We start from the raw sequence: 144,179 nt of genomic DNA on the forward strand, positions 1-144,179 counted from the left end.
GAACACTTAACTGTTTATGGAATGAATATAAATTATGAAGTGTATGTGTTGGTGTGTTCTCCAAACAATGCAGGCATTTTAAGCGAATTATTAACAAAATTGCTTTTGTTCTTTTATGTGACACACAGTTTTCACTTATACTGCTCCGTGTGTGATGGCACCACTTACAAAAATTAGTAATATTTCACAAGTGAGCATTACTGAAAAACATACTGACAAATTTCTACACACACACACACACACACACACACACACACACACACACACACACACACAGATGCCATGTGTTCATCTGCAGTCTTCCATGTTAGAACAGTAAAATATAATCAGCAGTAAGATTTTCAAACTTTCTCTGAAGAACATATGTCATCATAAATATTAGCATTCTTAGTGACCATAGCACAACTGCAATGCCTGATCAAATTAATGAGTAAATGTACATTGACCACTCAAATGTGTACACTACAGATACTTTTATTACCTCTTAGCAGACCCTTATAAACACTTATTGGTCAATAACTGCTTTAAAAGTGAATGGGTTAAATATTTAAATATGCAGAAAATTTCTGTTGGCGATAGACACACACTTCATAGTGCCATAAAAATGAAATATTTGTATTTTTGTGCAGTGGTGAATTACCAGTCAACAATTTCTTCACTTTTTTGAGACAGAATTATACACTCTGTAAGAATATGGACATGTTCTATTATATCACTTTCTGGCCAGATCACTTACAATACAGCGCATGTAATGTTTCAATCAGTATCATTCTCAGTGTGAAATGAAATTTTGCTTTATGCATGTTATTGCATCCAATAACGTGCTCAACAATCCTGGAGAACATATAATATTTTATTCTGGTGATTAATTAAGTAGCCACTGACTTCTGAAGAAAGAACTAAACATTGATCCAATTCTATTTATGAAATTAAAAAATTACCAAATCAAATTTAATTATATGTAAAATATGTCATAGCATTTGGTTTTAATAAAAAATGAATATTCTTTCTTCACTGTAATGTTGCTCATCTAATGTAAAAATATACTAATTTTACATTATACAGATCTTACTAAAAAGGCATATAAAATTTTTTATTATGTTGAAAATGGAGGTAACAAATATTAATGGTCAAATATCATACAGAACTTGAAAGCCTGACTGCACACTATTTTCCATACAGCTCATGGTAACTGAATACGGTCCATGACAACAAATCACAAATTTAAAAGTTATTACAAGTGTAAGATATAGCTTAATAACCATGTATGGAACAGTAATCTTTGCCAATGGAAATATATTTTCAAATATTGTACAGAAACAATTAGTTGTCAACAGCTTACTATCTCAACAATTAGAGAAAATTTTTCATAACAACAGCTAAATGTGCATACATGAAAGAGCATATAGGAGAAAGGCACATCACATTTCAAATATACCAATTATTGAAGAATTATAAATAACTGAAAGTTATATACTGTACATCATTTTATATAAGCTTCAAAGAGACTTATTTAATGAAGAGGCACTAGGACACACATAGGTCCTTTTTGTGTGGGACTTTCCACATGTCAGTCATTGTATTTACTGAAACCCCCTGTGCCAGTGTCATGTTCATCTTACTGTCATTACTAAAAATATAAATTTTCACCAGAAAATTCTGCAAATACGAGGAAGAAAATAGTCTAATGGCCTATCCAGTCAGCAATATACACTGTAAAACTTTTCTTGATCGCTTACATAGCAAACTCGTAACAGGTGAGATATTGAAAATCCACCTGCTTGCAGTTTTATGATTTTTTTTTTCATTGTCATACTACAGGCTTCAGCTCCTGAAAGTGAAGTGAAAGGATGCTCATTCTACAGCTCCTAACTATTTCACCCTGAATGCTAAAAATGCATTTATAACTACCTGCATAACTACAGTATTTATTTCACCAAACCACAAATATCAACCAGCACTGGCCTGTACAGTTGTACAGAAAGTGTCTGCTTTTTCCTGACACATAAGATCACCATTCTGTCAAATCATGAGGCAAAAATAACATGAAAATGTAACAGAGATGTATTATTTGTGGTTAATCAGTAATTATCATGAGTCAATCAACTTTTGTTGTGTTATACTGACTGCTTTTTAGAAAAATTTAATACACTCAACACAAAATAGTTTCTCACCATTATAGTATCAATTACTGAACTTCTTATACTCTGAGCATTAATCATAATTGTAGCATTTAAGTACTTACAAAAGTGATATGTCAATATACAGAAAAAGAAGTATGGAAAAAGAGTGAGGAACTCAGAAAATCAAAATAACAGTGAACACATCACAGTTATTTTGCTGCATCTTGGATGTCATATTAATTATGCCAATGAAAACTTCAAGCAGTACAGGTTATATAGGCTTAATTACAGGTCCGAATGAAGTGTATATGCACAAAATACACGCTACTGGAGTTCACTGTACGACAAAAATCTGCCTTCCACCATTTCCCATTTATGATAAAACCTGGGACGGATTTGAACAATGACAGCTTTATTTCCTTATTTCTTGCTGTGTCCATCTCACCTGCTGTTCTCCCAAAACACATAATGTTACAATAAGAATCATCAGAAATGCTCATTCATGATAATATTCCTCTCCAATTGGATACATGTTTATACAACTTTTATTTTATATTTTCAGTACACAATTGTAAGACAAAATGTATAAACCTAAAAGAAGCACACACAGATTTATAGAGTAACACAAAATAAAACTAAGCACTTTTTAGACAGTACATCCTATTTAATCTTCAAAAGATTTTTTTTAAATTTTCCAATGACTACCTCTGGAAGGGCACAGCTCTTACAGACACATTGTTTGTTGAAAACTGAGGGTTGGGCTGTCACATTCTGATTTTTTATGTTGACATACTGAGGAATCCTCCCTGTGCAAAAATACACTTTGCAGCATAATAAATGAGAATAAAAACCACAATTTTTATTTCACTGAGAGTGATTGGCCTAGAATTTTGTTTCTATTTCATACAAAACTGGTCTGATAACCAGAGCATTTAAAATATATTTTAGCAAAACAACCAGAGAATTCAGAATTCCACGACTATTTCCTGTCAGAAATGCAACTGGCCTTCTTTGAATGTGCATATCCTTCACTCACATTCTAGTTTAACAGAATTTTCCTCAGTATTACATGTCCTGGAACATCATCCGAAAAAGACAAAATACGCAGTGTTCCTTGTAGACAAGTTTTGCAAACTTTGCAAGTAACAACCAGGATTATTCATTGTCACTGATAACTTGTAAAGTGCCTTACAATCACCTCAGTTTAACAATCTTCAGCAGAAACACAAAAGTTAGCACCTGAGTAATGCGATGAGCCCAGTACAACCTGGAAAAGAAATATTTGTCATTAAACTGTGACAGTTTCATGATATTAATTTTAAAGTGTTCTATTTATGATCAGATCCAGACTTAGAATCATTATAGCAATGAAGTGATAATGCTTGGAAGTGAAACTACCAGAGAACATAAATGAATTGCTCAATATCAAGCTGAGAGCTGCTTTGTGTTATTGGTTCAAATGGCTCTGAGCACTATAGGACTCAACATCTGAGTCCCCTACAACTTAGAACCACTTAAACCTAACTAACCTAAGGACATCACACACATCCATGCCCGAGACAGGATTCGAACCTGTGACCGTAGTGGTCGCGTGGCTCCAGACTGAAGCGCCTAGAACTGCTCAGCCACACCGGCCGGCGTGTATGATTGGTGTAATAGTTTAATGTCAGATACAATATCAGAACACTCAAGGATATAAAATGAGTTGGCTTTTTCATTTTTAATGTGTTATGAGTTTACACACTCAAAATTTTCATGACAACAGCACACAAAGTAGTTCCTTTAGTGAACATTGCTCACAAAATTAAAAGTATCTACAAAGTTGGAATGTTATAACACACCCTAAATTTCTGCTTATCACAGTGATCATGTTGATATCCATCTGAAGTGACAAATAAAAATTTGTGCCAAGACCAGTCCTGGAATCTGTATTTCCTGAATTTTGCGAACAGTTGTCTTACTAGTAGGCTACCCAAGCATTCGACCTGGCCCAACCCCAAGTCTCACAGGCACTCAGTGTTAAGTATGCTTACACACTGGCTCACACATCACAGTAACAACACCATTTCAAAGGAATCAAGGTAGAGTGCCTGGCTGACTTAACCCAACTGACGTATACTGTGATGTATACAATGTGACTTGAGCCTTTTGAGTCAAATTTAAACAGGTGATAATGGGTCCACATCCAATTATATTAAGATAGGGAACCAGTGGTCAGAAATACATATTTATTGTGTTATTATTATTTAATTGGATATATAAAAAATCTAGTCACCAAGTGGCGGAAGAACGCACACATAAAAGACTGTTGTGACTGGCAATTTCCGGAGCCAGTGGCTCCTTCTTCAGGCAGAAGAGTTCAAGGGTGAAGGAAAAGGACTGTAGAGGTCTAGGAAAAGGAGTGGATTTTGGGAAAGTCACCCAGAATCATGGGTCAGAGGAGACTTACCATACGGGATAAGAACGAAAGACTGATTGTGGGAATGCATGGGACGAGATTCTACATCGGCATGACTACCACCAAATTATCAATTAGGACAAATGGGCACGGGCAGAGGGTATATACTGGCAACTTGCAATATCCTGTTGTAGAACATGCTCTACAACATGACATTCATGACCCTGGCACCTGTTTCACACACACACACACACCTTTGGGATTCTTCCCCCAGGTACCAGTTTCTCAGAACTCCACAGGTGGGAACTAGCACTACAACATGTTCTTGGTTCTCGCCACCCACCTGGCCTTAATTTATGTTAATTTCTTTCTTGAGTCTCAGCTTTTCTTCACTGTAACTGCTCTTTGCTCCACTCTGTCCTAGTTTTCAACATCTTTCATTGTCTTTCCCGTCTATTTTTCACCGCCCCCTCCCACTTCTGTTACATACAGTGCACTTGGCTTACTCACTCTTATTAACCCGTGCACGATCTTTTAGTAGTACTCTCTGCTTGCTTATTACCCTGTCTTCCGCCTTCAAGCAGTTCTCGGTGACTTTCTCATAATCTACTCCTTTTCCTAGACCTCTCCAGTCTTTTTCCTTCACCCTTCCGCCATCCTCTTCAACCCTTCTGCCTGAAGAAGGGGCCACTGGCTCCGAAAGCTTGCCAATCACAACAGTCTTTTATGTGTGAGTTGATCTCTTTTGCTTGTTGTACCAGGGGACAGGCAGCTCGGACCCTAGCAAACACGTCTTCATCAATTTCTATGGGGATTCATACAGCAACGTCTCGACATAACCCCAGAGAAAAAACACCCAAATGTGTAAGATCCAGTGATCGTGCTGGCCATCCCCTTCCAATCCAACAATTTGAGGATATGTGTTGTTCAGATGCTTGCAGACATTAACATCAAAGTACGCTGGTGTACCATCATGTTGAAAACACATCTTTTCGCAGACAACAAGAGGTACAGTCTCCAAGAACTGTGACGGCACATCCTGCAGGGCCACCAGGTGACATGCACCACTCAAGCAGGGAGGCAACAAATCAGATTCTACTAGGTGATCTTGGACAGTGCCTGGCCATACATTGACAGAGAATCGTTGCCGGTGGCCATCAATGTGTGTGACACGGGGACTGTCCTAATGCCAGACATGGAGGTCTTATCCACAAACAATACAAACTGCATCAAGTTTGGCACTACAGCACTGCAGTGGATAATCCACTGACAGAAGTGAACGCAGGGCTCAAAATCTGTTGGTCCAAGTACTTGCACACATTCTTTATGAAAGGGGTGTAGTACCTTTTCCACCAGTACACTCCACACATTGCATCCTTCGAAGCATGTGTTTCGCAGGTAAGTTGATGGGTACTTGTTGCTGAGTGGTCAGACACACGGTCCAAAACAAGTCTCCTCAACGCCTAGGCCAGCTGTCAGTGGATGAATGACAATGTCTCTCATAAGCTGGTATTCACAGAACTTCTTCCAATTAGGATGAGGTGTTGGGAAAGCGTTCTCTATACATTCATGTTGCTATACAGACACACTCCATCCCATCACACCATTCATTAAATGCACATCTGCCTGCTGTCGTGACGAGTTGCGTTCTGTCTTTGACTATGCACCTTGCACTGTACACAGTAACACATCTCACCGTGGACACATGACAAGCTGTATCATACAATGGACAACTGACACCAGAGATAGTGATGTGTATGCGGCACAGGTTAACGTGCCGATGCGACACATGGGGTCATCGTAAGACACATGCTGTGTACAGTATGTCTGTTCGATGGTCAGGGATGTACATTGTTTATCACCTGCTGCCTGTTCCAGTGTACAACAGACACCCTACATCTTTGCAAGAGTGCAGCAGAACTGCATGCTCCATTGCAATACACGCATTGGGACTGACAGTGGTCACTTTAAACAATTACTATTAACTACATTGTTCTTGTATGGCTTGCACTGTATATGTCCATAATATAATAAACATGCATTTCTGACCATTGGTTCCTTATCTCAAAACAACTGATTGTGGACCCACTGTCAACTGTTTCAATTTGCCCCAAAAGAATTGAGACACCCTGCACAAGATCCATTCAAAAAACAACTGAACTTTTTGAAATAACATTTTTATTCAGCTACAGATTTTCAGTACACATCTCCTTCAAAGTACTCCCCATCTCATTTCACACACTTGTCCTAATGGTGTTTTCATTTTATTGTGATTCTTTTGAATGTCCATGAAAAATCCACTTTGAGTCCTCGCCCAGGTACAAAATTTCAACTGTCACTTCAGATGTATGTTAATATGGCTATTGCTATTAGTACGTGGACTCTTGTAAACCTTTGTGTTTTTGTACTGGTTCATTTCAGACTTTTAGGATCATGAGTGATTTGTTCAATACATCTCGTTTCTCCCCAATATCTCTTCATTCTCTCACTCCTCTTGGTTTTCTCTTCTTATTATGTTAATACCACAGAGAACTCTGTCAGTGAAACAAGTGATAAGTATAAATGGAAAACAGTTTCCTATAATAAGAAGGACAAACGTAAAAGTGCAACGAACAAAGAAGATGACAAAAATGATTTTCTGTTAATAGGTGATTCTATATTAAAAAATGTTATTGTGCCGGACTGCAAGGTCGATGTTCGACCTGGAATCCGATCGCATCAACTCAACAAACATTTTAAGAATGTATTGTCCACGAAAAGAAACACGGGCAAAACTGGTAACAAAACTTTAAGTACCAACGATTACAGAGGTGTCTTAATCCACGTGGGCACAAACTCCATCCGTAGAAACAGTGAGGAAGAAATTGTGAATGAAACACGGAATCTGATCAGATCGGCGAAAACGGTATACCCAACATCCAGGCTGGTAATTAGTGGAATTATTCATCGAAGATCGGTAAGTGATACTTACATCAACAGGATAAATACCGGCATTAGGGAACAGTGCAACAGACTCAGTGCAGTATTCATTGACCCAAACAAATTCTTAAACTACAAGTGTCTGGGAAAAGACGGCCTGCACTTGAATAGATTAGGCTCTGTGAACCTTAGTAAAATGTTCATAGACTTGTGTAAAGTCCTAAGATGCAAGGGAAACTAATTCATTGTGATAGGGGTGACAAAGAAAAAATTCAAACTGAAAATAAAAAGTTTAGGTACCAAACAAAGGATGCACGTAAAATAACTAAAAGCAAAAATGATCTATTGATGCACTGGAATATAAATGGCTTAGGGGCAGAACTACCAAATCGTAAATTCTCAAAAATCGACGAACTAAAAATTCTGCTTTCAGAATCCGTAAATATTAAAATAATCTGCCTAAATGAACACTGGTTAACAGAAGATAGTATAAAAGTACTAAATAGTATTAATAATTTTAAGGTAGCTGCTAGCTTTTGTAGAATAAGCAAATCTCGTGGAGGCTCCTGCATTCTTGTCAATTCTTCCATAAGTTATACAGTAAGAGATAGTTTTAATTATTTAAATGAAGAGAGCGTGTTTGAAAGTTGCTCTGTAGAACTGAGTGATCTGAATACACTGGTTATAGCAATCTACAGAATTCCTGGATGTGCGGTAACAAAAGTGTTTTTAACCAAATTCGAATGCCTCCTGGAAAAACTCCAGAAAGAAAGTAAAAAAAAAAGTTGTTATAGCAGCAGACTTCAACTTAAATGTCTTAGTTGAAAACAATGATTCCACAAAATTTCGTGACTTAATTCAGAAATCTGGTTTCAAGCTAAAATTTTCTGAAGGCACTAGGGAAAACAGCAGATCAGTGACCTGCATTGATAATATTATTACTAACTACAAATTTGACAGTGGAAATAAGCACAAATACTGCTTAGACTTGGGCATTTCAGATCACTCAGCTCTGTTTATTGAGCTCCCAAAAGCAAATAACCTAAAGCTTCCAGAAGTGTGTATAAAAAGGGATCTCAGTAAAAGTAAAATGGATTTATTCCGCAGTAAATTAAGTATAATAAGCTGGCCTGTAGACTACAATAGTTCAAGCTCGATAAACTATGACAAATTCTTAAATTGTTTCTTAGAGGTATTTAATGAATCATTTCCTCGTAGATATAAGCAAAAGAAAGTTAATCGTAAACTCAAATGGATTACAACAGGAATAAAGATCTCTAGTGCCAGAAAGAGAGAGCTCCACAATGAGTTAAAATCAAACAGAAATCCAGATTTTGTTATTTATGTCAAACAATATAAAGCTGTATTTAGGAAAGTTGTGGCGGCAGCTAAAAAAATGGCAAATAATAAATTCATACGAGAACACAAAAATAAGACAAAAGCAGTGTGGTCAGTTGTTCAGTCTGAACTAGGAGCCAAAGTAAAAATTCATGAGATTTTGAAAATTAGACATGAAAATGAAATTATAGCAAACCCTGTTCAGATGTCAAGTTGTTTCAATGAATTCTTCCTAAACGTAGTAAGATCGGATGTGGATATGACATTCTATCAGGGCATCACAAATTTGGAAAACAGCCAGAACACATCTTTTAAACAATTTGAAAAAATAACCCAAAGGGATGTGGAAAAGGAAATATTGTCTCTAAAAAACAAAACCTCACATGGGTGGGATGAAATAACAACATCTGTAATCAAGTATGTGTACGATATTATTTCCCAACAACTGTCAACTATTATAAATCAATCTTATGAACAGGGATGCTTTCCAGAGGTATTGAAATATGGTGAGATCAAACCTCTATTCAAGAAAGGATCGACAGAAGATATGGGGAATTACCGCCCTATCTCTCTCTTGCCGGTCTTCTCTAAAGTGTTTGAAAAGATTGCAGCAAAACAAATTAATAACTTTCTTACTGTAAATGATATAATTTTTAAAAACCAGTTTGGATTCCAACAGGGTAAAAGCACTGCGAATGCTATAAATGAGTTTATCCAAAAAATATGCTCCACGTTAGATAAAGGTAGAAAGGTCACAGGTATATTCTGTGATCTGACTAAAGCTTTTGATTCAGTGAACCATGCATTACTCCTCCACAAATTACAGATGTATGGAATCAGAGACACTGCTTTAAAATGGTTTAGCTCTTACCTGTCAGGTAGGAAACAAAGAGTAATTTTAACTTCAAATGGAACCAATTATTCATCAGACTGGAAAACAGTTCCCCAAGGAGTCCCACAAGGTTCGATATTGGGTCCCTATCTGTTTCTTTTTTACGTAAATGACCTACCACTTGCTATTGATGTTCATTCAGTCTTATTTGCTGATGATACATCAGTTCTAATTGAAAATGAGGCATCTGAAAATATTCCAGAAAAAGCCAAAAATACTTTAGAAAAACTTGAATCTTCGTTCTGTCAAAATGGACTAAAACTAAATGTAACTAAAACCAAAATGATGCAATTTGAAGCTAAATCAGTAGAAAGGAGTGAAATAAAGATAACTTGCAATGATCAGGATATAACAGAAGCAAACCACGTGAAGTTCTTAGGCCTAAATCTTGACAAAAATTTAAATTGGAAGGTACACATAGATTACTTAGCAAATAAACTGAACAACTTAGCATTTGCAATGTGTATTTTGTCAGGTGCCACAAACATGGATACCAGAATGATAGTTTATCACTGCTACTTTGAGTCAGTTATTCGTTATGGCATAATCTTCTGGGGAAATTCAGCAAATGTCACTAGGCTCCTAGTATTACAAAAGAAAGTAATTAGAAACATGTGTGTTGCAAAAAAACGGGAATCCTGTCGACCACTGTTAAAAAATTTAAAAGTACTATCTATCCCCTCACTTTACATATATGAGATGGTGGTGTTCCTATATAGAAATCAACATACACTAGACAATTTCCGTTTTGACCACAACTACAGCACTCGCCACAGAGATAACTTCAAACTTCCAACACATCGTTTAAAACTTTATGCCCAAACACCAGAGTATATGGGGTTAAAAATTTTCAATAAAATAAAAGGCAGTAATATATTTAAAATGGAGATTGGTTCACTGAAAAGATTGCTCTTTACTCTACTGGTGGAAAAGTGTTATTATTCTGTCGATGAATTCATTGAGGACAGCTTCACAATCTGAACACAGGGATTGTAATACATTTATTATTTTATGTACATGTGTAGCTGAAACTTAGAAATGTAAAATATAATGTAAACTTTTGTATTTCTCTTAAAAAAGTGAAAAAAGTTTCTTTTGTAAACCTTGACATGTCTCCTGTACATCAAATCACATGATTTGAAAATTGTATGTAATGAGATGAATAAACCACACAACACATAGCATCCTTGTGTATATCAATGACCTTTCATCAGTAACATTACCAGATGCCAAGTTTGTTTTGTTTGCCGATGATACAAACATTGCAATAAATAGCAAATCAAGTGTAGTCTTAGAAAGATCAGCCAATAAAATATTTGTGGACATTAATCACTGGTTCCTAGCCAATTCTTTGTCACTAAACTTTGAAAAAACACACTACATGCAGTTCAGAACTTGTAAGGGGTGTCCCAAGAGTATATGTCTAACATATGATGACAAGAAGATAGAAGAAGTGGACAGTGTTAAATTCTTGGGATTACAGCTTGATAATAAATTCAACTGGGAGGAGCACACCACAGAACTGCTGAAGCGTCTTAACAAATCTCTGTTTGCAATGCGAATTTTGTCAGACATAGGGGATATAAAAATGAAAAAGCTGGCATACTATGCTTACTTTCATTCCATAATGTCATATGGGATTATTTTTGGGGGTAATTCATCAAGCCAAGCTAAAGTTTTCCGGGCACAAAAACGTGCAGTAAGAATTATATGTGGTGTGAACTCAAGAACATCCTGCAGAAGCCTGTTTAGGGAACTAGGGATACTAACTACAGCTTCCCAATATATTTATTCCTTAATGAAATTTGTCATTAAAAATATATCACTTTTTCAAACCAACAGCTCAATTCATGGAATCAATACTAGAAATAAGAATAATCTTCACAAGGATTTAAAGTCACTTAGTCTTGTACAAAAAGGTGTGCATTATTCAGGAACACACATTTTCAATAACTTGCCAGCAGCCATAAAAAGCTTAACAACCAATGAAATTCAGTTTAAGAGAAGCCTAAAGGATTTATTGGTGGCCAACTCCTTCTACTCCATTGATGAATTTCTTAGTAAAACCAACTGATTTGTATATAAGTACAACATAACTTCTGCACAATTTCAGTGCAGTAATGTGTTCACTGAAAATTTGTGTGTCTGTGTGTGTGTGTGGTTGTGTGTAAGTATAATCTAACTTCTGCACCATTTCAGTGCAGTAATGTGTTCATTGTAAATAAGTATTTCAGTAGTTGTATTACATGTTTATTACCTTATAAATAAATAAAAAACTTTTTTATTTTAAATTCAGTGCATTAGTATTTGTAAAATGACTCTTAGTGTTCATTAAAATATGACGATCATTCCACTTGGGACCTGTGGAATGGTACATTAGCTTATTTGTTTTAGTTGTAAATATTTGTCATGTATTGTTGTTTTTCTGACATGTTCCACATCCTGGAGGACCTCCTCACTACGGATCAATTGGAATGAAAGTAAATCTAATCTAATCTAATCTAATAACATTCTAATAGTGGTGTCAGTCCACCACAGATCCTCACAAGAAATCTGGATTTGTCATGCTCTGGACAAGAGTAAACAGTAAGAGCTTCTTGTCTAGGGTAACAAATGATGGAAAAAAAAAAAAAAAAAAAAAAAAAAAAAAAAAAAAAAAAAAAAAAAAAAAAAAAAAACACAATGCTGTGATGGTGGAAGGAAGTGAAAATCTCAATTGCAAAGATGGTGGAGAAATGCCCTTCATTGTAAACATGAACATAATTCAGAGACATGTGACCCTGGACAATCTGTGCTTTGGTACTATGTAGGTGATGGCAGAATCAAATCTGTACCATCTGCACTCCATTGGTGCACCTGAAAAAGTGCCACTTCTCTACTATGGCAGTCACCTGCATGAATCCAGCAGGCTTCAGCACCTCAGTTTTAACCTCATTGCTGCCACTGTGGTAACTCAAGATATGCAAAATCGTCCAATTATCCACCACTCTCCATTTGGTGTATTCCCACAGTGGAAAAACCTCTGTTTTGCCCATAGGAGGCAGAGCCAGTTAATAGTGAGAATTTCTATTGTGGTACGAGCTGAGGGTGGCGAGCCCAAAATTAAGGGAACTGATTGTGAAACGCACAAAATCCACAAAGTCTGGGTCCTGGCACAGATTTTCAGAGGTTGAGACATATCTGGGTGGAATTATTCCACATGCTATAGTACCATCTGTTCAATAATTTTGTTTACTTTCGTTTTTTCCACTATGCACTTAATGCATATACCATGATTACACACAATTTCTGAATTCTTATCATGCAATATGTCACTAAACTTTATTATTCACAGGATAGTTATCAGATTACTGATACTATTATATCAATATATATTTAGTTTACTTTGAAGTGTTTTAAGGAAATATTTACAATCTTAGTGCCTTGTACAACTTTCTGAAATTTTATATTTCAAACATAACAACATGGAAAGAAACGATTGCTTCTCACCACACAGAGGAGGCACTGAGTTGCAGACAGGCACAATGAAAAACAATTCCAGAAATATTGCAGCTTTTGGACAAAGTTCTTCTTCTGAAGCAGAAAAAATACACATATTCACGCACAAGCACAATTCACTCACACTTGGCAAGTGTCTCCAGGTGGCAGGGTTGAACTATGTGCGAGTTGTGCTTGTGTAAGTTTCCTACTGCTGAAGTGAGACTTCTGAAATCTGAAATAATCCTAATCATTCTTTTTCATTATGCCTTCCTACAACTCAACACTTACTCAATCTTGTGTGTAGCAAATCCATCCTTTCAATATTGTTATTCTATCCTGAACCATCCATTGTTTTATATTTTGTTATTCATATTACCTACAAATTAATGTATTCCAGAATGTTCAAATCTTAAAATGCAATCCTGTGAAAATTCTACTGTTATAGTTTTCTAGCTATGATTTTTCTGATTCCAAAAATGTAGGCTAAGACTTTCCTAAAATAACACATTAGTTTATGAAATACCCAAATTATAAAATATCACTTTCGAGAAAATTGTTGGTGGGCTTTAGAATTGCACATTAAAATTTCCACAAGACACAACAGTACCTGTCATTTTCCCACTTTTGAATTATACAGCTTATAGTTAATAAAAATAAATTCATTGCCTAATCTGTTTTCATATTTTTTAAGATTTCTGGTGTGCTTTAAGCTAATAGCTAAAATGAAATAGTTCTGTATTTTCCCATTTTGACATTCCTGTACTATGCGCATCTTTACAGACATTCTGCAAAAAGCTATAGTCATTCAGAGTTTGTAAATGATCCTGTAGTCAGTCATTGCCCATCATTCTATATGCAAACATATGTTAGTCAGTCAGTCCCTGCCACCTGTGAGTTTTGTGAAACCACCCACAGTATTTGTAGCTTACTGATCTTTGTCGTGAATTCTATAGCACATTACAAGCAGCTGATCAAGGGTCTAGTAACATTAAATATGAATGAACTGAAAAGTACAATCAAATGTGGTGTGTTATTGAAAATATTCCATGAGACTTAGGAGGCACCAAATAGTTCATTAACTCTGCAAGGTCACTTCAGTTGGTTAGATTTGTAAGTTCAATATTTATTTGATACTTTGACATAATGTGAAATATCTGTCAGGGCAGTAAACTAATAACATTCTCATGTAATAAATCTTCACATGTGGCTACATAGCTTAGAGTTACACCTAAATGATTGTTTGAGAAACAGCAGCAGATCATCTATTATAATTGTCCTCTGCATTTGCACTTCTATAAAATACTCTTTTTCTCTTTTAAATCATTATGTTAGCATTGTGTAATGAATGTCGACCATATTCTTAATATTGGTAGAACTTACCAAGTGTAGCTTAACACAGAATTCTGAGCTAGTCATTTTCGTTTCCCCTCTATCCAGCATCAGGCTTCTCCAGTTTCCCCGGTATCTCCAAAATTGTCCTTCTATAACTCTTTTGTTACAGTCCATATTTCTTCTTCTTAAACTGGTCTTAATTGAGCCAATCGATCTTACTGTGTGTCTCCTTCTTGCCCTCATATTTGGCCTCCATCGTTCACTTTTATATTCCTCCACTTTCCATTCTCTTTATATGTGCAAACCATTTTAACCTATTCTTCTCAATTCTGTCAATCAGCTTTTATACTCCAATTTTGTTCCAAACATTGTCATTTCTCAGTCTGTCCCTCTTCATTTTCCCTAACATTCTTCTTAAGAATTTAATTTCACTGGCTTAAATTCTGCTCTCTTCCCTTTTTGTTATTGGCCAGGTCTCTGATGCATATATGTTAACATGAGTGTGAACTATGTCTTTTACAGCACATCCTTACTCTTCATTGGCACCTTCCTTCCCCAGATTAAGCCCTGCTCTGCTTCACGCACTGGTACACTGTATTGCTCTGTTGTACCATTTTGCTAAGTTCTGCCTCCATTCTTGCAGTCTCCATTATTACATTTCCTTGATATTTAAAGTTATCCACAATTTCAATATCCTGTTCTTAAATAATAATTTATCCCTTACCTTCTCTGTCTTTCCTGGTTGCCACCATACTCTTGCTTTTCTCCACACTGTGTTTAATTCCATATTTCTTGATTTTTCATTTAAAATGTCTAGTTGTTCTTGCACCTCCTTACTGTTACTTGCCCACAACACAATGACACTAGCAGATAGATCACTTTTATAAATAATAATGGTAACACAATACTTTCTTGTCTCAACCCTGTAATATTCCTCAACAAATCAGTTCTTTCAACTTGGTCTGGATACAGCTGAGCTGTTGTGATACATTGCTTAAAGAATTTCAGTGTGTTAACTTTCCAATTTCCTCCTCTTTTTATCTGGGGACACTATTGTATGTCTTCATTAAGTCAGGAAATGTCACTACCAGATCTTTTCCATGCTCTCAATGCTCTTTCAACTGTGCCATACTAAATACTGAGTCCACTGTTGATCTCCCATGTCAAAAGCCATAATACTCATCTTTTAACTGATCTTCGATGCTTCAATAGTTACCACATACTTTTCTGTCTCTCTCCTTGAACAATGGAATTATTATTCCCTTTCCTCATTCTCCAGGAACACATTTTTGAGTACATTTGCATCTTAGCAATCTGTATAATCTCTGTAGCCCAGTAGGTCCAGCTGCCTGCCTTTACATCTCCACACTTATTTCACCTGTCCCAGGCGCCTTTCCCGTTTTCATTTTCTAAGTGCTAGTTCCACTTCTAACACAGTAACCTCTTTCTCTTCTTCCAAGACCATGTCCCCTCACTGTACTTCTATTCCCTTTCCGTTACTGTTTATCACATTTAGTAGTTTGTCGAATTACTCTTTCCATCTTTTACTTGTCTCCTCTGATCATGTTATTAGTTTTTCAATTTCCCCTTTCCCAGTTTTGTGAATGTGCTTTCCTTCCTCTCAATTCTCATACTTCATACTGCATCCTTTTACCCCCCCCCCCCCCCCCATTAAAATCCTTTTCCAATTCTCATTTGAATTCCTCTAAATTTTTCCACCTTTTCTTCTGCTAACACCTTCCTTTTACTTTCCTGGAATTTCTTTTTAATTTCTTCCTTTTCCACATATGACATTCTTTCTTTTCTTCTATTGTTTCCTGCACCTGCTCATTCCACAATGGTGTCTTCTTGTCCACTGCCCTTCCAGACATTCTGTCACAAGTGTTCTCTGCAGAACTTACAAATGCCTCTTTGAACTTACTGCATTACAAACTAGTGCATAGCAATAACATTAAGCCATGTAAACATTTCATTGATATTTACAAAAATTTCATAAATTTTCAAACCAATCAAAAAAGAACATTTATCCTAAAATGAGCGTACTCTGTTTTGAGTTGGACAGAAAAGCTAATTTTTATGTGACAAAAAAACAGCTCTATACTTGACCTAAAATAAAAGCAGATACCAAGGGGAGAAAATATGCTGAAGGTAACAGGGGCAAAGACAGGTTTCCGCCAAAAAGAGAGTATGAAATTGCTGTAGTGAACAAATAATAATAAGCACATATATGAAATACATGGAAAAACTACACACACCTCTATACACTATGCGTAATTTGGTCAGTAGGTAAGTGTTAGATCAGAAGTCTACAATGTCATTATCTTTTTCCTCCATATAATGTGATTTTCTCAGAGGCATTCCAGTGCATGTCTGATAAACGCTCAACTGCTTCATGATTTGGATTCCACATTTAACTACATACCCCCTACCAATCGACTGGCAAATGAGATATCAAGATCGACAAGTGCATTGACAAAGCATGCATAGGAGAATACCTTGGTCTTCAGACCAGCTTTCTGGTCGGTAATGTTTTTATAACCATAAAGTGCACATATTCTCACAGTTCTCATAATGTTGTAAAAACAGATCATATTGAGTATGCCGTTTTCATTGTTTCTTATTTATTTCCAAGGTACTTTCTGAACAAGTATTTCATTTTGTTCTTTCTTCGCATCAATTTTTCTCACGTTATGCTGCTACAAATGTAAGAATACTGATATAAATAAATAAAGAATGGAAAGGAAAAAAGAATCAGTGTATGACTGATCATCAGTTAATGAATCATAGTGCTAATACTTATAGAAAGGCAGCTGCACATACTTCTGAAGTTTTCGCCGTGCTCCAGGTATAGTGTCTGCAGAATCTTTCAGGATAAATTTCCTTATTCCTAGCATATACTGTTTGACATATTGGTCCCAATCTAGCTCAGAAATGTCCACATCAAATAATGCTTTGTCCTGGGCGTCTTCCATTAATGCCATCAAATTATCACTATGAAATTTCCACTCGTGCAGGGCAAAAAATTCACCAGTCTTAGCAGCCATTTGAAATCGCTTCGAAATCTTCATCATGCTGGAAAATACGAGAATAAAATCATTATATCTAAATTAATTTTATAAAATTGTCCAAAAAAAGAACTAACTAAAGAGCTAATAAAATTACATTCTATGTAGACAGAATGAAGCGGTGGGTGAAAATTTGTACCAAGGCCGGGAATCGAACTCAGGTCTCCTGCTTGCTAGGTAGGTGCGTTAGCCACTGAGCACCTCGGCACAGTGGTTGACACACTTCATGGATTACCCTGGCATCCCAGTCTGCTTTAAATTCCACTGCTTGAGACCAGTAAAGTCTCTTCATTTGTATAAGTACTTGTACCTGGGTTTGAGGCTGGATACCCCAAATACATTTGATGCTGAGGTGCTATTCCAGAACATGGAGAGCCTCAGCAATTCTGCTCTTGTGTAAGGGAGAATATAAAGTAGAGTGGGACAGCGGTGAAAATCTGGATCGAAGAGGGAGGCATACCACAGTAATCCGTGCAGTGCAGTTGAACCAACCGTTGCGCCAAGATGGCTCAGTGGCCAATGCACCTACCTAGTATGATGGAGACCTCAGTTCAATTCTTGGCCTTGATACAAATTTTCACTTGCTGTTTCAGTTTGTATACATAAAATTATATCTCCATGAGACCAGCAGAGCCTCTGAAACTGTATCATTTCATTTGCTCACTACATTAAATATTTCTAGTCTTTTCTCACTAGTTACTTTGAAATAATTTGTAATCCTCAGCCTATTACATAAGGCACTCATAAAAAGTGTATTGATTAACGATTGATTCATTAACAGGCAAAAACAAGAAAGAAATTCAAGACATTTATTTGCAACATTTTCAGCTACAGTTGTGAAGGGCAGACCATGGAAAAGCAAGAAAAGGAAAAAATTAAAAGCAACAGAGATGTGGATGTGAATAATCACAAAAACATCCTGGACTGTATGACAATTCAATGAACATATTTTAGAAAGATTTAAAGAGAAAAGGACATCCTTTAACTTGATATATAGAAGACAAATTAAATTAATTAAGACACCTAATACAACATGACATTTTCATAAAGAAAAATCTTACAAGGAAAATTGATGGGGAAAAGCAAACATCTGCATTATAGAGTGTTATCTGTTGAATGAACTGCAGCAACAACAGCCAAATATTTGACGATGAAATCAGTCAAAGATGTGTGAGAAAACTGATCACATAACATAGTGAAACACTGAATAAAGTACATACAGTTCTTTAATAGATGAACCACAATTAATTCCATATAAAATACTGCAAGAAGCAGTAGGGCATACTGTGGTGGCATACATGATAAAATTTTGCTAAACGTGGTTAATTTGTTCAAGGAGCTCTATTATTTTTGGTGCACTTCTTAGTACATTAAATATGGATAGAAACTTTAGTTACCTCTTAAAACTTTGTGTCAGACCAGGGTGTAAATCAAATTTACTTTTGCAAATACTTTTCGTACAAATGGCTCATTTTACAATAGGTCATAAACTGACTCAAAGTTTCAGTCTGCTACCTTTATAATCTCCTGTAGCACCAAATAGAGGTTTATTCACAAATTTATTTTATTTTATTCATAAATTTATACTTTTTTATTCATAAATTTATACTATGGTGGTTCATGGTGTGGGTTCCTGTGGTCATGTCCTAGTTCATGAACCACGGGCAACGTATGAGTGGCCAAGTAAGTGGTCCCGACAGTCGGGATACCAGTTACTTTGGAATAAGGTTGGGCATCTCGGGCGTATTCTGAGTCGTGGTCACCTTTGTGCTCATATGGCAAAGACTACCAAATCCACCGGTTAGTCCCTCAGCCGTTAGGGGTAAAACCCAATGGGACTCGGGACAAGTAAGGCTAGCAACCTGCTTCCCTGGTACTTTAAATATGATGCTGGCAACAATCAGAGCAAAATGCCTCGGACCTTTGGAGGTGACGTAGTCCCACCTCTAACTGACAAACCAGGGACTCCTAAGATACGACTTGGCAAACAAATGGTAATGAGATGGGGAGCTATTATTATCAATGAGGGCTACTCTGGGAAGAAGGTAGAGCTGGCAGAGGCTGCAAGTAAGATGGGGCTGGACGTTTTAGCTGTTAGTGACATTCGGGTAAGGGGTGGGAAAGAAGAGGAAGTGGGAGAATATAAGGTCTACCTGTCAGGAGTCAAAGCAGGAATAGCACAATGGGGTGTAGGGCTTTACATCAGGAAAGAAATGGAACCCAGCATAGTTGCAATAAGGTATGTAAACAGAACGACTGATGTGGATAGATTTGACAGTGACTAGCAAGAAAATTAGGATTGTGTCAGCATATTCGCATTGTGAAGGGACAGATCAAGATTAGATGGATAGTTTTTATGAGGCACTCAGTGATGTAGTTGTTAGAGTAAAGGACAAGGACAGTGTTCTGCTCATGGGTGATTTTAACGCCAGGATTGGAAATCGAACAGAAGGGTATGAAAAGGTTATGGGTAAATTTGGAGAGGATATAGAGGCCAACAGGAACGGGAAACAACTCTTGGATTTCTGTGCCAGTATGGGCTTAGTAATCACAAACTCCTTTTTTAAACATAAGAACATTCACCAGTATACCTGGAAAGGCAGGGGAACCAGATCTGTCATTGACTATATAATAACAGATCAGGAATTCAGGAAGGCTGTGAGGGACACATGTGTATTCAGGGGATTCTTTGATGACACTGATCATTATTTAATCTGCAGTGAAATTGGGATTGTGAGGCCGAAAGTGCAGGAGGTCAGGTCCATATGTAGGAGGATAAGAGTGGGGAGACTTCAGGATAAGGAAATCAGGCACAAGTACATAACCGCAATCTCTGAAAGGTACCAGTTAGTTGAATGTAGTCAATTACAGTCACTGGAAAAGGAATGGACAAGGTACAGGGACACAGTACTAGAAGTGGCTAAAGAATGTCTTGGAACAGTAGTGTGTAAAAGTAGGATGAAGCAAACAGCTTGGTGGAACGATACAGTCAAGGCAGCCTGTAAAAGGAAAAAGAAGGCGTATCAAAAATTGCTACATACCAGAACCCAGGTAGACAGAGAAAGTTATGTTGAAGAAAGAAACAAAGCCAAACAGATAATTGCAGCATCCAAGAAGAAATCATGGGAAGACTTTGGAAACAGGTTGGAGACTATGGGTCAAGCTGCTGGAAAACCATTCTGGAGTGTAATCAGCAGTCTTTGAAAGGGAGGTAAGAAGGAAATGACAAGTATTTTGGACAGGTCAGGAAAACTGCTGGTGAATCCTGTGGATGCCTTGGGCAGATGGAGGGAATATTTTGAAGAGTTGCTCAATGTAGGTGAAAATGCGATCAGTAATGTTTCAGATTTCGCGGTAGAATTGGATAGGAATGATGATGGAAATAGGATCACATTTGAGGAAGTGGAAAAAATGGTCAATAGATTGCAGTGCAATAAAGCGGCTGGGGCGGATGAAATTAAGTCGGAACTCATCAAATACAGTGGAATGTCAAGTCTTAAATGGCTACACAGGATAATTGAAATGGCCTGGGAGTCGGGACAGGTTCCATCAGACTGGACGAAAGCAGTAATCACACCTATCTTTAAACATGGAAACAGAAAAGATTGTAATAACTACAGAGGTATCTCTTTAATCAGCATTATGGGTAAAATCTTCTTAGGTATTGTTGAAAGGAAAGTGCGAGTATTAGTTGAGGACCAATTGGATGAAAATCAGTGTGGGTTTAGGCCTCTTAGAGGTTGTCAGGACCAGATCTTTAGCTTACGGCAAATAATGGAGAAGTGATATGAGTTGAACAGGGAATTGTATCTATACTTTATAGATCTAGAAAAGGCATATGACCGGATTCCTAGGAGGAAGTTATTGTCTGTTCTACAAGATTATGGAATAGGAGGCAAACTTTTGCAAGCAATTAAAGGTCTTTACATGGATAGTCAGGCAGCAGTTAGAGTTGACGGTAAATTGAGTTCATGGTTCAGAGTAGTTTCAGGGGTAAGACAAGGCTGCAACCTGCCTCCACTGTTGTTCATATTATTTATGGATCATATGTTGAAAACAATAGACTGGCTGGGTGAGATTAAGATATGTGAACACAAAATAAGCAGTCTTGCATATGCGGATGACTTAGTTGTGATGGCAGATTCGATTGAAAGTTTGCAAAGTAATATTTCAGAGCTAGATCTAAGAACTATGGTATGAAGATTAGCATCTCCAAAACGAAAGTAATGTCAGTGGGAAAGAAATATAAACGGATTGAGTGCCAAATAGGAGGAACAAAGTTAGAACAGGTGGACGGTTTCAAGTACTTAGGAAGCATATTCTCACAGGATGGCAACATAGTGAAAGAACTGGAAGCAAGGTGTAGCAAAGCTAATGCAGTGAGCACTCAGCTACGATCTACTCTCTTCTGCAAGAAGGAAGTCAGTACAAAGACTAAGTTATCTGTGCACCGTTCAATCTTTCGACCAACTTTGTTGTATGGGAGCGAAAGCTGGGTGGATTCAGGTTACCTTATCAACAAGGTTGAGGTTACGGATATGAAAGTAGCTAGGATGATTGCAGGTAGATGGGAACAATGGCAGGAGGGTGTGCACAATGAGGAAATCAAAGAAAAACTGGGAATGAACTCTATAGATGTAGCAGTCAGGGCGAACAGGCTTAGATGGTGGGGTCATGTTACACGCATGGGAGAAGCAAGGTTACCCAAGAGACTCATGGATTCATCAGTAGAGGGTAGGAGGAGTCGGGGCAGACCGAGGAGAAGGTACCTGGATTCGGTTAAGAATGATTTTGAAGTAATAGGTTTAATATCAGAAGAGGCACCAATGTTAGCACTGAATAGGGGATCATGGAGGAACTGTATAAGGAGGGCTATGCTCCAGACTGAACGCTGAAAGGCATAATCAGTCTTAAATAATGATGATGATGATGATGATTTATACTATGTTTGTTAATCATCCCAGAGATGCACCAGGTTGGAGATATATGTTTGGTAAAACATCTTGTCCTGCTGTGTGAATATGCCCACAACTGCCTTCTGCACAGGCCTTTTTTTTTTAAGAGACCAAAGGTGTAATAATCACATGGGGAGAGGTAGGGACTATATGATGGGTGCTCAAGTATCTCCCATTTCAGTTGGTGTTAAGTTCTGTGTCACGACATTTGTGCTATGGGGACATGTGTTATCACAAAGTACCAGCGCCCCTTGTTGAAGTTTTCCTGGTTTTTGACAGATATACTGCCCATGCACACCCTTCATTCTCTGATCGATGTCTACCGTTGTTTGTCCTTCAGCAGCCAGGAAGAGAATAACAGCACACTGGTCTCGTTTGGATGCATTTAGTAATAACATCGCCACAGTTCCTGTTTCCGCATTTACTGCATACACATTGGAAAAACATGACTACCACACTAATCCCTCACCTACATGTCAATGCTATGTTGTATGCTACATTGTATATACACTGTAGCAATGGCCTCAAATGGAAACTTTTTGATCACCCCATATATATAAAAAGCAACAGAATGAAATCAGGTACAAATATGAAAAATAAAGCAGTTTTTATGGCATATTCTTACATTGGTTTGGCTCCTTGTAGTCGCAGAACCATGTCGACAACAAAGGCAGGCACAATATGGAAAAGTGCCTCACATATCTTGTGCATCAGCCTGTTTGTTCTGAAGGTAAATCCAGGGTACCACATAACGTGTCTTGTAGGTGATGTGCAGGCGTGTTTCTGTGTCAGCCTTCCAAACTCAGCCCACTGGACAGGGTTCCTCATTCCTGATGTGCAGTTGTAGACTCTGACTGTGTTGGGTCTGTTAACATGGTGAACTGTCAGAACAATAGCTTTCTTAAGGTTTAGCATTTTGACGTTGCAAAACTATATGAGCAGCAGCTGCATCTTACATAGCTTTTCGTATACCAATTTATATTAATGCAACAATGGTAACTTGTTTCGACTCAGTTTCAACTCTTACACTATTTTTAAAAGCATATGTCTCCTAATATAAAAATCTGATTCCACCTTTGCTGGAGTTCTGTTAAATCCAAATGTAATTCAGCAATTCATTGGTACTACAGAATAGAAGAAAACAACATTTTTAAATGAAATAATATAAGGAAAGCTTGTAAATAAATGTGAAATTTGTTGCCAAACAGCAGGTAATTATAAAGGAAAAAACATTTCTCTTTTTCTCTTTCACTTATTCTTGATTAAATATTAGTGTAGTTTTGTTTGTTTTCATTTATTTATTTTCAAATTGCATGGATCCACAGCACAAGAGTATCGCTAGGATGTAGAACGTGTTACACTCAGTATTACTCTGCCAATTTATTTTTCTCAGTATTAATCCATGAAGCACCAATGATTTTTTAAAAAAGAAATTACTATTCATAATAGAAAGCAATTTTCGTTCTCAGAGAGCAGATTCATCTGCCTGCTTGATACATATCCATCATGGAATAACAAATGTTAACAGCTGTGTTGAGGACTACAGTTTTGTCAGCAGTTTCACTATTAAATTCAGTACAGGAAATAACTGTTTCCCCTGTGAGTAGGACATTTTTCCTCCTGGTTGCTTTACTGTATTTTGTTCGAATCTTGTTTTCCTTGCATCTGCTACATCAGTATTTCACCAAACCTCCCCACAAATGATCCCCTGTGCTTATTTCTATTTCTCATGATTTGTCTGAACCTTATTTCAGTATCATTCATTATTTGTCTTTCTTTCCAAACCTCATACTGCGGATCTTTGTTTATGTTGCCAAGGTGATCCTCCAACGATATCCATGTATAAATGCATGTATACGCTACTATTCTCTCTTTTTTTAGATACTGAAAACTAAACAGATAATGACTTCTTCACTCTGCTCTACTAAACAGTGATCAATAAAGTTATAGTAACACCTTTTACCTACTTCCTCAAACATTTTGCTGTGTCATTCATACCTTCTGGAACTGTTAAGTAACTTATTTATGACCTGAAATTTTACTGTTTGTTTTGCAAAAGTTTTATTCACAATTTGTGAATCTTACTATGGTACTCATAAGTTAACATTTCTCGGAGTACCTGTATGTCGCTGTGTGCCAAGCAACAGCGATCAGTGTGTTGACAACGTAGTCGACAGGTATCAGGTCCATAATAAGTGTCTGGTCACATATGATGCTGCGAATGGTGCCGCGTCCGATCTCCATCATGATTCCTGTGATGCCACAGACATTGTCAACCCATCCAGGGAAAGGTTCACGCCAAGCTGCTGTAACTGTTAGGACAATGTAGATCGTTATTATTTATACTCCTGATTGGCATTTTTTGTACTTATAGTGAACATTTTTTACTGCAAAATTTGACTGTAGGAATTATGAACAAATACTTCATTCCATTGTAACACTGTGTTTGTGACACATGCGTTAATTGTGCATAAAATACATACATTTTGTTATAAACTACCTATTTAGCTACAAATTTAGGCTGTAGAATTGCCACTGTTTAAATACCAGTTCAATTTAGTTACAAACATCTCAAAAAATGCTGTTTGGCATTGTTACCAAATCTGATTTTTGTTCACTTCATAGGAAAAAGAACACTTTAATACATCAAAAGATTTTGCATGTTTGCTTACCAACAACTATATTAACCAAATGAAATGTGCAAATTGGATTATACAATATTGTAGGAACTTGTGTCAAATGGTGAGTGGTAGTAAACGTCATTAAAATAAACTGTTAGGTGCTTATAAATAACTTCCCTTACATTATAGCACATTTCATATACATATCATTATGTAACATTCTCATAACTTCATTTCGGGGTGAGTTCCCTCCTTGAAACTCCTTTGGGTCCTCCGAAATTCAGTTCATTTGGGACCACAGTCCTCTTTAGAACTATTGCAGATGAGATTGTATAACCCTCTAAATGTATTACATTTAAATAGTTATTTCCTACCAATAGCTATTTCCTACTCTCCTGGCAGTACAATGAGAATCATCCATGGGTTTTTTTCCCTTTTTACTATCCTGAATTCATGATTAATTAGAAATAATGTTTAAATAAACTAGTATAATAAGAAGTATGTTCAGTTCTCCAAATGTTAGACATTAATATAGATGTATGACATACACTCCTCTACATGTGGAGAGGTTGATGCTTTCCACTCTTTAAAATATGTTTGTTTCATAAACAATCACCCAATTTTATCCAAAAACTTCTTACTTATTAATATGGTATTTCAGTGTCTCGTATCACTCTACTCACAAGCAAAAGGAGTTCCCTTCTATTTAATGCTGTGAGGACAAAACAACTGAAAGTTGAAAGTACTTTTCTATAAAAGTTATCATAACACTACTGCAAAACTCTGCAGTTATTGTTATCCATCAATTGTTATGACCTCCACTGAAACACACATTAAGCCTGAGTTTCAGACAGCAATTTCTTTTCACTCATTCACTCATTGATTCACACTTTGTGTTCCTTAGATGTAGCTTTGAGAAGTGTATGAAAAATAGTTATGATTAGTGCTAATCTATGCACATTGGTAATAATGAGAATTATTTCTGATTATTTTTCACAGAGAGAAACAGAAGTGAGGCAAATAGACACACTAAATAATTGAGTTAGCTCACAAATTTTTATTCTAGCAGGTCACATAATCATAATTTCCCCGAGGACAGACAACTGTGTCTGAAAGTTGTACGATCAGAAAACCATGACTTTTGCATATCATTTACATTGGTTGAAATTTTGAAACAGATCTTAGTATTCTGAGCACAATATGTGATATATAGTCAATACTGTTTATAGCAACACCACTTTTAATGATGTAGTAGCTATAACAGCGAAAGCTAACAGTTTCATCTAAATTGTTTCCATCTAAATCGATTAGTACAACATCACATAAACAATATCATACCATATAAAACAACATATTTATTGCATTTTTGAAGAAATATAGCAGCTTTAACATCCAATGTTTATTTTGGTTTCATACATATTTGGGAATTACCAACAACTATGAAACACTTATTTTCAAACTCTTGTTTTCTGTACATTGTTGGTTTCATATCAGTATGCGTATTAAACAGTTAATGCCAGATGTTGCAAAAAAAGAGTAAAGCATTTAATATTGAAGAAAAGTCACAGATAATATCATGTTTAGAAAATGGGGGGAACAAATGTCAGCATCATGAATGAATTGAGTCTCACATACAACAATGTCTACAATTTTGAAGAACAGAGAGAAAATACGGTGCCTTTTTGAACGCAGTTATTTAAAAATCAAGTGGGTGAGGTCATCGGAGTACAACTATACTGAGGAAGTTTTACTTACACCGTTTAAGTGGCAAAGGTCAAATAATATGCCAATCAATGGACCTATTCTGCACTCAAAAAACAATGAATCTGTGCACCTATGGGCAATTCCGATCATCAATTGTTCTTCATCTAGGATACATTTCTGAGCTCACTATGATTTTATCTATCTAAGAAGTAGCCGGTTACAAGCCAGATTATATATTCATTGCAGGGAACTTAGTTGTTTTACAATATGAACCCCAGATAAGACACTGAAATTTAAAGTTGTACAATGTTTTGGTGTGAAAGTACCTAAGAGGAGAATCACAGTTATGGTTGCTGCAAATATCACAGTATCTTGTAAAGAAGAGCTTCTGGTGATTGGAAATCCAAGAAAACTTTAGAGGTTTTAAAAATAGTCACTCCTCACCTACAGTTTTTGAAACAATGCAAAATCTTGGATGACATCAGACATTTCTGAAAAGTGGCTATGTAGCTCAGACTGGCAGCTGAAACCAAAGAAACGAAAAATTGTTCTTCTTCTTGATAACTGCCCCACATACCCAGTAGCTGACAATGTGCAATGTATAAAGCTTGTGTTTTTATCCCCAAATGTCACTTATGTTCAATAACACAAGGACTACAGAGTTATAAACTCTAAAACTGGTGTACAGAAAACGGCAAGTGATGACAAAGTTACAAAAACAACAATCTCACCGTGTACATCCCAGCAAGTGAAGAAGAAATTGTAGCTGTCATCCACAGCAAACATGTGACTGACATACAATAAAATGAGCAAGAACAACAGTTTGTTGTGCCATCACTTAATGAAGATCTCAGTGCAATGAAAACTTTACAAAAATTTCTTATTTTCAGAAAACTGTTCAATACAAATGATAATAATGAAGGATTAAAATGAATGTGTCATCAAATGCATATGTACATGTCAAACACAAAAAGGAAACAGAGGAAACTGATTACTTTAAATAACAGAATATCTTGTAGTATGTGTTACTGTATTGCATTTTGAAGTTAATGCAACTGGGTAAAAAACTAAACAACACGTCTTCCCTGTGGTTATAGGAAACTAGAAAATTAAGTTCGAAAAGGTTTCTCTTTTCTTTTTCCAAACTACAGAACTGCAATACCAGTGTATTCATTAGCAATGCTTTGTGGTTATATGTGCTGGATATTTTCAATGTGTTAGGTATGGCACATCACATCTGTATAGAATACTGTCTTCTCATTTTGGTACTGTTGATTAATTTTTGTAATACAGTAACTGGAATGAAGTTGTGTCGCAGATGCAATCATTTGCCACCTGCAAACTTGCTTACCAGTGATTTTTTGCATCCCAAACCACATCAAAGCAGTGTGGCAGAGAATCCAACAAAACACATTCATTCTTTCTTTCTTTGATTCAATTCTAAGACACTTAGAAGTTCTTAATGCAGTTCATTTTGATGGAGGAAAATGATTTATTTCATGCCATATTTTTCACCGATACTGAGCACCGCATTTGAAAATTATTCGAAAGTCTCAAAAATGTAGCAAGAAATCAAATTATAATCACTGGAACATGAAGAGGGACACCAAGACCAGCGTCCCCAACCAAAGGATGAATCACTTCTATCACTGTCAGCAGTCCTCAGTCCATGAAAAATATCGGGGAGCTTGGGTGTTTAACCCGAGACACTGAAAGATAATTTGGTGTTCAAGAAATTTACGCCCTCCTTCTCCCAGACTTCTCAGCTTAATATTCATAATGAAACACCTTGCCACTGCCAGAATTTGTACCAGCCATGTCAGGATGGAATGCCACTACATCTGGGATTATGAAATAATTGGCTGATCTGCTAGTCAGTGTCATATAGTTAAGCTTTTATATTTTGGTTTTACATTTAATGTCAGAGAAAATATATATTGTCTCTACAGCTAAAATCATACAAATACATACAATACTTCACATAAAAAAAATAAAAAAAAAAAAAACGAGCAAGCAATATGATTATCATCTTCAATTCCTGGAGTAGGCTGCACAACCTGCTCCAAAAACCATAATTTCCTTGGACATCTGACACTTTGCTGTCCAGTGGGCTTGTAATTCACGGTGATTCTACGCAGATGACCTTGCTGCATTCTTTCTGACAGTTACATCAGTTGATGTTGTATTTTTTAATTTTGTTTTCCAAATTAAATATGTGTATCTCTCATCTTATCCCTGTGTTTCATATTTTATCCATCAGTATGCAGCTACGACTGCCATGAGAAACTTCATCTCAGCTGATGTAATTTTTCTTCCATCTTTCTTTGGCAGTACCCATGCCACACATGCATATAATACTACTGGTACCACCATGGTTTTATAAAGCTTCAGATTCGTTTCTGTTCTGGTTTTATATTTCAGAGTTCTATGAATTGTTCAACATATACCTTAAAATTTGTAAAGTTTTCTTGCAATGTCACAATCTCCTATTGAGGATACTTCCTGTCCAAGATAGTCAAGCGTGCATACTTGCACCAGTATTTTGCCATTTATGGCAGTTTTGGACTTTATGATGTCTTTTTCCCAGAAATGCCTTTACTTTTGATTTAGTTCCAGATATCATCAGTCCATATTCTTCTGCTATAGTTCTTGAGATGTACAGCCCCCATTTGTAAATTATCTTTTGTCTGTTGCACAACAACAACATCACCCGCATATAAAAATAATACTCAAACTGTACTGTGGGGTGACCTCATCCACAAATGTATAAGAAATTGTTGAAGAGAGACAGCAACCTTGTCTTACTCCTTCATTTGTTTTTTTTTGTTTTTTTTTTTTTTACTGGTGTTTTTAGTTGCTTCCCCATGCCAATAAACGCAGTAATGTTTGAATATACAAAATGGGATTATTGCTATAAAACATTTTATTTCAAAAAAATGCATATTTTGTTACCATCACTTTCAATATACTCCCCTCCTCCATCCCTACAATGCTCAGTTCATGGAAACAGTGCTGGAAGTCTTCCTCTGTGGGCTCCTTGATGACGTGTGCTGCTTTCGCTGCTTCAGTGGACTGAAATTTTGTTCCTTGTGATACAGGTTTGACCTAGGGAAGTAGATAAATCACATGGTTCTAGGTCAGCTGAATAAAGTGCATGGTCTAGCACTGCAACGCTGTATTTTGCTAGAAACCTCTTAACAATGAGATATGAGCTGGTGCATTGTCTTGATGCAGAACTCATGGCTTGTGCTTCCACACTTTGCGTCATTTTTTCTTACTTACTCATGGATTTAAGCAAGAACCTCACAGTAGTAATAATAATAATAATAATGTTGTAATGTTGATTAATAGTTTTGACCTCCAGGAACCCTGTAAAGATACACAATTCCATGAATATATAAAAAAAAATCATCACCAGTTTCAATCTTACTGTGCTCATTCAAGCTTTTTTCGCTTTCAGTGGAGTTGGATCCCCCCAATGCATGGACTGACATTTAGTGTCTCGATCAAAAGTGAAAAATCAAGATTCGTCACCATGTTATCAGTCTTTCCAAGAAATCAGTATCATTTTCAATGGTATTAAAAGTGTGAACATAAACATTTTCACAAGCTTCTTTTTCTTCAATTGTGAGAATTTTCATCCCCAGTTTTGCACACACTTTTCTCATGTTAAATTGGTTATGCAAAATTTGTCTCATGGAGTATTTATCAATTCCCATGCTTTCAGCAACTGAATACTGAACTGATCATCAGATCGAATCAGATTACCTACTTTTTCGATATTCCCACCTGTTTTTGATGTTGAAGAGTTTCCAGGGTGTGAGCCATCTCCAGCATCTTTTTGGCCATCTTGAAAATGCTTGAACCACTCAAAAACTTGAATACATGATAAACAGTCTATGCAATACATTTCTTTTAGTAAAAGGTAGACTTAAGTAGCAGTTTTTTTCCAAGCTTCATATGAAACTTCATGATAATTTTTTGCTTTGTTATTATGCTAATCATTTTTTTCCAGCAAAACGTAATAACAGCTCTGAAACAAATGAAAGCCACGGCCACACTGATTTGTCTTTAGACATCATGGATGCCACATTTAACTAAGGTGGCTTCAGATTTCACAGCTACAGATTTCACAGCTATTGCTGTGCAGCTATTTGGTGCATGCGTACTTACCATGTGACATCATCAGTCCAGTTATTTTATGTCCATACATTGTAAACTTCTGATCGCTTTTACTACATTATCAGATAAACCTTTTCTAATTACAATTTCCCATGGCATGAGTCTATTCAGGCTGTAAACACCTTTTCAAAATTGTTGAAGGTGATGCAAGTTTCCAAACTGAATTTTCATCTTTTCTCAATCATATGTTTCACTATGAAAATGACATTTGCTGTAGAGCAGCACCATCTAAATCTCATCTGTTCTTCGCTAGTGATATTGTCTGGTACGCACTTAAGCCTATTGTTCATTATTCTGGGCTATATTTTACAGGCACTGTTCAGCAAACAACTGCCTCAATACTTTTCACGCTTGCTCTCATCACCTTCCTCACAAATAGGGATTATTTCACTTTTAGCCTATTCCCTGGTATTCTTCCTTGTCTCCAGCACATATTGAGCAAACACATGAGACTGAGATGTAGAGGCTTCCACCATATTCACAGCATTCTGTGTTAATCCCATATATTCCTCATGCTTTTCTGTTTCTTAGGTCTTTGACCTTGCCCATAAGGGCTTTGAGCATGCCCAAAACCTCCTGAAGACAGATGTTGTCTAACCTCTGAGGTTCTTCTATATATATCTCTTTTTCTGATCTTCATGCCAACAATTTCCATAGTAGGGGTGCCAAGGTAATTCATCAACCACAGACAGTTAATTAGTTAGTTACATGTTCCATAAATCATCTGAACAATTCTTTCATAGAAATGATGTGGAACGAGTCAGTTTACAGGATATGTACACATAATTAGTGTTAACATTAGTGAACACATTTTTTAGTCCTATTCATGTAACTATACTTAGATACAATTTTTTAACCCCGTAGTTTTGGCTCTAAACCTTATACTACATAAAATGAGGTTCACAACTGTACATTATATGCTATATTTGGAAAATACAGGGTGTATATAAAGTCCGGGAACACTTTCAATTATTTACTGCACAAGAACCAAACATTGTACAGATATCATACATATGTCATTTTGAAGAGAAACCCTGAAATGTTTATTTTTATTTTTTTTATTTATTTTTTTTTTTTTCCACGTATACCGCCACAGTCTGGTTTGGTAATTTGCGGATAGTCAGTGCTAGTCGCAATCACGGTGAGTTCAAGTGTGGAGCGAGCTTTTTGTGTGTCGGAGTTTGACAAAAACAAGTGTGCTTCAGCTATTCAACTGATGTTCAGAACCAAGGCCACCAACAAGGAAGGCCATTTACCATTGGGACAGTATATTCATTACGACGGGTTGCTTGTGCCCGGCAAAGAGAAGCGGATGTCCCAGTGTGAGTGAAGTGAATGTGGAGCGCGTACCGAGAGTCCAAAGAAATCAGTGCATCGTGCATCCCATGAACTCGAAATGCCTCAAATGCAATCAGACTCTCCATTCATCTTTCAGCAGGATGGGGTTGCACTCCATTTTCATCACGAAGTTAGTGGGTACCTGAACACGGAGCTGTCACATCGTTGGATTGGCCGTGCTACAGAAGGGGACAGCTGTTTCATGAAATGGCGTCTCTGATCACCAGATCTCGCTCTGTGTGACTTTAGTCTGTGGGGACACATTAAAGGTGTGCTGTATGCACTGTCTCTACCAGTGATGTAGCAAAGCTCTGGCTCTGGGAGAGAATACGGGAAGCGACTGCCACAGTCGACGATGATGTGCTGGGATGGGTATGGCAAGAATTCGATTACCGTATTCACGTCTGCCGTGTCACTCATGGTTCAGGTATTGAATGTTTGGAAAAAAAAAAGACATCTGTACAATGTTTAGTACTTGCGCAATAAATAATTGAAAGTATTCCCGGACTTTATGTACACCTTGTACACTATTTCAGTAATTAGAAATTATGTATTTTATATTTCAGAAAGGAAATTTAAGACAATTAAATAATTTTGGTACATTTTTTGTTGTGCTAATAGTTTGTGTGCAGAAAAAGTGGGTTATCACATTATTTACACATTAAAATCACATTATTTACACATTAAAATCAGAGATTGTTAGACATCTCTATTTGATGGTGATGTTACCTTGTGGTCTGTTACATTGATGTCTAGTGGGAATCAGTCTGTATGCCCTAAACCAGCAGACATTGGCAGTACTCTACCTACGACAGTTTGTACCAGCCATCTGACTTGAGCAATGTCACTGCACCTAGTAATACATGTGTTTTGGGCACTTTACTGCATAGGCACATCCATGGGTTGACTTTTTTTTTTTAATGAGGGAGTATCACAAAAATGGGGTGACATTTAACTTTTTTTGTTGTCTAAATAATGATTTTTCCTCGGTATGTGAATGAAGCTAATAAGAGTCAACTGTGATGGGTAGTTTTAGTGTCCTGACTAATGTTTACTGTACGTGGCAGCCATCCCAGGGGGTGTGAGGGATGCACTGCACGTGTGTGCCAGCTGCAGAAGGGTGTTGAAGGCTGGAAGCACCATTCGTAACTAAGCTAATTATTAATTCATGATCAGAGCTCCTACATTGCTAATTTTACCTTACATATAAGCATGGGCCACAGATTCATTTCACACGAGAAAGATTTGTGAGTACTTGTAACTCAAATGTTGAATAGGGAGTCCCTTTATAAGTTGAATTGAAATTAGTGATGCCATCAAGAATTTTCTATTACTAATGCTCAGAAAGTAGAATTTGTGTAAATAATTTTGTTATTTCTAAAACTGAATGGCTAATTACATGTTTAGGTTGTATGTGTGATAACAAATGATGATACTATACAATGTGTGTCTGCATAAATCCTACAACATTGAAACCCCAACAAATTTTTTAACACTAGTGCTAGATTAGCAACTCAACCTAACTGCAATATCAACTGGGGGGCCAAGTTAGTGCTCGCCCGTCGGTGACAGACGGGCTCGGGTTGTCTCTGTTCATTATATTGATTGGATAATGATTACAAAATCAAATTTGACAGTGTCTTTTAGAGCTTAACTAGCATCCTGGCCTTCCCAACACACAGACATATTAATTCAGTATCACTTTAAAGAAACCGAGAACAGACACTGTATAGTGGCTAGTAGAAAGTGTAGCAAAATTACGTCAGATTATGCCCAGGGAAATGAGAAACTAAAAGAAGTAGCTGAGTTTTGCTGTATGGACAGCAAGAAAAGCAACAATGAGTGAAGTTGGGAGGAAGTAAAATGTAGATGAGCAATAACAAGAAAAGAGAAATCCCAAACATCTATTATAAATTTAAGTGTTTGGAAGTCTTTTCTGAAGCTGTTTCTCAAGAGTGTAGGCTTTTATGGAAGTGAAACATGACAATCAGCAGTAGATACAGAAAATAGAAGAATTGTGTCGGTACAGAAGAATATGAAAGATTGGACGGGTGTATTGACTAACGAATGAGGAGGCACTGAATCAAACTGGGGAGAGAAGTGTTTGGCTAAAAGAAGGGATCAATTGACAGGACACATCCCGAGGCATCAAGAAGTAGTCAGTTTGGTTATGGAACGAAGTACAGGATATAAAACTTGTAGAGAGATAGTAAGCACTGGCTACAGGAAACAAGCTCATTTGGATGTTGGTAGTTGCAGTCATGCAGAATCTACAGGCGTGTATAGATTAAACTAGCACACAGAATTTGTAATGAAACTGGATATCATATCACACTTGTTCTAATGATGAACACAATTCACCTGTTTAATGAAGACTGTGATGCATTAACAAGTCACATGTGTGTGTGTGTGTGTGTGTGTGTGTGTGTGTGTGTGTGTGTGTGTGTGCGCGTGTGCAGTTTCTGAGTATTGTAAGACCAACCCACTTACATGTGGTACTCTGCTACTGTTATTTATTCAGACATAGATCATTCATTTAATGCCAAAATTATACTGAAATAACAACTCAGGTTGAGTAATTTAATAATAACCATCATTGAACAATGCTTTCATATAAAATTAATAACTTTTTATACAGCCTACATTTTATATTTAGAGAGAGAACCTTCTGTTTGGATCAGTTGCCATTTGAGCCTGCAGTAATAATCTTCTTTAGCGACAGCATTTGTTTGATATTTCTTACTTAAGATTTTGGATCATTCTTACAATAGTACTTGACAGTAAATTTATCATCTATTTCAAAACAGAGTAAATTGACAACTTAGAAAAATAATGTTATGCCTATTTTTATATACATAAGAGGATTTTGCAAGTAACTACTGTTTGTAAAACAAAATAATTAAGATTGTTATCATTACAAAAATTTGCCAGAAGAATTTTGGTACAAGAACCACCTAAATAAAAAGATGAATATGTGTTTTATATGCAATTTATATTTAAATTACCTGAATGAAAATATATAAATGGTTACTTAAACTAATACTTTATAAGATCACTGGTTGTCAAGATATTCCTGTGAAAAAGTAATAGCATTTAGAATGTGAAAGTATTCGTGCATACTGATTTGAAAGATCAAAAAATGGCTCTGAGCACTATGGGATTTAACAGCTGCGGTCATCAGTCCCCTAGAGCTTAGAACTACTTAAACCTAACTAACCTAAGGACATCACACACATCCATGCCCGAGGCAGGATTCGAACCTGCGACCGCAGCAGTCACACGGTTCCGGACTGCGCGCCTAGAACCGCGAGACCACCGCAGCCGGCTTTGAAAGATCACATGATACTAGTATGTAGTTGTTCAGGGTTAACTGGGATTGAAAGGACAACAAATAGGATGTGTATACAAAACATGCAATGTATTGTATATAAAGATAGGCTAACCGAAGTTGCCAATATTGTTACTAAAATATCGACAAAGTTGTAAATGTTACTAACACTGCTAATAAAACAGCAACAGAAAAATTCTTTATTTATTGAATGGATGTTTAACTGGTGAATTTATGGTGAAGGTAAGTATAATGTAAAAGTATTTCACTATTCATGTCAGCTGTTCTACGCTACATGAAACTTGCAGTTATCAGGTGATCTATCAGTTTAAAAACCAGTAAACTGCCATCCTGACTCTTTAAAGAATTGATTTACCTCGTATAAAACAGATTCAAATATCTGATTACTTTATAAATGAATTAATATGTTGCAAGTTTGATGTTCTGCATGTACATAGAAAAAGTTTATGTAAGATTTGAAATTAGGTTAAGAGTATGTTGTAAGTCTCTAAGAACTATCATTATAAAAGACTGGACAAATACAATTTGGGTAATTTGCACTCTGATTCAAGTAAAAGATAGTTTTTCATGCATGTAAATACTTATAATGTCATATCTCCTGAATCGTGTACTGTACAATGATATAATTTTCCAAATACGTTCAGTGGTATATGTGGGTATTATGTGTTGTGAATACTGTTAGTAGTAAAGAAGCAAGAAATTAAGTTTTTCACACATGTAAATACTTATAATGTCATATCTCCTGAATCGTGTACAATGCCGTATCCGATGCTCAAGTTTTATGGCACGAACAGTGAAAATGTTCATTTTGTGATGTCGTCGAGAAAATGTTCTGTAAATATTTGAAATTACGTGTAAAGGATGTTGGGAGTCGCAAAGTGCCCTGATTCTCAAATATTGGGTGAATATAGTTCCAGTAATTTATGTGCCACAAGCTCCTCTGTCTCAAAACAAAGCCCTCTGTACTGCCTATATAATCAGCGCTTCGTCGAGTTCTCTTCGCAGTTCGCCGCTTTACCTCCGAGGATGTTTCCCGCAGTAGGAGACGAAACGTCAGGAGAGTGTTTTATACTTCGACCATGGCCTATCAGCCCGGAAGTTTTAAGTGAAGACATACACTGTTTCTAATTTGTTTTACTGTGTTAAACATTTAACAAAGATTACACTTATTAATGAGAAGATTATGACAGCATTTAAATTTTTAAATTCGGTCAATAACTGTATGAAATATCTAAAATAGGGTCGACAGAAGCGTCCGATCCCACGCGTCGGCTTTGACCCGTGACGTAAGGGTGTTGTCGTGTGTGACGTCATGACGGCGTGGAGTTTGGTTTGAGTGTGGCTGCCTCCAGTTCTGTTTTATCTTATTTTGTTTACTTTTCTGATCTGTTCGTTATATCTCGTGAGATTTTTTTTTTTAATTTAAAAATGCTTATTACTTATTTTAATTATCTGTTTCCTCCAATTTCTGTTTCTGATCTGTTCGTTCTATCCCGTGAGACTTTTTTTTTTTTAAAGACAAAAAACACTAATGAGCTACTGAAGCATCTTTATCTTCTATGGGTTGCAGGGGTTACGACCCCTGGGGAGGTGGGTGGGTATTCATGCATGGCTGTCTTCACTTACACGTTGTAGCTACGCAAGGCGTCTAAATTTGTTTATATTTAGTTTGCCCCCCCCCCCCAAAACACCCCATTTCCCGCCCTTGTCCCGTTAGTGTCATTAGGCTTCTTGTGGAAAGTGTGTGTGTTTGTTTTTGTTTCCGCCATATTTGTGACGTCATGGGTCAAAGCAGACGGGCGGGATCGGACGCTTCCGTATTTCCCTAAAATAAATTTCTGTTGCCTCTATAAGCTGTTAGATAAGCAACTTGCAATTGTGTCGGTGCCTGGGGTGAGAGTCTATTTGGAAGCTGCAGAAAAATAAAATTAATCTTAACATTTATTATCTTTCTTAATATTTGCTACTAAGCTTATACTGCCATAGTAAGCAAGAGGCATCAGACTGATATTCGGCCCGAAGACCGCATCAACCTGAACATATCAGGGTCCCCGACTCTCGGGTGTACACACCGATGGACGGCCGGACGATGGCTGCAGGTATCTCGCCCGCGTGCTCTGCGACGACCCACTCGGCCATGGCCTTGGTCAGCGTGTAGGTGTTGGGGTGGCGGCCCTGCAGGTGCTGCGACACGACGTCGAGTGCGTCGTCGCTGAGCGCGTCGCAGCACTGGATGACGCGCGCGGGGTCCGCCGGCGGCCGGTACACCACCTCGCGCACCTCCCGCCGGTCCGCATTCGAGTATGCCGTCGACACGTGCACAAACGCCTGAAGCACACGTGACACGCTTACACTCGAGGCACACAATTCACACTGTCATACAGTTCCATTTTATCCTCTGTTCTTTCCTAGTGACACAATACCCGACAAAAAATAAGGATACTCTACTCAGGAGTAGTATCTTAAGAAAATTAGTGTACTCATTATTAGAGTATTGAAATAAAAGTATCTGTACTTGTCTTTGCTAAAAAGATTAAGAGTAGACCCTATCTCCGCTTGAGGAAAAGAGTGAAGCACCTAAAGAAATGGTCAGAGGGCACTTTAATTTCTTACACATTATAACGATATGTTCACTTAACGTGTATACATAAACATACAGTTATAAATGTCCCCGTTCGTAGTCGCTAATTATAACAATATGTTTACTTTTGTGCTGTAACATATCGCTATAATCAGCGGTGGAAATGTATTTGCGAACGTCGACCGTGTGCGGCTGTTTTTGTTGGATTGTCTGATCAGTCGGAAGTTGCATTGCAGAGGAGAGTAAATGCCTATTCAAAATATAATTATTTCTGGATAGCTCAACATGAATTTCCTAAGGGACCGTAGTTTATCATGCATTTACCAGTAGAATATGGCGCGGAGAAAATATTTCGCCGCATGCAACTTCCGTCCGATTTCGACGAAAGAATTCGTGACTGCGAACTCTCTATGTGGCAGAAACATAAAGAAAATTAAATAACTTCATGAAGGAGTGAGACATAGATTCTATACTAAATAAATAGTCCATACACCAGTTCTGAATTTATGGCAATTAATAGATGAACTTACACTGCAATGAAGGATTTAACATGGATTCCGTTTTGACTGGCACTTCTCTTCTCGTAATGAAAACAATCCTATTTTCACATACACGTCGCACAATAAATCTACTGCTATGCAGTACTGCACTTTCACTTTACATTAAAACAATATTATTTTTAACAATAATAATACGGCGGCAAGACATGCGCGTCCAACACAAGTTACAGGAGACAAGAGAAGAAAAAAGTGAGTAACTGTTAATCGAGAATATCTCGTACATCAAAAGAATGTGTAAAAGTGTTCTTCTTCTGTCCGGTTTTCGCGCCGCGGTTTTCAAACTCAGTAACTCACTGCATGTCTGACGGCGCTTCGACAATAAACAAGTTACGTCACAGGTCGTTCACCTTTTACATTCTCGCAACATTACTTGCTAACTGTAGCTGTTGCCGAGCGACTGCTCGATTAGCGAATGATTTAAAATGATAAGGCAATCACATAATGTTACAACATGCACACGATCAGCGAGTATTTAAATGATTAAGAGTTGCAACTCTCTGTCACCACAGAGCATCAGTACTGTTTGCGCTTAGTGTAGTTACCAGCTCTGATAAGTGCACGAACAGCGTCAGATGCTGAGTTACCAATGTGATGGATACAGACGTGCCACATGCTATTGTGAGACATTATCAACAACTGACATTTTGCCGCCTGGTCAAATTGTGCGACACTGAGACTTGTGGGGTATTCGAATGCGAGAGTGTCGCAACGTTTGACTACAAAGGCATCGTAATCCCTTTACATCTGTACCTTCCATCCAACAGCAAGTAATGGACTCCCTTGAACACTGTGTGCCATACCGCACAACTAGGGAATTGCCAGCCCTTCTGTGCACTTGATAAGAATCTTGATTTTTGAGACTTTATTTTTATTGATCATGAGTTTTCGGTGTATGATATAATTAGCTATTACCATCAGAGCAAAAATGGCTGCATCTGGAGTGCTGTTGTGATCTGGAAACTTGGGACTGCTGGTGAATGGTATTGCATTGTGTTCATCAACGAATAGCAGTTCTCTTTTACTGTAGATGACAATCGTCGATGCGTACGGTGGTGACCAGGAAAGCTGTCTCATTCACCTAATGTTTTGGAGAGGCTAATGTTGCAGTGGAGTTTACTGTAGGATAGGAGTGGGCAAGCAGTTCTCTGCTGGACGTTGGCGATGGAGTGAGCCGAGAAGCAACCAGTCAGTTGATAGAACACATTACTCATGAACGCGAACAGACACTATTTAGGACATTTAAACAGCAGACTGCAAACGACGGAAGGTGATCTCCGTGGACTCGAGCACACCCGTACGGGCATGCCAATGCAGGCATTTCCCGTGGACGGTGGCAGCAGCTCGGCAACCACAGCACGCCAGTGTGCGGTGGTCGACAGCTGCAGGATAGTGTCACGGCAGTGAGACAGTATCCAAGCGCCCAGGTCCGACACACGGGCAGTGAATGTCATTTCACGGCCCGGCAGAGCCACTGTCAGACATCTGGCGATGACTGACAGTGACGCAGCACAGCACTAGAGATGGGGGATCCGCTCTTGAACTAATTCATAGAGTTGAATCTTTCAAAGGAGTGAACAATCAGTCATTCAGAAAAAAAGAACGGTAGCTCCAAACGTTTCCCACGGCAGAGAGAGAGAGAGAGAGAGAGAGAGAGAGAGAGAGAGAGAGAGAGAGAGAGAGAGACGGAGCATATCAGCAGCGCCTCTGCTGGTAAGAGCACAGTGCACGCCACACAACACAGCCAGCGCCAGCCTCTGCCCTGCTTCTACCTTGGCTGCCTGCATTGTGCAGTGCCCCATTGGATTTTGTGTTTCACATATGCCTTGCCGTCTCTGTGCGTCGTCTGCCGCTTGCAGTGTCTGGCGCAGCTTAACTTCGCATCGCACTCTGTCGGCGATCGTTTCAGTCGCACGTCCTGCCCTCTGGGCAGTTGATGCGAGCAACAGGACAGAGAGCCACCTAGCGGATAACATAGGAACTACTTGCAACAACCTGCTCGCAAAGGAACGGACGATTTGTCTCGGAGCGGGTGAGTTCACCACTCCCCCCACCCTCGGAACTCGCCCGCTCAACGCTCACCCCACCGTCTCGACTCTAGCCAGAGCGTTGAGCAAAGCGACTCAGGTGTCACTCTGGTCTCTGCGGTCTCAGCTCACGCAGTAATACAGCTCGCGGCTCGACCTGCTCGACTCAGCGCCTCTGCATCGGAGTTCGTCCCTACTGGATATTGTTCTTCGTAGTAATACCGCTATGTATATTACATTATTATGTTATGTATACATCAATTGTTTTTATTTTATTTTTATTTGTTTAAACTGATTAGTTTAGGTTCCTGATGACTCCTCTTACTATAGGATTTTTATTATGGACACTCGAATTTACGCTTTAATTACGAGCGAACCGATAAACGTATCGCAAAATGTGAAACACCAATATTTTCCTTGTTTTATTCTGCGTAAGGCTATATGCAGCACTTTCGTTTTACAGTCAAATGTATATTTTTTTTCTTATTCTGGTACGGATTTTGCGATTTTAGGCGTCTTCGGAAGGAAACGTTCACTTTAAAAATATATGGCTTCCGATGTATTTGTATGAGGTTAATGAAATTTTAATACATTATAGCCAAATATATTGTTAATGTAAATCTCAAGTTACAACATTTTCCGATCACCCAGAAAACCACGATAGTGCAAAATAAATCAATAATCAAAAACTTTATCATATCGTGGAAATTTCAATAAACAATATAAAATTCTTACTCATTATCTGTGTTACTTCAAAATAGGATCAAATAAGATCAAAATACAGGTATAGTACTGGAATAAACCAAGTTTAAAGGGCAATGTGCCTTCCATTTATTTTCTATTGTAAATGAGTGGTGAGTCATGAAAAAGAGCTAATTCATTTCAGGGAGTGAACAGTTCTGATCCAATCTCTGAAAAGAACAGTTTTGCCCATCTCTACACAGCACCGGACAGTCCGGCTGAGACTACTTTCTGACGGGCTGGTCCCGGTCATTTAAATCCCATTTCCAAACATCGACAGTTGTGGAAGGTCCCCCATTTCGAGCGCACATCAAAAGATCTGGAGCGGCGTCGGTGGTCCGGTGTGGCGTAATTGGTAGTTCAGTCGATCGTGTAGCGGGAGTCCGTGTGGCAATCCCTCACACAGAAACACTGGCTGCGGAAGCTGTGTCTGCTGGTATTGCTGAAGTGGCAGCCCAGTTTCAGCTGCCAGGCTGCAGTCCCACCTGAAGGTATTTGAGCCATTACGATGTGACAGAACACGTGTGGGACCGGCACGGGTGTCAGCTTCATCTCAGGGCCAGTATCCGAGGTGTCGAGGACCAGCTGATGCACAGTCTGCCCCAGGAAAGGGTGCAGCGGCTATCTGACGTCCTTCCTAAGAGAATCGGCTCGTGCACCCAGGAGAGAGTGGACCGTTAAGTGGCCTCGTACTGCCAAGTTCCTCTAAGTTTGACTCGATGCTGTAAACAGTGAAATAATGCACACACCCTCTAAACCTGTGGAGTTTCATTTCGTTTACTCATTTCCTACCGGGTGCTTCACTGTTATTGCCAGGCTGTGTATAACAGACAGAGATAGTGGACTTTCACGTGTTTTGAACATAATAATACAAGCAATAGATAAGGCGGTGTTTTAATTTTCATTATAGATTACAGTTTTTAAGATTAGGAAATCAAAATATGGAAGTACAGAACAGATTATCTTACAAACAGCGGAATGGTACGCAAATGTACATCAGTAAATCTTACCTAAATTCTGCACAGTCATTCAAAACAATATTTCGACATTTCACTGACAATCCATTACGTGACTATGCACTGCCCACTCGGTACATAATAAAAGCAATATTATAAATCATTACTAGGATCATTCATACCGTATCTCCTACAAGTACCGATAAAAGTATCAACTGAAAGGTAATGAGGAAAAAATATCGGTACTGGGGTGAAAATTCTCTATACCAAGAAAAACTGATACTCTTTCCATGCCCCTACTCTTTTCGTAAATCGAGGACCGATTGTGACCACTCGAACTATTCCTAGACGCTGTGTCAGAAGTAAGGCCCTCTGGTCGTAATAATCTGAGTTTTTGAGTAGTAAAGTTGCTTCTGACGAAAAATAACACACACTTTTTGCTACTACATAAAACTGCTTCGACTTATTCGTCTGTGCACTTGATAGATCGTGTTTCTTGTTTTTACTTCATACGCTTTCTTGTTATTCAAATTTTCGTATTTGGTTTCTGTCTCAGAAAATATCCGCAGCATTACTCACACGTACGGAAGTCAGAACGACCTCTTATTTGGAGTGAGAGTTACGCTTCGTGGTGACTGCTTCCACGAACAAAACTTGAAAAGCCTGGTTCGAGAATTGAAGTATCACGAGGTCTAAATACCTCAATGCAGTTAATTTGTATCATCCAAATGACAATGTTCCAATTAAAAATAGTCCGTTAAATCGTTCATACAAGTCCATCAGTAAGTTACGAGACACTTTCTTCTTGAATGATTAAGTTCAGATTAGTAATCTATGATTAAGATGTGATCTTTTCGTGTGCACACAACGGTGTGTTTCGCAGTGTCTGTGACAGACGTCTAAGGGTGACACACCACGCCACGGGGAACGACTTTGTTACAGACAAAATGTTTCGCTGACACTACTCGTCTTGTGCGACTGGCCACGCCCTGAGAGGCAGCACTGCATAGGCAGTCTGCGGCGCTCGCACGCGATGCGTGTTGCCTATCGCCCGGTCATCTGCTCCGTCTGAAACGCGTTAGGATGAGCAAAATTCAAGTTAGTAGAAACCTCGTCGTCCCAAGGTCGGCGAATACCAAAGGGCTCATAGCATCGCCGTGAGGCCTCAGCGAACATTTTGTCTCTAACAAAAGTTTTACTCCGTAACGTGGTGCATAACCCACACACGTTTGTCACAAAGACTTTGAAACATAATATAAAATATATACACGGTAGTTCCGTGATGATGATGCAAACTTTCACGTATGATGGAGACGGGTGAATGTACCAATCTGAGGTCCGGAAGCGACCGAGTCGAAAGTTAAAAGTGAAAATCGTTCTGATATATCTGACAGTGGAATATATAACCAGTACTGTTGTTGCTAAGGTTGCAGGGTAGGTAATCCCGACGAGCGCACACTCCGTCTTCAAACCACAAGTGGCCCATCGGTACCATTCGACCGCCGTGTCATCCTCAGTTGAGGATGCGGATAGGAGGGGCGTGTGCTCAGCACACCGCTCTCCCGGTCGTTATGATGGTTTTCTGTGACCGGAGCCGCTACTATTCGGTCGAGTAGCTCCTCAATTGGCATCACGAGGCTGAGTTAGCCCCAAAAAATGGGAACAGCGCATGGCTGTCCGGATGGTCACCCACCCAAGTGCCGGCCACGTCCGACAGCGCTTAACTTCGGTGATCTGATGGAACCGGTGTATCCACCGCGGCAAGGCCGTTGCTGCATAGGTGTAGAGGTTCAAATAATTACTCATCCCAATGCAGATGGTGTACTGCGTATTGACACGAGCAGTCCTGGTGTATAATGTCTACACTGCAGCAGAGACTGCAGTCTGTCCCTACACGCTGAAGTACTAACGTCGATCACGCCTCACCAAATGAAGCAGTATCCGGTGACGGAACATGCAGACATGATTTTCGTGTATGGACAAGCGAATGGAAGCAGCAGAGAAGCGGTAAGGCTGTACATCACAAAATATCCGTGTTTCCGAGACTGTTTCACGATAATGTGAAACAGGGCAATTGGTATCACACTACAATGACCGAAGAGGACGAAGAACTACACGGACTCACGACTTAGAAGATGGAGTGCTTGACAAACTGCCTATTGGCTTCTGTCTCGGGTTCTTCGGCCGACGTTCATCTAATGATTTTTCTGACGTTTCGCCAGCACGAGTGGCTGGCATTGTCAAAGCTTCACCCTCCATTGCCGGTGGTGAACTGGAGCCGAGCTCACGGCCGCAGACTATATGTACCTGGCGCGCCAACGTCCGAGGGCTTCTCCGCGGTCATTTCCGGTGCGGTGCTCCTCTTGCTACCTGCGACGGTCGTTCGCTGCAGTACGGGAAGCCAGGATCCGTTTACCTTAAGGCTTTCGTCTTTCTTGTTGAAACTGTTCGCGTGTTTTTGTATTTCTACAGCTTCTCTAAACAAGCGCGTGTGATAGTGCTTCTCTACAGCGAGAACTTCCGTGTCGGCGAATTTTATTACGTGGTCGGTCTCATTCAGTGCGTGCTCTGCCACGGCCGATTTCTCCACCTGCCGCAACCTGCACTGTCGCTTATGCTCTTTGATCCTGGTGTTAATGGATCGTCCAGTCATTCCGACATAATCTTTTCCGCATGTGCATGGTATACGGTATATTCCCGACATTGCAAGTGGGTCTCTTTTCTCCTTCGCCGATCTAAGACACTCTTTGATCTTCCTTGTCGGTTTGAAAATCGTCTTTACGCCATGTTTGCGCAATATACGACCGATTCTGTCCGTCACTCTGGGAATGTATGGCAGAAAGGCCGTACCCAACATTTCTTTTTCTGGTTCCTTACTTCGCCGAGTGTTTGGCTCTGTTACACTTCTAATGTAATTTGTGGAGTACCCATTGCTCCTCAGAACAGTTTCCAGGTGTTGCATTTCTCGTTTGAGTTGCTGCGGCTCACATATTCGTCCTGCTCTCGTTACGAGCGTACTAATCATGCCTCTTTTCTGGCTCGGGTGGTGGTTTGACAGTTTGTGCAGGTATCGGTCCGTGTGTGTCGGTTTTCGATACACGCTGTGCCCCAGGTTTTCGCCGTCCCTTGTGACCAGCACATCTAGAAATGGCAGTTTCTTGTCTTTTTCTACTTCCATGGTAAATGTTATGTTGGCAGAGCACGCACTGAATGAGGCCGACCACGTAATAAAATTCGCCGACACGGAAGTTCTCGCTGTAGAGAACCACTATCACACGCGCTTGTTTAGAGAAGCTGTAGAAATACAAAAACACGCGAACAGTTTCAACAAGAAAGACGAAAGCCTTAAGGTAAACGGATCCTGGCTTCCCGTACTGCAGCGATCGACCATCGCAGGTAGCAAGAGGAGAACCGCACCGGAAATGACCGCGGAGACGCCCTCGGACGTTGGCGGGCCAGGTACATATAATATGCGGCCGCGAGCTCGGCTCCAGTTCACCACCGGCAATGGAGGGTGAAGCTTTGACAATGCCAGCCACTCGTGCTGGCGAAACGTCAGAAAAATCATTAGACGAACGTCGGCCGAAGAACCCGAGACAGAAGCCAATAGGCAGTTTGTCAACAAGCGGCCACGAAAGCCTTAACAATTTTGTATGGAGTGCTTGGTTGAGTGGATGTAGCACCTGCAATCAGAACTCGAGCATTGGCACGCGAAATGAATGTTTCTTTCAGTACTGTGTGGTGAATATTACGGGAAATGCAGCTAAACTCCTACCGTTCACAGAAAGTGGACTTTCGATTCCTGCTGACTTCGGACTTGGTGTCATGTTCAGCCGATGGTGCCTGCAGTCTCTTACAGACGAGCCTCACTTTGCTGCGTATGTACTTTTCACGGATGTACCCTGTTTCGCCAGAGACAGAATGATAAATAGTCGTAATAGTTATGTTTGGGCAAATGAGAATCCGCATGCTACAGTTGTGAAGAGCCATCAGCACGGATTATAGGTCGACGTGTGGACAGTCATAGTCAATGACTGTGCACTAAGCCTAGAACATATCCCACTTGTTATTCGTCGCACTTGAACACCCGGATGACACTTTCCTCAACAGTGGATAGGCAGAGGAGGTGCTATTTCGTGTCCAGCAAATTCACGTAATCTGACACCGCTTGATTCCTTTTCGTGGGACCACGTGGAATATCTTGCGTACGAGATGCCTGTCGTGGAATATCTTGCGTACGAGATGCCTGTCGAGACAGAAGAGGATCTCCTGGCAATAATTATCGCTGCCTGCGACTCCAAACGACACTTGGGGTACCAGAACGTGTACGACTGAACTTGGTGCGACAACGCCACGACTACTCAGACGCTGGGGGGGCGTATTTAGCAGCTCGTGCAACTAGAGCGTGTGAATGGGATTCATGATTAGTGTACCTCAAGAGTTAGGATTTTTGGTCTCTCTGACATCAAGTTATGTGCGTCGTTACTAAAGTGCGCGTCATTTATGTTGGCGGCCGAGTTTAGGTTCGTTCTGCGCATCTGACGTCACAAAACACAGTCAGCCAATGAACAGAGAACGAAGTTGCCAGATCTCGACTGCAGTGCATAGCATGGACGAGTGTCTTCAGTATTAGAAACGTTCAGTCATAAATAAAGTAATAGAACAAAAGCAATGTCTTGATAGCAGACTTTCTTTTATAGAAAGTTTGGAAAAAGCGTTCTTTACACCAATTGCTTCATATTCTATTAATTCAAAAAATGGTTCAAATGGCTCTGAGCACTACGGGACTCAACATCTTAGGTCATAAGTCCCCTAGAACTTAGAACTACTTAAACCTAACTAACCTAAGGACATCACACACACCCATGCCCGAGGCAGGATTCGAACCTGCGACCGTAGCAGTCCCGCGGTTCCGGACTGCAGCGCCAGAACCGCTAGACCACCGCGGCCGGCTATTAATTAATTAAACCAAACAAACAATAAGACTCCTAATTCAGGCGATAGGAAGGAAAGGTGTTTGTATCAATCTCACGAACCGCTTTTTCGCACTAAAGAAGAGCGGTAATTGTTTATTTCGTATTGTACTTCGACGAAGCGTGAGTAATTCATAGTCATACCAAAAGTGTTTGTCAGTATTTTGCGCGACGTGTTAGACTCCTCACTGTGTTCTGTAGACAGACGATCTGCGTTAGCGTAATGGTTAAGGTGTTGGACTTCCACGCGAACGGTTATGAGTTCAAACCTTGTGCGGAGATTGATATTTTAATTATTTAAAAACAATATCGAAGTGCCTTACTTCATGAATTATATTCGTTTGAATGCAATTTTTTGAATTTTCTAGTGCTTTGTCTCTTCATTAACCCTTTCGCTGCTGCAGACACTTGCTCCCCGCATTCCACGCTGTGCGCAATTTTGTCATCACTGCACTGCTCGCCTGTGCAGACACATGGTGTTCCCACTGCTTTGACACACTTATCATTCGATTTCACAAAAAACTATTTGGCCCAAAAATTTGATTTTTACACGTCTTCTTGACTGATACCTTCCCCCCATAAATGACTTAATTTTGTTTCGATGTTCAACGCAGTTATTATGCAGCATTAAATGTAGTAAACCATTGCACGAAATTTTGAAGAGTTTGCAGAGGTAGAAGTCCATAGCGTATACTTTCCGTATGGTCGATTTTAGTTGCCACAATCTTGAGAATGAAATGCACTGCGCGCTCCCCCCTAAACATAAGCTTGCAAACTAGCTATACTATGGCGCTGCTTCTATTGGCGCGTGCGTCGTGTGCAACTGGCAACGCAGCAGTCTCCAGCGTCTGGGCGGACATGCGCGAGCCGCCAAGATAAAAGAATTGAACTATAGTCGATCCACAGAGGAAATTATCAGAGGGTATTAGCGAGAATTCAGCGGGAATTCCGTAGGGATGTTGAGACCCTTACTTTGAATGCTGCAAGAGAAGGAATTTGTATAGATTTTCGCTTATTCTTTTCGACTCAGTCGTTTCCTTACCTCAAATTGACACATTTACCCTTCTCCATCATCCTTGAAAGTTTGTGAGATCGTCGCGGAATTATCTTGTATGTACAGGATGAACCAGAACTCTACTGGCAAAATTTCAGAGGTTGATGAGGCATATTTTCTAAATATTTTGGTGTAATGGGGGGCCTCAAATCAAAAATGATCAAATGTGTGTGAATTCCTAAGGGACCAAACTGCTGAGGTCATCGGTCCCTAGTCTTACACACTACTTAAACTAACTTATGCTAAGAACAACACACACACCCACGCCCGAGGGAGGACTCGAACCTCCGGCGGGAGGGGTCGCGCAGTTCGTTTGTCATCCCAACTATCTAAACTTACGGGAAAATACCTTAACTACAGTGAAAAAGTGTACTATGACAACACAAAGCAGTAATGCAACAACCTTCAAACAGATGCAAAAGTCGTGTAATGGGAGAGCATTCCTGCCACTCTGCCATTGCTCTCAGTGAGGTGCACATCAGCCAAGTCTTCATCGGCGAACGTGTCCGCACTGCTGTGCATCACTGTAAAGGAACAAATAACTCATCCAGCGAAAGAAAGAGAGAAGCGAGCGGTACTGAACCCAGTCTTGAAGTTGAAGAGTAGAGTGGGCTTCGCTGCTGTCAACAACAAGTGCCGTCAGTGAATCGTACAAGTGCTTCCAAATAACACACACTGCGCTTACCGCCGACATTTGCAGTGTTGTGCATACGTCTTCGATGCAATACGGATACGAAGATAAACGAGGGCAAGAAATCAAATGAAGCGCGATTACTGTGTAACGAGTCGCCGGAAACAACATGCCCCTTGCGCCAAAATACTGGAACAATATGGTGAACAACCTCTGAGACCTTGATAATGGAGTTCTGGTTCACCCTGTACAGGGTGTTTCGAAAAGGACTTTACAATTTCAAAATAAACCTATTGAAAGAAGGTATAGAGCTGGGTTTAGTGTTATTCTATAGGGAAACATATCAAGCTTGTTTATCTCACACTAAAGATGTTGTATGTGGCTTCCATTGGTTATCCTGCACCAATACTGTCGGAAGTCAATTGCTTGCTATAGTATTGCAGATGCAACTTGCTCAGTGGCTGCGTAAATTCTTGCTCTAAGTTCAGGTAGAGAAGCCGGCACAGGAGGTACAAACACGATATCCCTCATGAATCCCCATGAACAAAAAAAATTGAGTGTAGTCAGGTCTGGGAAACGTGGGGGCCACGCAATTGGCGCATCACGGCCAATCCGTTGACCTGGAAAGCGGTCACTGAGAAAATCCCGGACGTCAGACAGCTAGGGGGTGGTGCTCCAACTTGCATGACGTAAACATTCCATTCTTGATCATCCTGATCGATCTGTTGCATCAAAAATTGTTGCAATATCTCCAGGTACACTATCCTGTTGATGGTTCTGTCATGGAAAGAAAAGGGCCCTACACTTTGTTCTTGCTCAATGTACAAAAAACGTTCAGTTTATGGCTATCACTAACATGTTGCACTGTTTGATGTGGGTTTTCACTGTCACAAATCCTACAGTTATGTATGTTAACGATTTCGTCCAAGAAATTTTCATCCTCATGTAATCGATTCAACATATCCGCACATAAGTTCTTGTTAGTAATTTTATCAGTGTCTTTTATTGCTTGTACGATCGCCAGTCTGTACGGTTACAAATGGAAACGGTTTCTCAAGACACGCCAAACGGTCGTGTGTGCGATTTGCAGTTCGCGAGATGCACGCCGGGTCGCTCTCGTAGGGCTGCTGACAAAACGTTGTCTCACTCGCTCGACGACGTCGCCGCATGTGCTTGGGCGACCTGGTGATTTTCCACGTCCTACCGAGCATCCTGTTTCTACAAAACATTTATGCCACTCATAGATTTTGGGTCTACTAGAAGGATCTTTAGCGTACTTGGTACGGAAATTACGCAGAACTGTTGTCGCAGACTTGGATTCTTCAAAGCAAAACAAGCAGCTACCACGCTCGGGTCCAGTGAAGGCAGCCATCTTTAACGTAACTGCTGCTAGCGCTCCTTAGTAGTAGTAGTAGTAGTAGTAGTGGCTTTATTCTAGATCAATTTAAAATTAGCTAATTCGTTTACACATATATTTACAGACTTCTAGTTACATTAGATTTACTCCTGGTATACAATAATTTTTTCACAAATAACTTATTAAATAATGTAATGCCACACTGTTCACTCATGTCTCACTGTCTATCACTGCACCGCCCAACTTCCCATTTGCTATGCTGAAAAACTGAGTCAGCATCCCTCCATCATGATTGATGTTGAGCTCAGAAAGAGGTTATCAACCCCTACTCTGTTTTATCCAAGTAATCCTTCAATGTATAAAATAAATTGCATAACAGGTACATTTTAACTGCCTTTTTAAATAAGTGTATTTTTGCAAATTCTTTAATCTCTTTTGGCAATTTATTGTAAAGTTTTATTCCTACGTACAAAATGCTGTTTTGAATTTTGTTTATTTTTCTTGGTAAATGTCATTTGAGTCTATCCCTTGTTGCATGGTCATGGACAGAGCTGTTTGTGCAGTAATTACCAACGTTATTTTTGATGTGTACAACTCACTGGTTAATGTATTCACATGGAGCAGTTAAAATCCCCAATGTTTTGAACAGATCTTTACAACGAGCTCGGCTAGTATTTTTGGTTATTATTGTTATGGCTCTTTTCTGGAGTTGGAAAACTGTGTTCCTATTTTGTGCATTTGTTCCGCAAAAAAGAATGCCATAGCTAAGAATTGAGTGTACATATGAATAATATGTAACTAAAACACACTGCATGTTACACACTGATGATAGGATTCTAAGGGCATAACATGCTGATGACATTCTGTTTGCAAGTACCTTTGTGTATTCACACCGCTACAACTGAGAATCAATATTCATTCCTAGAAATTTTGCGTTTGTTACACGGTCTATAAAGGTGCCATCTACATTTAATTTAACATCGACATTTTCCTCTTCAAACTGAAATTCATGGCATTACTTTTCTTTATTGCGTATTGACCAATCATAAACTTCCTTGAGAGTTTCATTTGCTTTCTCGGCAGGAGTTCTCTTGCTTTCTCAGTGACTATAATATTGCCATACCAGTGAAGAGAATTTTTCACCATGAGTAACACTACTGGGAAAGTCATTGATGTATATCCGGAACAGTATTGGTCCTAGTATGCTATCTTGTGAAACCCCTATATTAATGTATTTTGGTGCTGATAAGTGGTTTACTAAATGTTTAGATCTATTTGAAGTACGCTTTATCTCTACTCTTTGTACCCTATCTGTTATGTATGATCAAAACGAGTCGTTAGGGACTCCTCTTATTCCTAATGCTTCTAATTTATTTAATAGAATCTTGTGGTCGACTGTATCAAACGCGTTAGAAAGATCCAAAGATATGCTTGTGCCACACTCATCTTTATCAAGAGCATCAAGTACAACTTTCGTGAATTCTACTATGGCTGACTCCGTGTTTTTGCCACTTCGGAAACCAAACAGTGATTCGCTTAAAAGATTGTATTTATTCAGGTAATTCATTAATCTGTCTTTCATAATCGCTTCTGTTATTTTTTAGAGTGCTGACAGCAGGGAAATGGGCCGGTAATTTTCTATGTCTTCTGCATTACCTATCTTAAGCAGAGGTACAACTCTTGCCTGTTTTAACTGCCCTGGATATGTCCCTGATGTGAAGGATTCATTTATTATATTTGTCAAGGGGCCTTGTATAATCCCTATGCATTGTTTCAGCACACACATTGGTACTTCATCGAAGCCTACTGACTTTTTATTTTTTTTTTAGTTTTGGAACAGTTTTATTGGTTCTATTGACTTCATTCTGTGTAGTAACATCATTGTATTTAGTGCAGCATTATTTAAAGGTGTTATATTTGTTTCGGGGAATTTTTGCTGTAACTTCTCTGCAATACTTGAAAAATGTGCCTTTACATAGTATGCTAAGTTTGGTTACGGTGCGATTCGGCACTAGCGAACTACGCGAGACAAAACTTGATGTATTTCCCTACAAATTGACACTACAATCACCTCTGTAGGTACAATGAATTAATGTATACGAATTTTCAAAGTTGTAAAAGTCCTTTTTGGAACACCCTGTGTATAGACATTTAAATTAAAAAAAGTAATTCAGACACTATTAAAAAAAGTAATTCAGACATCTAAAAAAATGCACTACGAGAAGAAGATAGCAATGTCAGGGAACAAAATAAATACAATATGGGATATAGTGAAAGAGGAGACTGGTAGAACCAGAAAGGAACAGGAGCAAATAGCACTAAGGGTAGATGACACATTAGTAACCGATGGGCATAGTGTGGCAAATCTATTTAACAAGTACTTTATGTCCGTTACTGATAGAATGGGACTGTCAGGATCAGTAAATAATGCCCTTGAATATCTGAAACTAGCCTTTACAAAAAGCTTCAGGTACATGAATATGTCACTCACTTCACCAAAAGAAATAACTTCCATAATAAAATCTTTAAAAACAAAGCATTCTAGTGGTTACGATGAAATATCAACAAAGCTAATTAAGGCATGTTCTTGTGAGTTTAGTACAATTCTAAGTTACTTGTGTTGCCAGTCAATTATAACTGGGACATTTCCTGACTGGCTATTCAAGAAAGGGGATAAAGAGATACCTTCAAGCTACAGACCGATTTCACTTTTGCCAGCATTCTCAAAAATTTTAGAAAAAGTAATGAACAGGCAGCTTCTCAACCATCTGACCACAAGTAACATATTATCAAGAACACAGTTTGGATTTCTGAAGGGTTCTGATACCGAGAAGGCTATTTACACCTGCAGTGAAAATGTACTTAATTCATTAAATAACAAGTTACAAGCAGCAGGTATTTTCTGCGTTTTGTCAAAGGCATTCGATTGTGTGAACCACAACATCCTTTTAAATAAATTAGAATTCTATGGTGTAACGGGCAGTGCTGCAAAATGAAGTCAAACCTCGCTAACAGGAAACAAAGAGTGTCAGTGCAAGGGACTAGTGAATTAAGTCATCAGTCATCATCAGAATGGGAAGAAATTACATGTAGTGTCCCACAAGGATCCATCTTAGGGCCATTGCTTTTTCTTGTGTACATTAATGAGCTCTCATCTGTCACACTGCCAGAAGCAGAGTTCGTTTTGTTTGCAGATGACACAAGTATTGCAATAAATAGTATGTCGAGTGTAGTTCTAGAAAGATCTGCTAATGATATTTTCATAGATATTAATAAATGGTTTAAAGCCAACTCACTGACATTAAACTTTGAAAAGACTCACTATATGCAATCCAGAACCTGTAATAGGTTGCCACCCAGCGTATGCATAAAGTATGAAGAAAAGCAGATAGAAGAGGTTGACAGTCTTAAATTCCTGGGATTACAACATGATAATAAATTCAGTTGGGAGGAGCACGCCACAGAACTGCAGAAACGCCTTAACAAATCTGTATTTGCAATTCGAATGTTAGCAGACATAGGCGACATAAAAATTAAAAAGCTTGCATACTTTGCCTACTTTCATTCCATAATGTCATATGGGATAATATTTTGGGGTAACTCTTCAAGTCAAACAAAAGTTTTCAGAGTCCAAAAGCGTGTAATACGTATTATTTGTGGAGTAAATTCACGGACGTCCTGTAGAAACCTCTTCAAAGAACTGGGTATACTAACTACTGCCTCTCAGTATATTTACTCATTAATGAAATTTGTCCTAAATAATATATCTCTTTTTCCAACAAACAGCTCAGTTCATACATACAATACCAGGAACAAAAACGATCTGCACAAGTACTTAAAAGCACTTACTTTAGTTCAAAAAGGGGTCCACTATTCAGGAACACTCATCTTCAATAATTTGCCAGCAAACACAAAAAATTTAGTTACGAATAAAGATCAGTTTAAAAGCAGCCTGAAAGACTTACTAGTGGCCAACTCCTTCTACTCCATTGCCGAATTTTTTAATAGAAACAAATGATGTATTGTATATACAGGGTTATTACAAACGATTGAAGTGATTTCACAGCTCTACAATAACTTTATTATTTGCTTTGCACACACATACAAAAACTCAAAAAGTTTTTTTAGGCATTCACAAATGTTCGATATGTGCCCCTTTAGTGATTCGGCAGACATCAAGCCGATAATCAAGTTCCTCCCACACTCGGCGCAGCATGTCCCCATCAATGAGTTCGAAAGCATCGTTGATGCGAGCTCGCAGTTCTGGCACGTTTCTTGGTAGAGGGGGTTTAAACACTGAATCTTTCACATAACACCACCGAAAGAAATCGCATGGGGTTAAGTCGGGAGAGCGTGGAGGCCATGACATGAATTGCTGATCATGATCTCCACCACGACCGATCCATCGGTTTTCCAATTTCCTGTTTAAGAAATGCCGAACATCATGATGGAAGTGCGGTGGAGCACCATCCTGTTGGAAGATGAAGTCGGCGCTGTCGGTCTCCAGTTGTGGCATGAGCCAATTTTCCAGCATGTCCAGATACACGTGTCCTGTAACGTTTTTTTCGCAGAAGAAAAAGGGGCCGTAAACTGTAACCGTGAGATTGCACAAAACACGTTAACTTTTGGTGAATTGCGAATTTGCTGCACGAATGCGTGAGGATTCTCTACCACCCAGATTCGCACATTGTGTCTGTTCACTTCACCATTAAGAAAAAATGTTGCTTCATCACTGAAAACAAGTTTCGCACTGAACGCAACCTCTTCCATGAGATGTTGCAGCCTCGCCGAAAATTCAAAGCGTTTGACTTTGTCATCGGGTGTCAGGGCTTGTAGCAATTGTAAACGGTAAGGCTTCGGCTTTAGCCTTTTCCATAAGATTTTCCAAACCGTCGGCTGTGGTACGTTTAGCTCCCTGCTTGCTGTATTCGTCGACTTCCGCGGGCTACGCGTGAAACTTGCCCGCACGCGTTCAACCGTTTCTTCGCTCACTGCAGGCCGACCCGTTGATTTCCCCTTACAGAGGCATCCAGAAGCTTTAAACTGCGCATACCGTCGCCGAATGGAGTTAGCAGTTGGTGGATCTTTGTTGAACTTCGTCCTGAAGTGTCGTTCCACTGTTATGACTGACTGATGTGAGTGCATTTCAAGCACGACATACGCTTTCTCGGCTCCTGTCGCCATTTTGTCTCACTGCGCTCTCGAGCGCTCTGGCGGCAGAAACCTGGAGTGCGACTTCAGCCGAACAAAACTTTGTGAGTTTTTCTACGTACCTGTAGTGTGTCGTGACCATATGTCAACGAATGGAGCTACAGTGAATTTATGAAATCGCTTCAATCATTTGTAATAGCCCTGTATTGATACCATAAGTATTGTTATTTCAGCTTTAAAAAAAAATTTAAAAAATAAGACATGTTCCACATCCACGAGGATCTCCTCAGCACGGATGCATGGAACGAAAACTAATCTAACCTAATTACGCTCCTGCGGCTGACGTACGCGACACTGGTGGCAGACGTGTGCGGCGGCGGGCCTACCTGCAGCTGGCGCATCTCGCGGCAGAGCTCGATGACGCGCTGCGTGCCCAGCGTGTTGAGCGTGACGGCGGCCTTGAGCTTCTCGTTGAAGCGGACGGTGGCGGCCGAGTGGAAGACGACGTTGACGCAGGCGGCGAGGCGCTGGCGGTCGGCCGCGCTCAGCCCCAGCTGCGGCTCCGTCACGTCGCCGCTCACGCTCACCACCTTCTGGAACGCCGACGGGCACTCCTGGCGCACGCGCTCGAACACCTGCCGCAACCGCACGCCGTCAGCAGACACTGAGCCAGCCGTGACGTACTCGAAATGGCGGACAAATACTCGTCAAAAAGCAGATTTCAGAGTACCTGATGGCTCAACACAAAAGTTTTGTCGCAAGTACAGATAGTGTTGAAGATCAGTGGACAAAGTTCAAAACCATCGTACAGTATGTGTTAGATGGGTATGTGCCAAGCGAGATCGTAAGAGATGAAAAAGAGCCACCGCGGTACAACAAAAGAGTTAGAAAACTGCTGCGGAAGCAAAGGGAACTTCACAGCAAACATAAACATAGCCAAAGCCTTGCAGACGAACAAAAATTACGCGAAGCGAAATGCAGTTTGAGGAGGGCTATGCGAGAGGCGTTCAATGAATTCGAAAGTAAAGTTCTCTGTACTGACTTGGCAGAAAATCCTAAGAAATTTTGGTCTTAAGTCAAAGCGGTAGGTGGATCAAAACAAAATGTCCAGACACTCTGTGACCAAAATGGTACTGAAACAGAGGATGACAGACTAAAGGCCGAAATACTAAATGTCTTTTTCCAAAGCTGTTTCACATAGGAAGACCGCACTCTAGTTCCTTCTCTAGATTGTCGCACAGATGACAAAATGGTAGATATCGAAACAGACGACAGAGAGATAGAGAAACAATTAAAATCGCTCAAAAGAGGAAAGGCCGCTGGACCTGATGGCATACCAGTTCGATTTTACACAGAGTTGTCTTGTGGCAGCCAGAGCGAGAGCACCAGCAGCAGCGAGTACTGTTTGTATAAAGCGTTTATTTTGCATTTTGTTTACGACCTTCCACTAAGGAAGGGATTCTATTTGTGTTTATCTGCTCTGCATAGTAACTAACAGTTCTTGATAAAACTTTACGTAGTTTTCGTGTTAGATTTCTTAGTGTTTTCTTGATCGTTTAGAACAGAAAGCGCCCTAAAACCGTCTTTTGTTTGTTTCGCGGCCGTTAGCCACTAGTCACTTGAATCAGCAGTTGTCTTGTGACAGCCAGAGCGAGAGCACCAGCAGCAGCGAGTACTGTTTGTATAAAGCGTTTTTGTACTTATTTGCTGCGCTTAGCTTTTAAATAGTTTTTCTGGGAAAACCTAGCGTAGTTTTCGCGTCTCGTATTTCAGTGAGTGTTTCTTGATTATCAGAGTAGCTCATCAGAAGATTATCTTGGGAATTTGTCACCGTATAGGGTAGGGTAAACATAGTCATGTGTAGGGACTGTGGTTGTTGTGAGCGGACGCAAGGAGAATTGGCCACTCTTCGGGGGCAGGTGGAGGCTTTGTCTGTTAGGCTCATCGAGCTCGAGGCGCAGGCGTCGGCTCGTAGTGGCGTTGGGGCAACTGTGGTGAGACCTATGCCTACTTCGGTGGCCTTGGAATCACATGGCACCCCTGATGTCGCTGCGTCTTCCGGCAGTGAGCATCTTACCGGTCAGCCATCACTCCAGGGTGAATGGCGGACAGTGGTGGGCTCGCGCGTGCCTGGCTGAAAGGCGAAGGTGGGATCTGGCCGCGTGGCGGCTGCCTTACCCCTTTCCAACAGGTACGGGGTGCTTCCTAGTGGTGATGACATCGTTTCCGAGCCACCACAGGATGCCTCGCCTGTTGGGCCAGTGGCCGATTCTCCGGCAAGGTCCCGACAGTCACAGAGGGCGGGCCTATTAGTTATAGGGAGCTCCAACGTTAGGCGGGTTATGGAGCCCCTCAGGAAAATAGCGGGTAGGTCGGGGAAGAATGCCAGTGTGCACTCGGTGTGCTTGCCGGGGGGTCTCGTCCGTAATGTGGAGGAGGCCCTTCCGGCAGCTATTGAACGCACTGGGTGTGACCGGCTGCAGATAGTAGCACATGTCGGAACGAATGACGCCTGCCGCTTGGGTTCTGAGGCCATCCTTGGTTCCTTCCGGCGGCTGGCTGATTTGGTGAAGACAACCAGCATCGCACGCGGAGTGCAAGCTGAGCTTAATATCTGCAGCATAGTGCCCAGAGTCGATCGCGGTCCTCTGGTTTGGAGCCGTGTGGAGGGTCTAAACCAGAGGCTCAGACGACTCTGCGACTATAATGGTTGCAAATTCATCGACCTCCGTTATTGGGTGGAGAACTGTAGGGCCCCCCTAGACAGGTCAGGCGTGCACTACACACCGGAAGCAGCTACTAGGGTAGCAGAGTACGTGTGGCGTGCACACGGGGGTTTTTTAGGTTAGAGGGACCCCCCCTTGGGCGAAACGATAAAATACCTGACGGCTTACCAGAGAGGACATTATCATCATTGATAAAGAACGTCCGTCCTCAGAGACCAAAAACAGGAAAAGTTAACGTAATATTGGTAAACTGCAGGAGTATCCAGGGCAAGGTTCCTGAATTAGTATCTCTTATTGAAGGAAATAGTGCGCATATAGTATTAGGAACGGAAAGTTGGTTAAAACCGGAAGTGAACAGTAACGAAATCCTAGACACAGAATGGAATATATACCGCAAGGATAGGATAAACGCCAATGGTGGAGGAGTATTTATAGCAGTAAAGAATTCAATAATATCCAGTGAAGTTATTAGCGAATGCGAATGTGAAATAATCTGGGTTAAGCTAAGTATCAAAGGTGGGTCAGATATGATAGTCGGATGCTTCTATAGACCACCTGCATCAGCAACCGTAGTAGTTGAGCGCCTCAGAGAGAACCTGCAGAACGTCGTGAAGAAGTTTCGTGATCATACTATTGTAATAGGGGGAGACTTCAATCTACCAGGTATAGAATGGGATAGTCACACAATCAGAACTGGAGCCAGGGACAGAGACTCTTGTGACATTATCCTGACTGCCTTGTCCGAGAATTACTTCGAGCAGATAGTTAGAGAACCAACTCGTGAAGCTAACGTTTTAGACCTCATAGCAACAAATAGACCGGAACTTTTCGACTCCGTGAATGTAGAAGAGGGTATCAGTGATCATAAGTCAGTGGTTGCATCAATGACTACAAGTGTAATAAGAAATGCCAAGAAAGGAAGGAAAATATATTTGCTTAACAAGAGTGATAGGGCACAAATCGCAGAATATCTGAGTGACCACCATCAAACGTTCATTTCTGAGGAAGAGGATGTGGAACAAAAATGGAAAAAATTCAGAAACATCGTCCAGTACGCCTTAGATAAGTTCGTACCGACTAAGGTCCAAAGCGAGGGGAAAGATCCACCGTGGTATAACAATCATGTACGAAAGGTACTACGGAAACAAAGAAAGCTTCATCATAGGTTTAAGAGTAGTCGAATCATAGCTGATAAGGAAAAGCTGAACGAAGCGAAAAAGAGCGTAAAGAGAGCAATGAGAGAAGCATTCAACGAATTCGAACATAAAACATTGGCAAACAATCTAAACAAGAACCCTAAAAAGTTTTGGTCATATGTAAAATCGGTAAGCGGATCTAAATCCCCTATTCAGTCACTCGTTGACCACGATGGCACCGAAACAGAGGACGACCGAAGAAAGGCAGAAATACTGAATTCAGTGTTCCGAAACTGTTTCACTGCGGAAAATCGTAACACGGTCCCTGACTTCAGCCGTCGCACGGACGCCAAAATGGAAAATATTGAAATAAACGATATCGGAATTGAAAAACAACTGCTATCACTTAGTAGCGGAAAAGCATCCGGACCAGACGAGATACCCTTAAGATTCTACAGTGATTATGCTAAAGAACTTGCCCCCTTTCTATCAGCAATTTATCGTAGATCGCTGGAAGAACGTAAAGTACCTAGCGACTGGAAGAAAGCGCAGGTCGTTCCCATTTTCAAGAAGGGTCATAAATCAGATGCGAATAATTATAGGCCTATTTCGCTTACGTCAATCTGTTGTAGAATAATGGAACATGTTTTGTGTTCTCGTATTATGACGTTCTTAGATAATACAAATCTCCTTCATCATAACCAACATGGATTCCGCAAACAGAGATCATGTGAAACTCAGCTCGCCCTATTTGCCCAAGAAATTCACAGTGCCGTAGACACTGGCGAGCAGATTGATGCCGTATTCCTGGACTTCAGGAAGGCATTTGATACGGTTCCGCACTTACGTTTAGTGAAAAAAATACGAGCTTACGGAATATCGGACCAGGTTTGTGATTGGATTCAGGATTTCCTAGAAGAAAGAACACAACATGTCATTCTTAACGGTTCAAAATCTGCAGATGTAGAGGTAATTTCGGGAGTACCGCAAGGAAGCGTGATAGGACCTTTATTGTTTACAATATACATAAATGACTTAGTCGACAACATCGGTAGCTCCGTGAGGCTATTTGCAGATGACACGGTTGTCTACAAGAAAGTAGCAACATCAGAAGACTCGCACGTACTCCAGGAAGACCTGCAGAGGATTAATGCATGGTGCGACAGCTGGCAGCTTTCCCTAAACGTAGATAAATGTAATATAATGCGCATACATAGGGGCAGAAATCCATTCCAGTACGATTATGCCATAGGTGGTAAATCATTGGAAGCGGTAACGACCGTAAAATACTTAGGAGTTACTATCCGGAGCGATCTAAAGTGGAATGATCACATAAAACAAATAGTGGGAAAAGCAGGCGCCAGGTTGAGATTCATAGGAAGAATTCTAAGAAAATGTGACTCATCGACGAAAGAAGTAGCTTACAAAACGCTTGTTCGTCCGATTCTTGAGTATTGCTCATCAGTATGGGACCCTTACCAGGTTGGATTAATAGAAGAGATAGACATGATCCAGCGAAAAGCAGCGCGATTCGTCATGGGGACATTTAGTCAGCGCGAGAGCGTTACGGAGATGCTGAACAAGCTCCAGTGGCGGACACTTCAAGAAAGGCGTTACGCAATACGGAGAGGTTTATTAACGAAATTACGAGAGAGCACATTCCGGGAAGAGATGGGCAACATATTACTACCGCCCACATATATCTCGCGTAATGATCACAACGAAAAGATCCGAGAAATTAGAGCAAATACGGAGACTTACAAGCAGTCGTTCTTCCCACGCACAATTCGTGAATGGAACAGGGAAGGGGGGATCAGATAGTGGTACAATAAGTACCCTCCGCCACACACCGTAAGGTGGCTCGCGGAGTATAGATGTAGATGTAGATGTAGAGTACGCGAAGGAACTTGCCCCCCTTCTTGCAGCGGTGTACCGTAGGTCTCTAGAAGAGCGTAGCGTTCCGAAGGATTGGAAAAGGGCACAGGTCATCCCCGTTTTCAAGAAGGGACGTCGAACAGATGTGCAGAACTATAGACCTTTATCTCTAACGTCTATCACTTGTAGAATTTTGGAACACGTATTATGTTCGAGTATAATGACTTTTATGGAGACTAGAAATGTACTCTGTAGGAATCAGCACGGGTTTCGAAAAAGACGATCGAGTGAAACCCAGCTCGCGCTATTCGTCCACGAGACTCAGAGGGCCATAGACACGGGTTCACAGGTAGATGCCGTGTTTCTTGACTTCCGCAAGGCGTTCGACACAGTTCCCCACAGTCGTTTAATGAACAAAGTAAGAGCATATGGACTATCAGACCCATTATGTGACTGGATTGAAGAGTTCCTAGATAACAGAATGCTACATGTCATTCTCAATGGAGAGAAGTCTTCCGAAGTAAGAGTAATTTCAGGTGTGCCGCAGGGGAGTGTCGTAGGACCGTTGCTATTCGCAATATACATAAATGACTTTGTGGATGACATCGGAAGTTCACTGAGGCTTTTTGAGGATGATGCTGTGGTATATCGAGAGGTTGTAACAATGGAAAATTGTACTGAAATGCAGGAGGATCTGCAGCGAATTGACGCATGGTGCAGGGAATGGCAATTGAATCTCAATGTAGACTACTGTAATGTGCTGCGAATACATAGAAAGAAAGATCCCTTATCATTTAGCTACAATATAGCAGGTCAGCAACTGGAAGCAGTTAATTCCATAAATTATCTGCGAGTACGCATTAGGGGTGATTTAAAATGAAATGATCATATGAAGTTGATATCGTCAATAAAGCAGATGCCAGACTGAGATTCATTGGAAGAATCCTAAGGAAATGCAATCCGAAAACAAAGGAAGTAGGTTACAGTACGCTTGTTCACCCACTGCTCGAATACTGCTCAGCAGTGTGGGATCCGTACCAGATAGAATTCATAGAAGGGATAGAGAAGATGCAACAGAGAGCAGCGCGCTTCGTTACAGGATCATTTAGTAATCGCGAAAGCGTCACGGAGATGATAGATAAACTCCAGTGGAAGACTCTGCAGGAGAGACGCTCAGTAGCTCGGTACGGGCTTTTGTTGAAGTTTCGAGAACATACCTTCACCGAAGAGTCAAGCAGTATATTGCTCCCTCCTACGTATATCTCGCGAAGAGACCATGAGGATAAAATCAGAGAGATTAGAGCCCACACAGAGGCATACCGACAATCCTTCTTTCCACGAACAATACGAGGCTGGAATAGAAGGGAGAACCGATAGAGTTACTCAATGTACCCTCCGCCACACACCGTCACGTGGCTTGCGGAGTATGGATGTAGATGTAAAATCCAGTACGCTGATTGTGTTGAAGACACTGATATTCGACATCCGGTTAGCCCCGTGATTAAATATCACACAGGTGCAAACAGGGACATAAAAGAACAATGACAATTACTTTGTCTCTGTATTATTTTCTGTAATGTAATTTGTCGTGACATACTGACCTACACAAAAGCCTGAGATCTAGTTTAGGTTGCAAGATGACAGGTAGATACTGCGTTATTGAGACCAATAGATGGGACGGGATGTGATGAGATTAAGTATAATTCTTGTTATGGTACACACACACTATGAACAAAAAAAAATATGAATGCGACGTACCACGAACGAATTATCCAAATGGGACGGGAATCAGCAGATGTGCTGTACATATACAGACAAAAATATGATTACAATTTCAGAATAAGCTGGGTGATTTATTCAAGAGAATGAGCTTGACAAGTTGAGCAAATAAACAACACGTCGGTCCACCTCTGGCCCTTATGCGAACAGCTACTCGGTTTGGCATTGCTTGATGGAGTTGTTGGATTTCCTCCTCAGGCATATCGAGCCAGATTCTGTCCAATTGGCTCGTTAGATCGTCAAAATCGCAAACTGGTTGGAGGGCCCTGCCCATAATGCTCCAAACCCTCAACTTGCGAGAGATCCGGTTAACTTGCTGACCGTGCTGACCGAGGCAAGATTTGCCAAGCGCGAAGACACGCAGTAGAAACTCAGGCCGTGTGGGGGCAGGCATGCATATCTTGCTGAAATGTAGCTCCAGAACCGATAGCCACGAAGGGCAACAAAAGGGGGCGTAGAACACTGTCGACGTACTGCTGTGCTGTAATGTAAGGGTGCCGCGGATTACAGCTGAAGGGGGTGCTGCTACGAAAAGAAATGCTCCGCATCATTGCTGTTGTCGGGCCTATGTTGGACGGCAGTCACGTTGGCATCTCAACGCTGTCTGGGACGCCTTCAGACACGTCCTTGACCTGGAATCTCATCGACTGGAGTAGGACTGTCTTCAGTGATGAGTCCCGTTTTGGACTGAGCCCTGATGACCAGTGAAGACGTGTCTGGGGACGCCCCATACAGCGGTGGGATGCCGACCTCACTTTCCCCTGCCATACAGTCCGGTAACGGGCAGTGGCTGTCTGCAACGCCATTTAATTTCATAGCAGGTCCTTTTTGGTTGGTTGGTATGGGGAAGGAGACCAGACAGCGAGGTCATCGGTCTCATCGGATGAGGGAAGGACGGGGCAGGAAGTCGGCCGTGCCCTTTGAAAGGAACCATCCCGGCATTTGCCTGAAGCGATTTAGGGAAATAACAGAAAACCTAAATCAGGATGGCCGGACGCGGGATTGAACCGTCGTCCTCCCGAATGAGGTCCTGTTTGGTTCACACCCGCAGCACCCTTGGAGCACAGCAGTACCTCGACGATATTCTACGTCCCGGTCTGCTCCCTCCGTGGCAAACCATCTCGGACTTACATTTCAGCAAGGTAACGACTGCCCGCACTCAACGAGACTTTCACCTGATTCTCCGCGTGTTTGCCAAGCCCTACCGTGCCCAGCAAGGTCGCCGGATCTACCCCCAATTCACAACGTTTGGAGCAATGGGATCACCAATTTAGTATTATAGGGCAGCGTGCATAAAAATCGTAGAGGGAGGGCGAGAGATGAATACACTAAGCAGATGTAGGTTGCAGTAGGTACTGGGAGATGAGTAAGCTTGCACGGGATAGAGTAGCACGGAGCGCTCCATCAGACCAGTGTCTGGACTGAAGACCACAACGACAACAAACGCGCCAATTGGACAGAATTTGGCACGATATCCTCCGTCAATCGACGCCGAGCTGAGTAACTGCTCGCATATCGCTAGAGATGTACTTGAGGACAATATTATGGAAATGGAAGAGGATGTAGATGAAGACGAAATGGGAGATACGATACTGCGTGAAGAGTTTGACAGAGCACTGAAAGACCTGAGTCGAAACAAGGCCCCCGGAGTAGACAACATTCCATTGGAACTACTGACGGCCTTGGGAGAGCCAGTCCTGACAAAACTCTACCATCTGGTGAGCAAGATGTATGAAACAGGCCAAATACCCTCAGACTTCAAGAAGAATATAATAATTCCAATCCCAAAGAAAGCAGGTGTTGACAGATGTGAAAATTACCGAACAATCAGTTTAATAAGCCACAGCTGCAAAATACTAACACGAATTCTTTACAGACGAATGGAAAAACTAGTAGAAGCCGACCTCGGGGAAGATCAGTTTGGATTCCGTAGAAATACTGGAACACGTGAGGCAATACTGACCTTACGACTTATCTTAGAAGAAAGATTAAGGAAAGGCGAACCTACGTTTCTAGCATTTGTAGACTTAGAGAAAGCTTTTGACAATGTTGACTGGAATACTCTCTTTCAAATTCTAAAGGTGGCAGGGGTAAAATACAGGGAGCGAAAGGCTATTTACAATTTGTACAGAAACCAGATGGCAGTTATAAGAGTCGAGGGACATGAAAGGGAAGCAGTGGTTGGGAAGGGAGTGAGACAGAGTTGTAGCCTCTCTCCGATGTTATTCAATCTGTATATTGAACAAGCAGTAAAGGAAACAAAAGAAAAATTCGGAGTAGGAATTAAAATCCATGGAGAAGAAATAAAAACCTTGATGTTTGCCGATGACATTGTAATTCTGTCAGAGACAGCAAAGGACCTGGAAGAGCAGTTGAACGGAATGGACAGTGTCTTGAAAGGAGGATATAAGATGAACATCAACAAAAGCAAAACGCGGATAATGGAATGTAGTCGAATTAAGTCGGGTGATGCTGAGGGAATTAGATTAGGAAATAAGACACTTAAAGTAGTAAAGGGGTTTTGCTATTTGAGGAGCAAAATAACTGATGATGGTCGAAGTAGAGAGGGTATAAAATGTAGACTGGCAATGGCAAGGAAAGCGTTTCTGAAGAAGAGAAATTTGTTAACATCGAGTATAGATTTAAGTGTCAGGAAGTCATTTCTGAAAGTATTTGTATGGAGTGTAGCCATGTATGGAAGTGAAACATGGACGGTAAATAGTTTGGACAAGAAGAGAATAGAAGCTTTCGAAATGTGGTGCTACAGAAGAATGCTGAAGATTAGATGGGTAGATCACATAACTAATGAGGAAGTATTGAATAGGATTGGGGAGAAGAGAAGTTTGTGGCACAACTCGACCAGAAGAAGGGATCGGTTGGTAGGACATGTTCTGAGGCATCAAGGGATCACCAATTTAATATTGGAAGGCAGCGTGGAGGGTAAAAATCGTAGGGGGAGACCAAGAGATGAATACACTAAGCAGATTCAGAAGGATGTAGGCTGCAGTAGGTACTGGGAGATGAAGAAGCTTGCACAGGATAGAGTAGCATGGAGAGCTGCATCAAACCAGTCTCAGGACTGAAGACCACAACAACAACATCGCTAGAGTGGCGGTCGGAGTGTCCCGGCAGTCAGCACGTACCGGGTGCTTGAGCAGCTCGTGGTGGCGCGAGTCGACGTCGAGGCCGCGCTTGGGCCGGATGAGCAGGAAGACGGTGGCGATGTCGGGGCAGCAGCGCAGCAGCTTCTCGACCAGCGCCTTGCCCACGAAGCCGGTGGCGCCCGTCACCAGCACGCACGCGTCGCGGTAGAAGCCCTGCACGGGGCCGCCCGCCTCCAGCGGGTTCTTGTTGCTGCTCTCGCCGTCGTTGTTGTTGTTGTTGTTGCTGGTGGTGGTGAGCGGGCTGGCGTCGCCGGCGCCGGCGCTGCCGGAGCTGCAGCTGCTGGGCCCCATGGCGGGGGCGGCGCTGGGGGCGGAGGCGCTGGCGGCGGCGGAGTCCTCGGGGGCGGCCTCAGCGGCTACGTGGCCACATAGGGGCGGCGCACCTGCAACACGAGCGGAGGCGGCGGCTCAGCAGCGGTCCGGCGTCACGTATCGGAGCTCCAAGTGGTATCGATGCGCTACTCGACCAATCACTCGACACCCGACGAGGGCGGCCCGAGTGCGAACGACACGCGAGAAAGTACGAACTATGTACAACGACGAGCTACATCTCATTTCGCGAAACTCGGAAGGAAATATGATGAAGCATACAACTGTAGAACTGTAGAATTCTCATGCAGTATGTGATCCAAAGTACGCGGACACCTATTAGTAGATAGTAATATGAGGTGTACCCAAAAATGGTTCAAATGGCTCTGAGCACTATGGGACTTAACTTCTGAGGTCATCAGTCCCCTAGAACTTAGAACTACTTGAACCTAACTAAGCTAAGGACATCACACACATCCATGACCGAGGCAGGAATGGAATCTGCGACCGTAGCGGTTGCGCGGTTCCAGACTGCAGCGCCTAGAACCGCTCGGGAGGTGTACCCACCTCTCGCCTTTATGACGGCTTCAAGTACGCTTGAATGTCTCTGGAGCAACGTGAGCCCATTTTCCCCAAGAGTCGAAATCAGAGATGGTAGTGATACTGGACGCTACATTCTGGAGCGAAGTCGACTTTCTGACTCATTCTACAGGTGTCAGGTTGGGACTCTGGGCAGACCACTCCATTTGAGGACCGTTATTGCTAAAAAACGAGTGCGTCACAGGGTGTACTGTAATGCTGATACAAATAACCATCGTCTCCGAGCTGTTCCTCTAGTGTAAGGGCTACGCAGTGCTGTAAAGTGTGTTCGTGTCTTTCGTGGATGTAGCGTTTGCTTAAGGGGCTCAGGAAAGGCTCAAAATCATGAAAAATTCAATTTTTACTTTTTTGCGTTTTCTGAATCTGCAGACTATTACCTTTTAATAGATATATAATTTATTCAATTCCGAAGACTACGACTATTTTTAAATTTTTTTTGAAATGTGTTCTACATGAGCGTGACCCACTGTGGCACTGTTAAACTGCTGTCAAATGGTGTTATTATTAACCAATTATTATTATTAATAATAATAATAATAATAATAATAATAATAACTGAACTGTTGGAAAAGTGTATTCACGGAAAAACTCAAAACCCCAATGAAAGTGTAAATAGTGTTATATGGTCGAGAATCCCCAAGACTGTATTTGTTGGAATAGAAACACTTCACTTTGGTGTGTATGATGCTGTTGCGACTTTCAATGATGGCAACATTGTAAGGTGCAAGGTATTTAGAAATATGGGAATGAAGATAGGTTCTAACATGGTACGAGCGATGCTTGCTTTACACAAGGAACGCCTTCGGGCTGCAGACAGGGCTGTAAAGAGTCTAGAAATACAAGCAAGGGTAAACAGGAGGAGGAACAAGAGGAAGCTGGAGGAGGAGTTTGCAGAGGATGAAGATAATCCATCCTATGGACCTGGAACGCACTAAAAAGTTAATCCAATCTTTGTCGCTAAATTCCCAAAACTTTTATTTTCTCATACTAATTACATGTTTTCTAAGGATCTTCCAAACATATTTGTTTCAAACTTTCAGTAAATGTTACACAGTACCTTCTGCATATTTAACACAGCCTTTTTCCAAAAAACTGTATACTTTTGAATATATAAATAAAAAATTGCAAAAAAATGTTGTGAATTTTCATTACAATTGAAAAAAAATCGTCTTTAATAACTGAACTAAAATTTTGTAAAATCCCTGTGTTAAGTTGTAGCCCATATTCCAATAAATAATCTGTAAAAAGTTCAACTTCCTACCTCAGATACTTTGTGAGGAAAGATGTAATTTATAAGCGTTATTTTAACATTGCAAGTATAGGGCGTTACGGAGCCCCTTAAGTGGGATGAGGGGACCACACCCTAACCAACGACAGCACTCCCCATATCGTAACACCAGCTCCTTCCAACTTGACTGCTGGCTCTTAAGTATGACCACAGGTGAGGTCCTCCAGCATTCGCTAAACCCAAACCCTTCCCGTGGACTGCCACAGGGCACAGCGTGATTCATCACATCAGATCACCATTTTCCAGTCCACCGCTGTCCAGCCTCCCTTTACAATGTCAGGTGCGCATCTCGCGACGTCTCGTGCTCAGTTCCGCAATTAGAAGGGGTGTCCGGGTACTTCTGACCACACGCAATGTACAAACAGCCATGGTAATTTCTTAGCAAAGGTAGCACACAAAAGTGAAAACCATCTTCTTCAACAACACTCCCTGTCACTGATCCCAGTACAACATTTTATTCGCTTATTAGAAGCTGTAATCACTTACCGAGTGGGCTGCATAAGACCATTTCGATCGCTGTTCACCCATTAGAATAATAAGACAACGAGTTACAGTTTGAGTCACCGTGAAGCAGAAAAAGGTAATAATATTCAGATGAAACAAGAAAGGAAATTAATTCAAATTTAGATGTGGAATAATTCGTGTCATACTGACTAATTGCGATCTTTTATTCATTTGTTAGTTGCTGTTTTACATAGGACTTGCACCTTAGAAGATACTGCAATCCACGTTTCAAAGATATTATTATTATTACTGTTCAAAATCCATACTACAACAATAAAGCTACGACGCGTCGCGGAAATACGAGGTATGTCCACAAAGTTAAGTTCCGTTTGGTTATATAAAACAAACGTGTACAGATACAGAAAAAAACATTTATTGTACAAAAATCTACAACTGTTAAACCACTTTTCTACATAGCTCCAGAAATTTTGTAGGCACTTGTTATGGCGTGGAACAAGTTTTTGTATGCCTTCTTCATAGAAGGTTGCCGCCTGTGATGCAACCATTTGGTAACATGTTCTTTCAGCTCGTCATCATCGTTGTTGAAGTGTTGACCACCAAGGACAGATTTTAGGTGTAAGAAGAGATGAAAGTCGTTAGGAGCGAGGTCCGTACGGAGGATGATCAAACGCGTCCCAGTGAAATTCCCGGAAGAGTTGTTTGCTCACATTCGATGTTTGAGGTCGGGCATTATCGTGGAATAAAAACAACACATTTTGGCTCTAACCCTCGGCGCTTGTGGTCTCGCAGTAACCATGTGTATTGATTGGTTGGCCTCGTGGTAAGAAATCAATGAGCAAAATGCCTTTTCTGTCCCAAAAAACGGTTCTCATGACTTTTCGAGGTGTCAAGATTTGCTTAGGCTTCACGTTCGTTGGGGATGAAGTGTGCCTCCATTCCATTGATTGCCGTTTTGTTTCAGGGGTGTCGTACGATACCCGAGTTTCATCCCCCGTGACTATCCGAGAAAGAAAACCATCGCATTCTTCATTGTAGCGTGTCAGAAACTGAAGTGCACTGCCCATCCGTTGTTTTTTGTGTTGTTCAGTAAGAATTTTGGGTACCCAACGTGAGCAAAGTTTTCGAAATTTACAGTTGTGCTTAATCTTCTGTTCAATTGTGTGAACCAGTAACCACAGACGGGCGTCCACTTCGTTCTTCATCGTGCACTTGACCACGTCCTTCATTGAACATTCTGACCCATCTTCTAACCATTGAATCACTCGTAGCATTTTGTCCGTAAACCTCGCAGATTTGCCGATGAATTTCCTTCGGTTCAACTTTCTTTGCATTTACGAAACGAGTCACAGATCCGATTTCACACGCGGCGGTATTTTCAATTACGGCTGACACTATAAAGAAGCACTGCAAAGCACACATCGCCAGCAGCGGTCTAACAATGGCGTACACGTCTCCTCCTCGAGCCAGAGTAACTGCCGCGCGTGCTCAGGAACTGCGATCGTAGCGCTGCCGCGGAAAGAAATAGCAACGGAACTCACTTTGCGGACTTTTCGTAGTACTAACAAGGGAACCTCCCCATCGCACCCCCCTCAGATTTAGTTATAAGTTGGCACAGTGGATAGGCCTTGAAAAATTGGATCCAGATCAATCGAGAAAACAGGAAGAAGTTGTGTGGAACTATGAAAAAATAAGTAAAATATACAGACTGAGTAGTCAATGGGCAACATATGCAACATCAAGGAGAATAACAGCTCAAGAGCGCCGTGGTCCCGTGGTTAGCGTGAGCGGCTGCGGAACGGGAAGTCCTGGGTTCAAGTCGTCCATCGACTGAAAAGTTTAATTTAATTATTTTCAGACAATTGTTATCTGTCCGTCCGTCCGTCCGATGCGAGGTAACTGCGCCGCAGTGTGGGGACGCCACACCTAAACAAACATCGAAACACACGACGTCAGCCGACTACAGCGCACGGAAGAGAGAGTATTCCTGCTAACGAGGCTCCCTGGCTGGCAGTTGACTGTTCCCTACTTTGGACGAGAGTGCATTAAATACGTGAGATGTATTCCGTGGGCAATATGAATCCAGCAAATATAGCTCGGGCCTTCAATAACAATCGCACGGTTTTGCGGTGCGGTCGCGAAACACAGGCGCTAAACTTATTACAGTGAACAGAGACGTCAGTGAACGAACGGACAGATTATAACTTTGCGAAAATAAAGAAAGTAAAATTTTCACTCGAGGGAAGACTTGAACCAAGGACCTCTAGTTCCACAGCGGGTCACGCTGACCACTTTTTTTATTTTATTTTTTTAATTTTTTCAGACGCCTTAACCACTTTTTTTTTAAGTCAGACGCCTTAACCACTTTTTTATTTTTTAGCCACTTTTTTGTGTCTTTTTTGCTCTACGATTTTTTTTGTTTTACCACTTTTTTAATTAGTTTAATAATTTTTAATGTTTTTTGTTGTTTTTTACTTGTTTTGTAAAATTTTTAAATTTTTTTATCTTTTTTTGTTTGTTTTGACTAATTTTCCAAATGTTATGTTTTTTTCGTAATCTCTAATCTCTTTGTTCGTTGTAAGTTGTTGATTCGTTTGTATTCTGTCCATCTTCTTTGTTCGTTTTCTTTCTTCTGGTTTGCATTTTTGATTCTTTAAAATACACCAAATTAAGTATGTCGTCGAAAGAACTGGTACTGGGAAGGAAATATTCTTGAAATTCAGACGTTGTCATATGCATCATCCCCAGGAGACAAATGAATGTCCTCGCAGAGAGTATAACCTTCGATTGTAGTACAGGGATGACGAATTGTTGTAACAGATGTCCCACTTATCCATGTCCTATGGCGTCGCAAGGACGACGTGAAGAAAATTTTGAAATGTTGACTGATACCGTTGTCCATATTGGCTGGTTGTGTGCCAGTGTTGGTTTGAGAGATAGACTTGAAAATCTAATACATTAGGGGCACTGCCGGACAGAATATAGTTGATAAAATGTCCCACGAGCCATAGGTAACTGTTATGTTTGGCAGCCGGGAGCACGGGACCACGGCGCTCTTAAGCTCCCACCGTCCTTGATGTTGCCTGTCTTACACATGGACTACTAAGTTTGTATATTTTGCTTACTTTTTTCATAGTTCCACACAACTTCTTCTTGTTTTCTCGATTGATCTGTGTTCAGTTTTTCAAGGCCTATCCACTGTGCCAACTTATAACTAAATCTGAGGGGGGTGCGATGGGGAGGTTCCCTTGTAAGAAAAGTTGCTGGACCGCGGGCCAGTCGAACAGAACCCGAGATTTCTCAGGCTGTGACATAAACAGCTCGAGCAGTTCCAGTCACGCGCAAACGCCGCACTACCTCAGTCCATGCAGCTTGCCGTCGCAGTAGGGGCAGTTTGGCGGAATCCGCTGGAGGTGGCCGACACCGCCGTGTGTGCGACGCGCGTTTTGACCGGCCGTGCGACTGCGCAGCCGCAGAGTCCGCCGCGGCGGCAATGCGCTCCACTCACTCACCACTACACCCCCCCCCCCCCCCCCGCTTCCAACTGTGTTGTCGCCACGTCACTGGCCGCCATATTTTCTTAGCCACGTGCAAGGACCACACGCAAAACAAGTACACTACTGGCCATTGAAATTGCTACACCACGAAGATGACGTGCTACAGACGCGAAATTTAACCGACACGAAGAAGATGCTGTGATTTGCAAATGATTAGCTTTTCAGAGAATTCACACAAGGCTCGCGCCGGTGGCGACACCTACAACGTGCTGACATGAGGAAACTTTCCAACAGATTTCTCATACACAAACAGCAGTTGACCGGTGTTGCCTGGTGAAACGTTGTTGTGATGCCTCGTGTAAGGAGGAGAAATGCGTAGCATCACGTTTCTGACTTTGATAAAGGTCGGATTGTAGCCTATCGCGATTGCAGTTTATCGTATCGCGACATTCCTGCTCGCATTGATCGAGATCCAGTGACTGTTAGCAGAATATGGAATCGGTGCGTTCAGGAGGGTAATACGGAACGCCGTGCTGGATCCCAACGACCTCGTATCACTAGCAGTCGAGATGACAGGCATCTTATCCGCATGGCTGTAACGGATCGTGCAGCCACGTCTCGATCCCTGAGTCAACAGATGGGGACGTTTTAAAGACAACAACCATCTGCACCAACAGTTCGACGACGTTTGCAGCAGCATGGACTATCAGCTCGGAGACCGTGGCTGCAGTTACCCTTGTCGCTGCATCACAGACAGGAGCGCCTGCGATGGTGTACTCAACGACGAACCTGGGTGCACGAATGGCAAAACGTCATTTTTTCGGATGAATCCAGGTTCTGTTTACAGCATCACGATGGTCGTATCCGTGTTTGGCGACATCGCGATGAACGCACATTGGAAGCGTGTATTCGTCATCGCCATACTGGCGCTTATCAGCCGGCGTGATGGTATGGGGTGCCACTGGTTACACGTCTCGGTCACCTCTGATTCGCATTGACGGCACTTTGAACAGTGGACGTTACATTTCAGATGTGTTACGACCCGTGGCTCTACCCTTCATTCGATCCCTGCGAAACCCTAAAATTCAGCAAGGTAATGCACGACCGCATGTTGCAGGTCCTGTACGGGCCTTTCTGGATACAGATTACCCTGGCCAATACAATCTCCAGATCTCTCACCAACTGAAAACGTCCGGTCAATAGTGGCCGAGCAACTGGCTCGTCACAATACGCCAGTCACTACTCTTGATGTACTGTGGTATCGTGTTTAAGCTGCACGGGCAGCTGTACCTGTACACGGCATCGAAGCTCTGTTTGACTCAATGCCCGGGCGTATCAAGGCCGTTATTACGGCCAGAGGTGGTTGTTCTGGGTACTGACTTCTCAGGATTTATGCACCCAAATTGCGTGAAAATGTAGTCACATGTCAGGTCTAGTATAATATATTTGTCCAATGAATAACCGTTTGTCATCTGCATTTCTTGTTGTTGTAGCAATTTTAATGGCCAGTAATGTATATAATCGACACAGTTATGCTGTCTATGCGTTACAGCATCTTGGGTGCCAGCAAACAAACAATACTGTCAAATTTGTTACGGCACGCAGACTGAACACTGAAGTTGGACAGATGCAACAGAGGGTGGAAAATTCAGTTTTTTGAGATAGAAATACAGTAACGTTCACACACACACACACACACACACACACACACACACACACACACACACACACACACACAAACAGCTTCAACGACTAGAGATACGACGTTCATATCCACGGGACGTGTACATTAGTATGTTGGGCAGAAATCATTAGCATTTCAGTCACCTCGGTTCAGCATGTGTCCTGCTACCTAGGAGGCACACGGTCTGCCAGTGGCCCTGGTAACGTGATCCATGCGTGATGGCATCGGTGTGTATAAGGCTCGAATGGCGTCCTGTGGTTTAGCCATTCACGCTGCATTCACCTGGTTGCAGAGTACATCCGTGGTGGCTTCACCACATCCCACACATTTTCGATTGGAGACAAGTCCGGTGTCCAGGCGGGACTGCGCAAAAGGCTGACGTCCTGTGACACCGAGAAGGCGCGCGTTGGTGCAACATGTGGTCGTGCATTGTCATGCTGAAAAATGGCGTCTGGAGTGTTATGCAGAAAGGGCATGGTTACGGGTCGCTGGATGTCATTCCCGTAGGTCATGCTGATCACAGTGCCCCGGACACGCACCAACTGTGGTTTGTGGCTGCACCCAACAGCACCTCACACCACAACACCTGTAGTTCGTGCTGTATGTCTTGTCCGAACGCAGTCCCCGTGATCCCGCTCCCCCTGCCTGCGGAGAACTAAAATGCGGCCGTCAGTTTCAAACAAACAGAACTAGATTCGTCCAAAAACACTATCTGATGCCACTTGTGTCCGCAGTGACGTCGTTCCGTACACCATCGGTGATGTGTTGGCAGAAGAGCCAACACCGTGTTGCTAGAGGAGGCCGAAATGCACGCGCTGAGCTCACGCAGACTGGCGTGAGGTCTGGAACAGTTAAGGGAATTTAAAGTAGCAAATAATAGTACATAGCTTCTGGAATACTTAACTTTAATCCATAATTGGAGGACATCGCTCTTGAAGATACATAAGTACAATCTCAATATAAACTGGTAATGGCGCCTTGCTAGGTCGTAGCAAATGACGTAGCTGAAGGCTATGCTAACTATCGTCTCGGCAAATGAGAGCGTATTTGCCAGTGTAGCTTCGCTAGCAAAGTCGGCTGTACAACTGGGGCGAGTGCTAGGAAGTCTCTCTAGACCTGCCGTGTGGCGGCGCTCGATCTGCAATCACTGACAGTGGCGACACGCGGGTCCGTCGTATACTAGCGGACCGCGGCCGATTTAAAGGCTACCACCTAGCAAGTGTGGTGTCTGGCGGTGACACCACATTCGGCATCTAACATCTCTCTGCGCATGCGTCAAACGTAGACGGAGAAGTCGACGACGCGCACGTAACCCGTCTGCGTGGCGGCAACGGACTGTCACCCCTGACACTGTACCACGTGTTACACCGTTCTACTGCTGAGCCAGAGCCGAGGAAGACGCAGATCTGTCCTGCGGTGTCGATGTTCTCGGAGGATGGTCTGCGTGGTGAGAGCTGACCCACCTCGTCGTGTTCCACAGCATTCCGTCACCCATATTCCGCACTAGTTGCACTGCTGAAACATTTCGTCCCAGCAGCCATTTCGCCGACGGATACGTCACATTCTCTCACGCCAATAATGCGCCGTCCTTCAGACTCACTGAGCTGACGGTGCGGTTCGCACATACATCTGCGAGGCATCCGGCACGTCTGCTCAAGTCAAACTGAGCCATTACCGTCGGCTTACAGCGACAACGAGAGCGGCAGGCACACTTTCTTCATCTACATCTACATCCATACTCCGCAAGCCACCTGACGGTGTGTGGCGGAGGGTACATTGAGTAACTCTATCGGTTCTCCCTTCTATTCCAGTCTCGTATTGTTCGTGGAAAGAAGGATTGTCGGTATGCCTCTGTGTGGGCTCTAATCTCTCTGATTTTATCCTCATGGTCTTTTCGCGAGATATACGTACGAGGGAGCAATATACTGCTTGACTCCTCGGTGAAGGTATGTTCTCGAAGCTTCAACAAAAGCCCGTACCGAGCTACTGAGCGTCTCTCCTGCAGAGTCTTCCACTGGAGTTTATCTATCATCTCCGTAACGCTTTCGCGATTACTAAATGATCCTGTAACGAAGCGTGCTGCTCTCTGTTGCATCTTCTCTATCTCTTCTATCAACCCTATCTGGTACGGATCCCACACTGCTGAGCAGTATTCAAGCAGTGGGCGAACAAGCGTACTGTAACCTACTTCCTTTGTTTTCGGATTGCATTTCCTTAGGATTCTTCCAATGAATCTCAGTCTGGCATCTGCTTTACCGACGATCAACTTTATATGATCATTCCATTTTAAATCACTCCTAATGCGTACTCCCAGATAATTTATGGAATTAACTGCTTCCAGTTGCTGACCTGCTATTTTGTAGCTAAATGATAAGGGATCTTTCCTTCTGTGTATTCGCAGCACATTACACTTGTCTACATTGAGATTCAATTGCCATTCCCTGCACCATGCGTCAATTCGCTGCGGATCCTCCTGCATTCCTTTACCGGTACGTACGTATGTGGACCTTGAACCCGTGGGTCGACGCGGTTCAAATGCTAATCATTTCTGCGCAACATACTAATGTGCATGTCATGTGAATATGAGCGACCTATCTCTAGTCGTTCAAAGTGTTCTGTTTTTTTTTTTTTTTCTTAAGATGAGTGTACAATTTAAAGCAATTTTTGCTGATAATAAATCTTGCCCAGTGTATATTCAGTGTTCAGCTGTATTAATGACAGTAATGAGATGTTAGAATGTCGTACTTTAGCAGAGTATCTGCATGCTTTACACTTCTAACATTCCTTGTACGCAAGTGTCTTATTTGCCAGATTTCTACTTCGCATTTTTCTGAACCTTCACGGTCATCTGGAATGTCACGCAGACGACTTTTTTAGGGTACACCTATATAGTGCATTTAGTTTGTCACAATGTATCGAGATTAACCTGTTTGTCCAGAGTAATGTTCAAATGTGTGTGAAATCTGATGGGACTTAACTGCTAAGGTCATCAGTCCCTAAGCTTACACACCACTTAACCTAAATTATCCTAAGGACAAACACACACCCATGCCCGAGGGAGGACTCGAACCTCCGCCGGGATCAGCCGCACAGTCCATGACTGCAGCGCCTTAGACCGCTCGGCTAATTCCGCGCGGCTGTCCAGAGTAAAATTACGTGTTAAACAAAACTCGAATAAGTACACCGGCAAGGTATGTACATAATCTACAATTAAAATAGCCTTTTCATGTACGGAATTCCTTTCAAAAACGTGGACCTAACGCAACGATGGGAATGCAGCATAAAGCTCAGCAGAGTTATGCGAGCTCTTCATATCTTAAGGGCTCTGGCAGGTGCTCTTTTCTAAGAAACAAAAGTCATAACGCAATGCCGGCCTCTGTGGCCGAGCGGTTCTAGGCGCTTCACTCCGGAACCGCGCTGCTGCTACGGTCGCAGGTTCGAATCCTGCCTCGGGCATGGATGTGTGTGATGTCCTTAGGTTAGTTAGGTTTAAGTAGTTCTAAGTTCTAGGGGACTGACGACCACAGATGCTGAGTCCCATAGTGCTTAGGGCCATTTGAACCATTTTACGTAACGCAATATGGCATAAACACGACCCTCCTATCTTCCATTTGAACTGCTGAATGCCGCACAAAAAAAGAGATGACTGTTGAAGAAAAAACTCCAGCCCGCATATCTGTAATTCTCCTCACAAGCAACGATAACGCAGCCCTCCGAATTACATATTATTTACAGCTATTATCGTCTGCGCTGTGTATAAGTACCAGTGTATAGTACAAATATATGTATTTCATAAATACGTAAGACAACTTGCTAAATGTCATTCAAGTAAAAGGTGGAGTAACTGTAAGTAAAAGTTGCAAAGAAATTCGCCAGTATGTACAGGGTAAGATACATCGCTAGGCACAAATGTGCGTGTTGACATTCTATTTAACTGACTGGAATAATGCAGCACCTCGCACATCGCAAACATCACGCTTGAGATGCCACGGCGCACGAAAAAACGCACAACACCGGGAATTATTTTCTCTAAACACGTCGTCCGAGGATTAAATAAAACAAAACGCAAATGTTACTGCACAACAAACAAATTAATTTTTCCCATATCGTAATTACACCCAGTAGCCACCGACTGCTGATAACAACGCACAGTTTTACTGCAGCCAGTTTTCGAGGTTTCCATTGGCTACGGTAATGATACACATTGCCTAAGCCGCTGCTGCCGAGATGGGTCTTAGACAGAAGTTAAAGCGGGGCCGTTCAGATGCTTCACAAGGAATCACCAACAGGACAGCGAAGGAGCTGAAAAGAGACTTGCCAAGAGGACAAAGGAGAAGGGAGGTAGATCAGAGTTCAACGTCCCGTTGACAGCGAGTATAAACATCCGAATTGCGTCGCTACCAGTAAACGTTCTACGTGTTCTTTAGTAAATAAAGACTGTAAACAAAAGAGTGGCAAAAGGAAAGAAACGCAAAATAAGAACAGGTTTCTCTTCGTTAGGGCGAGGTCAATAGTTTCGTAGCTTCTAAGCTTACAAGACATTACATTTACAAAAGGCGATGTGCAGCACCGCCCCCTACCGGCTACGGTGCGACCTACAACCCCAACTGCAGCACTTGCGGCGAGTTACATCATCTCTTTTTTTAAATTTTTTATTTATTTATTGTTCCGTGGGACCAAATGAAGGAGAAGTCTCCATGGTCATGCAACGAGTCAATACATGAAATTATAGCACGATACTAGAAACAGATAAAATTAAATATAAGAAACATATTCAGGCGACAATTGGTAAGTTTAAATAAAGATAATCAACAATGCAACACTGGAATTTGCTTAATTTTTCAGCTCTTCCAGGAGCTCCTCGACAGAATAGAAGGAGTGAGCCATGAGGAAACTCAGTTTAGACGTAGTTTTAAACTTCAGTTTAGACTTAAAAGTGTTTGGGCTACTGCTAAGATTTTCTAGTTCTTCTGGTAGCTTATTGAAAATGGATGCAGCAGAATAGTGCACTCCTTTCTGCACAAGAGTCAAGGAAGTGCATTCCACATGCAGATTTGATTTCTGCCTAGTATTAACTGAGTGAAAGCTGCTAACTCTTGCGAATAAGCTAATATTGCTAACAACAAACGACATTAAAGAAAATATATATACTGTGAGGGCAATGTCAGAATTCCCAGAGTATTGAATAGGGGTCGGCAAGAGGTTCTCGAACTCACACTACATATAGCTCAAACAGCCCGTTTCTGAGCCAAAAATACCCTTTTTGAATCGGAAGAATTACCCCAAAAAATAATACCATATGACATAAGCGTACGAAAATATGCGAAGTAGACTACTTTTCGTGTTGAAGTGTCACTTCTTTCAGATACTGTTCTAATGGTAAATAAAGCAGCATTTAGTTTCTGAACAAGATCCTGAACATGGGCTTTCCACAACAGCTTACTATCTATCCGTACGCCTAGGAACTTGAACTGTTGCGTCTCGCTTATAATATGCCCATTCTGTCTGAACAAAATAACGGTTCTTGTTGAATTGTGAGTTAGAAACTGTAAAAACTTGAGTCTTACTGTGATTTAGCACCAAATTATTTTCCACAAGCCACGAACTTATTTCATGAACTGCATTATTTGATACTGTTTCAATATTACACACAAGATCCTTCCCTACCAAGCTGGTGTCATCAGCAATAAGAAATATTTTTGAATCACCTGTAATACTAGAGGGCATATCATTTATATAAATAAGAAACAGCAGTGGCCCCAGCACCCACGTCACATGCTCAACATTTGTTATCCACTTTTCGGGTATTTCCTGATATTTGTGGCCCCCTGTATGTCATATTAAATTACTTTTCTCAGCATGATCTATGTCGCTTCAGGCTTTTTTAGATTAACAGTGTAATAGGCCTTTAAAAGTGCACAATAATGGCGTGCCGTTGTCTTGAAATGACATTCTGCCGTAATAGTGAAGTTGTGACATGAGAACAACAATACACGACGAAATCAATACGGCATCTCCGAAGTCGCCGCCTGCCGCGGTCGCACCGAGTGCCACGTCACTGTGACGTCACGGGCCCGTGCTCTACGGGGCGCGCTGTTGCCGTTTGGCAGGCGGCGGCAGCGGCAGCACGTGGTGTTCCCAGCCGCTGAGTCACACCGGGGGGCCGGCCCTGCCCGCTGCCCGCTGCCTGCTGGCTGCTGGCGCTCGCCGCCGAGTCGATAGCGTACTGCGGACTGCGGCCTCGGCGCGCCCCAACCCCAGGGCGGCCGAGGGAAGGGAAAAGGGCGGCGTGCGGGCGCCGGAATTCCAATTCCCGCCGCCCCCTCGTCTCACATCTCGTGCCGCACCGGCACCGACTCACTTGCTCTTCCCTAATGCACAGCTACCAGCTGTGTGTATGTGCGGCCAGTTTGTCAGAGTCATAAATTTTGCACAACAATATTGCTCGATAAAGGTAGGTAGAAGCTTCCTTTCCTCGCGTCTTTCTCCGCTGCAGTCAAATACGAGGGCTATTCGGAAAGTACGGTCCGATCCCACGCGAAATGGAAACCACCGGGAAAATCAAAAATGTTCTATTTGCAACAATTCAAAAATGGTTCAAATGGCTCTGAGCACTATGGGACTTAACATCTGAGGTCATCAGTTCCCTAGAACTACTTAAACCTAACTAACCGAAGGACATCACACACATCCATGCCCGAGGCAGGATTCGAACCTGTGACCGTAGCAGTCGCGCGGTTCCGGACTGCAGTGCAACAGTTCGCTTTACCTTCCAGCTACTTCTCTACATAGGTAAGAAGAAGCAACACCTGCAGCCGTCGTTGTTATGCTGCAACCAGTTTCGGTGACTCAATACACCGTCTTCCGTATTCTGCGGAAGCCAGTTTGTAGATGTAGGCCACTCATGAGATCGTGTATACGATTCGAGTTCATCCCCTCACCGTCAGCTAGGGGCGGAAGATAGTGTACACACTCACCGCAGTGGCCGAGCGGTTCTGGGCGCGTCAGTGTGCAACCGCGCGGCCGCTACGGTCGCAGGTTCGAATCCGACCTCGGGCATGGATGTGTGTGATGTCCGTAGGTTAGTTAGGTTTAAGTAGTTCTAAGTTCTAGGGGACTGATGACCTCAGATGTTAAGTCCCATAGTGCTCAGAGCCATTTGAACTCACCGAAACGTGTTGCAAATAACACGAAAACGGACCGATGACCGTAGCAGTTGTTGTTGTTGTTGTGGTCTTCAGTCCTGAGACTGGTTTGATGCAGCTCTCCATGCTACTCTATCCTGTGCAAGCTTCTTCATCTCCCAGTACCTACTGCAACCTACATCCTTCTGAATCTGCTTAGTGTATTCATCTCTTGGTCTCCCCCTACGATTTTTACCCTCCACGCTGCCCTCCAATACTAAATTGGTGATCCCTTGATGCCTCAGAACATGTCCTACCAACCGATCCCTTCTTCTGGTCAAGTTGTGCCACAAACTTCTCTTCTCCCCAATCCTATTCAATACCTCGTCATTAGTTACGTGATCTACCCATCTAATCTTCAGCATTCTTCTGTAGCACCACATTTCAAAAGCTTCTATTCTCTTCTTGTCCAAACTATTTACCGTCCATGTTTCACTTCCATACATGGCTACACTCCATACAAATATTTTCAGAAATGACTTCCTGACACCATCCATTCCGTTTAACTGCTCTTCCAGGTCCTTTGCTGTCTCTGACAGAATTACAATGTCATCGGCGAACCTCAAAGTTTTTATTTCTTCTCCATGGATTTTAATTCCTACTCCAAATTTTTCTTTTGTTTCCTTCACTGCTTGCTCAATATACAGATTGAATAACATCGGGGATAGGCTACAACCCTGTCTCACTCCCTTCCCAACCACTGCTTCCTTTTCATGCCCCTCGACTCTTATAACTGCCATCTGGTTTCTGCACAAATTGTAAATAGCCTTTCGCTCCCTGTATTTTACCCCTGCCACCTTTAGAATTTGAAAGAGAGTATTACAGTCAACATTGTCAAAAGCTTTCTCTAAGTCTACAAATGCTAGAAACGTAGGTTTGCCTTTCCTTAATCTTTCTTCTAAGATAAGTCGTAAGGTCAGTATTGCCTCACGTGTTCCATCTAGTTAAATTCCCACCTTATTGCAGTTTCTTCAGTTTTAATCTACAGGTCATAACCAATAGATTGTGGTCAGAGTCCATATCTGCCCCTGGAAATGTCTTACAATTTAAAACCTGGTTCCTTAATCTCTGTCTTACCATTATATAATCTATCTGATACCTTTTAGTATCTCCAGGGTTCTTCCATGTATACAACCTTCTATCATGATTCTTAAACCAAGTGTTAGCTATGATTAAGTTGTGCTCTGTGCAAAATTCTACCAGGCGGCTTCCTCTTTCATTTCTTAGCCCCAATCCATATTCACCTACTACGTTTCCTTCTCTCCCTTTTCCTACACTCGAATTCCAGTCACCCATGACTATTAAATTTTCATCTTCCTTCACTATCTGAATAATTTCTTTTATTTCATCATACATTTCTTCAATTTCTTCGTCATCTGCAGAGCTAGTTGGCATATAAACTTGTACTACTGTAGTAGGTGTGGGCTTCGTATCTATCTTGGCCACAATAATGCGTTCACTATGCTGTTTGTAGTAGCTTACCCGCATTCCTATTTTCCTATTCATTATTAAACCTACTCCTGCATTACCCCTATTTGATTTTGTGTTTATAACCCTGTAGTCACCTGACCAAAAGTCTTGTTCCCCCTGCCACCGAACTTCACTAATTCCCACTATATCTAACTTTAACCTATCCATTTCCCTTTTTAAATTTTCTAACCTACCTGCCCGATTAAGGGATCTGACATTCCACGCTCCGATCCGTAGAACGCCAGTTTTCTTTCTCCTGATAACGACATCCTCTTGAGTAGTCCCTGCCCGGAGATCCGAATGGGGGACTATTTTACCTCCGGAATATTTTACCCAAGAGGACGCCATCATCATTTAATCATACAGTAAAGCTGCATGCCCTCGGGAAAAATTACGGCCGTAGTTTCCCCTTGCTTTCAGCCGTTCGCAGTACCAGCACAGCAAGGCCGTTTTGGTTATTGTTACAAGGCCAGATCAGTGAATCATCCAGACTGTTGCCCTTGCAACTACTGAAAAGGCTGCTGCCCCTCTTCAGGAACCACACGTTTGTCTGGCCTCTCAACAGATACCCCTCCGTTGTGGTTGCACCTACGGTACGGCCATCTGTATCGCTGAGGCACGCAAGCCTCCCCACCAACGGCAAGGTCCATGGTTCATGGGGGGGGGGGGGGGGGGGGGGGGGGGGGACCGTAGCAGTATGGTCCCTTTAATCCCACAAACCACAACACCAAAACGATTGCTCCAGGTGTTCCATTTTACTACGTAAGCGAACAGCTCATACTTTCATCATAGAAGGCAGCCGCCACTTCTCCACGCTGGTCTGGAGGTCGTTGTCTGGGCCGAAATACTGTCTTCATAGCCAGCATTTCATGTGGACACAGATGAGCGTCAGAGAGAGCCAAGTCCTGCCCGTATGGTGGATGATCAAACATTTCCCATCGAAAATGCTGCTGGGCTTCCCCACTGCCCCTGCAGTGTGCGGCCGGGAATTTTCATGAAGAAGGAAATGCTTGACAGGTACGTTATGTGGGGTTGCGTCAAATCAGGTGCAACCGCGCAACAGGCACCCATACTTGGCGGGAGACATTACTATTCTAGGCATCTTTACTTGCTCACTGCGTGCTCTGAACAGACCGTGACATAGTCGACAGAGTACTAGAGACACTGCGAAACACATCTGTGCAAAGCTTCATCGGATTTTCAGTCTAATTCCTATTTCGCGATCTGTCGGCGCGAAATCTTACGGGACTTAACTGCGAAGGTCATCAGTCCCTAAGCTTACACACTACTTAACCTAAATTATCCTACAAACACACACAACCATGCCCGAGGGAGGACTCGAATCTCCGCCGGGACCAGCCGCGAGTATTTCAGTAAATTTGTCTACTACAATGGCTGACCAACAGCCACGGCAATGTGAAGTCAGTCCCGGCTCGTAATCACAGGTAACGCATCCTTCTCGCAAACCGCACGTCTGCGGACCTACGGTTAGTTAACCATTTTTGCTTCTTCTCTTCTGTACTTCCACCTGTGCCACTATTCGCTATTAATTACGATACATACTACATGTCATTGCAAGGTTTCTCGGCGTATTTCAATGATCAAATCTTGTCGGGTTATGAGGCTAGTGTGGCGTCGTCTTGTCGCAACGTTTCAATCAGTTTCGTAGCCTGAAGACTATGGGTACGAAACTGCTTGAAACGTTGCGACTGAAATACTAAACACCTTTTTCCAAAGCACTGCAGTTCCTTCTCTAAATCCTCGCACAAACGAATAAATGGCTGACATCAAAATAAGTGTCCAAGGAATAGAAAAGCAACTGGCATCACTCAACAGAGTAAAGTCCACTGGACCTGACGGGATACCAATTCGGTTCTACATAGAGTACGCGAAAGAACTTGCCCCCCTTCTAACAGCCGTGTACCGCAAGTCTCTAGAGGAACGGAAAGTTCCAAATGATTGGAAAAGAGCACAGGTAGTCCCAGTCTTCAAGAAGGGTCGTCGAGCAGACGCGCAAAACTATAGACCTATATTTCTGACGTCGATCTGTTGTAGAATTTTAGAACATGTTTTTTGCTCGAGTATCATGTCGTTTTTGGAAACCCAGAATCTACTATGTAGGAATCAACATGGATTCCGGAAACAGCGATCCTGTGAGACCCAACTCGCTTTATTTGTTCATGAGACCCAGAAAATATTAGGTACAGGCTCCCAGGTAGATGCTATTTTCCTTGACTTCCGGAAGGCCTTCGATACAGTTCCGCACTGTCGCCTGATAAACAAAGTAACAGCCTACGGAATATCAGACCAGCTGTGTGGCTGCATTGAAGAGTTTTTAGCAAACAGAACACAGCATGTTGTTATCAATGGAGAGACGTCTACAGACGTTAAGTAACCTCTGGCGTGCTGCAGGGGAGTGTTATGGGACCATTGCTTTTCACAACATATATAAATGACCTAGTAGATAGTGTCGGAAGTTCCATGCGGCTTTTCGCGGATGATGCTGTAGTATACAGAAAAGTTGCAACATTAGAAAATTGTAGCGAAATGCAGGAATATCTGCAGCGGATAGGCACTCGGTGCAGGGAGTGGCAACTGACCCTTAACATAGACAAATGTAATGTATTGCGAATACATAGAAAGAAGGATCCTTTGTTGTATGATTATATGATAGCGTAACAAACACTGGTAGCAGATACTTCTGTAAAATATCTGGGAGTATGCGTGCGGAACGATTTGAAGTGGAATGATCATATAAAATTAATTGTTGGTAAGACGGGTACCAGGTTGAGATTCATTGGGAGACTCCTTAGAAAATGTAGTCCATCAACAAAGGAGGTGGCTTACAAAACACTCGTTCGACCTATACTTGAGTATTGCTCATCAGTGTGGGATCCGTACCAGGTCGGGTTGACGGAGGAGATAGAGGAGATCCAAAGAAGAGCGGCGCGTTTCGTCACAGGGTTAATTGGTAACCGTAATAGCGTTACGGAGATGTTTAACATTCTCAAGTGGCAGACTCTGCAAGAGAGGCGCTCTGCATCGCGGTTTAGCTTGCTCGCCAGGTTTCGAGAGGGTTCGTTTCTGGATGAGGTATCGAATATATTGCTTCCCCCTACTTATACCTCCCGATGAGATCACGAATGTAAAATTAGAGATATTCGAGCGCGCACGGAGGCTTTCCGGCAGTCGTTCTTCCCGCGAACCATACGCGACTGGAACAGGAAAGGGAGGTAATGACAGTGGCACGTAAAGTGCCCTCCGCCACACACCGTTGGGTGGCTTGCGGAGTATAAATGTAGATGTAGATGTAGACTACGCCACAACTCGCTTCATCACCCGAAAAGATTACATTGGCGATACATCGTGTTTGTCTACACTAAGCAACTAAGCAAGCCAGCTTACGGTACACAGAACGATGTGTCGCAATGGTCATCCCAGTGGATGTGGCGTCGGGAGGTCGACTATTCATACCCACGTCCGGTCAGACTTAAAGTTTTCCTGATTTCCCTAAATCGTTCCAGGCAAACACCGCAATGGTCCCTTTCAAAGGGACGACTTCCTTCCCCACCTTTCATTAATCTGAACTTGTGCTGCGTCTCTAATGACCCCCATGTCGACGGTACGTTACACCCTAACCTTCCTCCAGTCCTTTTTATACTACGACGCATGTCGCACGATGCCTCGGTCACCACGCTCATTTCCCCACTTTTCCTGTTCCATTCGCGAAACGTACAAGGAAAGGGCGAATATCAGCAAACTTCCCGCACGACCTACAACTTTTCTGAATTTTGACGTCGTCGTTATCAGTCCGCGAGACACGTAAACGAGGAAGTATTGTATCGCTTGACCCTACTTGGAGCGTATGCTCTCGGAATTTTAACAGTAAACACGTCCGTTTTGCATAACGTCTCTCGGGTGGCACTTGGAACTTGCCAAGAACAGCAATAGCGGAAATGCCGCTTTATCACCTTCGTGAGTACGGTGCTAGAGTTGAACGATGATTTCACAGGCAGATAAATTTGCGTAACTTGTAACACGAACGGTTCTACAGGTACGAATCACAAAACGTCTGATGTCGATACAGTTGTCAGTGCAGCAAATGGAACGTGTTTCTAAATGCACATTATACGTGGCTGTAACAGGTGAAAGTGCAGGTATTGCTATAGGCGACTGATCACAGTGTACTGAACAACATTACATCAGCATTTACGTCATTTGCAGACTAATAATTATAGCTACTACAAATCGTATGTTTTTAGGTTTTGGAGGAGGAGGAGGAGGATATTAGTGTTTAACGTCCCGTCGACAACGAGGTCATTAGAGACGGAGCGCAAGCTCGGGTGAGGAAAGGATGGGGAAGGAAATCGGCCGTGCCCTTTCAAAGGAACCATCCCGGCATTTGCCTGAAGCGATTTAGGGAAATCACGGAAAACCTAAATCAGGATGGCCGGAGACGGGATTGAACCGTCGTCCTCCCGAATGCGAGTCCAGTGTGCTAACCACTGCGCCACCTCGCTCGGTTTTTTAGGTTTTGACAGTACTTCCACGTACATGTGACAAGAGCAAGCCATTAAGGGGGGACGTTCGTGAAATTGACCAAAAAAATGTCAATTTTTAATTTATTACTAGAACTCCTGGACAATAAGTTCCCAAAGTTTCAATGATAAAATCACATCCGAAGTGCCTGAAAACTAATTAAATGTGTGACGAGACCTTCCTGCCATGCGAACTTTTCGAACCAACTTTTTAATAGCAGTTCGAGGAACAACGATTCCGTAGTTTACTTTCAAGCAAACTTGCACGGACACATATACAAGGCTCTGACATGTACTCGTTGGTTTAACAGATCATCTGTGACTTTGTTCGTTATCTCAGAAAGAATAACAAACCAGCTGTTTTGATTGTAAAGTAGTAAAACTTTTTTTTTTCCTTGTGCTACTTACGGAGATTTACACAAATGTTTGATTGTTTCATCATTCAATAATGCCAGAACCTATGGAATGTAAGTGACATAAAAAGTACAGTGTTGGCTACGTATTTCCACGTGGTGTCAACAGAGGAACATCCCATTTATCATCTGTGCCACATTATCTGCTGTAAATATCTACAGGCTCAGAGGGATAACAACCCCTACATTCACAAGGAGAGGCTTGCTGGCCGCGGTGGCCGAGCGGTTCTCGGCGCCTCAGTCCGGAACCGCGCGACTGCTAGGTTCGAATCCTGCCTCAGCCATGGATGTGTCTGATGTCCTTGGTTATTAGTTAGGTTTAAGTAGTTCTAAGTTCTAGGGGACTGATGACCTCAGATGTTACGTTCCATAGTGCTCAGATCCATTTGAACCATTTGAGGAGAGGCTTCTAAACTGTATCTTGAATGTTGTGAAGCCCACTTAAAGGGTTCTGACCGATCGTGAACTTCTAAAAAAGTTTGCTGATGCCAAAACCGAGAATCCAGATGAGTCTATAAATTCACTCATATGGAAACACATTTTCATCTGGTCAGAGTTGCAACTTATGATGCACTTCTCATATTTAATTATGGGAACGTAGGGAGGATGAAGGTATTAGTGAGAATGAGCTTTAAGATAAGAAATTTCACTGAAGACGTCTCGATTTACAGCGCCTCTCTGCAGTTGGAAAGTCAGTCAAGACCTTTTAAAGGAAAGAAGACAGAAAATAAGAAAGCAGAAGAAAAGCCTTGAAGGGAAAGAGGACCCTGAGTATAAGTCTGGGGACTTCTGAATAGATGATGTGAGAAGAAACATTGGGTTGCAGTTTAAATCGCATTCCCTGAAACTTATTTTCCCCTGGGCGTCAGTTCAAGTGTTTCGGTGTGGATGCGTGGACGAAAACGGTTAGTCTATACTGACAGTCGTACTCCACTTAGTGGCACAGTTAAGATGGTGCAGAAAACACGAAGTCGTAAAGTTTGTGACGTGTTTGTGGGAAGACTGTTGGACGAAGAGGAAAAACAGCCAACACATCGATGTGTGTACGTATTAAGGTACCTCATATAAAAACACCTGCACTTATACCCGTTGTACCCTGTATGTAACAATTAACTCGCTGACGATGGATTATTATTCATCACAAGTCTTTTCTCTCTGGTTGAGGTTACCAACATAACCTTACACGCATTGGTTGCATTTTGTTGTTTCACTGGCTTCCTGGAATTACTGAGTGATCGGACACAGAACATCAATAATTGTACTGCCACGTGGATGACGCGATTTTCACAGAAGTGCACTTATACAGACACGTTATTTACAACGAGCGCTCAAACGTCATGAGAAGGGACTGGGGGCTGAATGCGTCTTGCAGCTATTATCGTCCCATGTTCAAAGTTGGTTAACCCGCAACGAGCTTGGATATTCACTAGACACCTGTTTGTAACAGACTACTCAGAGTTTTTGTTCAGGGGGAAGTGAATCACATAGACCGAGAAAGACTGCGAACTATGGTGTGCACTGTACTCACACAAACCTTTAACTGAAGATGGTTGACTGAATGGCGTGCATTTTCCTTGTGTTTCCGTTTGTTTACTGTCGACTCCAGCAAGTGAACTAGTTACGTTATCCCGGGTCCCTACACTATGTGCCACTACATGAGACTCAAAGTCACGTTCCAGTTAGGTTTTTTATGATGCCATTTTCACGTAGATGGCCATGTTTTAAAACATGTCTTCAGGAAAGAAGTGGAGTACCGAATTAAAAAAACAATCTGTGTCCGCAGTTCTGGTCAGCGCCGTAGATTTTTAGTGAACGTCAGGATTCAATTTGTATTAAAATGTAATTTATTTATCACTCTCATTAATGCAACAGTCATACAGAATACTATGATGATAATGAGTAGATAAACGAGAAGTTTTGGACAGTCGATGGCCGTTCTACGTCCAGATGTGGCAGCTACGTAATCGCTTTGCCCCCGTTTTTTTGTCACGCTGCCCTGGCTCTCACATTCGCTCGCCTTTTTAGGCTTTTTTGATTCTTTTCGACGCTAACTTTCCTCTCACTTGCGTCTGCTTCAATTCCGAGCCCAGTTTTGAGCTGTATGCAAAATCACAGGTTAATGTAAGCGCAAGATAAACCAATGCAAATGTGAAATGCTGGTACATTAACAACCGGTGTAACCGCTACAATGTTGAACGCAAGCCTTACAGACGTGCAAGCATTGAATTGTACAGCTGCCGGATGCCAGTTTGTGGGATGTCTGGTGCACTTGGTCGGTCAATACAGAGACGGTTAATGCTAGTTGTGGATGACGCTGCAGTTGTCGTCCCGTAACTGCTCGATAGGAGGCAGATATGATGATCGAGCACGCCAATGCCACATGTCGACGCTCCGTAAAGAATGTTGGGTTCAGCAGCTGTGTGGTCGAGCGTTATCCTGTTGGAAAACACACCGTGGAATGCTGTTCATGAATGGCAGCACAACAGGTCTAATCACGAGACTGGGGTACAACTATGCAGTCAGGATGAGCAGGATAAGCAAGAGAGTGTTCCTGCTGCTATACGAAATCGCACCCAGACCGCAACACCAGCGCGTCCGGCAGGCAGACAATTCCGTGCCAACTGCTGCTCAAACTGCTGCTGCAGATGCAGTGAGATGCGCCGCAGCTACACGGCGTACACGATGGTCTTCCCTCTCGGTAGAGCCACATGGCCATCCGGAGAGCGGTCTTCTAGCGACGGTACATTATGGCGACCACCGCTGCCAGTAGTTATGTACCATGGCTACATTTCTGTGAGGCCTTTCTGCAGTATCCTAGAAGGAATATCCAGCTTCTCGTAGCCCTAATACAGGACCTCGATAAAACTCAGTCAGGTGTTGCTGATGGCTCCCTTGTCGTCTTAAGGGCATTCTTAACTAATATACAGGGTGTTTCAAAAATGACCGGTATATTTGAAACGGCAATAAAAACTAAACGAGCAGCGATAGAAATACACCGTTTGTTGCAATATGCTTGGGACAACAGTACATTTTCAGGCGGACAAACTTTCGAAATTACAGTACTTACAATTTTCAGCAACAGATGGCGCTGCAAGTGATGTGAAAGATATAGAAGACAACGCAGTCTGTGGGTGCGCCATTCTGTACGTCGTCTTTCTGCTGTAAGCGTGTGCTGTTCACAACGTGCAAGTGTGCTGTAGACAACATGGTTTATTCCTTAGAACAGAGGATTTTTCTGGTGTTGGAATTCCACCGCCTAGAACACAGTGTTGTTGCAACAAGACGAAGTTTTCAACGGAGGTTTAATGTAACCAAAGGACCGAAAAGCGATACAATAAAGGATCTGTTTGAAAAATTTCAACGGACTGGGAACGTGACGGATGAACGTGCTGGAAAGGTAGGGCGACCGCGTACGGCAACCACAGAGGGCAACGCGCAGCTAGTGCAGCAGGTGATCCGACAGCGGCCTCGGGTTTCCGTTCGCCGTGTTGCAGCTGCGGTCCAAATGACGCCAACGTCCACGTATCGTCTCGTGCGCCAGAGTTTACACCTCTATCCGTACAAAATTCAAACGCGGCAACCCCTCAGCGCCGCTACCATTGCTGCACGAGAGACATTCGCTAACGATATAGTGCACAGGATTGATGACGGCGATATGCATGTGGGCAGCATTTGGTTTACTGACGAAGCTTATTTTTACCTGGACGGCTTCGTCAATAAACAGAACTGGCGCATATGGGGAACCGAAAAGCCCCATGTTGCAGTCCCATCGTCCCTGCATCCTCAAAAAGTACTGGTCTGGGCCGCCATTTCTTCTAAAGGAATCATTGGCCCATTTTTCAGATCCGAAACGATTACTGCATCACGCTATCTGGACATTCTTCGTGAATTTGTGGCGGTACAAACTGCCTTAGACGACACTGCGAACACCTCGTGGTTTATGCAAGATGGTGCCCGGCCACATCGCACGGCCGACGTCTTTAATTTCCTGAATGAATATTTCGATGATCGTGTGATTGCTTTGGGCTATCCGAAACATACAGGAGGCGGCGTGGATTGGCCTCCCTATTCGCCAGACATGAACCCCTGTGACTTCTTTCTGTGGGGACACTTGAAAGACCAGGTGTACCGCCAGAATCCAGAAACAATTGAACAGCTGAAGCAGTACATCTCATCTGCATGTGAAGCCATTCCGCCAGACACGTTGTCAAAGGTTTCGGGTAATTTCATTCAGAGACTACGCCATATTATTGCTACGCATGGTGGATATGTGGAAAATATCGTACTATAGAGTTTCCCAGACCGCAGCCCCATCTGTTGTTGACAATTGTAACTACTGTAATTTCGAAAGTTTGTCTGCCTGAAAATGTACTGCTGTCCCAAGCATATTGCAACAAACGGTGTATTTCTATCGCTGCTCGTTTAGTTTGTATTGCCGTTTCAAATATACCGGTCATTTTTGAAACACCCTGTAAATTCACCACGTTCAATCTCAAAGGCAGCTATCGCTCACGACCGCTACAGAGTGTATTTAAAACAGACCTGATTTGAATCCTTAAAGTGGCGCTACTAACGCCACTCTTTTGCTACTGGCGCGAAATTTGAATGTATAATCACCTTCCGGATGTAGAAATACGCCTACCGACATTCGTTTATGTCGCATGACTCCTTCCTTGTGTTGCGATTTCTTTTTTCCCTCAGCGTATATACTCGAAAATATTTTTATTGTCTCATTCTCGATTTCAATAGCACTCCGCAAACCTTTCAGAATCATATCGGAATCAGCGTCCTACTTAACGGGTTCCCACGCCACACCAGTTTATAGCTTCACACAAAGCTAATTCGTAACAATCACGCGCATGCATCTACGCTGGTACGTCACAGTGAAAAGTAGTAGTGCGCGACAAAGCACGAACAGACACGACAGATATCGGTTGTGCAATCAACCATCGTTTACGAATTATTAGTCTCTGAGTTACTAGCGATTCAGATCTGACGGTATTTTGTCACAGAAGAAAGTTCCGATCGATGAGCAAATGGACGTTTTCGCGTCAAAAATATAGGATGCTATTTTAAAAAACACGTAGCGCTGTTCATATCTTCCTAACGAACAAAGTTACAACAAAGGCAGCCATGCTGGTTAATGTCACCGTAGTAGCCAAACTACATTTGTTTGATACATATTTTATTTTGCATCTGGACAAAGACTAATTTCGGGTGGTCAAGATAAATGCATATCCTGTATATTTAATTTTCTCCGCTTCACGCAAACAACGAAACAGTAAAGTTCATTGAAATACAGGAGTACAATATATATACTTCTTGGTGACTAATTCATTAAACCGATCTGTTACAAACTGTGCGTCGCAATTCGATAAGATGATATTGCATGATTAAATCACTATTAGTGCGATTGTGTTCTTGCTGGCGGGGACACCGTGTCAAATAAGCCACAGTAAAACTTCGATTACTTCATTAACATTGTAAGGGATCCGTGATCCCACGAACATAGATGCTAGTATCCAACGCCCAGGTCGATAGCAGACAGGAGTCGATTGTCGAGTGCTGCAGTAGCCAGTGAGACTAGTGTGGAGTGCAGAGTAGTACTGGAGAGTGTCGAGCGAGCAGTAGTGTTGGAGAGACGGGCAAGAATGGTGGTCGAGTGAGTTGTAAGCGGTAAAGTTCACCGGAGTATGACGAGTGAGCGCGTCCCCCTGATCGTCGTGGGGTTGGACCTAACTAATACCGATTCGCGAGTGGTATGAAACCAGAAAGTGACAAGTGGCGATTATGTGTTTAGCGTCAACCGCGTCTGCCAGCAACAACCATGGATTGCAGTGAGGATTGTTGTGAATGTTAACCATCATCATTGCGTGTGACGAAGTACTTAAAATCAGCAATCAGTTAAAAGAGATAACCGTAATTAGACGTGTAAGGCGAAGGTAGCAACTGCCTCAGAATTTGTGTGTTACTAGGAAATATATATCAGTTTGTACATCGCAAGCTTTGTGGTCCTTAATAATACACAAACTTTCAATCATTCCACTATTCAGTCTCAGAGCAGCCGCACTCGGTTGAAATACTCGCGAAACCACAGCAGGAAAACCGATAGCCTTCATCCATTAAGCACACGGTCATATAATCGTAATAATTAACTGTTTGGCGGATTGGGTAAATTACGCAAAACCCAATAAGGAATTTAAACGGGGGTGTTTCAACATTCACTGCAGGAGATCTTTGATGCTAGAAAAATCCTTTACATATACAACATATTCTACATCTACATCGATACTCTGCAAATCTCATTTAAGTGCCTGACAGAGGGTTCATAGAACCACCTTCACAATTCTCTATCATTCCAATCTCGTATAGCGCTCGGAAAGAATGAACACCTATATCTTTCCGTACTAGCTCTGATTTCCCTTATTTTATCGTGGCGATCGTTCCTCCCTATGTAGGTCGGTGTCATCAAAATATTTTCGCATTCGGAGGAGTAACTTGGTGATTGGAATTTGGTGAGAAGATTCCGTCCCAACGAAAAATGCCTTTCTTTTAATGATGTCCAGCCCAAATCTTGTATCATTTCTGTGACAGTCTCTCCTATATTTCGCGATAATACAAAACGTGCTACCTTTCTTTGAACTTTTTCGATGTACTCCGTCAGTCCTATATGGTAAGGATCCCACACCGCGCAGCAGTATTCTAAAAGAGGACGGAGAAGCGTAGTGTAGGCAGTCTCCTTAGTAGGTCCGCTACATTTTCTAAGTGTCCTGCCAATAGATTAGACTGATTTATCGTGTAACCGAAGTTTAACGAGTTCCTTTTAGCACTCACGTGGATGACCTCACACTTTTCCTTATTTAAGGTCAACTGCCACTTTTCACACCATTCGGATATCTTTTCTAAATCGTTTTGCAGTTTGTTTTGATCTTCTGGTGACTTTATTAGTCGAGAAACGACAGCGTCATCTGCAAACAACCGAAGACGACTGCTCAGATTGTCTCCCAAATCGTTTATATAGATAAGGAACAACAAAGGGCCTTTAACACTACCTTGGGAAACGCCTGAAATCACTTCTGTTTTATTCGATAACTTTCCGTCAGTTACTACGAACTGTGACCTCTCTGACAGGAAATCGCAAATCCCGTCACATAACTGAGACGATATTCCATAAGCACGCAATTTTACTACGAGCCGCTTGTGTGGTACCGTGCTTCATCACACCAACAGCTTGTACCCCTTGTCAGCTTAAAACTGTAGGTACATCAACTACTGGCACAAATGTATATGTATCTGCATATTTTATAACATTAACCAGTGTATTACCCCAACCTTTAGGCAGCTAATATATGCAACATGTAATCTTAAGACTCCTTGCCATGTAAATGTTTGCTCTCATATAATCACTCCTTCCTCTCTCTCTCTCTCTGTCTCTCTCTCTCTCTCTGTCTCTCTCTCTTTCTTCAAAGAGTGTCATCTATTTATGATTTTACTGCTGTAGCCAATATGATCATTGTAATTCAAGCCTGTAACATTTCACCTAATTGTTATTAGCAAGTATGAAGTTTAAGCCATTGTAACATTTCACCTGATTGCATAAACGAGTACGAATGTTTAGCAGTTTTAACCTTTCAAAATTGGATTTATATACCACCTGAAGTACACACACATATATTCGACACCTCAAAACAAACACCCCCAAATGGTTTAAACGATTATTCTGTAATAATGTTGTTACGATCTATATTCTTTGCACTTTGCGATTATGTCTTCTCTTCTGCTGTACGAACCTTGCACCCAGATGATTCCAGACGCCATATTTGTTTACAAATGTGGCAGTATACATGTGAATTGTTACGACAGAAAAAGGAACCTGTGACCACTTGAGGTACTCTAGTTTACTTATTAAAGTTTACCATTAGATATCAGTTTATTTTTTGTCAAAAGTTATCCAAAACCATATTCTGAAATAGTGTCTTGTTTCCCCACTAGGCAGTGCCACAAGTTCCTCCAAAATCGTAACACAACATACACACATATGTAATACTAACTAATGTAAATCCACCTGATGATGGAGGTTTAAACCTTCGAAACGCGTCGTGGAAAAAATAAAATAAAACGGTGACTGTTAACAGTAAACTTGTTGCTTCATTTAATGTCAGTAACAGTCACGGTAAAGCCTAACCTAAAAATGTTTGCATTTAAAGTTACTCCGAGGATATTTACTTCTACGTTACTCATGTTGGCAGCTCTTTTATAAGCTTAAATTTTACATGAAAAATTGTTATTTTTATATTTAAGTATTACACAAGTTCTATTCTTCTTGTTCACGGAGCTCGACGATGTAATTATAAACAGTGATTGCATACGGAAAGAAGTGGAGTTTTGATTTGATATTCTTGTGATTCAAACTGACCTTCAGTCAACAATAATACCACACAACATGTAGTTTGACTAATAAATTCATACTTAGTTTGGTGGGTGATAATCTCTGAAAAGAAACAGACATGTAGTATGTGAGGTGTCTGTGTTTACAAACTATAGGTTGCCAACGCGTCTGCTGCACTGGTGAGAAAAACTTAAGGACGAAAGTAACTTTCGCATGCTGTGCCACTGCCCAGTAACACGGCTCGATGAAACGTGGGCCACACGCAGAAAGAACTGATACACCACAGTACAGGAGATGACTGGAAGAAGTACTCAGTGAGAAGAACAGAAGTGAGACAACAATTAGACTGAAGTCACTGTGATTCACGATGGTGCCGTGGATACTACAGAAGGCGAGAGATGGTTGTTAGTAGGGTGTGTGATGACACGGAGTGTAGTGTAAGCTCTGAAACGTGCTGCCACGCTGACCGCGGGATCCGTAAGGAGTTGTTGTGTCAGGGAGTTCCACCACTCCTCCACCAGCGCCGCTCACAGCTGCTCGATGGTCGCTGGCGCACGTGCGCGCGCTACAACACTCCCTGCAACGCATGCCACACGTGCTCGATGGGAAATCGGGGGGGGGGGGGCAGGCCCGGCCATTCGCTGAATATCGTATCGTTCCTAGAGCTCCTGCAACTGCGCTGTTCAATGCGGTCGCGAACGATCATCCACGAAAATGAAGACAGGACGGAATGCACCCCTGGAAAAGAGGCACACGGCGAAGGGCTACAGTGTCACAGGTGAGCGTACCGTGTTCAAACATTTGGAGGTCAGTACGCCCACGAGATACAGTACAAGCTCGTTAGCGCGAACTCGCATAAGACGAACTCGCGGTTATCGCGAAAAAAATATTGGTCCCACCACGAATACATTAGTTCTTATGTTATGTTTTATCGGTTAACACGAATTTAGGTTAAGGCGAATTACGAACTCTGTTTCAGTTCCTAGCGCAATTAAATTTCACTGTAACACAAACTTCCGACCTTAAGAGTATTCTAAAGCGTAATTTTTTTCCGAAATCAATGTAGGAAATGTAGCTATAAAACTAATTATACTTACTGTTGACTCGTTTTTAACGTATTGTAGGTCGGTAGCCGCGATTATCACCTCAACACCTCAACAATCAGCGTATGCTGTACATTGTAAGACATACGATTATTAAGAATCGAGAAAAAATTATTAATGCTGCGGCATCAGGTTCTGGAAACAAATCTAAACGACTTCGTACCGCCAAATATGAAGACATCGAGACGTTACTGCTAGAATGGTTCGTGCGTGCATCTAACATACCTTTAATGATTCAGTCAAAAGCAAATGACATTGCTAAAGATATGGGCATAGAAGACTTCCGTTGTCCTGCTTGTTGGGTGTATCGGTTCCAAAAGAGACATTCAATTTCATCTGGACAAATTTGTGGTGACGCAATTAAAGTTGATGATGATAGTGCAAACAGCTGGTTGCATGAATTCAACCGAGTGAGGAGAAGTATGCCTCGTGTGATGTGTTTAACATGGATGAAACTGTATTTTTCTACAATCTTTTTCCGAATCACACCCTGGGAATAAAAGATGGTAAGTGTCACGGTGGAGGACGAAGCAAACAACGTGTGGCTGTCGTACTGTACTGTAGTGCTGACGGCAGTGAGTAGTTTCGTTCCTGGGTTATCGGTAGAGCCGAGAAACCACGTTGTTTTAAAAACATAAATGTGGACACTTTACCTTGCATCTTCTCTCACCACAAGAAAGCTTCGATCGGTGGCACATCATTTCGCAAGTGGCTTCTTCGTTTCAACGGTCGAATGGTTGCTCAAAATAGACATGTTCTTACATTGGACAGATGTACTGCCCATAACGTTCATAATCTGAACCTATCCAACATAAAGGTTCAGTTTTTTTCAACCAAACGCCACAAGCCCCTTTCAGCCTTTGGACCAAGGCATAATCTCTCTCATAAAGAGAGCTTATCGTAAGCGACTTGTAAGAGCTGCAATTCGTGCTGCTGAAAACAATAGTGCAACCCCAAATTGGAATCTGCTTGACGCAATGAAAGCCATCGCAGCAGCCTGGAACTCAGTATTGCCACATCATACAGGGAAGTGCTTCAACAGAGCTTGGAGACATAGCAACACTGAAGATGTCCACGAGTTAGAAGATGCCACTTCATCTGATGAATGGACAGTTCTGCAGGACGTTGCGAACCCTGGGATCAGTTTCGAAGTATTCATTAATGAAGACGACGATGTTTCCGTATGTGCTTTTGTGGAATCGAATGTGCCAAAAGCTGTGAACGAGGTGCAAGAAGGGCCGTCAGAAGAAAGTGAAGAGGAAGAGAATACAGATACCATTCCATCTACCCGTCATGAGATGTTTACAGCCTTGGACTGTTTAGAACGGCTCGCTTCAACATCCGACATCACTGTTGGGTTTACGGACACTATCATTACAATTGGTTGTGAAATTGCAAAATATTATAGTTCCCATGAGCGTCAGCGAACCATGACCGATTTTTTTCCAAGAAAGTAACGTACATAATTTTGTGAGCACTTGTAATTTTAGAATCACTTTATAGTGTTATAAGTCTACAATAACGTGATTGACAGTGTAGTGTGTTACACATGTCTTCTTCTTCTTCTTCTTCTTCTTCTTAAGTTGCCAATCCTAAGATTGATTTGCAGCAGCTCTCCATTCAGTGCGATTGTCGGTCAGCCTCTTCAATTCCGTGAAACTTCCGCATCCTAGATCCTGCATTATCTGGCTTATGTACTTTCTTCTATGTCTGCCTCTTGCCCTTTTGCCCTCCACAAGGCCTTCCGTTATAGTGTGGAGAAGACTTTCATGTCTCAGAATGGGTCCCATCCATATATCTCTCCTCTTCTTGACCGTCTTCCAAAGAACTGAAACTTCCTCCGCTCTCTGCAGGACTTCTTCATTTGTCATCCTGGCCGTCCATGGAATTTTTAACATCCTTCGCAGACACCACATTTCGAATCCTTCAATCCTTCTTCTTTCGTCCTCTCCAAGTGTCCAGGTTTCGCTGCCGTAGAGAAGCACACTCCCAACAAAGGTCTTTATTAACCGCTTCCTTAACGACAGACTTATCATATTTGATGTGAGGAGTCCTTTCCTTTTATAGAATGCAATCTTTGCCTGATTTATTCTACTTATTACATCTTTCCTACTACGACCATCTGATGTTATTCTGCTTCCCAAGTAGACAAAGTCTTGTATTTCTTTCAGCTTCTCTCCATTCAGCCTTATATTCGTGATTTCTTGATTATTTTGTTTGCTTGCAACTAAGATTTTTGTTTTTGACTTATTAATTTTCATGTTGTACCGTGTAGCAAGAGTGTTTTCCATTTCCTCCAACACTACTTGTAATTCTTCCTCATTTTCCGCTAGGACAGCAATGTCATCCGCAAAACGCAGCATATCAACTATTTTATTACACATGTACACTTATTAAAATATGTTTTTTTCACTTAACACGAATTTTTTTAACATGAGCTGATTTTTCGGTCCCTTCGGATTCGTGTTAACGAAGTTTTACTGTATTATGCTTCCCCAAAACAAAGCAGCCGGACCATGTTCCACAGTGCTGTACCTACCCCCGTAAGGCGGGAGCTGGGAACACGTAGTGCACTCAGGAACATCGTCGAACATGATATTTTTTGGTAGCCCGAAGTGCTATGGTGCGGGAGACAAAATGTTACGTGGACGTACTGACATCCAAATCTCTGAACATGGTACACTCGTCGATTATCATTATTGAGACACTGTACTGTTTCGCTAAATGTGTGTTTCAGGGAGTGCGTTTGATCCTGCCTTCATTTTTATGGATGACAATACATGACCGTATCAAACAGCGCAGGTGAAGGGCCCCTTGGAACGACAGGATATTCGGCGACTGGACTTGCCTGCCCATCTCCCGGTTGACATCGCATCGATCACGTGTCATGTTCTGGGAGGACAGGTACTGCAGCACATCAACAACGTCCAGCAGTCGTCAGCCGCGCTGGTGGAGTAATGGGACGCCCTGCTACGAGACAAGCCCCGTGGCCATCGTGGGAACACGTCGCAGGCCGTGCACTGCCGCCCTATTAAGAACAATTCGCCGCTTTTGTAATGTCAAGGGCCCCATCGCAATTTGTAGTGACTTCAGTCTAATTATTATCTGTGAATAAAACTGCCATTTCTGTTCATATCACGTTTCTTTCAGTTACCTCCTGTACTATACTGCAGCGCTTCTTTCTATGGATGGTGCAGGTTTCATCTTTACTTGGCTGTGATACATCACGCGGAAGTCACTTCCGTCCTTCAGTTCTGGCCATCAGTGTATTTTTCTTCAGCTGCGACTTAACCGAGGGTGATGTTTGTTTCTTTACAAAATAAGCAGCTTACATCTTGACGGTGCATCGTTTACTTAATCAGATCGAGCAGTTTACATCTGAAACTCACAAACAGAACTACTGTGCAAACGAAAATTCCTCGAATGGAGTCGTGCAACAGGTGTATTTCTGCGTATACCTACAGCAGTAGCAGAAATGTTCGAGAAAAAACGAAGAATGTGAAAGAGAATAATTTGCAAGTAACCGCGTCCAGTAACACGGGTGAAATTGGAACAAAATTCCGTCTTATTCTCTTGGCGTCGGATTGCTTCAAATGGTTGGTGGCCGTGTTGCCTAGAGAAGCGGCACAGTGCTTAAAGCACTACAGCTGCGTTCTCACGTTCATGGTTTGCTGTAAAAATCGATGAAGACTGATGATGGGACGCTTCTTCTCAAAACGAGACGGCTGGCTTTCTTACCCTCCCTTGCGCGGAACCGAAGTAGGTTCGCTATGTCTGACGGCCTCGCTACAGTGCGACCGTGACAGGTGTTGCCACACACTTTTGCCGACTGCTTCTGATTCTGGGGAACTGGTGCAGTGGCGAGGGCAACACTCACGTCATCACTCACAAGGAACTGAGGAACTAGCTGAAGCGTTCCCGATCCGTGTGACTGACTGGTGGTCAGAAGGTGGCGATATGAGTTTTATGTGTGACACACATCCACGTTCCAGTAGTGTAAACCACAGCCACACGGCAGACTAACAGCCGCTGCCAATCCTATCTGGAAGAGCGTAGGCAACCAGCACGACGGCGGCGCGCAGCTGTCTGCATCACACAGGCGCTCCTCCGCAGTACAGCCGAGGGAATCCGTAATGCTGCGACTCAATGCAGCAGCGCTGACACTCCGAAAAACGTTTCCAAAACTGCGTTGTGGCGAGAAGCTGTTACTTTGAAAGCATATTGAAATATTCCGTTTGGAATCTATATGTTCCTCGTTTTATGATACAACTGGGTAGTTGCACCTAATACCTTACTCAGTAACTGGTTGACCAAATCTAATTTCAGTATATGGCACAGGAGGACCTGAGGAAGGTGGATGATTAGTGCAGGTCGATTACGATTTTGGCGAAAAAATCACTGGAAAGAGTAAAATACCCAGAAGTAACTATCCAGAGCGACCTGAAGGGAAATTACCGCAAAAACAAATTGCAGGAAAAGCAGCAGCCAGACTGAGATAAAAACACTTGGTGAGACCAACTCTTGAGTATTGCTGATCAAGATGAACATATCAGACGAAGAGCTAATATTTGTGTAAAATCAGCTTTGTAAAAGGTAAAGATCACTGTTTCTCCCAAAACTGAATAATGTGTAAAACTACAAGTTCAAAAAGTAGCTAAAAAGTACTCTGTTTTCCAAGTTCTGTTACGTATATTTTCGTGAGTGAACAAAGTCAATTGAGCATACATTTTGTAAGCGATACTTACGTATACTAAATTACCGGTGTTGTTTGACAGCTAAGAAGTTTAGCGTGCTTCCTAAAGTGGTTAACTTCTACTGCACTGTTTTCACTGGTCAAAGCGTTATGGGCCTTCAGGCCAGGCATTGCGCTAACATTTACTTACATTCAAAGAGGTACAACGAATCAGTTTCAGTACTTTTGCCGTGTATGTTGGAAGTTGATGAAGTACTATCGCCCCGGCCGCGGTGGCCGAAAGGTTCTAGGCGCTTCAGTCCGGAACCGCGCGACTGCTATGGTCGCAGGTTCGAATCCTGCCTCGGGCATGGATGTGTGTGATGTCCTTCGGTTAGTTAGGTTTAAGTAGTTCTAAGTTCTAGGGGACTGATGATCTCAGATGTTAAGTCCCTTAGTGCTCAGAGCCAAGTACTATCGCTTTCTCAAAGTTCATTCCGAGAGATGTTATTCTGGTTAAAACACGAACAACTTTGCAAGTTGAAGTGCTTCTCGTCATTTTCTCCGTTTCTCGCCGTTCCTGAGTTGTTTCAAAATTCATGGAGATACGTTACGTCTTTGTAACTAAATGAAAGTTTTTTTGCCATACGCGTTTCGCTTACATTATTACATAATGCATTCATTATATATATGCCACTCAAGATGCTTCATAAATAAAAGAAGTGAAACGCGTATGGCAGAAAACAAACTATCTTTCATTTAGTTGCAAAGACGGAAAGTGCTTGCACAAGTAAAGCGTTTCTGTTTTCTTAATTTTATTCAAGAAGACATTATTCAGATTCAAACAGCTGTAGCTTAAGAAGTGCTTCAGCTTTCTCAAGTTTCATGCAAAAAGACAGAATTCAGTTTCAAACAGATTTAACTTGTCAATCCAGAGAATCTACAGCGTTTTCAAGAAGAAGATAATACTTAAAAGGTGGAGTGTCCAACGGTTATTAAGTACTAGCTTCCGTCTTAACCTGTATGAACTGCATTACGACAAACTGTGAAGATGTTGAAGCAGGCAGAATGTTGTACAGTAAATTAGCGGTCATGGCTCTGTGTCACGGTGTCTTCAATTCTCGATTCACTTACTGTTAAATTACGACTGAGAATAAACCACGGTTCAGACATGCAGTAAGTGTTTGTTTATATAGCTTGTTAGATATTGTGACAAGGCAGAGATAGATTGCAGTCCAGTCAAATAGCCTTATTGGGTGATGATAAAAATGAAAATAAAATTACTAAATTAATTAAAACGTTATTCCACAGTTCTAACGACGAAGACAGCGTGTAGCACGTTTTTGCAGACATCACAGTCGCCATCGACTACTGCTGTTTCGTCATTAAGGCCATTATCACGCGATATAGCGCAAAAAACTGTGCTTCAGCACACGGCAAACTCTGAAAATCTTCTGATACGTACACAAGTCACCATCGTATCTGAGCCTTTTAGCAATGTTGCAGTCTTTAACATAAATCCCAGCAAATTACTGTTCTTGTACAGATACGACAATGACATGAGTACACGTCAAGATATTTTTAAAGCTTAGACTGACCGAGGTGGCAAGGTGGTTAGCTCACTGGACTCGAATTCGGGAGGACCATCCAGATTTAGGTTTTCCGTGGTTTCTCTAAATTGCTCCAGGCAAGAGCCGGGATGGTTCTTGTGAAAGGGCACGGCCGATTTCTTTCCCCACCCTTGACACAATCTTCGTGCTCCGTCTCTAACGGTCCCAATGTCAACGGGGCGTTAAACTCTAATCTTCCTTCCTTCCTTCCTTTAATGTTCGGCATGTGCTGAAGCACAGTCTTTTACGGTATACCTCTACGCGATGGACTCGAGACTGAGGTTGCAACTGTGGAAATTAATGACTGTTACAGTCTGTGGCGACTATGATATGTTTTAAAAAGTTTGAAAAGTTTTCCAGCTAGCATTTGACTTTAAAAATTAGGGGTGTTACGGGCTCACTGAACTGATTGTTTCCAATCGGCTGTTCCCATCAGTAGCGACCAAGATACAGTACCCACGGCGACGCATGTATAGATTAAACCTGCTCGCAGGACGGGATTCGAACCCGGGACCTACGTCTCCGGCGCGCAAATGCCCTAACCGACTGAGCTATCCAGGGACGCTGAGGGCTCGCCCTGGCAGACAGGTACTGCCGGCGAAACCGAGCCATGAGCAGTACCCAGATATCTCGGTCGGTGAGAGCGTTTTCCCACGAAAGTCACGGGTCCCGCGTTCGAGTTCCAGTTCCGCATGCAATTTCTTAATCCTAGCTCGAATAAATTTTTCAATATTTTTTATTGTAACAGCTGTTGCGGCTTTATTGCCGTTTTCAAGTAATCAGCAAATAACAACAGTGAAATTATCTACACATAGGGTGGTTGTCGATATGAATAATCACACATTGGTATAATACAAAGAAGTGACAAAACATATTCCAATCGTTTATAATTACTATATGTCACGTAATTTGTAGGAATTAGACAACGACACTTTACCATTGACCCAATACGGACTTCAAATCAGACTAGGCGTGGATAGCAGTGTACACTACCAGCAATTAAAATTGCTACACCAACAAGAAATGCAGATGATAAGTGGATATTCATTGGACAAATATATTATACTAGAACTGAAATGTGATTATATTTTCACGCAATTTGGGTGCATAGATCCTGAGAAATCAGTACCCAGAACAACCACCTGTAACGTTCACTGTTCAAAGTGCCGTCAATGCGAACAAGAGGTGACCGAGACGTGTAACCAATGGCACCCCATAGCATCACGCCGGGTGATACGCCAGTATGACGGTGACGAATACACGCTTCCAATGTGCGTTCACCGCGATGTCGCCAAACACGGATACGACCATCATGATGCTGTAAACAGAACCTGGATTCATCCGAAAAAATGACGTTTTGCCATCCGTGCACCCAGGTTCGTCGTTCAGTACACCATCGCATTCGCTCCTGTCTGTGATGCAGCGACAAGGGTAACCGCAGCCACGGTCTCCGAGCTGATAGTCCATGCTGCTGCAAACGTCGTCGAACTGTATGCGGATAAGATGCCTGTCATCTCGACTACTAGTGATACGAGACCGTTGGGATCCAGCACGGCGTTCCGTATTACCCTCCTGAACCCACCGATTCCGTATTCTGCTAACAGTCATTGGATCTCGACCAACGCGAGCAGCAGTGTCGCGATACGATAAACAACATTTGCGATAGGCTACAAGCAGACCTTTATCAAAGTGGGAAACGTGATGGTACGCATTTCTCCTCCTTACGCGAGGCATCACAACAACGTTTAACCAGGCAACGCCGGTCAACTGCTGTTTGTGTATGAGAAATCTGTTGGAAACTTTCCTCATGTCATTACGCTGCAGGTGTCGCCACCGGCGCCAACCTTGTGTGAATGCTCTGAAAAGCTAATCATTTACAGATCACAGCATCTTCTTCCTGTCGGTTAAATTTCGCGTCTGTAGCAGGTCATCTTCGTGGTGTAGCAATTTTAATGGCCAGTAGTGTACTATTCCAGTGCTACATTATTATTCATACGGACAACCACCATATGTGTAGATAATTTCACCTGTCATATTCGCAGAGTACTTGAGAATGACAATAAAGTGCTGTCGTAATGAAGACTATCAAAGTTATATTGCAGCTAGCCTCTACCTATCCTTTTCAAAACGCCGGATTATGATGTGTACTATGCTGTGAGCGCAATCGAACGAAAAGAAAGATTTACACAGAAATTACGCACATGCGGATCTAGAACTTTAAGGGGCTCCGGAAAGGCTCAAAATCATGAAAAGTTCAATTTTTACTTTTTTGCGTTTTCTGAATCTGCAGACTATTACCTTTTAATAGATATATAATTTATTCAATTCCGAAGACTACAACTATTTTAAAATTTTTTTTGAAATGTGTTCCACATGGGCGTGACCCACTGTGGCGCTCTTAAACTGCTGTCAAATGGTGTTGTTATTAACGTCCGTGTTCATCAGGCACATTTTAGTGATGTGAGATAAAGTATGTGTTGTGGCTAAACGGTGATGGTTCAATATATATCTCTGGTGTGATTGTCGATTGTTTCATGTTTATTTACTCTGTCGTTATCTCGAAAATATTCGTAATTAATTATGTTTCTTGAGTCTCTGTTTTGTTGAAGTATAATAATGAGTAAAAGTAAAGTTATTGGAAATCCTCTGAAGGCTTTTAAGAAAAGGAGAAATGTTGGAAAGCCAAAGGTATGTGTTATTACTGTAAACAATAAAGACGATAACCAAGTGAGTGGACCTAACTTGCTTTAGACAAGGAACGCCTTGGGGCTGCAGACAGGGCTGTAAAGAGTCTAGAAGTACAAGTAAGAGTAAACAGGAGGAGGAACAAGAGGAAGCTGGAGGAGGAGTTTGCAGAGGATGAAGATAATCCATCCTATGGACCTGGAATGCACTAAAAAGTCAATCCAATCTTTGTCGCTCGATTCCGAAAACTTTTATTTTCTCATACTAATTACATGTTTTGTAGGGATGTTCCAAACATATTTGTTTCAAACTTCCAGTAAATGTTACACAGTGCCTTCTGCATAATTTAACACAGCCTTTTTCCAAAAAACTGTATATTTTTAAATATATAAATAAAAAATTGCAAAAAAATGTTGCGAATTTTCATTACAATTGAAAAAAAATCATCTTTAATAACTGAACCAAAATTTTGTAAAATCCCTGTGTTAAGTTGTAGCCCATATTCCAATAAATAATCTGTAAAAAGTTCAACTTCCTACCTCAAATACTTTGTGAGGAAAGATGTAATTTATAAGCGTTATTTTAACATTGCAAGTATAGGGCGTTCCGGAGCCCCTTAAGGCGTGAGAAACAGCCTATACCCGTTGCGAGCTGATGTGTGTCTGTGTGTCTATGTTTTTGTCTGTGTCCATCAGGTGTAAGTCTGCGCAGTGGTCCCGTACGAGCGGTGGTCCCAGGAAGCCCGTAGAGGCGGCCCGTGCGTGGGCGGCGGGACTAGTGAGCGCCGGGCTGCGAAACCCCACGTGGCGCGGCCGGCAGCGTCCGTGCGCAGCCGGGGGTCGCTCCCCATGTGAGACGCGGCGGCGCCGGCGGCTAAGGCGCTTACCCACACGTCAAAAGCAGGCGCGCCTGCGTTACGTAACGGCCGGGTAGGAGGGGCGGGGTGGGGGGGGTGGGGGGGGGGGTGGACGCATCGGCCGAGCACACACCCAGGGCCGAAGCGCCAACGTCCGCAGCCCGTGGTCGTGCGGTACCGTTCTCGCTTCCCACGCCCGGGTTCCCGCTTCGATTCGCGGCGGGGTCAGGGATTTTTCTCTGCCTAGTGATGACTGGGTGCTGTGTGATGTGCTTAGGTTAGTTAGGTTTAAGTAGTTCTAAGTTCTAGGGAACTGACGACCATAGATGCTAAGTCCCATAGTGCTCAGAGCCATTCGAACCAATTTGAACCGAAGCACAAAGTTCTACTCACCTGGTCAGTAGTTAGGTCGCGTTCGTGTCACTGGCATCGATCTTACAATAGAAAATCCATGTCGTCAGCGATTTATGTGTACAAGGGGTAACGCGTAATAACACGAGAACGGTACACTGAACAATATTACACCAGTATTTACGTCATTTGTAGACTAATAATTATAACTACACGGTGTTTCAAAAATGACCTGTATATTTGAAACGGCAATAAAAACTAAACGAGCAGCGATAGCAATATACCGTTTGTTGCAATATGCTTGGGACAACAGTACATTTTCAGGCGGACAAACTTTCGAAATTACAGTAGTTACAATTTTCAACAACAAATGGCGCTGCAAGTGCTGTGAAAGATACAGACGACAACGCAGTCTGTGGGTGCGTCATTCTGTACGTCGTATTTCTGCTGTAAGCGTGTGCTGTTCACAACGTGCAAGTGTGCTGTAGACAACATGGTTTATTCCTTAGAACAGAGGATTTTTCTGGTGTTGGAATTCCACCGCCTAGAACACAGTGTTGTTGCAACAAGACGAAGATTGCAACGGAGGTTTAATGTAACCAAAGGACCGAAAAGCGATACAATAAAGGATCTGTTTGAAAAATTTCAACAGACTGGGAACGTGACGGATGAACGTGCCGGAAAGGTAGGGCGACCGCGTACGGCAACCACAGAGGGCAACGCGCAGCTAGTGCAGCAGGTGATCCGACAGCGGCCTCGGGTTTCCGTTCGCCGTGTTGCAGCTGCGCTCCAAATGACGCCAACGTCCACGTATCGTCTCGTGCGCCAGAGTTTACACCTCTATCCGTACAAAATTCAAGCGCGGCAACCCCTCAGCGCCGCTACCATTGCTGCACGAGAGACATTCGCTAACGATATAGTGCACAGGATTGATGACGGCGATATGCATGTGGGCAGCATTTGGTTTACTGACGAAGCTTATTTTTACCTGGACAGCTTCGTCAATAAACAGAACTGGCGCATATGGGGAACCGAAAAGCCCCATGTTGCAGTCCCATCGTCCCTGAATCCTCAAAAAGTACTGGTCTGGGCCGCCATTTCTTCCAAAGGAATCATTGGCCCATTTTTCAGATCCGAAACGATTACTGCATCACGCTATCTGGACATTCTTCGTGAATTTGTGGCGGTACAAACTGCCTTAGACGACACTGCGAACACCTCGTGGTTTATGCAAGATGGTGCCCGGCCACATCGCACGGCCGACGTCTTTAATTTCCTGAATGAATATTTCGATGATCGTGTGATTGCTTTGGGCTATCCGAAACATACAGGAGGCGGCGTGGATTGGCCTCCCTATTCGCCAGACATGAACCCCTGTGACTTATTTCTATGGGGACACTTGAAAGACCAGGTGTACCGCCAGAATCCAGAAAAAATTGACCAGCTGAAGCAGTACATCTCATCTGCATGTGAAGCCATTCCGCCAGACACGTTGTCAAAGGTTTCGGGTAATTTCATTCAGAGACTACGCCATATTATTGCTACGCGTGGTGGATATGTGGAAAATATCGTACTATAGAGTTTCCTAGACCGCAGCGCCATCTGTTGTTGAAAATTGTAACTACTGTAATTTCGAAAGTTTGTCTGCCTGAAAATGTACTGTTGTCCCAAGCATATTGCAACAAACGGAGTATTTCTATCGCTGCTCGTTTAGTTTTTATTGCCGTTTCAAATATACCGGTCATTTTTGAAACACCCTGTATTACGAATCGCCGTCTATGTTTTTAGGTTTGGTAGTACCTCCAAGTACACGTGGCAAGAGGAAGACATTAATGTTTATTTTTCCCTAGGCAGCTCGTAAGGTACTGAGGTGTGGACACGTGGACGCAAAATTGTTAGTCTATACTGACAGGTTCAAATGGGTCAAATGGCTCTGAGCACTATGGGACTTAACTTCTGAGGTCATCAGTCCCCTAGAACTTAGAACTACTTAAACCTTACTAACCTAAGGACATCACACACATCCATGCCCGAGGCAGGATTCGAACCTGCGACCGTTGCGGTCGCGCGGTTCCAGACTCTAGCGCCTAGAACCGCTCGGACACTCCGGCAGGCTATACTGACAGGTGTAGTGCAATCAGTGTAGCTGTTACGGCCGTGTAGAAAACATCACGTAGTAAATTACGTAACTTGTTTGTGGAAAGACTGTTCGACATAGGGACAAAACAACCGACGCACTGATGTGTGTACATATTAAGGTACCACATATAAAAATATCTGCACTCACATCAGCTACAGCCTGTATGAAGGACACCGCGTATTTCAAGACTGTGCGCACTAGTTCCGAACGAAACAGAAAAATACCGGGTGATCAAAATGTCAGTACAAATTTGAAAACTGAATAAATCACGTAATAATGTAGATGGAGAGGTACAAATTGACACACATGCTTGCAATGACATGGGGTTTTATTAGAACCAAAAAAATACAAACGTTCAAAAAATGTCCGACAGATGGCGCTTCATCTGATCAGAATAGCAATAATTAGCATAACAAAGTAAGACAAAGCAAAGATGATGTTCTTCACAGGAAATGCTCAATATGTCCACCATCATTCCTCAACAATAGCTGTAGTCAAGGAATAATGTTGTGAACAGCACTGTAAAGCATGTCCGGAGTTATGGTGAGGCATTCGCGTCGGATGTTGTCTTTCAGCATCTCTAGAGATGTCAGTCGATCACGATACACTTGCGACTAACCGCAAAGCCGATAATCGCACGGACTGAGGTCTGGGGACCTGGGAGGCCAAGCATGACACGAAAGTGGCGGCTGAGCACACGATCATCACCAAACGACGCGCGCAAGAGATCTTTCACGCGTCTAGCAATATGGGGTGGAGCGCCATCCTGCATAACATCGTACGTTCCAGCAGGTGTTTATCAGCCAGGCTGGGGATGATGCGATTCTGTAACATATCGGCGTACCTCTCACCCGTCACTGTAGCAGTTTTGCTGTCCAGCGCCATCTGTCGGACATTTTGTGAACTTTTTTTTTGTTCTAATAAAACCCCATGTCATTCCAAGCATGTGTGTCAATTCTTACCTCTCTATCTACGTTATTGATCAAATTTATACTGACTTTTTGATCACCCGGTACATCCTATCTGAATATCCGTGCTTTTAGCAGATACCCTGGTTTCAGACCCCTTTGAACACTGAGATATCTGAGTTCTATATCGCACATTTTTCTTTACACTTAACCAGACTGACTGTGGGGATTGGCCACCAACTGCACTGCGACTTGGTAGATGCGGTTAAAAATATGTATTCGGAACACTGTAGTATTAAAGGCAAATTTTTTTGATACATCTTCTTGAACGATACCATTTTCCCTTTTCTTCTACGGCAGAAGTTTGTATGCTACGGCTTTGATATACAAGTCTGTTTATTTCGCCTAAAATGAGCCATTTCCTGCTGTACAAATTCCTCCTTCTCCACTGTTTTCCGATTTCTCCTAATGTTTTTGAAATTCACGTGTTCATTTTCAGATAACCGTTTGTTTGTACCTCACTGATGGTTTCCAAAAATCGAAATATGTCGGCGTGTGAATGACAGAACGTATCGTTCAGCTTCGTATGAAACCTTGCGCATGCAGTCGTCGTTCGTCTCAGAGAATGGGAGAATTCTGCCCATGAAGATGGCGGAAATTTACATTCGGGCTGGATGTATTGTCGTAACACATAACTTGAAAACTGACGTGCAGCTATGTTGTCTGGTTGAAAGGCCAGAATACTGTTTACGAAACAATCGTCTACCTCGCTAGGTGAGGAAAAGGAAGGTAAAAAAAAAAGTGTTTAGGAATTATGAAATGTCACCCCGGCTAGTATATTTCTTTACGAGACTCAAACATACTGGTGTATCTTGCGAAACCAAGTCTGGCTAAGGTTGAAACGACGACTTTTCAGAGATGTAATTGGCCAAACAGCGAGGACAGCAAATTGAACAGCCACTTCGAAGTCAACATAAAGAGCCCGAGGAGAAAAATTTACAGGCAAACGATTGCTTAGATGTTGACGTACCGTTTTGTACGTATCAAGAGACTTGCTTTAACCGCGCGGGATTAGCCGAGCGGTCTTAGGCGCTGCAGTCATGGGCTGCGCGGCTAATACCGGCGGAGGTTCGAGTCCTCCCTCGGGCATGGGTGTGTGTGTTTGTCCTTAGGATAATTTAGGTTAAGTAGTGTGTAAGCTTAGGACTGATGACCTTAGCAGTTAAGTCCCATAAGATTTCACACACACTTGAGCATTTTTGAACTTGCTTGTAAATAAAGTAATGTACAATGGTACATGTGTATAATTGTTAAAACCGTAAACCACGAAAGCTTGTTTAAAAAGGGAGGAGCAGCTTCTAAAAATACCGTCCATAAATAATGTGTCTTATCAAATAACAAGTTTTCGTCTAAAGCAGTTTACAAGTTTAAGTACTGCGATATAATGGCGTGCAACTCCGATAGGTTCCTTGGCTATTTAGGATGAAGTCTCATACGAGCAGAGTGCATATTTTTTTCTAAGCAGAATGACATTATTGTTTTCCGAGCTAAGTTAACACAGAAATCTCCGCATGAAGAATTTTGCTTGATCGTTCGCACAACCTTACGTTTCGAGCACTTGCTTAGCTTCCTCCTGATCAGAGGCTGGACATTTTCAGTCTCTTCATTGCGAGAATTATTCTCTTCACGGGTCGTAGCTATTACAGTTTAGTTCCTATTACAACCGATCTTCAGATATACTTTGCAACACTTTTTACAGCACGACAATCGTTGAATTTCACCATTAGAATTCGACGGAGACGAAATTTGTACCCCTCTGTCACACGTAGTTGCTGCCCTTTCGCACTGGACGCCCACTGCGTGCTGCAGTGTAATTACGGCGCTTCCAGTGGATCCGACCGTTATTAGAACCCGCCCTTTCAATAGATGAACTAGAAACTCGGATAAGTAGCACGATTTCCTGTCAGGAAGGTCGCAGTTCGTAGTAATAGACGGCAAATCATCGAGTAAAACTGAAGTGATATCAGGTGTTCCCCAGGGAAGCGTCCTGGGACCTCTGCTGTTTCCTGATCTATATAAATGACCTGGGTGGCAATCTGAGCAGTTCTCTTAGGTTGTTCGCAGATGATGCTGTAATTTACCGTCTAGTAAGGTCATCCGAAGATCAGTATCAGTTGCAAAGCGATTTAGAAAAGATTGCTGTATGGTGTGGCAGGTGGCAGTTGACGCTAAATAACGAAAAGTGTGAGGTGATCCACACGAGTTCCAAAAGAAATCCGTTGGAATTCGATTACTCGATAAATAGTACAATTCTCAAGGCTGTCAATTCAACTAAGTACCTGGGTGTTACAATTACGAACAACTTCAGTTGTAAAGACCACATAGATAATATTGTGGGGAAGGCGAGCCAAAGGTTGCGTTTCATTGGCAGGACACTTAGAAGATGCAACAAGTCCACTAAAGAGACAGCTTACACTACACTCGTTCGTCCCCTGTTAGAATATTGCTGCGCAGTGTGGGATCCTTACCAGGTGGGATTCACGGAGGACATCGAAAGGGTGCAATAAAGGGCAGCTCGTTTTGTATTATCACGTAGTAGGGGAGAGAGTGTGGCAGATATGATACGCGAACTGGGATGGAAGTCATTACAGCAAAGAAGTTTTTCGTCGCGGCGAGATCTATTTACGAAATTTCAGTCACCAACTTTCTCTTCCGAATGCGAAAATATTTTTTGAGTCCAACCTACATAGGTAGGAATGATCATCAAAATAAAATAAAAGAAATCAGAGCTCGAACAGAAAGGTTTAGGTGTTCGTTTTTCCCACGCGCTGTTCGGGAGTGGAATGGTACAGAGATAGTATGATTGTGGTTCGACGGACCCTCTGCCAAGCACTTAAATGTGAATTGCAGAGTAATCATGTAGATGTAGATGTAGATGGGTTCGAGTACGTGGCTGCGTCAGCGGCCTCACACTGCAGTGGTGGCTACTGGCACTTTGCCGAAGTGTCATGGACCCCTGCGATACCATTCGACGTCGCACGGGGCTGGCACAAGACGCGCGACAAACTTTTACCCCCAGAGTGTGTGTCTGGCAGCAAGTGGAGAACGTCAGCAATGAGCGTCTCACTTGTTAAGTTTTGTAAGCATTAATCACTCAAAAACATTGTACCTTCGGACGTACACGCTGGTGGTAAAAAATTAGAAAATCTTAATGTACGATATCGATTTCGATGCGACGGCACAATACGCCACATGTGGAATGGTAGATGTGCCGGTAATAGTTTCAGCTTCGTTCGCCAGCAGATGGCGTAGTGGTGCAGCCCGCACAGCGCCATCTGTGGCTGCCCTTTAAAAGGTTAAGCTCGTGATCGTAAGACTGTCTGTGACAGACGTGTAGAGGCACTCGTGCTTCCTGCAGGCAACTGAGCGAGTCTGAGAGGGTCCAAGCAGTGAGTTCCCCAGTGGCGGGATGGTCCTGTGGGAGAACTACCACACAGTTTGGAGGTGCCACGTCAGCTGTGCAGCAGTGCCAGCAAATGTGGCCACGGAAACAACATCACGGTCGTAGTCGAGTTGATGGATATCCACGCTGCACAGACCCCAGCAGTGCCAGATCGTACAGCTACCGCAGCGCTGACAATAGCATTACGACTGTCGCGAACCGGTTGCCACCACCGTGATTACGGGCGCCCACACATTCATGCCACAGCATCTACGTCTACATTTATACTCCGCAAGCCACCCAACGATGTGTGGCGGAGAGCACTTTACGTGCCACTGTCATTACCTCCCTTTCCTGTTCCAGTCGCTGGTTCGCGGGAAGAACGACTGTCTGAAAGCATCCGTGCGCGCTCGAATCTCTCTAATTTTACATTCGTGATGTCCTCGGGAGGTATAAGTAGGGGGAAGCAATATATTCGATACCTCATCCAGAAACGCACCAAACCTGCACAGCAAGCTCCACCGCGATGCAGAGCGCCTCTCTTGCAGAGTCTGCCACTTGAGTTTGCTAAACATCTCCGTAACGCTATCACGCTTACCGAATAACCATGTGACGAAACGCGCCGCTCTTCTTTGGATCTTCTCTATCTCCTCTGTCAACCCGACCTGGTACGGATCCCACACTGATGAGCAATACTCAAGTATAGGCCAAACGAGTATTTTGTAAGCCACCTCCTTTGTTGGTACTACATTTTCTAAGGACTCTCCCAATGAATTCCAATCTGGCATCCGCCATACCAACAATTAATTTTATACGATCGTTCCACTTCATATCGTTCCGTACGCAGACTCCCAGATATTTTACAGAGGAATGCTACCAGTGTTTGTTCCGCTATCATATAATCATACAATAAAGGATCCTTCTTTGTATGTATTCGCAATACATCACATTTGTCTATGTTAAGGGTCAGTTGCTACTGTTGGACTGGCGCCGTTGTCAGAGGACAGAACACCGCGTAGTGGTCTTCGGCAATGACGGCAGATTTTTTCTGCCTGCAAGCGACCGTCGTTAGCGAGTACGACGTTGAGCCGATGAGCGCTGACTCGAACAGTGCATTCGCCGGAGACACACTGTCTTGTGGTCTGGAGTGCAATAACCTAAAACTCTCATGCGCGTTTGGTGTTTGTTGAGAGAACGCTGACCAGCAATCGACAAGAGCACAATGTTGTTCCATCAATTGTTCTGCCGTTCTTAGGACAGATAGGTGATGTGATATTCCAACAGGATAATGCTCGCCCACGCACTGCGTACTCTGCAAGACGTGCGGCAGCTTCCCTGTCCAGCGCGATCCCCGGACTAGTTTCCAATGGAGATCCTGTGGGATGCTGTGCGGCGACAAGGGGCTCGTGCGACTCCTTCTTAGATACGAGCACGCATGGAAACGTTATTCGCCACCTTTCAGTTCGACTGCCCGGCACAGTCAATGCTTGCACTGCCAGCCATTGAGACTACACTGCGAACTACTATGGCCGTTACAAAATGGGTCCACACTTGATACCTCAGAACCGCTTAAGTTGTTGATCTGTAAATGTTATAGTTCTATGTGCTCCATATGTATTGTTTGTGCAGTAGATTTTGAATGAACTGTAAAACTCTCAATAGGTGTTCTCTCTCTGTTTATGGCACTGTGTTTATATGGACTAAGTTTTTTTTTTTTTTTTTTGTTTGGTGTGAGGAATTTTGTACATATGGTTACTTTCTAACCGCTCTAAAGCTCCTTTTATATAACAAAAAGAAAAAAAAGATATACAGATGTAAGTTATTCCTACCTATGGCGTTTGACACATTACGATAATAGAAATTCTTCTGTGCAATAGAAGGAGTTGTTACGCAGAAACTTTCTCAGTTTGTTTTCGTATTTTACTTAATGTCTGTCAGACATTTTCTATCATTGGGTAAATGATAAAAATTTTTTGCAGCTTTGTGCACTCCTTTTTGCGTAAAATAAACCTTAAAGCGAAGTAATGATTGTCATTTTTCCTTCTCGTATTCTAATTATGTACATCATTGTCCCTTTTGAACTGCAGTGGTTATTTCCAACAAACTTTATGAGGGAATAAATATATTGTGAAACAGTAGTCAGAATGCCCATCAGATGTCTGCATATGATAGTAGTGAGTACGATATATTTTTCTTACAGCACGTTTTTGTCCAATGAAGACTATCATTCTTAAAGAACAGTTGTCCCGCAATATTGTTCCATACGACATTACTGAATGAAAACATGTAACATATGTCAAGTTACTGATTTGTCTCTCCCCAAGACTTCCAAGATTCTAAGTTGCTTTAGGTGTTCCAAAATGAGCTTTTTCCAATTTAAATTCTCATCAACGTGGACACCTGAGAATTTTGAAGTTTCCATCCTATTTACTATTTCCTCACCATGTATTAAACTTATCACTGGTGCAGTACCTCTTGATGTGTAAACTGAATATGTGCGTCTTTTTAAAATTGAGGACGAGACAATTTGTAGAAAAACAGTCAGTGATATTTTTAAGAAATTTAGCATTTATTCTGTTTCTGTTTGTATGCTTGGATTGATTACAATACTAGTGTCATCCGCAGAAAGAACTAATTCTGCTTGTTGTATATTAGACGATCGTTTACATATATGGAATAATAGGGGACCTAAGATTGAGCCTCGGGGAACCCAATATACGATTTCTCCCCAGTCAGAATTATGTAACCTGACTATATTGGTTGAAATACTAAATGCAGCTACCTGTATACTTTTTGGTTAGATGTGACATTATCCATTGGTCGGGTATTCCATCAATCCCATAGAAAGCAAGAAATTTACCTAGGAGAATACTGTGATTCACACAGTCAAATGTCTTAGATAGGTCGCAGAAAACAACTGTCGCTATTTTGTTATTTAATGTTTGTAACATCTGGCGAGTGTGGAAAGTAGCTACGTGTGTGCTATTGTGGGACCCGTAACTGATATGCAAGTTAGGGGGCAGAATCACGATGTTATGCAAATCACACCGAAATGGGTTTACATAATGCATGTAGCGCATATGTACACTACTGGCCATTAAAATTGCTACACCATGAAGATGACGCGCTACAGACGCGAAATTTAACCGACAGGAAGGAGATGCTGTGATATGCAAATTATTAGCTTTTCATAGCATTCATACAAGGTTGGTGCCGGTGGCGACACCTACAATGTGCTGACATGAGGAAAGTTTCCAACCGATTTCTCGTACACAAACAGCAGTTGACCAGCGTTGCCTGGTGAAACGTTGTTGTGATGCCTCGTGTAAGGAGAAGAAATGCGTACCATCACGTTTCCGACTTTGATAAAGGTCGGCTTGTAGCCTATCGCAAATGTTGTTTATCGTATCGCGACACTGCTGCTCGCGTTGGTCGAGACCAAATGACTGTTAGCAGATTATGGAATCGGTGGGTTCAGGAGGGTAATACGGAACGCCGTGCTGGATCCCAACGGCCTCGTATCACTAGCAGTCGAGATGACAGGCATCTTATCCGCATGGCTGTAACGGATCGTGCAGCAACGTCTCGATCCCTGAGTCAACAGATGGGGACGTTTGCAAGAAACAGTTCGACGACGTTTGCAGCAGCATGGACTATTAGCTCGGAGACCACGGCTGCGGTTACCCTTGACGCTGCAAAACAGACAGGAGCGCCTGCAATGGTGTACTCAACGACGAACGTGGATGCACGAATGGCAAAACGTCATTTTTTCGGATGAATCCAGCTTCTGTTTACAGCATCGTGATGGTGGCATCCGTGTTTGGCGACATCGCGGTGAACGCACATTGAAAGCGTTATCACCCGGCCTGATGGTATGGGGTGCCATTGCTTACACGTCTCGGTCACCTCTTGTTCGCATTGACGGCACTTTGAACAGTGGACGTTACATTTCAGATGTGTTACGACCCGTGGCTATACCCTTCATTCGATCCCTGCGAAACCCTACATTTCGGCAGGATAATGCACGACCGCATGTTGCAGGTCCTGTACGGGCCTTTATGGATACAGAAAATGTTCGACTGCTGCCCTGGCCAGCACATTCTCCAGATCTTTCACCAATTGAAAACGTCTGGTCAATGGCAGCCGAGCAACTGGCTCGTCACAATACGCCAGTCAGTACTCTTGATGAACTGTGGTATCGTGTTGAAGCTGTATGGGCAGCTGTAGCTGTACACGCCATCCAAGCTCAGTTTGAGTCAATGCCCAGGGCTATCAAGGCCGTTATTACGGCCAGAGGTGGTTGTTCTGGGTACTGATTTCTCAGGATCTATGCACCCAAATTGTATGTAAGGCAGTCTTATAATAGCTGTGACATAAATTCTACATAGGGTGGCAAGCCTCTAGTATAACTTATTCATTACATCAATCCATCTACGTTCCCCTCCAGAAATGATGATGGTAAAGGATTCTGTCTAGTGTGACTGTTTAAAAGAAAAACACAGTCCTAAAAATTTACGATTACATTTATTTTCTTTAAGTAGAACACAAAACTGATGAAGAAGTAGTACAAGAAAGAATCATGTATTTTAACGTAAACCAAACACGTAAATAGTCATGACTTGGTAGATGTGTTGGGAGGAACCTAGTACAAACGACCCCACATGGAATCTAGTGCGCTTCTCTACTACGAGAATGGCGTGGTCGAGCGGTTCTAGGCGCTTCAGTCTGGCACCGAGCGACCGCTACAGTCAAAGGTTCGAACCCTGCCTCGAGCATGGACGAGTGTGATGTCCTTAGGTTAGTTATGTTTAAGTAGTTCGACGTTCTAGGGGACTGATGACCTCAGATGTTAAGTCCCACAGTGCTCAGAGCCATTTTTGAACAGCATCCGATAACCTACTTTGTAGGACAGTGTAATACGGCAGCGAACTGACATTAATTTGCATGTAACCGAATTTAGATTTTGGGAATGCTAGATAGGCTGGTTTGATTGCCCTTCATAAATGTATGAAGGGGCCAGACTACCTGCCGTCTTGGAAGTGATCAAGTAAACTCCATTCTCAGTAGAGCGATCTTTCTGAAACCCAAGAATATACACTGAAGCGCCATAGAAACTTGTACAGGCATGCTTATACAGACATATCTAAACAGGCAGAATACGGCGTATTGGTCGCCAACGCCTATATAAGACAACTAGTGTCTGGTGCAGTTGTTAGATCGGTTACTGTTGCTGAAGGGGCACGTTATCAAGATTTAAGTGAATTTCGAGCTGGTGATATACGAGAGTTGTCCAGAAAGTAAGTTCCAATCGATTGCTAAATGGAAACCACAGTGAAAATGAGAAACATTTTCTTTGCACATTTAGCTACACCTTGCAGGTACTCCTCTACATGATCGCCGCTCCCACTTCGACATTAGTCGGAGCGTTATGTCCAGACACTCTGTGACCAAAATGGTACTGAAACAGAGGATGACAGACTAAAAGCCGAAATACTAAATGTCTTTTTCCATAGCTGTTTCACAGAGGAAGACTGCACTGTAGTCCCCTCTCTAGATTGTCGCACAGATGACAAAATGGTAGATATCGAAATAGACGACAGAGGGATAGAGAAACAATTAAAATCGCTCAAAAGAGGAAAGGCCTCTGGACCTGATGGGATACCACTTCGATTTTACACAGAGTACGCGAAGGAACGTGCCCCCCTTCTTGCAGCGGTGTACCGTAGGTCTCTAGAAGAGCGTAGCGTTCCAAAGGATTGGAAAAGGGCACAGGTCATCCCCGTTTTCAAGAAGGGACGTCGAACAGATGTGCAGAACTATAGACCTATATCTCTAACGTAGATCAGTTGTAAAATTTTGGAACACGTATTGTGTTCGAGTATAATGACTTTTCTGGAGACGAGAAATCTACTCTGTAGGAATCAGCATGGGTTTCGAAAAAGACGGTCATGTGAAACTCAGCTCGCGCTATTCGTCCACGAGACTCAGAGGACCATAGACACGGGTTCACAGGTAGATGCCGTGTTTCTTGACTTCCGGAAGGCGTTCGATACAGTTCCCCACAGTCGTTTAATGAACAAAGTAAGAGCATATGGACTATCAGACCAATTGTGTGATTGGATTGAGGAGTTCCTAGATAACAGGACGCAGCATGTTATTCTCAATGGAGAGAAGTCTTCCGAAGTAAGAGTAATTTCAGGTGTGCCGCAGGGGAGTGTCATAGGACCGTTGCTATTCACATTATACATAAATGACCTGGTGGATGACATCAGAAGTTCACTGAGGCTTTTTGCAGATGATGCTGTGGTGTATCGAGAGGTTGTAACAATGGAAAATTGTACTGAAATGCAGGAGGATCTGCAGCGAATTGACGCATGGTGCAGGGAATGGCAACTGAATCTCAATGTAGACAAGTGTAACGTGCTGCGAATATACAGAAAGATAGATCATTTATCATTTAGCTACAAAATAGCAGGTCAGCAACTGGAAGCAGTTAATACCATAAATTATCTGCGGGTACGCATTAGCAGTGATTTAAAATGGAATAAGCATATAATGTTGATCGTCGGTAAAGCAGATGCCAGACTGAGATTCATTGGAAGAATTCTAAGGAAATGCAATCCGAAAACAAAGGAAGTAGGTTACAGTACGCTTGTTCGCCCACTGCTTGAATACTGCTCAGCAGTGTGGGATCCGTACCAGATAGGGTTGATAGAAGATATAAGAGAAGATCCAACGGAGAGCATCGTGCTTCGTTACAGGATCATTTAGTAATCGCGAAAGCGTTACGGAGATTATAGATAAACTCCAGTGGAATACTCTGCAGGAGAGACGCTCAGTAGCTCGGTACGGGCTTTTGTCAAAGTTTCGAGAACATACCTTCACCGAAGAGTCAAGCAGTATATTGCTCCCTCCTACGTATATCTCGCGAAGAGACCATGAGGATAAAATCAGAGAGATTAGAGCCCACACAGAAGCATACCGACAATCCTTCTTTCCACGAACAATACGAGACTGGAATAGAAGGGAGCACCGATAGAGGTACTCAAGGTACCCTCCGCCACACACCGTCAGGTGGCTTGCGGAGTATGGATGTAGATGTAGATGTAGATGTAGATGTTATGCCAAACTTCCAACACCATCGTCGTAGAAGGCAGCCGCCTGTGCTTTCTGATAATTCTGTACTCTGGTCTATACGCGTAGCCTGCGCCCAAGTGTTGTCTTCGTATCCAGCGTTTCATGTGAGGAGAGCTGATACTCAGGACGAGCCAGTTAGGGCTGTGTTGTGGGTGATCGAACACTTCCGATCGAAAAGGCTGCAGGAGCGTCTTCACTGCCCCTGCAGAGTGCGGCTGAGAATTTCCATGAACAAGGAAGTCCGTGTGCGTGGCAGTTGTGTCAGGTGGGCTGCATTCATTAAGGCGAAGCCTCTCAGCGGGCCCTTCTACTTAGCGGAGGCGTCGTTGTTCTAGGCACCTTTACTCGCTCACAGTGCGCTCACGACTGAAAAGAGTGCCTTGATGCGATCGACGGTCGTACTGCCCAAAACGTCTGTGCAAAGTTTCAACGGGTTTCCAATGTGGTGTCCATTTCGTGACTGATCGGAAGTTACTTTCTGGACAACCCTCGTAGTTGGGGCACGAGCGATGGGATACAGCATCTCCGAGGTAGCGATTTTCCCGTACGACCATTTCAGGAGTATACTGTGAATACCAGGAATCCGGTAAGACACGAAATCTCGGACATCGCTGCAGCCGGTAAAAGATCCTGCGAGAACGGGACCAAAGACGACTGAGGAGAATCGGTCAACGCGACAGAAGTGGAACCCTTCTGAAAATTACTGCAGATTTCAGTGCTGGGCCATCAATAAGTGCCAGCGTGCGAACCATTCAACGAAACATCATCGATACGGGCCTTCGGAGTCGAAGGCAGACTAAGCCCAAACGTGGGAGGTACGGTAAGGCAAGGCAAGGTGAGATGGCGGCTCGGTGGAGCAGCTGCCTTCCGCGCCGCTCGCCCACGCACGTTTTTGAGTTGAGAGCAGTCGATACGGACGTCGCGGCACAACTCTGAGCGAGTCCAGCAAGTGTGGGCTGTGGGGGGAGGGGGAAGGGGAGGGAAAGTACGCCGCGGATTACGGTGCTGGTGTTCCCGCGGGCGTGCTCATCTGCATAACGCATTACGCGGGATTCCGGCGGCGCTATGCGGCCCCAGTTAGTGGGCGAGCCGGCCCGAATTAATTGTGTTTGGCGTGAGCGGATGTGCGGCCGGCAGGGAACGGGCGCCTACCGCCTTTATTCCTCCGTAGCGTAAGCCTCGCCCGGCCTACGGTTTGCGGCGATATTCCTAACCAGTAGTGAGCCGTATGAATTTCCATGTGCGTTACAACCACATCTGCTCTCGGCGGGTCTGAGTCTCCTGTCGCCTTCGTACCCCGTTCACAGGGAACGTGGTGGGCGCACGACTGTTGTGCCTCCGAGTAAGCCCAAATTTAGTTTTCTCTCTTTTTTCGGTTTTCAGTTTGCTCAGTACTGAGCAAAATCATCGGCGTCTTTCTTTTATTCAGAAAATTCTTCAAGGCCACAACGTAAAGGAAAAGCCTGTCTCTCGTAAATAAGGATACCGGACAAAATAGTAACCTTCTTAAAAGAGCACACTGCTCACTTTACAGCGCTCTCGATGGTAACGGAGTGGCAGCAAGTGGTCACGTGACCTTGTCCACCTCTAACGTCAAGTCGTTGCGGTGAATGCTGCCACCACGTGGTATGGAACCACCGCTGTGTGACGGCTCCACATCACAGACTGGCAGACCCAGGCTGAAGTGTTTGGACGTGTTCCTGGTCATTCTGTGAATAAACCTACCCGGTTCGTCCATGCGCCGACACGCACTGTCCAACATGTCTACAGGGAATGGTGTACCACCCGTAGACACACCGTAAAAGCAGTGATCGAAAGGAGATCCTAACCGACAGGTATCAGACACGAGTGCGAAACCTTGTCGATGACATTTAATCTCGAACGCGACAGGCACTGCTGGTACCAATGAATGCAGGTCCAGTCCAGCCAGCTTCCGAATGAACATTGCGGAGAGAGCTTCACACAATGGACATTCGGTGCACCGCACGCTAAAGGCCGCTGCTCAGAGCGAGTCACAAAGTCTTAAATGGGCCAGGCGCCACAGGAACTGGAGAGCAGCTGACCAGCGTGGGCCGACGAGTCTTTTAACGAACAGTCTGTGGAGTTGTAGTGCAGGCTGAAGACAGTTCTGTGATGTTTCGGGTCTTCCTCGTACCATGATTCGGACCCACTGACTCACGACCCCGAAATCATCAACTAAAATATTCGTTTCACCATCCTCAAATGGTTCAAATGGCACTGAGCACTATGGGACTTAACCTCTGAGGTCATCAGTCCCCTAGAACTTAGAACTACTTAAACCTAACTAACCTAAGGACATCACACACATCCATGCCCGAAGCAGGATTCGAACCTGCGACCATAGCGGTCGCGCGGTTCCAGACTGAAGCGCCGAGAACCGCTCGGCCAATCTGACCAGCTCACCATCCTCGGCTGGGTTGGGTTGTTTGGGGGAGGAGACCAGACAGCGAGGTCATCGGTCTCATCGGATTAGGGAAGGACGGGGAAGGAAGTCGGCCGTGCTCTTTCAAAGGAACCATCCCGGCATTTGCCTGGAGTGATTTAGGGAAATCACGGAAAACCTAAATCAGGATGGCCGGACGCGGGATTGAACCGTCGTCCTCACCATCCTCGGTGATCCCAGGTGTTGCCCTTTCTTGGCGTATGACTTCATGTTTAGTATGCTGTGGAGGGTGCTATCTTCCGTCTCAACAGGGCTGCACATTGATTGACAAATGGTTCAAATGGCTCTGAGCACTATGGGACTTAACTTCTGAGGTCATCAGTCCCTTATAACTTAGAACTACTTAAACCCAACTAACCTATGGGCATCACACACATCCATGCCCGAGGCAGGATTCGAACCTGCGACCGTAGCGGTCGTGTGGTTCCAGACTGTAGCGCCTAGAACCGCTCGGCCACCCCGGCCGGCTGAGATTGACATACTTTCGTGTGTTGGCATTATTTGTCATGCAAAAACAACTGAATAAGTATACTGTAAAATACAGGGTGTCCCAAAAAACACCGACAACACTTAGTGTACTGTGTGGGAAGGCAGACTGATCGTTTTTGAAGAAGGAACCCATATCCGGCCTACATTACAGACGGGCTTCGAACTGTGTACCTCCTACGTTAATGCGGAGCCTACATCGGTGGTGCTGAAGCTCATGCACGTGAGCCAATCCGCGCGGTTATCCTGGAAGTATTTCAATCGCTCCTGGCCTCAAGCCATAAGATCCTCCATTGGAGTAACAGCTGTGGCATACGCCATACTCTTCTTTCGAGAGGTGCAGATCTGACAACTGTGGTGGCCATGGAACTGATCCACCTCTAGCAGTCCGCCGATTGGTATATGTGACGTTGAGCTGATTCTGCACGTCGACATGAAAGTGTGCTGGAGCCCCGTCATGTTCCAGCCACATGTCCATCCGAACATTTAGTGGCACTACAGCCAACAGGGTAGGCAAAATAAGACTAATAAATGTGGGGTACATCGGCCCTGTTGGTTTGGCAGCAGATGTGGCCATATGATATGGTCACCAATTTACCCCGGCCTAGATGTTGAAATCGACCCTGTTTTGATGATTTTGAGCAGCCTGCACACACGGATCTTCGTCCGCCCAAAAGTGCATGTCGTGCAAGTTTAATACGCCGTCTCTGCTAAAAGAGCATTCATCCGTGAACCGAGGTCAGTAACTGTCGCTGGAGTAAGCATTGTTGTAAACACCGAAGCGCAAGCTGTACCCGTCGTGGGCAGTTTTCCTCCCGTAATCCCAGGACTTTCAGCACATAGTATGGATGGAGCCGGTGCTGATGGACAACACCACACACGGCGCTTCTACCCTCTGCAACGCCTGTCCGACCTACCGGGTGCTGGAGGCCGGGTCCTCTTCCAGCAATGTCAGACGTCCCCCTTCAACTGTACTGTTAGAGCCGAGCGTGGACGACCCGCATCATCACGTTTCGGCACCTACCAGAGCGCTGGGGGTAGTATTCCCAAGTGCAGACCGCAAAGTGGTACTACTTTACTGTACAATGGAAACGGTTCAGGCAGAAAATACCTAAGTGCAACTTCCCGTCTTCTCTGGTGTGTGTCTCGACGGCCGCGAACGTGGAGTGACGAGGAGTACGTCTGTTTGGAAAACGTTCCGAATACAGTCTTGCAGTCTCCCCTCCACGACGGCCACAGGCCGGTCACGTGATTCCACCTCCACACGGACAGGAGGCGGGGTGTGACTGCCAGCGCTCCTGTTTTTACTTGAGTGTACTATGTTGCCTTTCCCGCCAGAAAACAAACACACTCTCGCCTGTTTTGTGTCTGTAAGCAAAACCAGCAAAGTGCACTACAGCCAGATTGCACAGATTCTTTTCAGGTTTTTAGTACGAGTTGTTTAAAAACGTACAGCCCAAAAAGAGCCTAGAAGATTAAGTGACTTAACAAAAGTTTGCACTCTTTTTCCGTTTTGTTTCTCAAAATAAATACTTTTCTTATTAACTTTCGTGTGTAGCGAACATGAGTTTCTACTGTGATGCTTTTATTGCTCAAAATAAAATGTCTGGACAAAATTGCCAAAGGAGTCGGCTTTCATTTCGTGTACGGCAATTAAAAAGGCTCAAGTTTGTGAAATTTCCACTTTAACGTGCTGTAACGAGTTGGCTATTTCTTTGTACATAAACACTTAGCAGATGTAAGCAGTTCATTGTTCGTTTCGTTTCTTTATTAAAGTTGCTGTCTGCTGGTGTTCTTGTGAGATTTTTTTCCACATACTTCAAGCATTATGTTCATAATATATCCGTGTCTTAGGCTGATATAACATTCAATGCATAGTTTGGCAATACATGAGATATGCCTTTTCAGAGTTTTACAGTCGGCTGAAGAATGAGTTTCCAACATTTTGTCCATTTGCTGCTCAAATAGGATACAATAATTATTGAACCGTCAATATTTTCCATACAGTCGTCCTCAGCAAACTGCTGATTGGTTTTAAAGCTTTGTACAATAACCACATATATTTGCTGCCATGTCAAACCCTGTTGCCATTATTATGAATTACCTTATGTATCTATTGCATATCCAAAATATGTGTGTACTATTAGCTTCGGAAACTTGTTCTTTTGAATAACATAGTACACTCAAGTAAAACCAGGAGCGCTGCCAGTCACGCCGCGCCTCCTGTCCGTGTGGAGGTGGAATCACGTGACCGGCCTGTGGCCGTTGTGGAGGGGAGACTGCAAATTCCGTGTGAAACTTGAGTCTTGCCTGTGCAGAGGGATGTGGCGCATGCGCAGGAATGTTATGAGGCTCAAGTCGCCCATCCGCCCAGATGGCTAAAAGGTTGCATATTTTCCGTAGGCAGACACCAAAACGAATCGCAAGAAACTACCACAGCCCGGACTTTGACGCTCTCCAGCGCTCAAGCCGTTCATTTCGTATGTGATTTATGTCTCGAAAACCGTTCAGTTTGCCCTCCCGTACAACGTGTTAAAAACTGTATTTTTTTGTTTTTTTTGCTGGGGGGGGGGGGGGGGGAAGACTATATAACATGTAATACGATACGATGTAAGAGACTGACCATTTGCGTTCAACGTCACTGATAACTTTAGTAGCAAAAGATTAAATGTTTTCAATGGCTGCAAAGTTACCACTTCCAAACTTTCTCAGTGACGCGGTTATATTTATGGTACGAGTGTTCAGACTTGCGATTCTTTGAAGTGGAAGAACATGCTGGATCAGAAGACCTGAAGAAAACGTCAGAATGCTACTTTGTGACAGACAGAAGGTTAGCTATATTTTATTAAGGCTTAACTGAAACGGAAACCGTACAGAGTTGAATTACAGTTTCTCTCTCTCTCTCTCTTTCTCTCTCCGTCTCTCACGTATGCACCCCTTTAAAACGTGATCAGGTGTCAATAGACTCTGCAGGAACTCAAAGTCTGGCAGATAAACCGTACGGTGTATTGAAGCTTCCAACAGGTTAATCACCTACTACTAACATAATTGGAAGGAATGCTTCTACGAGTTTGAAGTTACGAATTAGTGTCATACTTTGTGAATGCATGTGAGCACCTGAGATAATTTCTGCCTGCTTCTTTATGACACATTTTTCGGTTGGTGACTGGCAAAATAGAAGTATAATGATAATTTGCAAATTCACACTCGTAGAAACATTGCTTCCAATTCTGTCAGCATCAGGTGATTAATCTGTTAAGAAACTTCCAATACACGCTCAAGTTTATCCTCCACACTTCGAATGGTCGTTGAGTCTATAGACACCTAATGAAATTTTAAAGCCGTACATCTCCAGAGTTTGTTCATCCTTCTTCCTTACTGTGTGGAATACCAATTACTACAGGATATTCCTCTTTGATAATCGCCAACTCCGTCTAAACTTGTAACAAAGTAATTTGCACAGTAATTAGAATGTGGGATAACTTCGGAAGAGCCTGATAAAAATGCGAACAGCAAAACTTCCTTAGCTACCTGTCGGGCTCTGCCTCAAAAAGATCGGACACTGCAGACTAGACTACAAAACTAGCAGAGCGTAAAAAACAAAACTAAATCTGGATCTTGTGACGTGTCGACACGAAGACGGAGGGGTAGGTGGCTGCCTGGGGCCAGAAAACACCCACCCCGCTGTGGACGTCAGGTCCCCACCATCATCTGTAGGGAAATTCCGTGTTACGCAGTTCACCTTTCTACAGCTTTGTTATTAACGCAAACATGTTTCAGCACAGCTATCTTGAGTGAGATTTTTTATTTTCTTTTTAGAAAAATCATTATTACATGTTTACCTCTTGTGTAGGTTATATGAATTTTTAGCTCACAGGTAACCTACACAAAACCTCAACATGTAATAAGAATTTAGCAGAAAGATAATGAACAAAAAATCCCAGCGAAGGTAGCACATAAGAGTGCAGAAAGATGTTTCGGAAAAAATGAAACTACACTCCTGGAAATTGAAATAAGAACACCGTGAATTCATTGTCCAAGGAAGGGGAAACTTTACTGACACATTCCTGGGGTCAGATACATCACATGATCACACTGACAGAACCACAGCCACATAGACACAGGCAACAGAGCATGCACAATGTCGGCACTAGTACAGTGTATATCCACCTTTCGCAGCAATGCAGGCTGCTATTCTCCCATGGAGACGATCGTAGAGATGCTGGATGTAGTCCTGTGGAACGGCTTGCCATGCCATTTCCACCTGGCGCCTCACTTGGACCAGCGTTCGTGCTGGACGTGCAGACCGCGTGAGACGACGCTTCATCCAGTCCCAGACATGCTCAATGGGGGACAGATCCGGAGATCTTGCTGGCCAGGGTAGTTGACTTAGACCTTCTAGAGCACGTTGGGTGGCACGGGATACATGCGGACATGCATTGTCCTGTTGGAACAGCAAGTTCCCTTGCCGGTCTAGGAATGGTAGAACGATGGGTTCGATGACGGTTTGGATGTACCGTGCACTATTCAGTGTCCCCTCGACGATCACCAGTGGTGTACGGCCAGTGTAGGAGATCGCTCCCCACACCATGATGCCGGGTGTTGGCCCTGTGTGCCTCGGTCGTATGCAGTCCTGATTGTGGCGCTCACCTGCACGGCGCCAAACACGCATACGACCATCATTGGCACCAAGGCAGAAGCGACTCTCATCGCTGAAGACGACACGTCTCCATTCGTCCCTCCATTCACGCCTGTCGCGACACCACTGGAGGCGGGCTGCACGATGTTGGGGCGTGAGCGGAACACGGCCTAACGGTGTGCGGGACCGTAGCCCAGCTTCATGGAGACGGTTGCGAAGTGGCGGTGCGGTCCCCTACGGCACTGCGTACGATCCTACGGTCTTGGCGTGCATCCGTGCGTCGCTGCGGTCCGGTCCCAGGTCGACGGGCACATGCACCTTCCGCCGACCACTGGCGACAACATCGATGTACTGTGGAGACCTCACGCCCCACGTGTTGAGCAATTCGGCGGTACGTCCACCCGGCCTCCCGCATGCCCACTATACGCCCTCGCTCGAAGTCCGTCAACTGCACATACGGTTCACGTCCACGTTGTCGCGGCATGCTACCAGTGTTAAAGACTGCGATGGAGCTCCGTATGCCACGGCAAACTGGCTGACACTGACGGCGGCGGTGCACAAATGCTGCGCAGCTAGCGCCATTCGACGGCCAACACCGCGGTTCCTGGTGTGTCCGCTGTGCCGTGCGTGTGATCATTGCTTGTACAGCCCTCTCGCAGTGTCCGGAGCAAGTATGGTGGGTCTGACACACCGGTGTCAATGTGTTCTTTTTTCCATTTCCAGGAGTGTATAAAACGGCGTCTTGCATAAGGCAGAATTCCTATGCACGGAAATAAGAGGAACTGCAACACCCAAAATATGATTATCCTCTCATTATGTCACTGCAATTCGCGATTAACTGCTTAGCAGAGGTCCACAGAACCACTTTCAAACTATTTCTGGACCGTTCCACCCTGTAATAGCGCGTGCGAATAAAGGAACACCGGAAACTTCCGCTGCAGGCTCTGTTTTTATTGCGATGATTGTTTCTCCCTATGCAAGTCGGGGTCAACAAAATTCAGCGGTGTAAATTAGTGATTGAAATTTCGTGAAAAAATCTCGCCGCAACGAAAACCCTTTGTTTTCAATGATTTCACCTCACGTCGCGTATCATCCGCTGTTGCGCAGTGTTGCAAAACAAGCAGCCCTTCTTTAAGCTACCCCGATGTATCTCGTTAATCCTCTCTGGTAAGGATCCCATCCCGCGTAGCAGTACTCTACAGGACGACAGACAAGCGAAGTGTGGGCGCTGTCTTTAGTACAGCTGTCGCACCTTCTGAGTGTTCTGCCAATAAGACCACAGTCTTTGGTTCACCTTCCGCACGCCTTTTCTGTGCGATCGTTCCAATTTAAGTTGCAAGTAATTGTAATCTCTAGGCATTTAGTTTAATCGACAACCTTTAAATCGTAATAAAAAGGAACACCAGCAGCCGTCCTTTCGATATTATTTATTATACAGCTACCGGTTTCGGTGATTCACTACACCACATTTAGGCCTTAACTGACGTTGAGGGGTCTGGCTGCGGACACAACATCGCTGTTACAGTCTACGGGAGCCAGTCCATAGATGTCGGCCACTGATGGCATCGTCTGTACAATGGGACTTCACCCCCCTCCCCCACCTGAGCTACCCAAACTGGTAGCTGTGTGATAAATAACATCGAAAGGTCGGTTGCACGTGTTCCATTTGATTGCGTAAGAGAACAGCCGAACTCGCTCAAACTTTTTATCAGAAGGATGGACATATAATCTTTAAATTTGTGAGATTTATCGCGTGACCCAAATTTAACGCATCTTTTTAGTACTCATGCGCAGGACTTGACGCTTCTTATTGTTTAGCGTCAAGTGTCACTTTTCGCGCCTTACAGATAAGTTGTCTAAATCGTTTTCCAATTCGTTTTGAACTTCTGATGACTTTACGAGTCCGCAGACGTCTGCAACATCTGCAAGTAGTCTAACAGAGCTGCTCAGATTGTTTCCTAAATCGTTTATGTAGAATGGGAACAGCAGGAGGTTTACATCATTTCGCTGAGGAACCCCAGATATCACTTTAGCTTCCCTAAATTAAAACCAACTGTGACCTCTCTGGCAGAAAACCACGAACGCGAACGGTACTCCACAGAAATGCAATTTGGTTAGCAGCCGCTTGTATGGGAGAGTCTCAAAAGCCTTCTGGAGATCTAGAAGCACGGAATCAACTTGGAAGTCCCTATCAGTAACTGTCCTTACTTTATATGAATGAAGTGTTTCAGAAGAACATTTTCTGAGCCCGTGCTGGTTACGCGTTAATTGATAGTTTTCTTCGATATGTTTCATAATGTTCGAGATTGCGTATGTACGAAAATCCTACCCCAGATCAATGTTTCACGGTAAGAGTCTGTAACTGAGCGGATTACTTGTATTTCCATTCTTCGATATTTAGATCTCTGCAACTTTGAAGTTTTTAGGTAAGCATCTCTCGTCGAACAAGCTTTTGTATATGATCGCTAAAAGTCGAGTTTTTTTCATCAGAATGCTCCGAAAGGAACCTGTCTGATATACTCTCTTGGCCGGAAAACTATCTGATATACTCTCTTGGCAGGAAAACTGGATGTTACTTTAAAGCCGGCCGGGGTGGCCGAGCGGTTCTAGGCGCTACAGTCTGGAACCGCGCGACCGCTACGGTCGCAGGTTCGAATCCTGCCTCGGGCATGGATGTGTGTGATGTCCTTAGGTTAGTTAGGTTTAAGTAGTTCTAAGTTCTAGGGGACTGATGACCTCAGAAGTTAAGTCCCATAGTGCTCAGAGCCATTTGAACCATTTTTTGTTAGTTTAAATTGCCTCGCTACACCGAGGGTATCTTCTTCTAAATTACTCATGTTGACCGCTGCATGAGATTCGAGTTCTGGAATATTTACTTCATTTCTCTTTGGCGAAGACATTTCGGAAAATCATGTTTACTAGCCCAACTTAGTGGCGCTATCATCGGTAACATCAGCAGGGTGAAGGTGCGACAACGCAGGGCACCAAGTGAAGTGGACAGACTATTCCCTTCTCCAGAGGCCTGTAATATTTGAATATATCGTTCGTTTATAACGAACTTGACTTTTTTCTGTTATTCAAAGTGAACCGAAAAATTTAGTAATTTAGAAAATATTGAGAACTTTTCACAAGAAACAGAGTTGGCACATCGGCAGCAGACGCCTCGCCACACAAAAAGAGTCCGCGACCCGATTTACTGCAAAGCGAGGTGTGGCGGTGTTTAATGCGCTGGCTTTGCTTTCGGGAACATCAGGGTTCACGTCCCCGCAGGTGTGCCTTAGTTTCTGTATGCCGGTTTCTTCCAGTCACATCCTTGTACGGTGCAAGCTTGTGGGCTGTATCCGCAACTTCGACGTCGCCGGAACCTTACTTCCAAATCACCCTTTATTCTTTCACGAATTTCTGGAGGGACCTCCAGGAAACGATTGTTACCTCACTCAGTTTGTCCTTTACACTCAGACGACAGTAGATCGCAGTGCCCAGGTTGATGCTGTGTTCCTTGATTTACGGAAGGCGTCCGATGCAGTTTCGCATAGCCGCGTAGTGAACAAAATACAACCTGAAGAATTTTACTTTCCGAGCACACAGAACCCAACCGCTTTGTTAGAGGGGCGAAATCGTCAGACGCAAAAGTAGCTTCCGGACTGTTTGCAGGGAGTGTCGTATGCCTGTTACTACTTACGATGTACGTAAATGGTCTGTCGGGTTATGACCTAAGGCGCGGATCACGGCGTCGTACGCAGGGAGAACGTCAGAAAACGGTAGCGAAGTGCAGGACCACCTGCGGGTAATCGATACTTCTGCGGAGGCTGGTCGTTGACTCTGGACGTAAATAGCTGTGCGAAACTGCGCGTAAACACGCGCAAAGAGCCATTACTGTCCGACTACACTGCTGGCTATAAATCGAGGGAAATATTAACAGTCGTAAAATACATAGGAGCGACCTAAATTGCGGCAACAGCACAGAACTAGTTAAAGGAAGAGCAGAAGCCAATCTGAGAATCATTCGCAGGAACAAAATTGCTAACAAAACACTAGTGCGACAAACTGTTGAGTATTGTTCATCGCGCTGGGATTAATCGTGAGCTGAGAGAGGATCCAAACAATAGCGGCGTCTTTCGTCAAGGCTTCGTTCAGTGACCACCACAGCGTTACAGCGATGCCCAGACACTATTGGCGAGGCAGCAAGCATCACAGAGGAATCCCTCTTAAACTATCGGCAGGGGATCTCAAGTTGATTCCGTTCAAAATGGTTCAAATGGCTCTGAGCACTATCGGACTTAACATCTATGGCCATCAGTCCCCTAGAACTTAGAACTACTTAAACCTAACAAACCTAAGGACATCACACAACACCCAGTCATCACGAGGCAGAGAAAATCCCTGACCCCGCCGGGAATCGAACCCGGGCGTGGGATGCGAGAACGCTACCGCACGACCACGAGCTGCGGACTTGATTCCGTATTTCTAGATTTCCGGAAAGCTTTTGACACCGTTCCTCACAAGCGACTTCTAATCAAGCTGCGGGCCTATGGAGTATCGTCTCAGTTGTGCGACTGGATTCGTGATTTCCTGTCAGGAAGGTCGCAGTTCGTAGTAATAGACGGCAAATCATGGCGTATAATTGAAGTGATATCTGGTGTTCCCCAGGGACGCGTCCTGGGACCTCTGCTGTTCCTGATCTATATAAATGACCTGGGTGACAATCTGAGCAGTTCTGTTAGGTTGTTCGCAGATTGTGCTGTAATTTACCGTCTAGTAAGGTCATGCGAAGACCAGTATCAGTTCCAAAGCGATTTAGAAAAGATTGCTGTATGGTGTGGCAGGTGGCAGTTGACGCTAAATAACGATAAGTGTGAGGTGATGCACATGAGTTCCAAAAGAAATCCGTTTGAATTCGATTACTCGATAAATAGTACAATTCTCAAGGCTGTCAATTTGAAACGTCCCCTTAGAAAAATTGTACACGACTGTGCTTAACCTGACACACAATATTCTTAGCGCAACGCAATCTGACTTTCAAAAATCCCTACAAAAGAATGGCCCTGACTAACATTAACCTATGCCTTCCACAAATCACTTACCTCACCAAAAATCTTCGTTACTCGAACTACTGCAATACAGCGAGCGCCACTACTGCCAGCTAAATAAAAGATTCTAAATACGGATGGCACTAACTACTAGTAGGCATAGTTAGCAAATGAAAGATTTTAATAGAGAACAAACATTGTATTTACCTTAATAGTCATAATATATATAGCAGTTCATAACATCCATTCTTACAAATATCAAAACTCCGCCATTTCTCTCCCCACATCCACCACTGCTGGCGGCTCACCTTCAACTGCGCAACGCTACGCGCTGTTCACATCCAGCTGCCCAACACTACAATGGCAGACAACAATGGAAACTAGCCACAGACTGCACACAGCATAGCCAGTGATTTTCATACAGAGCGCTACGTAACATTGCCAATAAGAAAACATAAACAGCCTACTTACAAATTCAACTAAGTACCTGGGTGTTACAATTACGAACAACTTCCGTTGGAAAGACCACATAGATAATATTGTGGGGAGGGCGAGCCAAAGGTTGCGTTTCATTGGCAGGACACTTAGAAGATGCAACAAGTCCACTAAAGAGACAGCTTACACTACACTCGTTCGTCCTCTGTTAGAATATTGCTGCGCGGTGTGGGATCCTCACCAGGTGGTATTGACGGAGGACATCGAAAGGATGCAAAAAAGGGCAGCTCGTTTTGTATTATCACGTAATAGGGGAGAGAGTGAGGCAGATATGATACGCGAGTTGGGATGGAAGTCATTACAGAAAAGACGTTTTTCGTCGCGGCGAGATCTATTTACGAAATTTCAGTCACCAACTTTGTCTTCCGAATGCGAAAATATTTTGTTGAGCCCAACCTACATAGGCAAGAATGATCATGAAAATAAAATAAGAGAAATCAGAGCTCGAACGGAAAGGTTTAGGTGTTCGTTTTTCCCGCGCGCTGTTCGGGAGTGGAATGGTAGAGAGATAGTACGATTGTGGTTCGATGAACTCTCTGCCAAGCACTTAAATGTGAATTGCAGAGTAGTCATGTAGATGTAGATGTAGAAACTTCCGAGAGCGTGTTTTCTAAGGAGCGCCACGCGCGCAGTACTTGCTCCCTCCCCCCTGCATGTCGCTTGAGGGCCGCGCTGAAGTAATAACGATACTCGGTTTCCTACGACCGCTTACCCACTGCCGTTCTTCCCACGGAGCATTTGCGTAAGGATCGTGAAACGAGCAAAGTTCCAACTGCCAGCCGAAAAACTCCCGTAAAAAAAGGCCAGAATTCAGAAGTTCGTGTGAGTTCATCCGACGTGTAAGGTGAGTTAATGAGGTCACACTGGCACCAAATTTTACCACAATTCTTCCGGTCGCCACCGTGGACGAGCCACACGATTGGAATATCTTCAGAGGCCCCCTTACACACGTTTCACCCCTTTTTCTTGAGGCTGGTCGAGGAAAACATTTCACAGATACAGCCGCTCAGAATCGGCACGAAAACGCCTTACTGGTGGGATGAATGGCGTCAATGAAATCACCCCTTCTCTTGGAGTGTTGATTCCCGCACATTTCACCGTCGAAAACTGCTGTTGCCAGTGATGTCGGAAACAAGACGACGCCTTCGACAATCTTTTACACTGCCGACATCCCCATACGTTTCAACCCATCTCTATGGACACAGCGGGGCTGCATCCCCACGGAACACTATCGCACCCCCTTGGAGTGCAGCGCGACCGCAGTTTTTGCTCACGTGTACACATGCTGGAACCACTAGGGACTGTTCAAAGTCATTCGACGAAATGAGAACGTGATCCGAAGCAGCAAAGGCTGATCGCGCTCTATCATCCCTGTTCCGTGCCCTCCTGTGGCGCGAACACAGAGGGTTTCAACACTGAGACATGCACGAGTGAAACAGCGAAGACCACCCCCAGTTCGGCAGCATCCACGTGGCACCCGTTCACATTTACTGAGAATTTGAAAAATGTCTCTCTACACAGAATACCAACGAAATGGCCGTAGGCGCCTGCACGCATACAACTGGCATGAAAAGAGTCTCAGTGGTTGCTGCTACACTATGTGATCAAAAGTATCCGGACACTTGGCTGAAAATGAGTTAAAAGTTGTGGCGTCCTTCATCGGTAATGCTGGAATTCAATATGGTGTTGGCCCACCCTCAGCCTTGATGATAGCTTCCACTCTCGTAGCCATACCCTCAATCATGTGGTGGAAGGATTCTTGGGGAACGGCAGCCCATTCTTCACGGAGTACTGGACTGAGGAAAGGTACCGATGTCGGTCGGCGAGGCCTGGCAAGAAGTCGGCGTTCCAAAACATCCCAAAAGGGTTCTATAGAATTCCGGTCAGGGCTCTGTGCAGGCCAGTCCACTACTGGGATGTTACTGCCGTCTAACGACTCCGCTACAGGCCGTGCATTACGAACAGGTGCTCGATCGTGTTGAAAGACGCAATTGCCATCGCCGAATTGTTCTTCAATAGTGGGAAGCAAGAAGGTACTTAAAACATTAGTGTAGGTCTGTGCTGTGATGGTGGCACGCAAAACAACAAGGGGTGCACGCCCCCTCCAAGAAAAACACGACCACACCACGACACCACCGCCTCCGAATTTTACTGTTGGCACTACACACGGTGGCAGATGACGTTCACCGGGCGTTCGCCATACCCAGACCCTGCCATCGGATCGCCGCATTGTGTACCGTGACTCGTCACTCCACACAACGTTGTTCCACTGTTCGAATGTCCAATGTTAACGCTCCTTACACCAAGCGAGGCGTCGTTTGGCATTTACCGGCGTGATGTGTGGCTTATGAGCAGCCGCTCGACCACGAAATCCAAGTTTTCTCACCTCCAGCCTAGCTATCGTAGTACTTTCAGTGGATCCTGATGCAATGTAGAACTCCCGTGTGATGGTCTGGATAGATGTCTGCCTATCACACATTACGACCCTCTTCAACTGACGTCGGTTTCTGTCAGTTCAACAGACGAGGTCGGGCCTGTACACTCTTGTGCTGTACGTGTCCCTTCCCGTTTCCACTTCACTGTCACACTTGAGACAGTGGACCTAGGAACGTTTAGGAGTGTGGAACCCCCACGTACAGACGTATGATACAAATGATATCCAATCACCTGACCACGTTCGAAGTCCGTGAGTTCCGCTGAGCGCCCCATTCTGCTCTCTCACAATGTCTAATGACTACTGAGGTCGCTGATGTGGCAGCACAATGAATCCTAATATGAAAATCGTATGTTTTGGGGGTGTCCGGATACTTTTGATCACACAGTGTGACGACATTCCCATGGTTTGACACGTACACAGTGGCGTTGTGAGGATATGCGTTGCCAGTGTGACACCGGTCGCCTGCCTCACACTTCACACGCACTTGCGAGCTGCGGCCTTTTCTTTCGCCACATGTCGACACCTCGCCTCTCTGAAGCGTCGCCGTCGAAGGAAGCTACATTTTTGCAGCATCACAGAGCAAGGTCGTGTGTACCTTTGAGCCACAGTTCAAATTTATAAGCCGCAATGGGAGGAAATTACAGGGTTTCGAAAAAGTGATCCTTCGTATTGCGCAGTGTAGTTCTATTATACACCATCATCATTGTCAGTAAGTTTGACAGAGGGAGCATGTTCCGTTATTTTATAGTGAATATTTGCTGATTTTCACTTGTCTGACATAAAGTAAGTCATTTACATTATTCTTGTTACCTCAATTAAAGGTACACTAAACTTGCATTGTATTGTACTGAACTGGGCACCTAGAAACGACGGAGAGGCTTCGACCCAGCCGTAACGCTCAGTGGTACAGAAGCCTACAACAGGCTACGGCAGTCCACCACCCCACCGCCGCCCCACACCGAACCCAGAGGTAGGACGTCTCAAACCTGATGAGTGCAACCCCAATTGTTTGCGTGGTCGAGTAACTACGGCGTACACGTATGCGGAGAAAATGTTTGCGCAACAATCGCCGACATAATGTAACTGAGGCGGAATAAGGGGTACCAGCCCGCATTCGCCGAGGCAGATGGAAAACCGCCTTAAAAACCATCTAGAGACTGGTCGGCACACCAGACCTCCACACTAATCCGCCGGGCGGATTCGTGCCGGGGACCGGCACGCCTTCCCGCCGGTAAAGGAGTGCGTTAGACCGGACGGCTAACAGGATGGGCGTAATTTTTGTATATTATCACTGTTGATGAAGATGAAATGGGAGATAAGATACTGCGTGAAGAGTTTGACAGAGCACTGAAAGACCTGAGTCAAAACAAGGCCCCGGGAGTAGACAACATTCCATTAGAACTACTGATGGCCTCAGGAGAGCCAGTCATGACAAAACTCTACCATCTGGTGAGCACGATGTATGAGACAGGCGAAATACCCTCAGACTTTAAGAAGAATATAATAATTCCAATCCCAAAGAAAGCAGTTGTTGACAGATGTGAAAGTTACCGAACTATCATTTTAATAAGTCACAGCTGCAAAATACTAACGCGAATTCTTTACAGACGAATGGAAAAACTGGTAGAAGCCGACCTCGGGGAAGATCAGTTTGGATTCCGTAGAAATGTTGGAACACGTGGGGCAATACTGACCTTACGACTTATCTTGGAAGAAAGATTAAGAAAAGGCAAACCTACATTTCTAGCATTTGTAGACTTAGAGAAAGCTTTTGACAATGTTGACTGGAATACTCTCTTTCAAATTCTGAAGGTGGCAGGGGTAAAATACAGGGAGCGAAAGGCTATTTACAATTTGTACAGAAACCAGATGGCAGTTATAAGAGTCGAGGGGCATGAAAGGGAAGCAGTGGTTGGGAAAGGAGTGAGACAGGGTTGTAGCCTCTCCCCGATGTTATTCAATCTGTATATTGAGCAAGCAGTAAAGGAAACAAAAGAAAAATTCGGAGTACGTATTAAAATTCATGGACAAGTAGTAAAAACTTTGAGGTTCGCCGATGACATTGTAATTCTGTCAGAGACAGCAAAGGACTTGGAAGAGCAGTTGATCGGAATGGACAGTGTCTTGAAAGGAGGATATAAGATGAACATCAACAAAAGCAAAACGAGGATAATGGAATGTAGTCAAATTAAGTCGGGTGATGCTGAGGGAATTAGATTAGGAAATGAGACACTTAAAGTAGTAAAGGAGTTTTGCTATTTAGGGAGTAAAATAACCGATGATGGTCGTAGTAGAGAGGATATAAAATGTAGACTGGCAATGGCAAGGAAAGCGTTTCTCAAGAAGAGAAATTTGTTAACATCGAATATAGATTTAGGTGTCAGGAAGTCGTTTCTGAAAGTATTTGTATGGAGTGTAGCCATGTATGGAAGTGAGACATGGACGATAACTAGTTTGGACAACAAGAGAATAGTAGCTTTCGAAATGTGGTGCTACAGAAGAATGCTGAAGATAAGGTGGGTAGATCACGTAACTAATGAGGAGGTATTGAATAGGATTGGGGAGAAGAGAAGTTTGTGGCACAACTTGACTAGAAGAAGGGATCGGTTGGTAGGACATGTTCTGAGGCATCGAGGGATCACAAATTTAGCATTGGAGGGCAGCGTGGAGGGTAAGAATGGTAGAGGGAGACCAAGAGATCAATACACTAAGCAGATTCAGAAGGATGTAGGTTGCAGTAGGTACTGGGAGATGAAGAAGCTTGCACAGGATAGAGGAGCATGGAGAGCTGCATCAAACCAGTCTCAGGACTGAAGACAACAACAACATCACTGTTGAATTTCTTTCCTGTTATAAATGTACTCCGTTTTTTTTTATGAGTAAACCGCTAATGCTTTCGTGGCGTCTGATCGGGAAAAGTACCCACTTTGCCCACTTCTCCCAATAATTCAGTTTTAATCTGAATTGTCACAGTAGAAGTTGCTTACTTCCGTGCGTCATACATAATACTACAGGCTGACTTCGAAATCCTTTCATATACAAACCTATCGTCCGTCATTTATCGCTCTGTGACGTTTTTGAATTAATTAACTGATTAATATTATTTAAAACCGTCATTCTTCTATTTTGGTGCCTAGAAAATATGTCCGGAAATCAGAGCAACAAACAAAGGGTCCCTTTGCGACGGTAAATGCTGTTGAGGCGATAACGAATGGGAAGACGCCTTCTACAACAGAAAAGCAGTTTAATGTTCCACGTAATATTCTGAAAAGAAGAGTTCTGGGAACAAAAAAGAGACGCAGTACGCGGTAAAATGATTCTGGGAACCTTATGGACGGTATTCGGTAAAGAAAAAGAACAATAAATGCTTGTCGTCACGGAGTTTCGTAGAGGAAGCTTGCCCCGTTATTTTCTAGTAAAAACTTTTGAAATGGCAAAGCAATTTTACGGCTTTACAGTGAATTATCTAGCGGCGTCTGCATTCCAGATTCAGAAAGGAACAAAGTATCGTATCGCTTTAAGCGAGAGTTGCAGGTGGCAGGCAAAGACTTAGTCTCAGGAACGCTACCTACTCCGACGGCTACAGAAGAAGCTTTTAACAAGGTCAACGTAGACAAGATTTTGATGTTGTGCAACAAAAACAATCTCATCCTGATCGCCGTATTTACACGGAGAGTGAAACTGTTAACTCTTCAGTCTGAGAACATCACGGTGTTTGCAGTCAAAGTAAGACGCCAAGCCGTCACTTCGGTCCAAACAGGGCTGTTATCCACTTCCGGACTGTGCCATGTCTGCACTGGTCCCTTAGCCCCGTTAGGGTGGGAAAAATGGTCATTGCGTAAGACTTCAGAAAAATTCGTATACATCCCACTCAGTACACATTTTTTTACTTAGAGATATTTAGTGTGGTACTTTATAATATGTGAATTGAAAATATGTCAGGCTTCTATCAACAAGCATGTTCTGGTGAAAATTCAATTTCCCGTAGAGTGGCCACTCTACCCTATACATGTATTAACCCTCATACAGGGCAGTGGCGTCTTGTTTCGTGACAAATGCATTCGCAGAGGTGATCTCTGTCGTGCACTCTAAACAGAAACGACACCTCGTCCGCCGTCCACTTTCACTGGATTTATTTATTTCACTATTGCAACTTGGACAAGGCTGTCATTCCTGAGAGACAAGGGATACGAAAATGTGGTTGAAAACGAGAACAACAATCCTATGCACTGACGCTCTCCACGGTCAATTATCGCTTGACAATGTGTAGGGAAGCACCCTGCTCACGCTGTAGTAAATTCACATCAGTCTTTCCATTGTGTGCCAGCCAGTCCGCTGTAATTAGCTGATGTCATAAATGTTGCGCAATACTTTAAAAATCAAGTGAATAACCTGAAACGGTTCTAGCATGTCAGGAGTAATACTAAATTAATATGTGTTGAATATCAGTTCGATAACTTCAACCATTTTCGAAATGTGGACGTTTTTCTATAAAAATCATTGGCGCAACAGAAAAGAGCTAGAGACTTAAAAATTTATATTTAGATTCCTTTTCCGTAATAATTTAATAGAAACAGTACTTTGGATCTCACAAATTAAGATTTTAGTTGAAATTCATAATTTTCTGGTTTTTGTCTTAAAAATTAAGGAAGCAAGATAGATTAAGTAGGCTAATAAATAAGGCTAGGATGTTTACATTTAAGTAGAATGGAGATCCGCTATAACCATAAAGATGTGAGAAGTTTCATTTGAATAACTATAAAACTATAGCGATAGCGTATCTCCAAAGGGCAAGTTCAGAGCTCGGTTACTGCGTGCAGTGTAATTAAATTAATTCTCTCGCCCAAAATATTTAACTTAGCCACGTCAAACTTTTATTATGATTACTTACCTGTGTGTTGAATGCACATTTAAATTGAGAGTTTCATCGGCCATCAGCAAAAGAAGCAATGATTTGTTCAATAACTTAAAAGTGGTGCATTACTAGCCCAGCAGCTAGTCGGGAGAGCCGATTTATATATAAGAACGCTGCGAGAGGAAGAAGGCCTCAGTTCTCTCCAGACACTGTATAGCACACCACCTGTGTCGGGAGTCGCGTCGCGTCGGTTATCATTGCTATAAACAGCCTCGGATGCTGTATTAAGTTACTCGGGATACGCGTAACCATGAAATCATTTTCGAGTGAAGTGTTAATTCTGGGATGACTTTGATGATATATCTTCAGTTTGCGTATGTCGTATTTTCACGTGCCGCCGCGGGACAGACATTCTACCATTATTTAGCGTGGCGTTTGATGAACCTAATCATCAAATTATGGCGAGCATTCATTTAAACATTTAATTTGAACAGTTATAGTTGTATCAGCACATTAGACTCTGAACGGCTCTGTTAGATTCTGTGCATTTTTCTTTTTCTTTTCATCTGTGACTTTCAGAATACAGAGAATGTTTAGAAAATCGTTTCTGATTATGAATCCCAGACAATCTCCTAATTTCTCAGAGCTATAAGCTGCAGCTATAAGTGTGTTTCTCAGATGAAGTGGGCACTAGGAATTCTAATTACAGGCTTCACGTTTTGCTACTCACTTTCTGGTTGCCAATATTGTAATTAGAGAGCCAGTGTTTAGAACGGCAAAAGACAGCATAAATAACATTCTACATTAATATAACATTTAATTCCCACCAGCCGCCCCACAAATGGTGCATCGGCCGGGAAGTGTTTCTACATTCTACAAAATTTTATACCACCATAAAATTCCACCAGCCGCCCCATAAATGGAAAACTGCCAAAACCACGACTGTGAAATGAGCAAATCCATCTACAGTACAAACGGTACATGGTTTAAGTTTCTAAGGTACTGTAGGAGTATGGACTCACACAAAGAGAATGCATTTTAGTCTCTATGTTGATTGTTTTGATCAGGAGGGACGGATTTCTTTAGCAAGACAACGCGCCCGTACGAAACGCTATGGGGAGGGAGAGAGTTGACGGCGAGATGGGCGGGGTGGAGGCACCACGGAGCGGTCCCCTAGTCGTAGTTCCCTCCATCCGTCCCCTAGTTGTAGTTCCCTCAGTCCATCCTCTAGTTGTAGTTCCCTCCATCCGTCCACTAGTTGTAGTTCCCTCCGTCCGTCCCCTAGTTGTAGTTCCCTCTGTCCGTCCCCTAGATGTAGTTCCCTCAGTCCGTCCTCTAGTTGTAGTTCCCTCCGTCTGTCCCCTAGTTGTAGTTCCCTCCGTCCCTCCCCTAGTTGTAGTTCCCTCCGTCCCTCCCCTAGTTGTAGTTCCCTCTGTCCGTCCCCTAGTTGTAGTTCCCTCTGTCTGTCCCCTAGTTGTAGTTCCCTCCGTCCATCCCCTAGTTGTAGTTCCCTCCGTCCGTCCCCTAGTTGTAGTTCCCTCCGACCCTCCCCTAGTTGTAGTTCCCTCCGTCCGTCCCCTAGTTGTAGTTACCTCTGTCTGTCCCATAGTTCTAGTTCCCTCCGACCGTCCCCTAGTTGTAGTTCCCTCCGTCCGTCCCCTAGTTGTAGTTCCCTCCGTCTGTCCCCTAGTTGTAGTTTCCTCCGTCCGTCCCCTAGTTGTAGTTCCCTCCGTCCGTCCCCGGATCTTGCAGCACCTGGAGCTCTGCGAGAACACCCTGCACCCTGACGGTCGCGTAGGCCGTTAAGCCTCTCCGTCGTGCACCGTCGTCAGCACAACAGGCGACCGCCGCACGTGCTGGTGTAGAACTGTCAGCACCTACCTGCGTCACCCGCGGCGCACATCGAACAACATCCCTCTGCATGCAGAACTGGCAAAACACACAATAATTTCTTTTTCCTTCGTCTTTTAGTTCTAATGATGGCTAGTGTGGGGCGACACCGGCTAACGTTTTAAAGACCTTTTTGTGATGGCGTCAAATGAAAATAACGTGTTAATACTTCGTCGTTGTTTCGTTCGCACGTGTTCATGTGAACCACCAAAACAAAAAGAATGCAAATGCCTCCCAAGAGCAATCAAACATTCGATCTACCCGTACTCGGAATTGTCTACCAGTCCGAACGCGTAAACTGGGAGTTCCGTCGCACTTTCTGAGATCCACTCTCACTTTGACAGGCGGTACGTGTTGTCTCGCTCGCAGAGGTCCAGACATGAAAAACGTCTCTCGCTTACTGAGTTCTCGACAGGTGGAAACGACGGCACTTGACAAACAGGGGTTTCTCGCTCAGCCATTTCACACTTACCCAGGGATTCGATCGCATACCTCAGTTTCCAGGGCAGGTATCACCTCGTGCATGAAGAGCTTTGTGCAACAGACGCCATATCTAGGAAATATCGGAATTACGTGACTTGAGAGCGTATTCTTATGCAAAGGGAACACTTTGACAATAAGCAAACAATCGGTAAAAATAACGGGAGTATTAGAAGCCGAGTTGTGTTTCCTGTGGCACACTGCTGACTGTTAACAAAGGCCGGAATATACGGAAAACTTTCTCAGACGTGCGACTGGATC

The 144,179-nt window shown here is 42.9% G+C and overlaps 1 protein-coding gene across 1 annotated transcript; it reads right to left on the reverse strand.

The window, feature by feature from the left end:
• Positions 1-231: 231 nt before the first annotated feature.
• LOC126100260 (putative fatty acyl-CoA reductase CG5065) lies at positions 232-66,768 on the reverse strand. The gene is made up of 7 exons (XM_049910848.1): positions 66,384-66,768; positions 56,111-56,359; positions 37,769-38,024; positions 24,622-24,814; positions 23,128-23,367; positions 17,303-17,554; positions 232-3,390 (listed from the first exon to the last, which is right to left on the reverse strand). The coding sequence occupies exons 1-7, from the start codon at positions 66,693-66,695 to the stop codon at positions 3,318-3,320; spliced, it is 1,575 nt and encodes a 524-aa protein (XP_049766805.1). The 5' UTR covers positions 66,696-66,768; the 3' UTR covers positions 232-3,317.
• Between the last annotated feature and the right edge of the window lie 77,411 nt (positions 66,769-144,179).

Source organism: Schistocerca cancellata, chromosome 9, assembly GCF_023864275.1.
Source record: "Schistocerca cancellata isolate TAMUIC-IGC-003103 chromosome 9, iqSchCanc2.1, whole genome shotgun sequence".
Classification (NCBI taxonomy): Eukaryota; Metazoa; Arthropoda; class Insecta; order Orthoptera; family Acrididae; genus Schistocerca; species Schistocerca cancellata.

Excerpts from the sequence above, each read along its gene's own strand:
- LOC126100260 (XM_049910848.1), bottom strand. The coding sequence starts at position 66,695 with ATGGGGCCCAGCAGCTGCAGCTCCGGCAGCGCCGGCGCCGGCGACGCC. Across the intron at positions 24,815-37,768 it reads CATCGTCCGGCCGTCCATCG|TTACAGCAGCTTGGCGTGAA; the intron begins GTGTGTACACCC and ends TTGTCCTAACAG. Across the intron at positions 17,555-23,127 it reads CTACAAGGAGCCAAACCAAT|CATGATGAAGATTTCGAAGC; the intron begins GTAAGAATATGC and ends CGTATTTTCCAG.